Source organism: Euprymna scolopes, chromosome 14 (assembly GCF_053919585.1).
Source record: "Euprymna scolopes isolate OS-2025 chromosome 14, ASM5391958v1, whole genome shotgun sequence".
Classification (NCBI taxonomy): Eukaryota; Metazoa; Mollusca; class Cephalopoda; order Sepiida; family Sepiolidae; genus Euprymna; species Euprymna scolopes.
This window is the reverse complement of record NC_136495.1, coordinates 50,760,260-50,898,644: the sequence shown is the minus strand read 5'-3', so window position 1 is coordinate 50,898,644 and position 138,385 is coordinate 50,760,260. Positions and strand designations below refer to the sequence as shown.

General features: G+C 34.8%; 1 protein-coding gene across 1 annotated transcript; it reads left to right on the top strand.

The window, feature by feature from the left end:
• The first annotated feature begins 22,011 nt into the window (after positions 1 to 22,011).
• LOC145292994 (eEF1A lysine and N-terminal methyltransferase-like) lies at positions 22,012 to 74,983 on the top strand. Its single transcript, XM_080139247.1, has 14 exons — positions 22,012 to 22,288; positions 25,398 to 25,561; positions 28,001 to 28,229; positions 30,865 to 31,073; positions 31,514 to 31,637; positions 35,155 to 35,273; positions 42,213 to 42,347; positions 44,296 to 44,482; positions 49,106 to 49,289; positions 52,535 to 52,666; positions 55,622 to 55,698; positions 64,397 to 64,532; positions 71,489 to 71,620; positions 74,278 to 74,983. Exons 2-14 carry the CDS (start codon positions 25,470 to 25,472, stop codon positions 74,562 to 74,564), a joined length of 2,043 nt encoding a protein of 680 aa, XP_079995373.1. The 5' UTR covers positions 22,012 to 22,288; positions 25,398 to 25,469; the 3' UTR covers positions 74,565 to 74,983.
• The last annotated feature ends 63,402 nt before the right edge of the window (positions 74,984 to 138,385 follow it).

Genomic DNA, 138,385 nt, shown 5'->3' with positions numbered 1-138,385 from the left:
CTGAATGCCCTTTATGTAAAATTTCAAATGTTTAGACCCAAAATTGGCTGATTAATTTGGTAGAGACCGCAGAGGTCTAATTTTTTAAACTTTGACTCCTATTATGACCTCTTAACATTTATTGTTTTGGGCTCAAATCAAATTAAAAAGTGTGGTCCATGTCTAAGTAACCTACATCTAAAATTTCAAGTGTTTAGACCCAAAACTGGCGGAGGAGTTTGGTAGAGTTCTCAAAAGTCAAATCGTTGAACGTTCACCCCTTGATAGCCACATTTCTGGCCGAAAACCGATCAAAAAGATATTCCCAAATCTCAATACCCCTTATGCCAAAATTTCGAGTCTGTAGACTGAAAATTGACAGAGTTATTTAGTAGGGACATGCACACAGAGAGACACAGACAGAGAAGTTCATATATATATATATATATATATATATATATATATATATGTGAACATGTCTGCGTGTCTGTGTGTACATTTTCCTACGCAATAACTTTGTCAATTTTAAGTCTACAGACTCGAAATTTGATATACAGGTACTGAGCTTTGGGAAAATCGATGTGATTGGTTTTCGGCCAGAAATTTGTCGATTAACGGGTCAAAGTTCAGCGATTTGACTTTTGAGAACTCTACCAAACTCCTCCGACAATTTTGAGTCTAACCACTTGAAATTTTAGATATAGATTCCTTGGGCATGGATCTAACTTAATAACTTTATTTGAGCCCAAAACAATACATTTTAAGGTGTCATAATAGGGGTCAAAGTTTTAAACAATTTGACCTCTGCGGTCTCTACCAAATTACTCAGACAATTTCTGGTCTAAGCATTTGAAATTTTACATAAATGGTATTCAGAGATAGGCCAAGCTTTTTCATCGGTTTGGGTCGAAAATTTTTAGTTACCAACATATAAAATGTATGTATGTATGTATGTATGTATGTTTGCATGTGTGCCTAAAAGTTTCGACAGAGGCGACGGATTTTACCAAGATTATTATCGTTTTAAAGTTCGACCTTTCATACGACAAATATCGAAAAATTGGCTAAAAACATTAATATCTTCACCTTCAACTAGGCACTTTTTTTTACAGGGGGTCGCTTTTTTCGTCGATATTTTTTAAATTTAGCCTCTCCTTAGATTGTCTAGCCTTAATTTAAACATAACTCACTTCAGGTTTGGGGTGGTCATAACCGCAAAGACGTCAGGTTTTTTCCCCATTCTTTTCCTCCTTTGTGGTACGGGTTCGAGCTTGCCTTTCTACTACCACTTTATTTTTGCTCAACATACGCATCCAAAAACATCCAGGTAACGCCGGGCTGAAATGCTAGTATATATATATATATATATATATATATATATATATATATATATATATATATATATATATATATATAATCCTTACAGGGCCGGCTCAAATGCACGAGCTTGAAAGAAGAGTGCAACTTATGCTGATCCCTGTGGCATCACTTGTGTTTCCGTCTAGTGGTCGAATTCTTTCCCGTCGCTCTGTGGTCCGCTAGCAGTGTCAGAAATTTCGTGAAAATAGTGAATAATTCCACCCCATCTTTCCAAGCTTATAACTCCTCGAAAAATGTAATTCAAGCCCTAATTTTTTTTTTCAATTAAAGGAGTAAGGACCAAGGTTTTATTTAAAAAAAAAACAAAACAAAACAATGTGTTTTTTTTTTTTAAAAGGTTTTAAACTTCGGACTTTACAGGTAAATTTCTAAAAAACTGATTTTTTTTTTGTTTTAAATTTGAATATATTATTTATTGACCTTTTCTCTTCAATTTGTGATATATAAACCTATTAAACATAAATTAATTATTTACTTTTTAATAGACATTTCAAAATGAGAGGCGTAAATTATTCGACCCCCTATCTTTCTAAGCTTATAACTCCTCGAAAAATGTAATTCAAGCCCTAATTTTTTTTTCAATTAAAGGAGCAAGGACCAAGGTTTCATTAAAAAAAAAAAAAAAAAAGACAAAAAGAAAAAATGTGTTCTTATAAAATAAGGTTTTAAACTTCGGACTTTACAGGTAAATTTCTAAAAAACTGATTTTTTTTTTTGTTTTAAATTTGAATATATTATTTATTGACCTTTTCTCTTCAATTTGTGATATATAAACCTATTAAACATAAATTAATTATTTACTTTTTAATAGACATTTCAAAATGGGGGGGGCGTGAATTTAAAAAAAACGTTTGTCTAAAATATTATATTCGGTTTATTGGAAAGAACATAAAATTTCACATTGACCCTGAAAATATCGTAAAAATAGAATCAATAGAAAAATTTTGATAGATTTTTAAAATTTAAAAATTTAAAAATATTGAGTTTAAAAATTGAAAAATATTGAGTTCGGAAAATTCATTACTGTTTAAAAAAAAAAATAAAAATATTTTTATTACTTTTAAAACAACTGTAATAGTTTATTTTGGAAGTATAATCCATAAAGAAAATAAATAACCCACTTTTAACAGAGAAATTACGAGATTTTTATATTGTATTCGCAGTTTCGTGTTAGGGGTGTCAAAAATTCCTACAAAAATTCTGATACTGCTAGTGGTCCGCTTACTTGTTTCCAACCTTGATCTGGCTTCCAAACTGTCAACAGGACCGGTCTGAAATAGACTGCATTTAACAACGGTATTTTCAAAACAAAGAAGTCAAGGATTAACTGTTTTTTTAACATAAAATAATTATTGCTTTCAACTTTACAAATAGCATATACACAACTACCTTAATCACTTATGCAGATCTTTTTTAACAAAGTTCTTCGTCTTTCTATCGTCAGTTATAGAGAAAAAGTTCACAGAGTCTTGTGTTAGCGGAAAGGCGGTGCCGTCCAAGACGCGTGGCAGAGTGTGTCTTTTAGATGTCTTCACTTAACGTTATATTAGCATCATCGGTTGGTTGTAACCCCCGCTCTCAATACGTGCTCAAATGGCTGTCCACCAATCAGCGGCCTTTCTTTTGTTTCAGGGTTCGGTAACGTCCCGCTGCAGAAGAAGAAGAAGAAGAAGAAGAAGAAGAAAAAAAAAGAAATAAAAAGAAACGACCTTTAAAATTATCGAAGAGAAAAGGATTTTCGGTTTTAACGAGCCTCCTCCTCTTCCCTTACCACGTCAGCAAAAACAATAAATATCCACACGTCAGGAATGGCGGTTTTTATAGTTTACTAACACCTGTCAATTTCTTTACAATTCAATTTCATGAGATCCAGCCTATCTTGCAATAAACATTTTCTCTCCCATTTTCCATTGACCAGTCGTATAGGGGTTCTCTTCCCATCGAATTGTCAAGGTCAATTACGACTTAATGGGCCCCTTGACCTGCTTCCGTGGTGATCTTTGAACAACAAATAATTATTATTTCGGTCAAAGCAACAAACACCCAGGCCCCATGGACTGCTATCAGCTGTCACATTATGCTGTCTTGAAATAACACAAGTGCCAGGCTTTCCCTGCTTGGGAATTATTTTTATGACTTTCATTTCAGTCAGGCATAGATACCCTTCGACTATCCATTCTGGTGGAGGAGTAGGGGGGTGTGAGATCATTTTGATTGCCTGCTAGGACGCAGATTCCTCTTCTTCCATCATCATTATCATCATCCTCATCATTAGATTCAACCATGCGAAATCTCCTGAATTTGTTCCTTTTTTATTTCTCTATTTCGTTGGAATACTATTTCCATTATCCCCATATATATATATCAAGCCTTTATGTGCTTTAGACTAATCATGCAACACAACATTAGCTACTTTTACTTTCTCTACCGCTCTCCCTCGACCCAAAACTGCACCATAATAAACAAAGTATCTGACAGCATAGACACAGCACTCTCCTTCGACACTAGCGCCCAAGTACATGTATTTGGTGACTTTAATGTCCATAAAAAAACTGGCTTGGATTCTCTACTTACACAGATGCAGCAGGCAGCGCAACTCATAGCTTCTCTGTATCTCACTCCCTATCGCAAATTGTTACTTTTCCAACCCGTTTCCCTGATCAGGAAGAACAACACGCATCACTATTAGATCTGTTTTTGACCACAGTTCCTGATGATTGTGTAACGAAAGTTGACAGCTCACTTGGGAACGCTGATCATGCGATGATAATGGTTGAAATCGCCCTAAACTCTAGACCCAAAACTGAACAGCCAGTGCTCAAAACAACGAGATATTATAAAAAGGCTGACTGGGAAGCCATCAGAGATCTTATCAGAGACGCCTCATGGGGAAATATTTTTTCTCTTCCTGCTGAACAGTGTGCAACCGAGACCACTGAATGGTTCAAAACTGCAATTGAAGCGCATGTTCCCATGCGGAAATTCTATAGCAAGCCCCACTCTCCCCAATGGTTTACTTCGACTAGCACAACTGCCATTGCTCAAAGGCAGCATGCATTCCGCAGGTTTAACCGACATAAGTCCAGTTCAAACAGACAGAAGTACATAGAAGCTAGAAGTAACGTTAAGAAAGAAATAACGAAAGCTAAGAGGGAATTTACGGAAACCACTAAAAAACGCATCCAAGCACAAAAACTAGGAACTCGTGACTTCTGGAAAATCTACAACAGTGTAGTAAATAATGGGCAATCAACAATTCCCCCACTAACCAACAATCACGAGGTTCTTTGCTCAGCAACCGAGAAGGCTAACATGCTTGCCAGTCGGTTTGCCTCAAACTCCACACTGGACCCTCTAAACCACCCCTTACCTCAATTTCCTATGCGGACAGACGCCACGCTAGACGATCTGATAATCACCCCTGCTCAGGTGCATGCTATCATAAAAAACCTTGACACTTCAAAAGCATGTGGACCCAACTTCATCCCAGCTGTGCTATTGAAAAAGTGCTCAGCCGAAGTAGCTCCAGTTCTCTCCAAACTCTACAACAAATGCCTTAATGAATCTTGCTTTCCGGGCTGTTAGAAAACTGCTTCTGTGGTACCAGTATTCAAGAATTCTGGCGAAAGAACTGACCCATTAAATTATCGCCCTATTAGCCTCCTCCCACTTTTTGCCAAAATATTTGAGACCTTAATTAACCATGCTCTAGTCCAGCACCTTACAGATGATAAACTTCTGACCGACCAACAATATGGATTTAGACAAGCCCGTTCCACGGCAGACATCCTCACTGTAATCTCTGAACGCATATACCATTCACTGGACAAAGCGGGAGAGGACAGAGCGGTAGCTCTAGATATATCTAAGGCTTTTGACAGGGTATGGCATGAGGGTCTCCTCAGGAAGATTAGATCATACGGTATCACTGGTAGAATACTTAACATAATTAAATCCTTCTTAGATAAGAGAAAAATCCAGGTTGTCCTCGACGGTCGTACATCTAAACAATATGATATAAATGCGGGAGTGCCCCAGGGATCTATCCTTGGACCTCTGCTGTTGCTGATATTCATAAATGACCTCCCCGACAAAATTGCCTCTGAGATGGGTATATATGCTGATGACACCACATTCTAAAGCAGGCACGACAGGAAAACAAATGAACATATATCTAAAGTAATGGCAGAAACACTAGAGGATGACCTCCAATCAGTAGTGGAATGGGGACAAAAATGGATGGTAAGGTTCAATGCCGCCAAGACAAAACTGGTTTCATTCAATAATTACAAGAAACCTTCTCTACCACCTATAGCAATAGCCAACGACTCTTTATCTGAGAGTACGTCTCTCAAGCTCCTTGGCCTAACGTTCACAGGAAACATGAGTTGGAACAATTACATCAAGGGTATTGCCAGGGCCGCTGCGAGGAAGGTGGGCTATCTCTACCGTGCTAGAAAACTTCTAACACCCGAAAGTATCCTGTACCTCTATAAGGCCACTATTCGCCCATGTATGGAGTATTGCTGTCATATTTGGGCTGGTGCATCGGCTACTAGTCTCTCGCTCCTTGACAGGGTTCAAAAGAGAGTCGCAAATCTGATAGGCCCTAAACTGGCATCTAAGCTTCAGTCTCTGTCCCATCGTCGAAACGTTGCATCCCTCTGCCTGTTCTACAAGTATTATAATGGTGAATGCTCTGATGAACTGCAAGCACTTGTGCCTCCACGACGTGAACACCCTCGACAGACCCGACAAGCTGCAAAATCCCACCCCACACTGTAGAGATCCCTAGATGTAAAAGATCTTTCTACTCCAATAGTTTCTTCCCCAGAACTGCTAGACTTTGGAATTCCATTCCAGGTCACTGCTTCCCCAACTGTACTGACATGCATAAGTTCAAGTGCAACGTGAACCAACATCTCGCTGCCCTAATCCCTACATAGTACCCCAGTAGATGTTTCTCCTGATAGTAGCCCCCTACACCAAAGTGGCAATGTGCCTTGTTTGGGGTGAAAATGTAAAAAAAAAAAAAAATAAAAAAAATATATATATATATATATATATATATATATGTTTCCTATTTAAAGCAAAGTTAGACGTGAAAACAGTTTAACGTGAAGGCACACTATTTAGAAGGATACAATAATAGCAGGGAATTGACTAATCAGCATTCCTTGGTAGGAGTGCTTCAGGGAGACCGGCAATACATCCTTTCTCAAAAATGAGGGGTTATATCTGGAAGGATGACTTTCTAGAACCGAACTTAATATACTTTATTCAGACAAGACAGTCACTCCCTTTTTCACTAGTGAATAAGTCAAGGTTCTCCCTACCCCACTTAGAAAAAAAATAAACAAGAATTTTTCCTAATCCCAAGTTGACACAACAAATGAAACAAATGCAGTGGATGCAGTCTGTAGTATTTAAATAGAATAATTAATATGAGCTCTTTCAATCGAGCATTCGGATATTTTCTTTTCACTAAGGTGAGACACGTGCTCTATATTCTCTTTCTATGTGCTGCTGCATGATCCTTCCAGACTACGGGCTTGCCATCCTGAAATGAAAGCTCTTTATTTATATCAAATCGATACAAAACTGGTAGAAAGCAGAGGGGTTTTATTCAACTTGATCTTCATTTCAAATTACTGACCAGCAAGGAAGAGGGTGCAGAGAGAAATCGATAATTATTGTTTAATCATATTTTTTTTACAGAGATCATATATCATTTTATACGTTCATGTACTGAGTGCCCAGAAACAGATTATCTTTTTCTCTTTCACACTCTGCCTTTGAGTTATGTTATTTCAGATTGATTTCTATTAATTCCCAGTCTAGATATCTTCATTGTAATTTCATTACGTTTATTCCAACTGAACTTTCATTTCGTTATTTTCAACTAACCATTTTATAAACTAATGACTCTAATTGCTCAATATCTAACACTTGTCTCCAAGTAGAAAGGGTCCAACGATATTGAAACACAATGGTTTCGTCGATCAGCTTGTTTATAGAGTATCTAAGAAATCCTATAGCTCTTTGTTAAATTTAATAACTCCTAAAAACACTTGGAGATATGTAGCAGCCAACACTCGCTACATCACAGGCAGGAGCTAATTCTCACGATTCGAGATTTGAAATCCAATCACAACCAGTTATCTATCATGTGACCGGGTACATAAAACGCGAAATCACAAGCCTTTCTTTTTTTCTTTCCTCCTGGCTTCAGCTGGCAGCACACATTAGCCTGGGACGAAAGCCCCAGGCAGAACATAAGTACTACAAGCTAACAATGGCTCTTTTCAAACTCCCATTTGTTTCCACATATGGTACCCACACGAACTTCATCATGCTAAAGAACTACTCTTGTTGATACAACTCATACTTACCCACAACAACACACAAACACACTGAAGACTTTCTTTCTCCTTTAACCGGCTTCCTTCATCCTGGTGACTACTAGCTATAAACACGTGTGAACTGAACTGTTATCTCTGTCAACAAGTCGGCAATGTATTAATTCTATCTTTGCACAAGAACACTTCAACCTACTAACCCGTTTCTCTCTTCAACCAAAGCTACTAACGAAAATGACAAATAAAGTTGTTTATTAATATAGAATGAAACTCCATTTCGTTGTCTCATCTCTATACATTCTTGTTGTGAAGCTTTTGTTTTATTCCACAATTGCTAAAAACATCTGGTTGTTGAAATTGTCATCACTCCCTTCCTTCTTCATCTGCAAGGTTTGTATCATCCGATTTGAACTTTCTAGAACCATCATTCAACTTGATTTTGCTGATCGTTTGTGTCTTTCTTGAAGCAGTGGAAGATAATATGAAGTAATGGTGGTAAGAATACAAAAATCAAATAAAATATAAGTTTATTTTCCATTTGTATAAAATTAAATTGTAAATGAAAAAAATATATATATATAAAACAATAGCAGCAGTGTGGCCTAAGAGGAACTCAGGAATGAGACTAGCTATAAACACGTGCAAACAGAACTGAACTGTTATCTCCGTCAACAAGTCGGCAATATATTAATTCTATCTTTATACAAGAACACTTCAACCTATAAACCTGTTTCTCTCTTCTACTAACGAAAATGACAAATAAAGTTGTTTATTAAATGTAAAAATTAGACTTTATTTGTCTTCATTATTAACTAAAGATACATTTTGTTTCCACATGACATGACACTGCTATATTGTTACAAATGAGATTATAAACATCAAGTAACCATTAAGAATACTGTAAAGAGATAGTGTTTAGAATAAAGGATTTCTTTCCTTTATAAATTACTTGCAGGGTAAACCGGCATCAGCCCGAGTTCTTAAAATATGTAAATTACAAAAAAAAATATTAATAGTTTATTGTAATGGTTGTGTAAAGTGGAATAATGTGTCCTTCTAGCTCGTTACTGAGCTCAACACAAAAAGGAAATAGCTACCCCGATGTCTCTGCTATAAATATATATATGACTCCAAAAAATTCCAACAAAAACCTAACAGCTAGCCATGGTTCTCCCCTGAATGTGCTGCTGCCATCGCGCACAGAAATCACTTTTTCCATAGCTACCAACCAAAGCTGCTTTCAGGACTGCCAGCAACCACTGTAAAAGAGTAATAAAAAAATGCAAGAGAGCTATATGCTCAGTCCATTAAATCCAAAGTAGCTGAGCAGCGGCTTGGTTCCCACCAGTTTTGGCAAATAGCAGAAGTGTGCGTTCTATCCCAACTATCATCAATGTACCTGAGGTCATCTCGTAAGCATCAGACAAGGCCAGACTATTTGCCAAGAACTTTGCAGCTAATTCTACCCTATGCGACAACCTCCTATAACAGACAACACACTATGCAACATACAAATATCTGTGCATGAGGTCGCCAAGCTAATCAAGAACCTTGATTCCAGTAAAGCAACTGACCCTGACGGCATTCCAATTATAGTGCTGAAAAAGCTCCAACCAGAACTTTCCCCCATACTTACAAAACTGTTTAAGCTTGTCTTAAGGAGAAGTGCTTTCTAACACCCTGGAAAACCTCATCAGTATGCCCTGTATTTAAGAATTCAGGTGATAAGTCATCTCCCTTTCAGCACAGACCAATAAGTCTCCTGTGTGTCATAAGTAAGTTGTTGGAATCCATATTAAATAAAGAAGTAGTCAACCACCTCAACAGAAACAACCTTCTTAGTGACATGCAATATGGTTTCCGCTCTGCAAGATTTACAGAAGATGTGCTAATGGTTATATCTCATAGGATTAGTGAATCTCTTGACAAAGGCTTCCTTTCCAGGGTAATTGCTCTTGACATATCGAAGGCCTTCGATAAGGTATGGCATAAGGGCCTACTTCACAAGATTTCCAGCTACGGTATCACTGGAAATGTTTTCTCAATCATTAAATCATTTCTCTCTGATAGGTTCATAAGAGTAGTGGTTGATGGGCAGAAATCAGTGGCCCACAGTATTAATGCTGGAGTCCCTCAGGGGTCCATCCTGGGCCCAACTCTCTTCCTGATCTACATCAATGATCTCCCAAAACACATACTTAAATCATTCATTGACATCTATGCTGATGACACGACCATCTATGGCAACACATCAAAGGCCGTAAATGACAAAGTTCTCTCTAATTCTCTCTCTTCTGATCTCGAGCGCGTGGTACATTGGGAAAAGAGGTGGCTGGTCACTTTTAATGCATCAAAAACCAAGCTTCTATCTTTACATCACCAACACTCTGATCTCCATCTGGCATCAATTGAAATGGATGGCTCTTGTCTTGGGGAGGCTCCATGTTTTGACAAGCTTCTGGGTTTGACCTTTACTCTTGATCTGAAATGGAATACGTACATCAGGTCTGTTGCCAAGGACGCTGGGAAAATGGTGGGATCCTTCTACCACTCCAGAAGATATCTCACTACTGATGCAATTCTCTATCTGTATAAAAGCCAAGTACGTCCAAGGATGGAGCACTGCTGCCACATCTAGGCAGCAGCTGCTAAAAACAGCCTATCCTGCCTTGACAGAGTACAAAATAGACTTCGTGGTTTAGTGGAGGATGCCCTTTTCTCTTCCCTGCAGCCTCTCTCCCACAGAAGAGACATTGCGAGCCTGTCTTTATTTTATCGTTATTTCCATGGCAAGTGCTCGTCTGAGCTCCAATCTCTCGTCCTCCCTCGCCAATCATTCACGAGAAACACCTGTCTGGCTGAAACTACTGTCAATAATTTTTCCCACTAATTAATACTGTTGGCCACTGATTTCTGCCCATCAACCACTGTGCCTAAATCCAAACGTAGATTCCATGAGCAGAGCTTCTTTCTCAGAAGTGCACGACTGTGGAACTCTCTTCCGTTTGCCTGTTTCCCACCTGACTACAACTTGAATGTCCTCAAATCCAACATAAACAAATTCCTGACAAACCGCCCCCTTAAGTAAGACACTCTATCAAATCTCCAATACTAATGATTACTACAATACTATCTCATTGATTACTGTACACACAATAACCCTTATCCCTGAGTGGCTTCCAGGCCTTGATAAGTGGTGACCTGCATGTAAAAAAGAAAAAAAAAACTGTAATAGAAATCAAACTCACAAACGACCTCGTGTTTGCTTAGCCTGTAAATGCCAACAAAAAATGTAGAAAAGAAAAGACAAGCATAATTTTGTAGGACGTTCATTGGTGAACGTATGCCATTAATTTGCATATGTACACAATTGGTAACTGTTAAATGGGATGAATTCTAAAGCATGGAGTTGAGTGGAATTTTTTTGTTTTGTTTGTTGTTGGACAGCTTAGAACGAGAGCGGAATGGTGGAAGATAGTATCGAATACATGAGGATTTGTTTCGAGTTGAGAGAAGAAAGGAAAAAACTTTTGTGCGTTGTAGTACAACGCCGTTGTACTAACAACAGGGTGGTTTAACACTGCCAGTTTTTTTTCCCCATTTTATAATAACCATCAGGGTAGATAACCACTGATTACTTCCTGCCCAGGGGAGATCACCCCTGGTTACGTCATGTTCAGGGGCAGACAAATCTTATACTTATCCACTCATCTGAACAATCGGCTTAATATTACCAAATTCATATGCATGTAAATAAATAAAAATCCAGTTGGATTAGTGTTGTGAGGACTCACCAATGCACTAGACATGAATTCTTCCAAACAGTATAAATATATCAAGATTCTTGTCGTATGTACTTTATAGAATGCCATATTGGTGTTAAGCAGTGTAGCACTACAACTGTTGTGTTTTTTTTGTATATTGTTTTGTTCTCAACGCAAACACATTTTTTTCTAATCCATATCTGTGTCCGTGTTTTCCTTAGTGACTCTTTTGGGCCACAACAACTTGGTGATGACGAACTCGAATTTATAAAGGGGATACCTACAACACAATAATTACATTGTTTTTTTTGTTTTTTTGCGGGGGGGGGGATTTAATTATTATTAGTCTTTGAAAAGAAAAATTCAAATTATTATTATTTTACTCACTAGGAGCTTTCACACAAGTTATTATCAGTGATTGCTTACTGGCTTGTGTTCCCCGGAGTCCGAGTGACAACAAGTCTCCTGAAATATTGCAACTGCTAAAGAAACGTGAACAATCAACATTTCTGTGGATGCTACTGTCATTACTTATTCATGACTCGTTCACCAATCATGAATGTCCAACATAATGATACGTGGGGACACTTTGGTGATCATTTTATTAGTAGTATGTGTTATCCTGAATTAACTTTACACTCACCAGATCTAAACAAGCTATTTTTTTTTTTTATTGGCAAGGTCATCTTAACAGTAATGCTTAGCAAAACAATTCTGAGACCATTTCATCACAGCCAAAATTTGTCATGTCCAGATGAGGCATGTGAAGCTTCCTTTCAGTGCACCGCGATGGATCCCCAATTAGAGCAGCCAATCAATCAATTTGATTGAAAAATGGGCGATTTCACAAATGACAATAAAAAATATCGACGTGTGAAACATCCATTGATCATCGTTCAATCCCAGGCAACATTGAATGTCCCTGCTAGTTGATAAAGATGATAAAACGACTGCTGGACATTAATGACTGAAATTTAGTGGATAATTCAGGCATAGACTGAAGTTTATTGGTACCTGTTTAATTGGTCTCCCCACAAAAGGAGAATTAGACACTAAGATCGTTTTTTAATGTGGAGAAAAGGAACAAAATTTTTTAAATTGAAGGATCGTGAAGGATTTCTCCCCCATTAACTAAGAACAAGAAATTGAAGTGTACAATCAGAAAAGATACTGAAGTCTATTTGTAGCAAATATGGTTGGATTCTTGAAAGGATTGTGAATTTTATTAACTAGTTCATGGGTGACTTTGAGGAGTGGGTACCCTATATTTTTAACGGCGCTTAATACATGGGTGGGTAATATTTACTATTCTTTTAGGGGCTGGGGCAGTTGTATATTACTAGGTATATCTATCATATGTTTATTGCATTTTTTTTTTTTTACCAAATAATAATTTTCAGTCATTAAATTATATACTTAAACCAAATTGCTGCCAATCTATAACTAATTGTTGTTAATGCAACAGTTTTAATATGTATTTATAAAATTATTATCATGTAAAAAGCTTAAAAAATACTTCACAATTTTAATAAAATAAGAATTTGCTAAGAATTTCAAAATTTAACACAACTTTCTATTCACCAGTTTAAATCTTTCAAGTTCCTTTCAAATTTCGAAAGATCACGAAGTTATTCCATTCTTTTTCAGCTATTAATAAAAAAATGAAATGGCTGAGTTTATTTATTACGAAGAAACAGTAATGCGTTATGGTGCGTTTAATTTAATCATTAAATTTTTTGATAAAAGTACAGAATAGTTTACACTGTCAATCACTTGTAAACGAAAAATAAAAACATAATTTTTATCAGATGCATTATCGCATTAGATGTATAAATATCGATATCATTTAGTGCGATTATGGTACGTCTAAGGGAAATAACTCTAACTTGTAATGCTGAATTATCGCCCTTGAATTTTGAATATTATATATATATATATATATATATATATATATATATATATATATATATATATATATACACACACACACACACACACACACACACACACACACTCAAACTCTATTTAATAAAAACATTTCGCGTATGGGTGTGTTTGTTTTTACGCCACTATGTGACCTACATTGAAATAAGAGAAGATATTAGGAGAGAAAACGGGTTATTCGAAATTTTACATGCTAAGCAGCACTCAGCAGTCACTAATAAAAAAAAACAAAAACATTAACCACTCATAAATAGACAATAAAATACTGATAACCTTAATTACTGAAACAAATGTGCACAAGTAAAAAAAACTCTATACACATAAGTTTTCTCCATCTTTGCTTGCACGTCTGTAGCACTAAAAAAAAATGGTAAAGACAGCAATAGTTTGGGAATGTAAACATGTACAAAATACCGACACGGCACTATTTTTCTCGCCCCCCCCCCAACAAAAACCTGACCTGAAAAAATCCATGCTTCCTTTTTTTTTTTTTTTTTTTTTGCATTTACTATTCCAGTTGACGATTAGATTTTGGTAAATTTATACAAACACCGTGACAGCGAATTAACCCTAACCCTAAACCCTAACCCTAACCCTAACGCTGTCACGGTGTTTGTATAATAATACCTAGATTTTTTGGTAACCGTGCATAAAACCAAACTCTAACTTTAAAACATGCCGGTAAGCCTGTCAATTAAGGTATGGAAGCACAAAATGGATACAATACTTCCGCTATTCTTCAAAAATGCTTACTTATATGCTTAGGCAAAATATTAAGATATTTTTTCAAACATATTTAGTTGTTTTTTCTTTGTGTGTATTTTATTTAAATATACTTTATTTAATGCTAGCAATCTATTATGATTGTCACCGATTTAAAAATAAATGTTTTGACAATATCATCTACCGCATTCGTACTTATTATGTTGCTTGAATTTAATGTTTTTTTTTTTAAAGATATGTGAAATATTCACATTTTAAAACTATTTTTATAGTTAACTATATTTTATGTTTATCCTCCTTATAATAAAAGTATATAAAAATAAGTAAACATTTTTGTCAATTGACTTTTTTATTTTTTAATTGCATATCTTTTCAAATAACTCTGTTTAAGTTAATGTTATATATTTTGTCCAACTGTTTAGATATAAAAAAAATATTTATTTACAGAAACATGAAAAGAAAACAATGGATGTGTCACATGTTTTACAGTTTTAACAGTTTCAAAAAGGTGAATGTGCAACAGAAAATTGTTTAACAGTTTTAAAATATATTTCACATACCTTAAAAAAAAACCCATTAAATTCAAACAACATAAGTACGAATTCAGTAGATGATATTGTCGAACCATTTATTTTTAAATCGGCGCCGATCGTAATAGATTGTGCAGATTTAAATAAAGTATATTTAAATAAAATACATAAAAAAACGTAACTATATTTGAAAAAACAAAAAGCAAATATGTTTGAAAAAATATATTAACAAAAAATATCTTAATATTTTGCCCAAATATATAAGTAAGCAGTTTTGAAGAATAGCGGGAGTATTGTATCTATTTAGTGCTTCAATACCTCAATTGACAGACCTGTCGGCGTGTTTGAAAGTTAGAGTCTGGTTTTATGCACAATTACCGATTTTTTATACCCATTACCTATACTACAGTTTTAACTTAAATTTCATTGCATAGGTAAACAATTATTTGTTATATACTTATGTTTTCACCAATTTTTAATTCTGTGGAGGATTTTATTTAATTTTCTTTTCCAGAGTGATTCTCGAGATTGTGCACACATTAACATTTTTTTTTGTGTATGTGTGGAGGGGGGTAAATTTGTACATTAGGTCCACTTCCAAAATTTAATTTAGAATGACGACTTTTATAAGTTTTTGACTATGCTGATTATGAAAATCTCATTCAAATTTTGACAAGTACTTATAGAGATATAACAACCAGTATTATGTACTGTAATTCACTCGCTTCCAGGTTTGTACGCATGCGTTATAAACAAATCTACTCATTTCCTATTTACACTGCCTACCCCCAATATTTTTTATTTTTTTGTTTTTAGCATTTGTGGGTGGGTATGTTGACAATGATTTTCACGGTTAAATTTGGGAGAATTATTCCCCTCTGCCCAAAAAAGGGGTTCTCTACTCCAAAAAGCATTCTTTACATGGGGATGTTAAGGGTGTATATTTCAAATGTCGTTCTTAAGATGAGGAGGTTGGTGAGGTCTATTCTGAAAGCTGTTCTTAACATAGGGAGTTTGGAATGTCTATTCCAATTGCCGTTCTTTAACATGACAATACTCATAGAAGTGAACTGAAAAAGCCATAATTGTTTTGCTTTACACGTTAAAAATGGATGCCATTAAACTGAAATTTAATTTGATAAAATTCGTGGAAGAGTTGAAAAGAAAAGGAAGACTTGAACAACAAACGGAATCAGCTAGGACTTTGACCACTGATTTCGATCACTCTAAACAGTTCACATACAGTAAGAATCCATAACTTTTAAACTTCTGTTGTTACTTTCCATTATAGTTATTCTAATGGACTATTTTTCGCAATTTTATTAATTCATACTGATTTACGTATTCCCTTAATTGCTTTTGTAAAATTCAAAGAGTACCTGCATTTTATCCCCCCAAACCAACACTAATGGCCAGTGAAAGCCACCAACAACAACCATAGTTTACATTTTTGCAAGGGGGGGGCAGGCTTCCACCGGGTAATGTCGGTTAATGGATCCTGCTAGTATATATATAATTATGATGATGATGATGATGTTCGTCCATCGCTTGCGAAGATAACATGATCATGCAAAATTGTTCTGTGGGTTCAAAGATGGCTTGTTAGGCTGATTTGAGCTCTGAAGTATTTCCCACATGTTGGACACCAGTGGGATAATTCTGTATCAAAGATGTTGATTTCTCTGTCTTTTCTAATGCCACATTTTCTCTTGCGTTTTTCATTGCGTGCAGATTCAGCAATTATAGCCCCTTTTTGAGTTGCGACATACTAGGAACATGTATCTTGGGTTAGTTTTTCCCATGAATTAGAATACAAACTGAACTGTTTGAGAGAGACCTTCAAATTGTCCTTGAACCGTTTCTGCTGTCCTCCAGAGGGTCTTTTTCCTTTGGACAGGAGGAGCTGTTTTGGGAGCCTTGAATAAAGCATGCAGCATAAATGATGTTCCCAACGCACCTGGCACTGCTTTAACATGGTGATATTAAATGAAAGATGAGGAATAAGTTTTATATATTAGCACAATTAGGAAAATTAAAAGGGGAAATTAAGAAAAATGAAACCTCTTTAGGCCATAGCATTTCAAAGCTAAATAAGTACAAATTCAGTAGATGATATTGTCAAAACATTTATTTTTAAATCGGCGCCGATTGTAATATATATATATATATATATATATATATATATATATATATATATACTAGCAGAAGTACCCGTCGTTGACTGGGTTCAAAAACAGCATACAGAAAATGGACTGTGATTGATGAAAGTATGATAGGTTATGAAAAGAAGGAGGTTGTAAAGCGATAGGTTTTGATACTCAAAATTTTACTCTAAGCAAAATATGATGAAAGTAAAGATAATTTTTGCGAAAATATATTTTTTTATATCAACTTTGTTTCCATTCGTAGCCAAGAGTGACCAACAAAATGATGTTTCCTTACAAAGAGAAAATGTTATATATATAATAATATAAATATACAAGAAATAAATGTTACCATAGTCAATAAAAGTTACTTTTATGGTAGAAAAGTTCATTGGTTTGCATTTTTAAGTAGTTTGTAAAAAAATTTTTTTTTAATTCACGAACCGGTTTGAAAAAAAAAATCAAAATGGCAGCGACTTTGAAATGGAGAGCCCCGTATTCAATTTGAAGGAGGGGCACCTGAGCATTCTATGTTAACAATTTAAGAGAGTTCCGTCAACGTAAAGAATATTTATAAACATATTTCAATGTTTTTCATTATTTTGTGCTTGAGGAATATTCGATTATGGCATGTGTAGTTTATATAAAAATTCATTTAAGTAGTTATTGCCTCAAATTTCGTTTTAATTTCGGGTCGCTGAAATTATTTCATGTAAAGAGTATTAAAAACTATTTAAAAAAAATATGAACTGAACTTTTATTGACTATGGTAACATTTATTTCTTGTATATTTATTTTTTCGAGTAGTCGTTTGTTGGCTTTTCTGCTAAACACTCTTACTACATAATATCAACAAAATATCGAAAAACAAAAAAACAAAAACAGTTTTGAAAAATAATGAAGCTTTACTTACTTTAGTAAAATAACCCAAAACAGCAAAATGGGATATTAAAAAACTAAACACGTAATTACTTTAGTTTTTTAAAGCAAAGAATCGATATAAATATGAATAAGAAGAAAATGGTGCCCTTTTCAAGCAGAACAGCTTCGTTTCAGTTTTACAGTATTGAACGGTTTAGTATTGTGCCATCAGATTCAGGGTTGTACTATTGTAATGTAAAGAACACGCAGAAAGGGTTGTAATCAACTGAATTCCTTCTAGTACACTGACAAAAAAAAAGCTTAAACAGATATATAAATAAAAATAAAAAGGTTATGCAAATGTTTTTAAAAAGATACGTAATCATGTGAGCAGGATTTTTTCCTTCTTTTGATATGATAACAAGTAACGTTCTTATTTTTTATTATTTATCTATTTTCAAAAGAGTGCCACATACAAGTGGAGAAGGAAAAAAACAGTGTTATGCAAAATTTGTGTCGAGACTTTTTTTTTTGGCTTTCACTTTAATAAGAACGTGAATTTATGAGGTGAATTTATTCGACACAATATGATTCAACTCAAAAAAATAAATAAAAGCTAACGTGAATTAAGATTAAAGTTAAGGTGTTATTGTGGACCCTCCCCCGTTTTAAAAAAACCTTGCTAAACTTTGTGACATATTTACATTCTATGGAGGTCAGGCACAAATGAACACCCAATAATTTTATTATACCATATTTCTTCAAACTGAAACATAATTATGAAAGTATACTTATGCAAATAGATATGAAAAGTCTTTGTTAAAGTTTGTGCCATATTTCCATGGAGTACAGGCGCGAACGCAGACCCCACAATTTTATTATACCATCCCTATTTAAGTTGAAACATACTTATCAAAGTATTCTTATGTACATCTATATCAAAAACCCTTGTAAACGTTTTTTTTTTCATTTTTTATTTCTATACTTTGGGGGCCAGGCGCAAACGCAGACCCCACAATTTTTATGAACCACTATTCTGCCAGATCAAACATACCCATTCCTGATCCTCGATACATCTTCTATCATTATATGTAATCAGTTTTTTAAAATAGTACACTATATAGGAGGCTATTCGTGACCAGACACACACACACAGACGTTCAGCTTTATATTATATATATATATATATATATATATATATATATATATATATACATATATATATATATATATATATATATATATATATATATGACAGAGTTAGACACAATGCCAGTTTTTAATGTGGTTAAAATCCAGCTTGCATATAAAAACCATAAGGTTAATCATAAACAAAAGTAACATTTATCGTTGGAAAACAAGTGCACTCTGGGTTCATTTGGGCATCTTTTCTGGCAATGCTCAAAAGTGTGTATGTGGAAGTTTCAAAAACATAGCCAGAGGTTGGGAGGAAAGACATACTCAAAGAGAATGAATTTAGTACTCCCCCCTCCCCACTGCAAATTCCTTTCAAGGTTTTGAGTGCATAAGGAGGAGGGATCATCTGTAGAAGACTTTCGTCCTTGCAAAAAGCCGTGCAAAATTCTACAAAAAGCAATATCATTGATATAGAAACGCAAGGTCAATCTTCAAATAGTAAAGAAAAAGAAAAATTTCTACTGATTGTCTTCAGACTCAGTAAAAGTCAGAACTGCTTCAGCATTCTCTGTTGGTCATGATTGCCTATTTGGAACTAGCACGAACATTAAATACTGTTTCCACACAATTTTATTACAGAAACAAAAGCAAGATAAATTTTTTTAAATATTACCCCCCCACCCCCATTTTTTAGAGTCTCAAAAATTGTGTCCGCACTTGGCTTTATTGTTGGATCCCTCCCCCCCCGCCCAAATAAAGAAAAATATATGCTTAATTAACCCACCCCTATTTTCATTCAGCATAAATTTTGATTTCCATACAAAATACAAAAATTGGCAACTGGCACAGAAGTGCGTACATATTTTATGCTAACTTTATACTAGGAAATCACAATTTAAAATATTTAATTTTGCTTTTAGAATTAATAAATAAAAATTCTTGCAGAAAAAAAAACAAACAAAAAAAAAATTGTATAACATATAACAAAAATCCAACTGCTGTTTTTTTTTTTTGTTTTTAACCTTTTTCCTAACCAAGTCATTTTTAGTCAGGTTCAAAAAAAAGTCTATTTTATTGATTTTATTGGTTAAAAAATAAATCGTCATAAAAATAAACATAAGATGAATGTTTTTCTTTCATAATCTCTGAACACATGTACCACACACCAGATAAGGCAGGTGAGGCTAGGGCAGTAGCCTTAGATATATCTAAGGCTTTTGACAGAATATGGCACGGTGGTCTTCTCATGAAAATATGGCATGACTGGAAGAATACTTTTTTTTTTGGCTTTACATTCACAGGCAATATGAATTGGAACAAATACATTGAGAGCATTGCCAAGACTGCTGCGAAGAAGGTGGGTTCTCTCTACTGTGCTAAAAGATTACTCATACCTGAGAGTATCCTGCATCTCTACAAGACCACCATTCGCCCATGAATAGAGTATTATTGCCACATCTGGACTGGTGCATCTAGCACTAGTCACTTAGACAGGGTTAAAAAAAAGAGTCATCAACCTAATAGGCCTTGCACTAGCAACCAAACTCCAACCTTTATTGCATTGCCGAAATGTTGCATCTTTGTACTTGTTTTACATGTATTTTAATGGAATGTGCTCTGACAAACACAAAGCATTTGTACTTCCTTCGATGTAAAAATCCCTGATTAACCCAACAAGCAGCAAAATCCCATCCTTACACTGTAGAGATCCAAATAGTTTCTACCCTCGAGTTGCTAAACTTTTGGAATTTTCTCCCGGGTCCCTGCTTTCCTGACTGTACTGACATGCGGAAGTTCAAGTGTAATGTGAACAGGCATCTTGCTTCTCAACTCCCTACATAGTATCCCTGTAAAGTTTGTCCCAAAAAGTAGCCCCCCCCCCCACATCAAACTGGCACTGTACCTTGTTTGGGGTGAACTGACAATAATAATAAAAAAAAAGTACCCAAATTCTCTTTTTGTGAATATTTTTTCAAACTTTTCAAAAATATCGAATTTTACTTTTTTGATGATTATATGCAAACTTTACAAAAGTAGAATCTGATTTTTATTTTTGAATAAACTACGACAGGTGTAATAACATATTCCACCAAAAAAAAAAAAAAAAAAAAAAAAAATTACAGAACTGGGTAGATGGGGTATTTTTTGTACAATTTAATGAGCAAATCATCTTCTATATAAATAAAACAGTAGATGCATGTGTGTGTAAATATTTAACCAATAAACTCTTCAAATAAAGTACTGGTCACATAACATTTAAATTATCAGAAAATAGCAATCATCATACTTCGAGGATAATTTATAACAAGTAAAATCTTTGTTTAGATGAATTAATAACGGGTACAAAAAGTAGGCAAAAAATGCAAAAATGTTCATTTTAACTTGCCGACATATTTTATATTAGTTTTACGCATGCGCAAATTCAATCATAAATGGTTTCATTTTAAATCTTTCTTGTTTACTTGTCGGGTTAGCTCAAACAGTAGAGAACACAACTGGAACGGTGGAACGCTAACTGTTTTTGTTTAGATTCTAGCTGATGGCACCCAATCATTTTTTTTAATAGAAAACATTTGAAAATTGGTTCTGTAATAATAAATATTAAATCTTCATGAATTAAAATATATTTAAGCGTATTTTAAAGTCGGCAAGGTCGCTCCTCCCCGCTAGTATATATTAAAAAAAAAAAAAAAAAAAAGCTTTTTCCTTATTACCTCGAATTCAAATATCGAAGTAAAACCGATGGTATCTAGTTAATTGTCATGTAGCAATAATGAGCATATAAAAAAATAACGTAAGGTAGAAAATTAATTATTAATGAAACCAAAACTGTTTTCGAAGACAATCAGCGAAAATTGAATTTTGTTAAATTGGCCTAAGATTTTCAGAAAATAATTACCTCTCTTGATACAGTTCGAAGTCTCCGGTTTGTTATTTTTATTTATTTTTTTTTTTTAGCAAAACTTAATTTTTGCTACTTTTCTTCGAAAACTATTTTCATTAATAATTAATTTTCTATCTCATCGTTTTTTTTTTTTCGAAATTTTTGGATATTTTCATTACTGTGACATGACAATTAAATAGATACCATTGGTTTTGAAATTAAATATGTACATTTTCTACGTTCGCTCTAACAGCGAAGAAGAACCAACTAAACATTAACATAAATCGGTGTCAACGGAAAAATTTTCTTCATTAAAATTTAATCCGTTTTTGAAGTTGGCAGTTGCATAGCATTTTTAAAATTTAGAATTTATCATCAATTTGATATGAATAAAATTATGCTATGAACGTCGTGTATGATTCGTAGAATAATTTTGTGTATAAATAATGAGATTTGCAACGTAATCGAACAATATTATCGATTAATAATAGCGGATTTTGTTTTGTAATTAACTCTCTTATCGGAGGAGTCAAAAATGTCATCAAACATGGATTCCTGACGATTGTCTCAATTAAAGAAAAAGGTGCGTAAAGACTTTATTTTTAAAACTTTGCTGTTATTATTTATAATTTTATGCAAACAAAATTACGTTTAACATTATCCTATGTTTGCACGTCATGCATATTGTTTTTATAAATACAAAATATCGAATTTCTTACTTTTATCTTTACGCGGCTTGTACGCGTTTCTTCTAACACGTGCTTGTCCCTGTTAGTAGCATCATCAGTCCCTCTTCCATTTATTGAAAATACTAATCGAGGGTAAACATTGGCATCATTTTGATAACCTAGGAACTGTCTCGGTTGTAATCTTTGCAAGAATGATGTACAACTCGGCCCTTTCTCCCAGGTATTATCTCCTAATAGAGTGTTCGTTTATTGAGAATGCAGATGGATGGATCGGTTCTTGCCTATTTTTTGAACCCAACAAATGACTACCTCCTTTCTCGTGGCCTTGTTCCACACCTGGCTGCAGTGGAGAGTGAGCCAATCCTTATCAGCCAGGTGTATATTCTTATTGTTTAGGTAGGCCAGGGGCGCAACTTAACTATTCCGTCTAAATGAGGCATGGTCTAGTTCTATTCGAGGAGGCTATTTTTCCAGGTAGTATCTCCTCCTTCAGGAGTGATTTGTGTTTCATGAGTTCATTTTATAGAATTCCTCCTCACATCTACAACCAATCGAGAGATTTTTTTTTGTGTGGTTAACTTTTAATTCTATTTAAATAATATCGTTTTTAACGGCTAAAACTACGAAAAATAAAGTAAAAGAAAACAAACTAACAAAACTGGTTTTGAGTTAAAGACGCTTAGCTAAATTACAACCTCCACAATGAGATTGTACTTTTATTAGGATGACGTGTGAACACACTAAAAAATTTGAGAAAACAAATAAACAACAACAACTATTTTAGAATTTAGAATTGACCATGTAGTGGTAACTCAGGTCTCATAAGATCCATTTTTCTACCACAAATAAAATCAAATCAAATCAAACATGTGAAATAAAGGTGTTTATTTACACAAAAATAACAAGTAACAAACGAATCATTTTTTAGTGTCCAAAAGGTGTGTCTGGATAGACAGTTCTTGCAAATGTGAAAATTATTGAGACTGTTCATTGTTTTGACAAGAAAAGGCAGAGAGTGTCCTTTGTTTTCTCAGCGAGAAAACAGGCTTACTTTTTGTGTGTGCTAGGAGAAATAAAGAAGGTAAGGTAAAACTATACAAACACCGTGACAGCGAATTAACCCTACCCCTAAACCTAACCCTAAACCCTAACCCTAACCCTAACCCTAACCCTAACCCTAACGCTGTCACGGTGTTTGTATAATAATACCGAAGGTAAATGTCCTTGCATGCGGCTTAATATTTGTGTTATTTATAAAAACAATATGCATGACGTGCAAACATAGGATAATGTTAAACGTTATTTACTGTGTGTGTGTGCGTGTGCATGCATGTGGATGAGCGCTTCTTCTCTGTGTGTGTGCTTGCATGTGGATAATTGTTTTGTCATGCTGGCAGAAAAATACATAGCAACGGAGTCGTTGATGTGAATAATGAAGTGAGTGAAGAGTGAGGAACGCAGAGTGCGGAGCGCGCCGAGTGAGAGTGAGTGAGTGAATTCATTTAAGTATTTGTTGATCGGCTCCCAAGCGATGTGAGAAAAAAGGTTTTGAAAATTAAATCTTTCTTCGAGCGTTGATTGGTTGAAAAATGCACTCTTTTGTCTCAGTATGCTTTCAACTACGTCCGCTGAACAAAACGCATTTTAAGTTTTGTTCCCCGCAGAATTTGTGTGGGTATATTTAAAAAAAAATCTTTGCATCTCTGAAATTTATCTTTTTTTTGTTTGTGCATGTAATTGGGTTTTAATTTATTTATTTTTTATTTTTAGAACAAGAAGTGAATGTTTTTTTTTTTTTTTTTTTTTAGGTCTGTTTAGCCGCACAACTATTTTTTTTTTTTTTTTTGCATAAAATCATTACCCAACCTTTTGACAAGATAGCGCTTGAACGACATGTGACCATTTTAGTTAAATCTTAGATGTTACATTGATTTGTTTAAAAGAAAAATTTTTTTTATAGATTTTAGGTTAAGGGAGCCCTTTTCAGTTGTTGGGTCTCTTACCATACTTAGGGTTACTCGTAGGGTTAAAGGAGTTTTTTTTTTTTTTTGTTGCTGCTGACCCCCAAAAAATACAATTTTCTCTCTTGACAAAACAAAACAAAAAATGTTGGTTATATGCCCTTAAAATAATATCTGGTTTGACGATGGTCCACAAATTGGTAATCATCTTACTTTAAAATTATATGCAAAACTGATTCCCCATATTAAATTCTAATATATATATTTTGTTGATTATTTTAACTACTACTCCCATCTTGCTTGTTATTTTCACAACATTTCTGACACTCTCCAAATGCATCTTTTGAACTTTGAAATATACAGAATTTGAACTGAACTGTTTATTTAATTCATGGAAGAGCAGTGGTCAAGTGGATAATGATGTGGATCTATGACTTGTGCCACATTTCAAATGCAGTTGGTTCCATAGTATAATTTTCACTTATGGATGTTGGCAACCTTCACATAGTCCCTACCTGATTCTAGAAAGAATTGGCGAACTGATGCCAATAACAGAATTAAGACAGTCATATGAATTTATGTAGATTAGGTAGATAGATTATTATCATTTTATCAGATACAATCGAGTGAAAATGTTAATTAAGAGATCAATAGCACAATAATTAAAGGTGTTAGTTAACAATCAGTTTTAAGTGACAGTCTTTTCGAGGTTAGAGGTTCAATCCTTACTACAGGTGTAAGAATAATGGAAATATTAATATTTCCATCTGGTTGAAGCTGATGCAATGAGAACAATCTACCTATGTGGATTAAATAAAGGGTTCAGTTTGTAATTCCGAATAGGTTCTTGAGTTTGACAAAGATTTCCAAGTTCGAAAAGATGCATCTGAATGTTGGTGTTTACATCAACCAAAATATTTAAATAATGATGACGATAAGAATAGTAATGCGAATAATCCAAAGCAACAATCGTCAAAATTACAAATGCCCCCCCCCCCATATTATTTCTTTTAATTTCTTTTTCTTTTTTTGAATTTTGCAGCATTTAGCTGAAAAAAAAGAAAGATAAAAAGACGTTTTAAAAGGCAGGATCTCGAAGACCATTTGTTCCAAGATGAATTTGCTACCCCGTGCGCATGCTGATTTCCGTTCCAATGCTTATTGGAATAAATTCTTCAAAACTCGTGGCTCAACACCATTTGAATGGTAAGAAAATATCAAAGAAACCCAAGATTTCTTTTTTACAGGTTCAAATTTTCCTGTATCCACTTTTGATGAATTCATTTTTGTCCCATCTTCTTCTTCTTTTATATAAAAGGCAGTTGTTTGTATGCCCAGCTAAAAGCAAAAAACTACAAAACAAACACACAAAAAGTTAATGTATTCTTGATCAGTGTTTCCCTGAATGAATAATATCTAAAATTTAGAAAAATACATATTTGCTCATATTTTTCAATCATGGAAAAGAATTGCAACAGAATTTGAATGAAACATGAGCGTCTTTCCAGTCCAAAGTTAGAACATCTGAAAGTTTAGGCTTTGTAGTACAAAGCTAAGTCAAAATAGAAACTTTGTTCAAATGGTATTTAATAGCCAATATATTAATTTCTTTTGTCTTAAAAATTGAAGAAAATTGGTTGAACACTTTTTATGTACGCATCGATAGAAATGGTGACGAGGCCAGGTTTCGACAAGGAAAATAAGTTTTTCAGTGTTATTATGTACTAATTTGGAAATAGAATGATCACTTGTTCTCAGGGGAATCTTTTTTATAAAGGAGAGTTGTTTATGTGTATGTTCAGCTAGAGAGGAATGGGCTTGACGGAGAAGAATAAGGGGGTTGGAGAGAGGAAGGAGTAAAATGAAAGAGATTGATAGAAGTTTTAATAGAACATGTTACACTTTTGTCCCAGGTATAGTTGGGTAGCCCTGCTTATTTATTTAATATCTCAAGAGAAAATTGGCCAAAAAATCAAAATTTTGATGATATAGATGTATCTGCTCTGGAGAGATGATGTATGATTTCTTTAAATAATGAAGACCTACTTATTGTTAAAGTCTTGGAGGAATTCTATGAAAAGTAAAAGTCTGAAAGTGAATGTTACCAATACCAAAATGATGATCAGCAGTTGTAGTGTTGGAAAGCTCCCAAAAACAAGAAACTTTCGCCACTCAATTAATTTCAAAACTATTGAGGTTAAACCTATTCAAATATAAGGGTTAATAATACAAACCGACTTATTCCCCTTTGCATCTTATTCACTTTCTTTGTATATCAGCCATTTAAAATTTAGACATGCTGAGTGCTATGGAAAGTGAGTCTGTTGCAATTCAATCTTTTTGTGGTAATTGTAACGATGAGGTACACAAGAAGTGTAGTGGAATACTGAAAGAAGATAAACAGGTTGTGTGCAAGAAATTTAAAGACAATGGACATGAATGAGAACTCAAATGTGGAGATAGTGTGCAAGAAATATAAAGTAGGAAATAAAAAACAAATGAAAGAAAAATTTGAAGTCTTTTTTGGTTCTGACTTTAAAAATCTAGCAAGATAAACTTTGTTAGATTAAAAAATAAGCAGTAAATTAGTGAGTTAAATGACACATGAAATGCTAAATAGTACTCAGCATGTTTAAATTTTAAATGGCTGATATAATAAAAAAAGCGGACAAGATGCAAAGGGGAATACGCTGATTTGTATTATTAACCCTTATATTTGAATAGTTTTGGCCTTAATATGTGGCGACCCATTGGTAAATAAAAAAGAGAAAACAAGCAGCAAGAACATTGACTTTTATATTTATTGACAATAACATGGTACAACAATATCACATCCAAATTGGCTAGTAAAAAGCAAAGTTTGACTTATCAGCTTAAATGGGTGCTTATTTAGAATTACACATAGTTAAAAAACAAAAAAATCTCTGTTGTACATACTTGCCATGAAAAAATGTCATATTCCAAAAATTATGTAATTTGATCGAGTACATTTTTCAATTAAAAAAAATAAAGGAGGAGGCTGGGAGTGGCCATGATGTTTAAAATTTTTTCAAACTTCAAGATTGACAGTTCAATTCGACTGCAGAGATTTTGTTTGTACTCAAAATAATTATGTTTTTAATTGCTAAAAATTGTAAAATTTGATTTTCTTAATTAAAAAAACTACTTGATTAATGTATGCGAATTTTAGAATATGACATCTTTGTTCCATGATAAGTACATATATCATAAAAAATTTTCTGTATTTTTGTTTTTTAATCAAGTGTAATTCTAAATAAGCACCCTTAAATGTTTTGATTTTAAAAATCTGACAAGATGACTTTATATGTTAGATTATTTACCCAGTAGATTGACTTTCATATTTATTGGCAATAAATTAACTTAAATTTATGACTTTGAAACTCCAACAAGTTAACTTTATATGAAAAACAGTAAAATGTTAAACTTGTTGAATATGTAAATGGCCGATATATAAAAAGGCATGATAAAAAACAGCAAAATAACAACCAGCAAAAAGATCAGTTTTCACATTTAAAAACAATCAACTAAATTTATGAAATGCCCTCTTATTGTTGGCTTGAAACGTAAAATGTATCTCTAACTTTCCAAAAGATCAAAATGAATTCTTGTCTATTTCCAAAACAGGTATGGTGAGTTTCCGGATCTGTGTACGTTGATACACAAATATATCAAATGCTCCGATAGGATCCTGATGGTTGGTTGTGGAAACTCTCAGCTGAGTGCTGACATGTATGATGTTGGCTATAAGAATATTGTCAACATTGATACGAGTGATATTGTCATTCGACAGATGATCAGCAAGAATCAGAAAGATCGACCAAATATGACTTTTCACAAAATGAATGTTATGAATGTAAGTTTTATTTGATGTTTGTTTCGTTCAAACCATTTTTCAACGTGCAATTAATTTGGCCAAGAAAATAAAAATATACAAGTTTTTATTATTATTACTATTATTTTTCCAATTTTAAGTTCTGCATCGTTACATTAGTATGTTCTTTACACTAAAAAGTAGAATTCACTTAAGTTTATTTCTGAAAATAATTATTTTAGCACAGAAGATTATCACAGTGGAGACATTTTTAAATAATGACCTAAAAATCTCAATATAAGGGAGATAATTCCTATTTAAACTTAAAAGTAAAAACGTGTTATTCCCCTTTACATTTACAGCTATTTTTTTTTTATCTCTTCATAACTTAAACATATTTAAAAAAAAAAATTAAATTGGTATGTACAGTTAGCATATATATATATAAAATATAGTCATCCACAAACTCATCAGACACAGTGAGTACAATAACTTCTGATATTAATCACTACTGATCATGACAACCCAGCACTGTATTTTCATTTTCTTTTTTTTTTTACATGGAACTCACCACTTATCAAGGCTCGGAGGCCACTCGGGGATAAGGGTTATTGCGTGTACAGTAATCAATGGGACAATATTGTAGTAATCGTTAGTAATGGATATCTGATAAAGTGTCTTACTTAAGGGGGCGGTTCATCAGGAACTTGTTTATGTTGGACTTGAAGACATCCAAGTTGTAGTCAGGTGGGAAACAGGCAAACGAAAGAGAGTTCCACAGGCGTGCACTTCTAAGAAAGAAGCTTTGTTCATGGAATCTACGTTTTGATTTAGGCACAGATAAAGAGTAGGGAAAATTACTGACATTGGTTTCAGCTAGACGGGCGGGTGTTTTTCGTGAAAGATTGGTGAAGGGAGACCAGACATTGGAGCTCAATCAAGCACTTCCCATGGAAGTAACGATAAAACAACGACATTCTCGCAACGTCCCTTCTGTGGGAGAGAGGTTGCAGGGAAGAGAAAAGGGCATCCTCCACTAGGCTATGAAGTCTATTTTGTACTCTGTCAAGGCAGGATATGCTGATTTTAGCAGCTCCTGCCCAGATATGGCAGCAGTACTCAATCCTTGGATGTACTTGGCTTTTATATAGATATCTATGGCAACACATCAAAGGCCGCTAATGACCAAGTTCTCTCTGATTCTCTCTCCTCTGATCTTGAGCGCGTGGTACAGTGGGGGAAGAGGTAGCTGGTTACTTTTAATGCATCTAAAACCAAGCTCCTATCTTTACATTATCAACGCTCTGATCCCCTTCTTGGATCAATTGAAATGGATGGCTCTCGACTAGGGGAAGCTCCATGCTTTGATAAGCTTCTTGACTTGACATTTACTCCTGACCTGAAATGGAACACATACATCAAGTCTATTGCTAAGGTTGCTGGAAAAAAATCTCAACATCAACGTACTGTACACGCAATAACCCTTATCCCCAAGTGACTTCCGGGCCTTGATAAGTGGTGACCATCTTGTAAAAAAAAAACAAAAAAAATAAACAAACAAAAAACAATATCTATAAATCACTGAGGAAGGTTGGAGTTAACTGAAATATTTGATTTAGATTATTTTCATTTAGTGAAAGAAAAATAATCTTTTACATCGTATTTGGTTTTAAAAATTGATTTCTTATATATATATATATATATATATATATATTAGTAATGAGACGATTCCAATATTTTTCCCGATTCTGTACAAAATTCCTGATTCCGATTCTTTATAAATTTCTAAATATTTTACTATAAAGTTATTATTTTATCCTGATTACTGTAAAAACACATCTCAAATGTGCATTTATTTTTTCAAACGTAAAAACACACTTGTAAGTGCGATTAAAACTTCCGGTAAGACTAAAATTTTTAGATCACATGATTTTAGTCTTACTGGAAGTTTTAATCAATAAATATTTATTATTTTATTATTACTACAAGCAATGAGGGGCATTTTATAAAAATAAAATAGATAATTAAAGGAATAGGTTTTGACATTGGAAAATAGGTTCAAATTTTCCCAATTCCGATACCCCAAAAAGCTCCAATTTTCCCGATTCCGATTCTGATTAATCGTCCCAACACTAATATATATATATATATATCTATATATCTATAAAAGTGAACGTGTGTGTCTGTCTGTCTGTGTACATTTCCCTACGCAATAACTCTGTCAATTTTTAGTCTATAGACTCGAAATTTGAAATACCGGGTACTGAGATTTGGGAAAATCGATGTGACGGGTGTCAGCCAGAAATTTGGCTGTTAAGGGGTCAAATTTCAACGATTTGACCTTTAAGAACTCTACCAAACTCCTCCGACAATTTTTGGTCTACACCCTTGAAATTTTAGATATAGGTTCCATGGACATGAATCTAACGTAATAACTTGATTTGAGGCCAAAACAATAAATTTTCAGGGGTCATAATAGGGGTCAAAGTTTAAAAAATTACCCCCTTTTTTTTTTGCTCAGCATACACCTCTAAACACCCAGGCAACGCCGGGCACCCATGCTAGTATATATATATATATATATATATATATATATATATATATATATATATATATATATATATGCATAATTTTATTTTTAAAATGAAATAAAGATGTTTATTATTACTATTTTCAGATGAATTTTGCTGATGGTGATTTCACAGCTGTCCTTGACAAAGGAACACTTGATGCAATAATGACAGATGAAAGTGACGAAGTGATGGCGGATGTGGACAACATGTTCACAGAAATTTCCCGTACGATGCGACTTGGCGGACGATATGTCATCATCTCACTCTTACAAAAACACATTCTTGAGAAGATCCTCTCATTCTTTACACAAATGTAAGTATAAAACTCCGTTTTACAACTTTGTATTGTAACTGAGAGAATTGCGCCATTATCAGATTGTCTTTTTAGTTAATGACTCAAGACTGATTGTCTCCCTTTGGCATCAACAGCATAAAATTGCTAAGTTAATTTTATTCTTTTAATAAAATTCTAATTGACATTTTCTGTTACTTTTTGGTGTACAATAATATTTTTCAATATCAAGTAAATACATAAAGTTTTGCTATCATTTAATTTTAACTGCAATATTTTAAAGGTACCTTTTTATACATAAGCATCCAATCTTGTACACTTTCTGTATAGACTTTCTGTAATGTACATTTCAACACATTTTTTGTGTTATTAAATAGAACTGTTTTAAATGAGATGGAACTAAAAAATATTCCATTCAAATTGTTTAATTTTTAGAAGAATGTCCATTATTTCTTATTCAGGGGTTATCCTGTTCGTATTCATCATATTGACATTACAAACAATCCTGATGTGAAGAAAGAGTTTTGCATGCCTGTCTTTGCGATTATTGTGACCAAATTTAAGAAAATTGAAGGCTTGAAACAGGTAAGGCAAGAATAAAGGTCGATACTCTTTCTCAATCTCTTTCAGATTTAACTATACATCACATCTTGAAACATTAGTTGAGCAGGAGATACCTACCGATAACAAATACAATAACATTGGGTTCAATACTGGATTCAGGGAGTAACAGAATTCCCCTTCATTCCTGGACAAAGCTGGATATTTCTGATAGTTTCTTATGAAATGGGAACAGATACATTGAGAATGTTTCCAAGGTTGCTGCAAAGAAGATGGGCTTTTTCTACCATGCTAAAAATTACTCTCATCAGAGAGTATCCTATATCTTTACAAAACTACAATTTGCCGATGCATAGAGTATTTTTGTCACATTTGAGCTGAAACATCTGCCACTAGTTTTTCACTCTTACACAAGATCCAAAAAAAGAATCTCAAATCTTACAAGTTTCACACTATCAGACAAGCTCCAGCCTCTGTCCCATCACTGCAATGTCGCATCCCTGTACCTTTTTTACAAGTACTTTAGTAAAATGCACTCTGATGATCTCACAGCACTCATGCTCTCTTAACATACATATTTCTGACTAACCCAACAAGCTGCAAACTCCCATCCCTATACTGTTGATGTCCATAGATGCCAGAAAGCCTTTTACTCTAATAGTTCCTTCCTTTGGACTTGGAATTCCCTCCATTTCCTGCTTCTTTGACTACTAACATGCAGTGTAATGTGAACAGACATTCTTCTTTGACTACTAACATGCAGTGTAATGTGAACAGACATCTCGCTGCTTAACTTCTCTCAGTACCCTGTTAGACATGGTCCCAATAGTAGCCCCTTACACCCAAGTGGCAATATGTCTTGTTTGGGGTGAAAATAAGTAAAGAAAAAAAAAATCCCAGTCTTCTGCAACAGTAGGTTGTATTGTTGTTGGGAGTCATTTCATCTCCACAGTAATATGATGAACTCTCACATAACTGATCGATTTGATATTAGATTTATAAGAGTGCCAGGACCCTACAAAAAATTTGAAGTGATTAATGTACTAGTATATATTTGGAGGCCTACATCCAAAATATAAACAAACTAAATTTCTTTGGACACAGAAAACAATATTTTTTTATATTTTGGGCTATTTTTATTTCTTTTTTTTTCTATTTAATAAAAAAAGTTCCTACTTATCAAACCAGATGCCATTTGAGGATAAGGGTTAATGAGATGCAATGATTGTCAAAATCAAGTATGAATATTTGTAGAGATGGTGAAATAGTTCTTGTTCAGAATTCCTTCCATATTAAAAAAACAAAAATAAAGAAAAATGTGTATGCTGTATGTAATGGTGCTGAAATGAAAATGTAATCCATAAATCATGTAAATTGATCAAGTAATTTTATTTTTATAAAGAAATTTTTTAACTTATTAATGAAATTCATAGGAATTACAATATAAATCTCACAAGTTTTGAATTATTGGGTTATTTCCCTTAGTTTCTTGAAATTTTTTTCAAAATGCCAGGTCAGTTTGCCATTCTGGATACTCATAAATTTTAAAATAAAACTTGATCAATTTATGTAATTTTTGGAATATGATATTTTCATTTCATCATGGGTATGTACATACAGATTTTTCTTTATTTTTGTTAATATAAGGGCAATTCTGGACAAGAATCGGTATGATATTGTTTTGTCAGGTTTTTCAGCTGTGACCAGGATTGTTCAAAGGCTAACCTGGGCTAATATGATTTGAGAGATGTCAGCCCCAGGTGGCAGTACTGAGTCGTCGTTTTATGTAAATATTATCTTTGAGGTACTAATTCTGAAACTTGCAATGACTCTAAATTGTACTTGATGTGAGTATACTACTTGTTTATCCCTGTTTCAACCAAAGTATTTGGAATTTCCCTTTGGTATATTTCTAACAGAAGTTGGACCACATGGTGTGTAGCACAGAACCAGTGAATAATTGCACTTTTTTTTTTTTAATAGAAAAAGCAAATTAATAATTAATAAACAAAAGACAAAAGAGCATGTGAAGCAGTCTTTAGCCTTGATAGGCAATCCCTTAAAGATGGTCTCCATCACCCTATTTGTCATAGCAATACACATGAAAAAGATTGAGATGGCATAAAATATTCAAATAATGGTTTACATAGAAAGAGCTTGATGAGCTAAGAAAACATCTTTTTAAATTTAAAAAATCCGATTTAAATTAAGGAAGTTATGAATATTTTTGTGCCTCACACATTTGGATATTTTTCTCTCTTGAAGACCATATGCGTTTTGTCACATTTTTTATACTACTTTTTTTTAGTAAAAATGTTTTATATTTGTTAAAACAATATTAAACAATGAAATTTGCCATATAAGGGTATATTGTGCAAGGAATCAGAATATACTACTGAAAATCTCCAGATAATCTGTAGTAAATGCACATAAATATACTGCAATTCCTTAAAAATATCATACATCCATTAAAAGAAAAGTTAGAGAACTTGAATTAGGCATTTTATCTAAAGGTTAAATAAAACTTGTCTCAAGCATGACACTAGCAATACATATGAAAAAAATTGAAATGGTTTAAAATATCTAATGGCATATATAGAAGGAGATTGATGAACTAAGAAAGAATCTTTTTAAATTTTTAAAATCCAATTAAAAATAAGGAAGTTATGACTATTTTTGTGTCTCACATGTTTGAATATTTTTCTCGCTTTAAGATCATGTGTTTTGTTACATTTTTTGCACTACTTTTTCAGCAAAAATGTTATATCTTTGTTAAAACATAAGATTAAGCAATGAAATCAGAATATGTCACTTAAAATCTCCAGAAATTAATGGTTTCCAAACAATCTGTAATAAATGCACATGAATATACTGCGATTCCTTAAAAATGCCATGTATCCATTAAAAGAAAAGAAGTTAGAGAACTCAAAGTTGAATTGTAATGCATTTTATGTACAAGAAATTGAAACCTAAATCTAAGATTGTTTAAAAATGAATATATTGCAGTATTTCTTTGGTATTATTGTAGATTAACACTTTCCTTTTATCGTCCGTGTGTATTAGTACTTATCAGGATTAGTATTTGACCTATAAAAATCATGCCTCACATAACGAAATGACTTTGAAAGAGATTCAATCACCACAAATAGTAATACCATTTAATCTTTAGCTGCAGAAGTAAAAAGAGAGATAAAAGAGAAAAGGAAGAGATAGTGAGCAGAAATCAACAATTTTGAATTTTATCTTTTATATCTAACAATCTCACTTGAGATCCATAGGTGACTCAACAGGTCACATTTTTTCTGACATAGCTGATGTGATAGAGCTATGCTTTCCTGATTGTTCCTATTTAGTATAATCTCGGACTTCCCATTTTTGTACGGTGACATAACTTTGCTTAGGATTAACAAGATTTCCAGATGGCTTTGTATAATGCACATTATGTAGGCCCGGTGGGTCATAGGTCATCTGGTTTCTTTTAAAATTCAAAATTAATTTACATTTAAAAAAAATATATATCTTTTCCAAACTCCATTTGCAGATCTATGAAGTTGTACGACACAATGATAATATGGAACGTATGGATGACCCAGAGAAAATGGTGGCGGCAGTCAGTGAGCTTCAGTGTTTCGCTATGATGCGGCAACATCTGAACAAAAAGTAAGCGAATACTTTCTCGTAATTTTTATTTATAAATATATACACATATACACGCAGGACCCACATGTTGTACGCAGTCTACGTCGCAAGGAACATAGGACAAGTAAAAACTCAACTGTTTGTTTTGTAACAACATTTATTTCCTCATTCTCCTGTTATGCATGACTTCTTGTTACAACTGTAACGTCACCCATGTCTCTAACATGATTGTCTTCTCTAACGTCTCTCTCTCTCCTTTTTATAGTCTTTTTCTTTTTCCTTACCGTGACGTCATTTCGTTCATGGCTCAGTATTTGGATATAGCTGCTATACACGCTCTGTTACTGATGGAAGCAATTTTACTTTATGCTAAACATGCAATTTAATTTAAAAGAAGATATTTACTGTTGTTTATACCTCGAAGAATATATAATTTTAAGTTTGATTCATATGACGTTGAGTCAAAATTGTGATATTTTGATATGAGTTTTACTTGGAATATTACATACGTGAATGCTGGGTTTCTGCTAATTCGTTTTTCTCTGAACTCCAAAGGCCAGAAGTTCGAGGGAAGAAACTGTTAGAAGAAGGCTTTCTTCTATCTAGAGACCTTCTAAAGTGAAAGGGTTAGGGTTTTGCCGCTTGTTATGTTAGTCAGGGGTATTTACATTCAGTTTGTCAGAGCACATTCCATTAAAATACTTGTAAAATAGACACAGAAATGTAATATTGCAACGATAGGACAGGGGCTGGAGTTTGTGGGATCAATTAAGTGAAAGCCTTTTTTTGGACCCTGTCTAAAAAGGAGAGACTAGTGGTAGATGCACCAGCCCAGATGTGGCAACAATATTCCCTCCATGGGTGAATGGTGGCTTTCTAGAGATATAGAATACTCTCAGGTTTGAGTAATTTTCTAACGCAGCATAGAGAGCCAACCTCCTTTGCAGCAGCCTTAGCAATGTCTTCAATGTATTTGTTTCAATTTATGTTGCCTGTGAATGTTCAACCAAGGAATTTAAATGAAGAACTCTCAGGTAGTGTATTATTTGTCACAGCAATCTGTGGTTGTGAAGGAGTTTTGTAATTATTAAAGGAAAGTAACTTAGTTTTATCGGCATTAAATATTATCATCCATTTATGTTCCCATTCCACTACCGACTGGAGTTCATTCTCTAAGGTTTCAGTCATTGTCTTAGATATGTGTTCATACATTTTAATGGAAACAACTTTACATGATGTGAAACATGTAGTTTTATTTGAAGGAAAATATGTACAATTGTTTATAGCTCGAATGAGAATACAGTTTTAACTTTGATTCATAGTACAAGATTGTGTGAAAATTTTTGTGATGTTTCAACATGAGTTTACAGCAGCTCTGCCTGTATTATATGCAAGTGAATCCTTGGTTTCCATTTTTTCTTAAATATGCAAAGAAATGACAGAGCTATGGTTTGGTAGATTTATAGTATAAATCTTCATGACAGAATTCTGACATCCTGCTAATAATGCTGAGGGTGCCCAGACTGGAATACGTTCTACCTACCTGACAGCTTATCCATCAAACTCCTTTGCTTAACATTCACAGGCAATATGAATGAACAAATACATTGAAGACATTGCCAAGGCTGCAGCAAAGAAGGTGAGCTCTCTCTACCATGCTAGAAAATTACTCACACTCGAGAGCATCCTATATCTCTACAAAGCCACTATTTGTCCATGCATGGAGTATTATTGCCATATCTTGGCTCATGCATTAGTTTCTCTCTCTTAGGGTCCAAAAAGGGCCTCAAATCCAATAGGCACAATCACATTGACACACCGGTTCTCATCAGATCACCAAAGTTAAGCAACGTTAAGCCTGCCCAGTACAAGATGGGTGACCATTTGGAAATGTGAGCCGCTGTATGTACTGCATGGTAAAGTGCCAAGTTTGCAAACTGGCGTGGTCTATTCTTCTCTCGAGGATTCATAGGGCTCTCTTAAGCCGTGGCAGGCAACCAACCTGGTGATGGCATCACGATAAAAATACCCTTGATAGCCCTAGCAAAGTATCAAGTCTCCAGTAGTGATGGGACGATTCCAATATTTTTCCCGATTCCAATACAATTACAGATTCCATACTAAATTCCCAATTCCGATTCTTTATAAATCTCTGAATATTTAATTATAAAAGTGCTATTTTGTCTCGATTACTGTAATGAGACATCTAAAATGTGCCTATATTTTCTCAAACATAAAAACACACTTGTGAGGATATAATCTAGAGATTTTAGTCTTACTGAAAGTTTAAATCATTTAAATATTTATTATTTTATTACTACAAGCAGTGGAAGATGTTTCTTAAACCAAAATCAAATAAAAAAGATAATTTAAGGAATTGGTCTTGGCATCGCTAAGTAGGCTCAAATTTTTCCGATACCGATTAATCATCTCAACATTAGTATTCAGCTATGGAAAAGATTTGAATTACGCTACAAACTCATCTAGTGAGTTCAGTCTCAGCTGCGGCCACATACGATGACAATTGGCCAAGCTCCAAAGATTGTCCCAATATCCCATCACTGCAATATTACATCCCTGTTCCTTCTTTAATGGAATTTGCTCATATGAACTCATAGCATACATGCATACTCTTGACAAGCAGCAAAATCCCACCCTTACACTATTGAGGTCTTTAGATACTGGAAAGCCTTTTTCTAATAGTTTATTCCCTTGAACTGTTAGACTTTGAAATTACTTTCCTGTTTCATGCTTCTTTGATTACTGACTTGCAGAAATTTAAATGTAATGTAAACAGACATTTTGCTGACTAATTCCATACAGTCCTGTTAGATATGATTACAAATAATGGCCCCGTGTGTCCAAGTTACAATGTACTTTGTTAGTGGTAAAAGTAGCTAAAAGATAAGTTCTATGGCAGTATGAATGTAACTCACATTTGATAAATACATGTCCACAGTTGAGGGTAACCCAAAAAAAGGCAGATCGACAATGACTTGGAGTGACAGAGGCAAAAATGGTTTCAAACAACCCCATATCAAAACTGACGTTATGTTGGATATCTAGTACCAAGAAATCATTTTGACAAAAGAGTACACCTGACAACAAATGTAAAAAACAACAAAATAATTATCACAGGTCATTTGATAAACCTGGCATCTAGTTTAATACCTCGACCATGTGTACGGAGAAATTATTTTGACAAAAGCGTACACCTGCAAGAACAACAAAATAATTATCCAATGTACCAAAAGGTTAATTGAATAAAAATTATGAACCTGACACCAGGTACCTGCGTGAAGAAACAACAAACTTGATCAATTGTCAAAAAGAAGATAAATTAAAAGTGAGATGTTTGAAAGGCCATTTTTGGCAAAAGGTTACACAGATGTAATCAAAGTCTGATCAATCCTGTGAAATGACAATGACCGAATAAAATGCCCTTAGGGTGTTGCTACAGTTACAATACCATCTAAAAAGTGCTGTTTCAGGTGGTTACAAATGCTTATATATAATAACAACCGGAAAGGATATCATTGTTGGTTGATGATTTGAGCTGAAGAATTTGTTGAATTCTTGTGCATGCATCTCCGTCCTAACAAATAATCATCTATAATTGTCACCGAGAATGAAGATATATTGTTATATTTTTATAAGAAAATTGGATTTAAACATTGTAAATTAAAATTTAAAACAAATTTATTTTTCGACAAGGAATACAAATAAAAATGAAAATTTTAAATTAAAATTAAATTTTTTTTCTTATTTTTTTATATTATTGCTCTATCGCAAATATTGAGCTTTTAATCGGGTTGGGATTGTCAGATAAATATTAATACTAATATTTATACTTGCTTTAAGTCTACTGAATTATTCAATTTGTAAACTGAAAAAAATTTTCTTGAATTTGTTATATTTTTATATATCAGTGTGTTGTCATTCTTAAAACAGAAATACCACGGTAAATGATAAAAATTCATGGGGAAAATCGTTTTAAACCGCCATGGTGCAGGTGCAGTGCACCACAGATTTATGTTGAAAGGACATGTGAAACGATAACGATGAAGTACTAGTTTGCAGCACGTGTATATCATATGACTGAAGTAGTTCAAGCTGTGGTTTGTATGTACATGGGCCAATTCTTTGATCTCATCGCATAAGCAACTGAAGTCTTGTGTAGATGACATGCAGCAAGTTAAAACATCTCTCTTCCTCTATCTTCATTGTTGAAAAGTTATTGTCATAGTTGAAGATATAGCAGTATGTTTCCCTTTTCCTTTCATTCTGTAATAAGGTAACAGTTTAGACAAAAACGGTAACAACATACTAGCATAATGGAACTTTTTTTTTTTACATAGGCATCACCACATTATCAAGACCAAAAGGCCACTCAAGGATAAGGGTTAAAGAGTGTACAGTAGAAATTGGACAATATAGTAATCATTAGTAATGAAAATTTGGTAAATTTGATAACTTATATGGAACGGCTCATCAAGAACTTATTTACGTTAGACTTGAACACAACCATATTGTAGTCAGCCGGAAAGCAGGAAAACGGAAGACGATTCCACAGGCGTGCAGTTCTAAGAAAGAAGCTTTGTTCATGGAATCTACGTTTAGGTTTAGGCACAGATAAAGAGTGGGGGAATTATTGATAGTGTTTACAGCTAGACGAGTGTTTCTTGTGAAAGTTTGGCGAGGGGGGACCATAGATTGAAGCTCAGTCGAACACTTTCCATGAAAATAACGATACATCAGAGACAAACTCACAACATCTCTTCTGTGAGATAGAGGTTGCAAGGAAGAGAAAAGGACATCTCCTACGAGGCTACAAAGTCTATTTTGAACTCTATCAAGGCAGGACAAGTCCTTTCTAGCAGCTCCTGCCCAGATGTGGCGACAGTATTCCATCCTTGGACGTACCTGGCTCTTATATAGATAGAGAATAGCATCAGTAGTGAGATATTTACTGGATCGATAGAAAGATCGCACCATTTTTCCAGCGGCCTTGGCAACAGATTTGATGTACGTGTTCCATTTAAGATCAGGAGTAATGGTCAAGCCCAGAAGCTTGTCAAAACTTGAGGCCTCCTGAAAACGAGAGCCATTCATTTCAATTGATGCCAGATGTGGATCAGAATGTTGATGATGTAAAGAGAGAAGCTTGGTTTTAGATGCATTAAAAGTAACCAGCCACTCCTTTCCCCATTGTACTATGTGCTCAAGATCAGAGGAGAGAGAATTGGAGAGAACTTGGTCGTTTACTGTCTTAGATGTGCTACCATAAATGGTAGTGTCGTCAGCATAAATGTCTACAAATGATGTAAGGATGTGATTTGGAAGATCATTAATGTAGATCAGGAAAAGAGTTGGGCCCAGGATAGACCCCTGAGGGACACCGGCATTAATACTGTGAGCTTCTGATTTTGCCCCTCAACTACTACTCTTATGAACCTATCAGAAAGAAATGATTTAATAATTTCCAGCTATACCATAGCTAGAGATCTTATGAAGTAAACCTTTATGCCATACCCTATCAAAGGCCTTAGATATGTCAAGAGCAATTGCCCTAGAAAGGTTGCCTCCGTCGAGAGATTTGCTAATCCTATGAGATATAACTGTAAGCACATCTGCTGTAGATCTAGCAGAACGGAAACCATATTGAGTGTCATTAAGAAGGTTATTTTTGTTTATTTTTTTGTAGCGTTGCAAAGTTATGCATGGCAAAAATACATTGGCACTGTTTTACAATTTGTCATTATGCAGAGGGAGACAACTCTCGTTTACTAAGAGATTTGTTCATTTATTCATCTCCTAATTTAGGACGCTTGATGTGACGATATTTTTTATTAAATCAAAACATTAAAAAAAGAAAGCTGCAACGAATTTTTTTTAATGTAACAAAGTTAATAACATTAATAATATAAAATGTAGTCTTTATGCAACTATTAAGAGAATTGTTTCTGTTTTCGTATCATAATTTCTTTGCTGCAGGATTAAAATTAGGACAATTTTAAAGATCAGTTAATTAAGTATTATTTTGGTCATTCATGTGTCATTTTTTTTTTCTTTTTTTACTTCTACCTTATCTTTGGGTAGCTTTCGTCAACTATTGTTACATACAATAATAAACGCTCATTGATTCTTGTCCGGAATTCCCCCTATATTAACAAACAAAAATAAAGAAAACTGTATGATGCACGTACGCAGGATGAAACAAAAACATCATATTCCAAAAATCATATAAATTGATCAAGTAGTTTTATTTTTAAATAAAATCAAATTTTATGAGTAACAGAAAAGAGGCTGCATTGTCTACCATTTTGAAAATAATCTAAAAAAAAAACACAAAACAAAGGGAGCTAACTCAATGATTTAAACTTGCAAAATTTATATTGTAATGCATGATTTTCTATATAAAAATTAAACTACTTGACTAATTTATGTGACTTTTGTAGTATGAGATTTTTGTTTCATGCATCATACCGATTTCTCTTTATTTTTGTTTTTTAATATAGAGGAAATTCTGGACAAGAACCGACTCCTACTTATTACTACACAAATTGATGCTGCATCTGATGCGAAGAAAAAATCTGATCCATCTTTTTATTCTTTTAACAAAATTGTTATTCTCACTAGTTTACTAGGTGATCAACAGATTTCTGTGTTTGTAATGTTATTGATTTCTTTGTTTATGCTACACCTGCTGGTGGTAGTCTCTCTTTATTTTGAGATTATATCTTGTTTAAATTTCACGGGCAAATTCAAGTGGCAGCCATGGTTTTAACTGTAAGCACTGGTCTATTTCTATTATGTATGATTAATAGATTGATGGATTATTAAGATGAAATCTGATGGTTTGGCAAAATGGGGAATCCAGCAAAAAAGCAATGGAAGAAATGTCGTTGGAAAATTTGTGTTACACTTTTATTAATTAAATATTTCTTTTATTTTTTCTAGTTCTGTCTGTAATGAACAAGTACGTCTTGAGCTATTTGATGGGAAATCAAATATTCCCCGTTATATTCTTCATGTGGTCGATTCTCCAAAACCACGACCAAATAAATTTGCAATCTTCATCGTTCCAATGAGAAGGTGAGTTATGTGATTTTTTTTTTTTTTCACAAGATTGATGTAATCAGTTGTACCCCCCCCCCCTCCGCCCTAAAAAAAAAATTACTGACAGGAAATGTGTATTTTAAACTTGATTTTGTGTTGACTCATAAATATTTGATACCAGCAGAGGTACCTGGTGTTGTCTTGGGGCATTGATGACAAAATAGAAACAAAAAAAGGGTATGTAACACTTTTTTGTAATAATTATGAAATTACAGTTATCTCCCTTGACTTCGTGTGCCATTTTAGCAAAAAGATCGCCATGTTTGTTTTTATAACAAGGATAACTAAAGCATGCTTTTAAGGGTATTTAATTTAAAAGGGAAGATCTTTACACTGATAATGTTTCAGGTTAGAACTTATCATTATATTTGGTTTAATGTCCATTTTACATGCTGACATACATTGACAGCTTTTAAAAACTTTCTTCCAAGTTGCAAATGTTTTGCAGTTGGGGAACCATATATTGAAGCTTAGTGGAGCACATGCCATGAAAATAATGATAAGGTAAAGATAGACCTGCAACCTCTTTTCTGTGAGAAAGAGAAAATAAGGAGATGAAATGATCTCTGACCAGGTCCTTATTTATTCTTCTTTCTCTCAAGTTCATTTTTATCACTTCCTCCCATGTTTCCCTTGAGCCTTCCTCTGTGAACTGAACCCGCTACCTCAACTGTTCTACATCTACTAACCCAACAACTCTCATCTATTCTTTCAATATGGCCATACCATCAAAGTCTTCTATCCAGATTTAATCATCCTCTGAGATAATCAAATCTAACCTGTCTTTAAGACTCTCATTACACATCCATCTTATCATACTAACATCATTTCTTTTCTATGCGACACATGTCCTCAAACATTACCGACCAGGTTTCACTTTCATACATCATATCACACTGCATGATAGATTCTTCTCCTGATTGACAGTGAAAATTGTCTAGAAAGGAGCAAAGTTTGATTTGTCAACTTTGACGAAGAAAGAGGGATCATCGCTTATCAAGTTCCAAAGACCATTCGAGGATAAGGATTAATGAATGCCAAGTGGACGGTAAGACAATACTATGATGATCGGTAATGATAGAACTTGGCTAGAGTTTAATTATTTGTTTAATTTCTTTTTTTTACTGGGGAGAATGTCGCCACTTGTCAAGGCTCTAAGTTCACTTGAAGGTAAGGGTTAATGAATGTCGGGTAAATAACACTGTATGATCAGTAATGGTGGAACTTTGGTATGGTTTGATTATTTGAGAGGACTTATTTACATTAGACTTGAAAAAAACGACCATGTTATAGTCAGCCGGGAAGCAGCCTGATAGTATTGTGTTCTACAAACAGACAGTTCTAGGAAATAAACTTTTATCATAGAATTTTCATTTAGTTTTTTGGCACAGATAGTAAATGAAATCATTGACAGTTGTTGCGGCTAGATGAGTATTTGTTGCAAATGTTTTGCAGTTGGGGAACCATAGAAGATTAAAGCTTAGTGGAGCACATGCCATGAAAATAATGATAAGGCCTCTTTTCTGTGAGAAAGAGAAAATAAGGAGATGAAATGATCCTCATCCACTAGATTTTGAAGTCTGTTTTGTATTCTTTCTAGGCAGGAAAGTGTAGTTAAATGTTATTTGGATCTAACCTTGAAAATCCAACTAGATAATTTTATTTATTTGCAGACTGTTATCCTCATCTTTATTGTTGTTGTTGTTGTTTCATGACATTTCGGCCAACTATTCCTCTGGCCTTCGTTAGGTGGTTAACCGTGGTTAACAGTCCACAAATAAATAAATATACAAATTACTAATCTCAAAGAATTCAAATAATTAAATAATATAGATAAATTTATATGTTAGATATGGTAATTAATATTCTTTTATACATTTTTATACCCCCCCCCTTTCATTGAAAATCATATTAATATTTGCAGGGAAACTGAATGGCTTTTTGCTATGGATGTTGGACGACAACAATTACTTGATAACGCTGATGTTGAAAGGCTTATTGTAGTTGTTATGCAAAGGGGCCACGAATATGGGGATATGGATTCAATTCAAGATGAACTCAATGAATACATGTTAGACCTGGCACCAGCATCATATAAACCGGGAACTAAGGTAATTTATTTTTTTATTCAATCAAAGTATTTTATTGTGAAACCCATGGAAATGGTATGGTTGCTTTCACTTTGTATAATTTATTTATTTTCGCTTTGTATAAAATATTATTTATGAAGGATTTGAGAAGAAATTAAATTGCATTTTTTTCTTCTTAACAACAGGGACCAATGTTAAAGAAGAGAAAGTTGCTATTCAAAATAAAATATTAATATTTTAGGATGGCACTATTTAGGTCTTAAGTCGAAAATCTGGTCAACTTAATCTGATATATTAGATTTATAATCGTAACAATTGAAATTTTTAAAAATAATATTCTTTCTTCTCATCATAAAAATAATTGCCAGTTAAATATTTTTAAATATATAGAACCAACATTTATTTAAATATTTGTTCATTGCATAAAAATAATTGTCGACTAAATATTCTTTAAATAAAACAAATGTCACTATATATTATTTTCACTATTCGTACTACTGTTCTTATCTTGAGTGTCATTCACACAATGTTCTGGCAGATGTAACCTCTGACCTTTGTAAGTTGTGGTATAGAGGATAGAATACTTGGTAAAATTCAGATGTAAGTTACACTTTGTGCAGGTTGAAGATTCAATCCTCAGTGTGGGTGAGATACAAAATGCAATTGCAAATTACTTAGGGCTTCTACCAGGTTATGGCTGATAGAACGAGAACATGCTACCTCTGTAGATTAAATAAAAGGTTCCATTCTAAATTCCAAGCAGATTCCAGAGTTCAGTGAGACACCTGAAGAAGATTGGAGATTACATTGATTGAGATGTTATGTGAATAACACTGAAGATGAGATTAAAAGTCTGAACAATCCAAATGATACAAATTCTTAATCCTCATCTAAAAAATGTCTCATACAATTGTATTAAACTTATTTCAAACTAAAAGAAATGCAAAAAGTAGGTTTTTAAAAATAAATTAGCCAGCATGACAATTGAATTTGATTTTTGAGCACTTTATTATAAAATCGACTTAATTGTATTTCAACTTTGATGATTTGACAATCTCATTTTTTAAAAATAGGTATGGAAAGTGATGATGTATATATAAACAGAGGTGCACATATTATACAGACAACAAAATAAAACATTTTTGTGGCATTCCTATTCCAGCTGAACTGATAGAAAATTTTGCAATAATAGCCATTTTGTTTCTGAATTTTTGAGTTGAGGATAATTCATATTATTTGGATTATTTTCATAATGTTTCAGTTGATATAATCTCTTACTTTCTTCAGGTATATCTTGTCAAACTTGGAAATCTTTCTGTCAAATTTGGGAATCTTTCTGTGGAACTTAAGAATCTGCACAGAATTTCGAGTTGAGCCTTTTAATCCATGGGGATATCATGCTTGTTCCGTCAACCATGATTGAGTGGAAGTCCTAAATAATTTGCTATTGTATTTTATCACAAACACCAGAACCATGTCACTTACAACCAAATTTTATGAAGTACTTTATCTGTTATGTCATGGCTCCTTGAGGACAGTAAGATTCCTAAGTTCAACAAGAAAACCTGAAGATCAGAGGTTTTATCATCCAGAACATTGTGAAAATAACACTCAAGATTGAACAGTAGTCTGATTATTCCAAATAATCCCAATAGCTATTTTATTTTTCAAAAAGATGTTAATCTTATTAATAGATACAAAAATTGAACAAGGTTCAACAACCAAAGAAGTGTCTACTGCAATTTAATATCTTTTTAACCTCTGCATCTAGAGAAATAGACACCAGTTTAATTGTGAGCCTGACTAAATTACTGGCCAAAAACGTGCAATAATATTAAATACTAGCTATCCCTATCTGCCATGGCCCGGGATACACTGATATTATTTTAATTTTAAAGTTTTGTTTTCACATTTTTAAAATGTATACAGAAAAAGAAATGAAATTTTAGTTCTAGGGGAGACAACTCTTTTTATATTCTTCATTAAAAAATATGTTATCTCTTTACAGAATCTTCCTTCGTAATTGAAAGATGTTTTTATTGTTATCATTTGTCCTGCAGGATTATATAATATTTTAACTAAAATGTATTATACTGCTAAGAACACGGTACAACAATAACAGAATTAAAGTTTGATGAACTTAAATGCTATTTAGGTTTTACTTTGAAAATTTGGTGTTTGTGCAATGTAATTGAATTTCAGAAAGTACATTTTAGGTAAATCACTATTATGTACTTATGTGCCATGTCAAAATTCAGTTCGCCATTTTCTATTTTGAAATGGGGGATTACAATTATTTTCTCAAACTCCTAGACTGTAGTTTCCTCTCCTAGATTTTAATTTCAACATTAACAAATGTGATTAATTTGTATAATTCAATAAATTATATTTTTACTTGTAATTATTTTTCTATTTTATCATTTTTCGTGATTTTTGGGAATTTTACTAATATCGAGATGACATATAAGTACGTGTTGCTTCACGAGGGAAGAAAGAACAAAAAAATATCACATGCAGTAGCACGGTCCCAAACAATTTCGTCCACATGATCCATCAATTCGAACCCAAACCCCTCTGTTGATTCAACATGACATGATCCCGAACAAATCCATCGATTCAAACACGAACACTGCCAGCGATTTGACACAATCCCAAACGTAATGACTGAACATGACATGTTACTAGAGCAACCTTGAGAGTTACTCCCCCGAATGACTGTTATCGGCTTTTTTTATAGTCTTTGGATGAACTCATTTTTGCCATACATAGGCTTGACTTGGACATTGGCATACAATTCTTGGGTGCTTTCGTGCATGCTTGTCACACTCCTCCCTGATCTCGAGATCACACAAATGACAATGTTAGGCCGCTTTTTCCTGATACTTTGCCTTAATGGTACAGGTTCAGGAACTTCCTCTGTGATGTTTTCAGTGGTCGGTTACATCATTGAACTCTTCCTGCTCTGGATCCTTGGGTGCATCATCATTTGAGGAGTTTTCTTCATATGGTTATTCATACAGCAGTGGGGCCATCATTTGATGAGGTAATTTTGTCACGAATTAAGCAATCATGTCGTCACGTGATATTTTTTCAGGGCTTGACACCAACACTTCTGACTGTCTTACTATCCAGTAGACAATTGCTTCCCCTATTATTGGGTCCATTACAATTATAACACCACTGGGAAGTATCTGTCTCTTTAGGTGTGCTTTATGTAGACTGTGTAGCTACTGCAACTTGCTTTGGAACTCCTGTGCAGTTTTTTAATGTGGCACATGTGACAAATGTAGATTATCCATCTGGGAGAATGCTCCACATGTTCAGGCAATCGAGCAATGAATGCACATTGCAGACACTGATCTGATACGCCACCAAACAGGACCGCAAGCCTGTTTAGTTCTGCCAAAAATGCCTTGACTGTCTCACTTGGTTGAAGACGGCGTTCTGAAACTGTTCCATGCAGTGAAAGGATCCAAAGCAAAGACTGTGTAAAGCATTTTTTTTACACGATCAAAATCCACATGCTTTTCTTTACTTAATTGCTGGTACGCAGCATACGCACTACCTGACAAGCACATCGAAATGACGCACTCTATACACTTCACCCCACTCAACTGACATATCAGGTCAGCTTTCTACAGCCACTCCACTATTGACTGTCCGGATTCACTGCCATTAAATACTGGTATGAGCTTTGGTTTGAAGGCCATAATGGTTGAAATAGCTTGTTGATTTATGAAAGAGGAAAGAACAAAAAAAACATATCACACGCGGCAGCACGATCCCAAAAAATTCCGTCCACATGACCTGACATCCTGAACAACTCTATCAATTCGAACCTGAACACCTTCGTTGATTTGACACAACATGATCCTGAACAACACTGTCAATTTGAATCTGAACACCACTGACGATTTGATACAACGTGATCTTAAACAACTCCATCTATTCGACACAACACAATCCCGAGCAAATCCATTGATTCGAATCCAAACATCTCTGACAATTCAACACAATCCCAAACGCAGTGACTCAATACAACACGCTACCAGAGCAATCTTGGGAGTTACTCCCCGAATGACTGTTATCAGCTTTTTTATAGCCTTTAGATGAACTTTTTTCCCTCTACGTGGACATTGGCATACAATTCTTGAGCGCTTCCACGCATGCTCATCACAGTGCATAATAGTGTTTTTACATAAAATACATTTATTTGGAATTCAGTTATAATACACAAGTACTGAAAATCTCACGAGAGCAGTTGATAGTAGTCTGAATAATACAAATTTTGAAACCTCATGTGAAAATTAAAAAAAATATAATTTTTAAAATGTTTTAAAAATTGCTAAATCAAAGTGAAAACGATAAAACAAAACTTTCTCAATTTATGCAGAGTTTTTCTTCTCCTTTCTTATTACATAAAATTTTAAATAAAATGTATTATGTTGCCAATAACATCAATACAACAATAACAAATTACAATTAACAAATAACAAATCAGAATTAAAACTTGATGAGCTTAAATGTTATGTAGGCTCAACTTTGAAAATCTTACAAGAGATTAAATTGAAAACAAAAACTTTCTCAGTTTATGCAGGTTTTTCTTTTAAAATGTTTTATTTTGATTTTATCTTTTTATTTCAGATTCCTTTCTTGTCATTGGGTGAAGAATTAAACAAAGTAGAAGTCCTGGAGGAAGGCACGAGTGACCTCACAGGTGACTATGTTGTTGAGGATATTGAAGGGAGTGACGGTAGGATTTACCGACGACTCATCTTCCTCAGCAATCAAAACCTCATCCAGTCAGAAGCACGACTAATGGAACCTGGTGAGTCCATTGTTCTCTAAAACAACAAATTGCTGACAAGTCAATAATTGTTCTCTAGGTTGGGTTACAATGTTACAAGGCATTTTCTGTGAGTTGTTAGAAGGCAGTGCTTATCTCATGCATAGTGTTACCATAGGTTGTGTTATAAGAAAATACTTGTAGGTAGTGTTACAAAGCAATGTTCGTCTCACGTGTCATGTTAGAAGGCAGTATTTGTCTTGTGGGTAGCATTACAAGGCAGTGCTTTTCTTGTGAGTAATATTACAAAACAGTATTTCTTATGAGGGTAGTGTTACAAGGAGATGTTTTTCTCATGAGTTGTGTTATAAGACAGTTTTTGTGGGTAATGTTACAAGATAATCATTATCTTGTGAGTTGTGTTAAAGGCAGTACTTGTATCCTGTGTAGTGTTAATAGTATTGTGATTAATGTTACAAGGTAATGTTTGTCTTGTGAGTAGTGTTACAAGGCAGTTTTTATCTTGTAGATAATGTTAGAAGATAGTGCTTCTTTCGTGGGGTATGTTACAAGACTATGTTTGCCTTGTGTATAGTGTTACATTTCTTTTGCTATTGTCCCATTGACTACTGTACACTCTTTAACCCTTATCCTCAAGTGGCCTCTGGGCATTGATAAGTGTTGATTCCTATGTAAAAAAAAAAAAGGGCAGAAAGAACCAAAAAATAAATCCATTAATTATTCTAAGATTTGGATTTACTTCATACAGTAAATTGCAACCACCATCTTAGATGACTAAGTTGTTGATGTACCCACCATCACTAGAGTAGTTTAGGCATACAAGTAAGTGACATGTAGAATAGCATGGAGTATTTTTCGCTATGCATTGTAAACTGACTGGCATTGTGTTATGAACCAAAACATGTTTATCTCCCTTGTTAACACCTAATTGTTGACTGATGTTAATGATGTCCTCAGCAATGATGTAGCAATCGTAACAATGTTATTTATTTCTTCTTAATTCGATTTATGGCTGCAATAATCGAAGCAATTAAAAAGAACAACAAATGACACCAGTATTTGCTCTGAGATTTGATTTACTTTAAAGATGGTTGTAGTGGTAACATAGCAGGTGAAGATTTTGTGTCTCCTCTCTCCTTGTAACTGCAATAATCTTCTTCTTATTATTCTAATCTAGTTGTAGACAAATCTTCATAGCTTGCACAAGTCTGTCTTTTTGGTAGTTTCTCAGACGTCCGTTCACCATTTAGTTCAATCCATGTTATCTTCCTCATGAAGTTGTCAAGCTTTCAAGTCCTTGATAGTTGCAACCCAGATTTTGCATGTGCAACCAATGCCAGACAAACTATCAACATCCATGATGTAGACTCTGTCTATCCACCCACCATTGCATAAACATCTTATTACTTAACTTCCTACATAGTGCCCCTGTAGGCATAATCCCAAATAGTAGCCCCTTACATCCAAGTAGCAATATGTCTTGTTTGGAGTAAAAAGAAAAAAATTATTTATTCATGTATTGCGAAATGAAGATGACAATGAGAAAACTTGATAAAAACAAAATCACATACATTTTTTTTTTATTCAGTTTTCACCCCAAACAAGGCACAGTGCCACTTTGAAGTAGGGGGCTACTATCGGGAACATAAGTTGCAGAGATATTATGAAGGGAGATAAGTAGCAAGATTTCTGATGATTACACTTGAACTTCTGCATGTCAGTACAGTTGGGAAAGTAGAATCCCTGAAGGGAGTTCCAAAGTCTAGCAGTTCTGGGGAAGAATCTACTGGAGTAGAAGGCTTTCTTACACCTAGGCATCTCTACTGTGAAGGGGTGGGATTTAGCTGCTTGTCGGGTTTGTCAGGGGTATTTATGTCGAAGGGGTACAAGTGCTTGTAGTTCGTCCGAGCATCTACCATTAAAGTATTTGTACAATGAATGAATGAATGAATGCAATACTTTGTTGATGGGACAGAGGTTGAAGCCTAGATGACAGTTCAGGACCTATCAGGTTGGCAACTCTCTTTAGAACCCTGTCCAGGAGTGAGAGACAAGTAGCAGATGCACCAGCCCAAATCTGACAACAGTACTCCATACATGGGCGAATGGGGGCCTTATAGAGGTACAGGATACTTTCAGGCGTAAGTAGTTTTCTAGCGTGGTAGAGAGAGCCCACCTTCTTTGCAGCAGCCTTGGCAATGCTCTCAATGTATCTATTCCAGTTCATATTCCCTGTGAACGTTAGGCCGAGGAGTTTAAAAGATGAACAAACAGTTTTAATTTGAAACATTTTTTTAAGTCAAATCTTTGAAAATCAAGTTAATTGGAAACAACAATTTTCTGGTGTCATTTCCACATCTGTATTTTTATTTTCTTACCTATTGTATTGTATTGTATTGTATTAAAAAGGAAAAAAATCTAAAACTTAAAGTTTCTAATAGAAGTTTTCACCTTTTAAATATTGCTTTTGAATGATAGTTCTGTTTTTTTTTATCCAGAAAAAACGAATTTCTACTTAAATCCTCCAATGGTTCTCCTAAATTTACTTTCCTACATTTTTTATCACTATTTAAGTTGGATCTTATTTCTTGTTCTCTCTTTCTTTTTCTTCCTCTTTCTCTTGTTTTATCTTTTTTTCTCTTTTCCTGTTTCTTTTCTCTTCCTTTTTCATTTTCCATTTTGTCTTTCCTTCCTTTCTTCTACTATTGACAGCTCTTTCTGAAAACTGAAAATGTTAATTTTTGCTGTGAAAGCGGAGACTTCAAACGGTTCATGATCGAGTGAGCATAAAATAGATAGAGGATTTATTTTAAATTGTTTTAGTTGTTTTCTTTTATGATCACACACACGCACACACACACACACACACACACACACACACACACACACACACACACACACACACACACACACACACACACAGACAGACAGACAGACAGAGAGGAAGATTGAGAAATTCATTTTAATTTCAACTTTGTATGTTGCCATTGACTTCTCATTGACAACAGATGATCCTTAAGGACAATGGAATGAACACCTTGTGAACATAAGAGGCCAAAGGGAAGACCAAGAACGAGGTGGAGGGATGACCTGATACAAAACATGGGTCCCACATGTCAGTGGTTAGCTCAGGACAGAGATAGATAGCTTAAGTCCAGGGAAGGGTTCCTCAGTGAGTGATAAAACCCTTATGATAAACCGAGTGATAAGACTCATTATATTTTTGCACAAAACTATTTCATTTTTATTTTTTATTTCTTTTACAGAAACCAAAAAAAAACGAGGCAAGAAAAATGTCAAAAATAAAATGGTGGTCGACAAAAGTTATTTGGCCTGCAAACATCATTTGTCCATTGTAGCTGGATTGGTCCTCTTAAATGATTGCTGCAAATTACTGGGTATATTTTTTGTTTTTCTTCTTTCTTTCTTCTTATATAATAATAATAATAATAATAATAATAATAATAGTATCTTACTTTCTATATGGTTATATAAAGACTGTGTTAATTTTTAAATATGATGAATTAAAATATAAAAATACTAAAAGGGTTAGCTTATCAGGTTTGAATCTAACCCAGCAGAGCTTAATCTAGATTATGATTATGATTAAGAGAAAAAAAAAAAGATTATAATCAGGGAAAGGGGGGAAGGAATCAAATAGAAATCGGATTAAGTCCAAGACAATTTTATTTTTATTTGCTAAGAAAAGGTCTCAAAAACGTAATTTAAATTGTTACTATAATTTTCAAATTGAACTTAATGTTGTTTGAATTTGATTCCTTTTTCATCTGCTATAATCTCCACTCTATTATATTTTTCTGTTAATCATAATCCCAATCTCCATTTAGCTCTGCCGAGCAAGATTCAAAATTGGTTAGCTAACATTTTCGATGTCTCCAATGATACTGGGTTAAACAGAGCTGCGAAGGAAAAGATAATAAAATACCAAGGTCTTATGTACGAAATGAAAAGAAATTGGAATCTTAGGAAGATAACCATTATTCTAGTAATTATAAGGACCACCTGGAATCATGAAAAAGAATTTCTAAAACTACTCTTGCGAATATACCCGGTGAACTAAGTGCAATAGAAATACAAACAATTGAACTTAAAGCGATGGTTAGAATCTTAAAAAATATTTCTCAGTTGGAATGTATAAAATAGTGGGTGAATGTCTAGCATCCGGTAGGATACCCCATCTGCAACTAGAACAAAATGATAAAAAAATTGAAAAAAAAAAAAGCAGTTGAAACATTATATGTGCTCAGCATAGAGGTTATCCTAAGGACAAATTAGTCATGCTGGTATGAGCATATATACCATGTTTATTTTTCTGGATGAACTGTTGCAGAAGCAAAGGTGTCTTGAATCACAAGAACGTTGATCAACTAAACATGGAAGCAAGTATTAGACAAGGCCATATAGAGTGGAATTTTAAGACAATTGATATGCTTAACTGTGGAGGACAGGAAAGTAAGCTTGTGAAATATCAAAAAATCTCTGACCTCTAAAATTAGTGAAAAGTAAGGTGCTTATCCAGTTTCACTCCAATATTAAAAAGTTATAATTGCACAAAAACTTTTTTATGTACTTGTTAGGTTAAAAAAAAAGGCTGTACACCAAAATTTATGCAAATGTAACTTGTGTTTTTGTTTTTAAAAAATGAAATCAAATTATCCTCATGCAAATTTTGGAAGTCATTCTTAACATGGAAATATGGAAGAGGGGGGGGTCTTTGTTGGCTCTTTTCTTGCTTTAATTAAAGTTTGATTTATGTTCCTTGGCCAAAAAGTGGCCAACGAGAGATTTTACCGATAAAATTTGATTTTTATTTTTAAACAAAACTACTTGCCGAATTTGCAAGATTTTTATTATTAAATTGAAAAGAATAAGAGAAAAAAATGGTTAACTAAAAAAATGCAAGTGAGTTAAAATATCTGCCATCTGTCCTGTTGCAACGAGGTCCCTACATGTTTAGGCATTCAGCTTGGCACCTGAAGAAAGAGCTAATTTCAAATGACACTATCCCTATGTCTCTGCTTTGATGCCAAATGTATATCAGTAGACAGCTGAAGACTTGAACAAAAACTATGAAAAAAAACTTAGTTGAACTCTTATGTCCGCAGATGATAGACACTTGACGGTTGGTTGCCATCTCATGCAACCTTGCTCAAGACTACCATGCATGGGTTGGCATGATTTAGGATGTAGTTCAGACCAGGGAAAAAGAATCTGCTCAATCCCAACCAATGTGAATGCTGTTACAACAATGACCCAGTGTTTGCAAGTATCACAAAAAATTTGAATTGTACCTGACTTCCTTTCCATAAATTGGTTTAGATTAGAAAGTTATTATTTTTTAATGATTAAAATCAAAAAATTGTATGCCTTTCAATGCACATACTCTCTGATAACACAACAAGCAGTCTCCTCTCTCCTTCACTGTTGAGATCCTTAGATGCTGGAAAGTCTGCTACTCTTATAGTTTCTGCTCACAGACTGGTAGATTTTGGAATTCCCTCTTTGTTTGTCGTTTGCCTGACTGAACTAACCTGCAGAAGTTTAAATGCACTGTGAACAGACACCTCGCTACTCAACTCCCCATATAGTCGTCTGTTAGACATGATCCCAAATAATAGCCCCTCATGTCCAAGTAGCAATACAAGTATGCAAACAAGAAACGAAACTGTGACATAGTTTGGGTTATTTATTGACACATATTATCTCTCTGCTTGATAATTTGGATTATTCCGCAAGAATTCATGGTGTAACAAACAAAGTACTAGATAAAATTCAGTTGTAAGTGACACTGTTGTGGAGGTTGAAGGTTCAGTCCTTAGTGCAAGTGATACTAAGAATACAATTGAAAATTATATAAGACTTCTATCCAGCCATGACTGACGGAACAAGAGCATACTATCCTAATGGATTAAATAAAGGGTTCCGTTCAAAATTCTGTGCAGATTTCTAAGTTCGGCAGAAAGATTCTAGATGTTGACAAGATAATACACCTAAAGAAGGTTAAAGGTGACATTGACTGAAACATGAAAATAATATTCAAGATGAGAACATTAGTCTGAATAATCCAAATACAGTGTAACCCGGAGATTTCTGTCATCGCTACAGCTCTCATATCCGGGGTTTCTTATATCCGGGTTACACTGTACATTAACACAGGCTCTAATTTGGTACCAAAGAAAATCTCTCTTATATCCGTTTTTCATATTCGAGTTACACTGTAGTACACATCTCCATGATAATTTTGTGATATAAAATTTAAAAAAGAAGTTTTATTATTTTTTTCTGTAGAAGTTGTGATTGTTTGATTGAAAATGTATTTTCTTTTGTTTCAGATACGGGCTTCAAAGTGATGCTTATTGGTTTGGGAGGCGGTTCTCTTGCGACGTTCATCCACAAGCATTTCCCTAAGGTGGAGACTTCAGCTTTTATCGAACTTACTAAATTCAATCATGTTTCTTTCTCTTTGGCATGCATGCATATTGTGATGATGTATGGAAGTGAAACCTGGCTGGTGACGGTTGTTGCATGGAGAGAAATGATATGAGAATAAAACGATGGATGTTTGACGTGTGTCTTTAAAAGAGGTTTAGGTTCTTTGGTCTTTTGGCTAGAATCAAAGTGTAGTATCTGTTCTTTTCGGTTAGTGAAGAAAAAATCCTTCTAGACTGAGGCTATTTTAATTTTTTTGTCCCAATCTAGACTGCCCCTTTATTAGTAGCTGGATATTCTCCACAGTAAAAACTGATCTGGTGTCTAACTCTGCCCTCATGGAAAGGCAAGTAAATAGAAACAGGCTCATGCCTGATGACCTTAGATGAGAAATGTACAGAACAAGTGACTTTGTTGGTATTGTTACATTGAGAAAAATGGGTGAGAATGTTTGGGTTAGTAGATGTAGAACAGTTGAGTTACAGGGTCAGTTAATAGGGAAGGCCAAGAACCACAAGGTGGATTTGAGGAAAAGAGGGATAAATAAAGACCTGACCAGAGTTAGGTTTGTTTGAAAATCAATTTTTAGAAAGCTGACCAACACGTGCCGGCATGTAAAATGGACATTAAACTGAATATGAGGATGTTTATGCAGAAAGAAAAAGAATGGACATTTGGTCATCTGTAAGTTTTAAGTTTGGATTAGATTCTCTGGTTTTGCTCACTTTCTTTTTTTTCTGTTTTTCTTTTTCATTTTTCTTCTTTGTTTTTTTTTCTTTTTCCTACTTGTTTAACTTCTTCTTTTTTCTATTTTTCTTTTTCTTTGTTTTTCTTTTTCACTTTTCCTCTTTTTATTTTTTATTTTTTCTATTTTTTAACCTTTTCTTTTTCCTTTTTCCTTTTTCTCTTTGTTTTCATTTTTACTTTGTGTCTCTACTTCCAGTAAAATTGATTTAGTGAGGTAACTTTTATAAAGTTTTAAAGCTGAATATTACCTTCGTAGAAGTCTGTTTCATTTTGCAGATGGCTTATGCACCATCATGCATCATTATGTTGTGAATCCAGGGTCGTAATAAATGCGCGTGTATTGATCCTCTCATCTACCTATGCAAACCAAACTGATGCTTTTCTTTTTGATAGAATTTATTTCAAACAGAAACAAAACAGATTAACTTCTTATGTGTCATAAGAAAATAAACAGGCAAATAGATAAATCGCCTGTCTTGTTATATTTAGTTAAATTGTATGGGGGCTACTTCCATCCCTGCTAAAGCTCTGGGAACAGGGGTGTTTAGTGTATACTTACTTCAGTTGTCAGCCATAAACGAATTAACAACCCCAGCCTTCCTCTGTTCGGAAGTCATATGGTTCTATCAATTTTTGTTTTTAGGTCATCCTTGAGCTTTAGGGCTCCGTTCAAATCTCTCTATCCAAACACTTCTTTCACTGTCTAACATATATCGTATAATCATATCAATTTATACAGTTAACAAAAGACAGGAATTTTGATGATGTTCCCATAACATAGTGAGGTTAGTTTAAAATTCATAGTCTTATGGTATGATCACAGAACATATGAAAGGATGCAAATTCTTTAGCCCAATTATATAATCAAATAACTATATCTACCTGGTGTTACCTGGAAGTAAAAAAAAATAAGAATGGCTGACTTTTTTTTATGAAGAAATAAAAATGAGCTGTATTGAAACTTTTAGCTTTAAAAATGGATGCCAAATGTTTTTGATCAGTTTTGTTTTGCATTGCAACCAGTGTCATGATACATGGTATTATTTTGTCCTGTTCACATTTCCTTTTGCAAATTATTTGTTTTTAAAGAAAAAAAAAATCAAATCAAACAGTGTTTATTTAAAATGGAATTGAAATATATTTAAAATTTTCTTTTTCTCTTTTTCAATATGCCATGCCATGCAAACCATCTAATGGTACTAATATTATTGAAAGTTTGTATAGCTAAATCTAAAATAGAAAGATTTTGGAAACTGTTCTTAGGTTAGCACAATGACTACTTCAGAAATACAATGCATGATTAGTTAATATGTAGGTTTCAAGTAAAGGTGAAACTAATAATCCCCCCTTGCAATAAAATAGAAAGAATAAAACATATCCAAGGATAAATGACATGCTGTTGACTAATCTGCAAAATCATAATGCTGGTCAATCTGATGTAAAAGAAAGCATCTTTGTCAGCTGGATAATACTTCTTCATTGTGATTTGATCTAGTTAAGAAGTATAAGTCACCACTGCCTGGGAGGCACATCAACTGGGAGAAGACAGACACATGTAACAGAAACAAACAAAAACAACAAATACTGAATGAAATGTGTTCTTCAAACTGGAATATACAAGGAACTTGTTATGTTTTAGTTGGTAGAAGAGGTAGCGCCTTTGTTTCTGGATACTATTTAGGGGTTTTTCTTCAACTTGATGACTTTGCAACTTAATGGACAATAGATGTGAAATGATTTGTCTTTTTGGGCTTCAAAAAGTGAGTTCACTTGATTTCAGGAGGAGGGGAGATTGCATTGCCTAATACAGTCTCTTGCTGACTGTTAACTCTGTCTCTCAAAGCTCCAAAATTCTCATTGTTAAACTCACTTAGCACAACACAGACTGGTTATTCAGAATTGCCCAGGCTCAATGTTTTTGTCATAGCCAGCACATAATCTGATTAGTTGTTGATTACTTCAGCTCAACCATCAGGGAGTGGCTTGAATGTAAAATAATAATGGTATAATGCTTTTTATATATTGGGCTTTGCAAAATTATTTAAAACAAAACATGATCTAATTTTTGGTGGAAACTGATAATAAATTCATGTTTCTTAAAAATAGTTTATTTGCATTTAATTTTACAAAATAACTTTTAGTCAATGAAGTTAAATTGTCTACAGTAATTTAAACACGTTTTCAGTAATTTTAAACTTACTCGTCAGTCGGTCCACCTCTCTCTCTCTCTTCCTCCTTCTATCTCCATCTCACCCCCTCTCTTTCTTCTCTTTCCCTCTCACTATCTTTTCCTTTCATTTTTTTCTCTCTCTTTCTACCTCTTTTCTTTTTATTCCCTCTCCCTTTCTCTCTCTCTTTCTTTTTCTTACTCTTTTTCACCCTTTTCTTGCCCTTTCCCCTCTTCTCTCTCTTTCCTTCTTTTTCCATTCCCTTCCTCTATTTTCCTTTTACTCTTCCTCTTTCTCTCCTTCCCCTGATCCTCTTCTCTCTTTTCTCTCTCTCTCTCTCTCTCCTCCTTTATCTCTCTCCTCTTTCTCTATTTGAATTATTTCATTTGCCTCTTCCTACTACTTTTCAGTCACCATTTAATTATGCTGTTTGCACTCTGTGGTATCATCTACTGTGCAACATGGATACACGCAAGCAAGATAACAAAGATCTATAGTTTTTTATAAGTATATACATATAGCTACTTAGATACTTGTCAATGAGTTATGATAAAGGGGAGATAATTAGTGAAGTTTCTAGTTAATTAGGGAAATAGAACATTTACTTAATATTATACATTTAAAAAGCTTTTTTTTATTCAGATTTGTTTAACAATAAAAAATGGCCACCTCGTATTTATTTATTTATTTTTTTACTTCTATTCCTCTTTGTATTTTGTCTCAATTCCACAGAGTTAAGTAGAAAACCTGAATTTTGAAGTGCTCGTCTTTTCTCGTACAAGTTCTATCAGATTGAAGCAACGAAGGAGTCCAATTAACTGCTTCCATGTAATCTTGTTTTTTTTTATTTTTTATTTTTTTATTTATGGTGGCTTCCAAACATTTTTGATTCTTTGCCATTTTATATATTTCTTTGGCATGAAAAACACGAAAGGAATGTTTTGGGTGAAGATCCTTGGAAGAGAGTCAACAAATTTCGAATTTCCTCGGCTACAGAAGCACATAGATAGATTTGTGTTGTTTTTATAAGCCATGGCCATGCACTTCTGGTATGCATAGTGAAGATAGCTACAGGTTGCTATTATTAGTTTTTTTTATTCTTGTTGTTGTTGCTGAAGTATCCATTTCATGAAATATGTTGGAGAGAAATTTAACATTTTTCAAACAAATCAATCAAAAATCCAACAGTTTTATATCAAAATAAAATATTTTGGTTCTTGTTCCAGAATTTCTCCATATTAAAAAACCAAAAAATCAAAATCAAAAATCTGTATGATGTATGTACCCTTGACAAAACAAAAATTATAATATTAGAAAAAAAAAATCACATAAATTGATCAAGGAATTTTATTTTTTAGATAAGAAAATCAAATTTTTGAACTACCTGAAGAGTGACTATCTCACTCACCATTTTGAAAAATATTTTTAAAAAATCAAAGGGAGATAACTCAACAATAATTTATACTTGCTAGATTGATGTTGTAATGCCTATGAATTTCCATTAATTGCTTAAAAATGATTTTCTTTATAAAAATAAAACTAATTTATGTGATTTTTTTTTTTTTTGTAATATGATATTTTCGTTTTGTCACGGATATGGTGAATTCTGGATAAGAGCCAATTTTTTTTATATTAAAACAAGGAACTATTTCTATTGCCAAAATGAGCTTGATCAAAATGGTTGTTTATTGCTGTTACATTGATCAGCCACTGAAAAAATTGCACACACATACGCATGTATATATCTATAAAAGGGAGAATGTCTGTGTGTGTGTGAGGACAACTCTCAACCTATATACTCAACACATTTTTGATCTACAGTCGTGAAATTTGGTATATAGAGTATTCAGACCTTTTTAATCAATTTTCATCCTAAAAAAAAAAAAAAAAAAAAAAAGGATGCTAATTGGTTAAAATTGAAAAATTGGTATTTGGTGGAGGGGGGTGTCATTGGATTTTTATCTGTTTGTCAACTGTTTCACGACTGTGCTTGCATGACTCATTCACATGACAGCTTCCTTATGCTAAGAATAAGTAAGTTTGAAAACACTTTTTGGAGATTGTGGCAAACTGACCTAATGGTTATCGCACTTGACTCACTATCTTTAGGTTTTGATTTTGATCTCAGCTCAAGTATTTTTTTTACTTACAAAACGTGAACTGTTTAGAAAACAATAAGACTCACATGCACATGTCTCAGTTTCTGTATGAATTAAAATATAATATTCATGCATATTTTAAGACTGGGCAATGCTGAGTGGCCTGCTATTATATATATATACACATACACCATATATTTCAGCGTATAAGGCGACTGTGTGATAAGACGAGGTACAAAATTGAAGCAAATTTTCATAAATTTATCATATATCGGTTGTATAAGACGACTGCTAAATCACGAAACCACGTTTATTTAGCTTAGGCTAGAGATTGCAACACTGGGTATCTTATGAAATATTGGTTTTTAAAGATGATTTTTTAATTTTAAAGGTCGTCTTATATGCCAAAATAGATGGTATATATATATATATATATATATATATATATATATATATATAAAATACTAGAAGAATACATGCTCTAGGACAAACAAAGAAAACAAAAATTTCTCATCAAGAAGGTGAACCCAGTATTTTTATGAAAAGGATTTCAGATTTTCTTACCACAATATTTCTAACTTTATCAAATTTTTCAAATTGAAGCCAAAATTTTTATTGCTAAATAACTGGTATCACCGTCTGCTTAGGAGAATTTTATGTTTGAAAAATCTAGATTTAAGACATTTATGGATGTATATTCTGCTTTTGCTTGCACTTAGAGAAAATATGATACATTTGTAGCTTTATATTGCCTGTTTTTGCTCTTAGTTAGCTATAATAATGCTTTATCTTCAATATTTTTATATTAAGAATTTACAATAATATTGAAAATATATTTACAAAATAATTATTTTAAAATATTTAAAAGATTATATAGTCAGCCACATACAGTACTTTTTCGTTGTATCATAATTCTTCAGTGTGGCTAGACTAGCATCTTTCCCTAGCCAGGGATTGAACCTCCAACCATCGCGTTGATAGTCAGCAGTTCTTCCCACTGGCCCATGGGTTCAGTGCTCACAAATGACCTCAACAAATGTCCATTTAAATGAACACTCACCCACTGCTTTTACAGTACTCGAGCTGCTTGTTTATTTACAAACAAACAGCAAGCCTCACTTTATAGCCAATTAAGTAGCAGGTGAGAGGCATTTATGAGAGTGTGAGATATATATATATATATATATATATATATATATATATATATATATATATATACTGAATAGTTTTTACTTTATTTATGCAACTACATATGTTTCAGATGTGATTTTCTTTCTGAATCCAGTGTTATCAGGTCACTAGTCTCAACTGTGCTTCTCCAAATTCAGAAATTCCAATTTTTTGTCTCAATTCCAAGAATTCCTTGGATTAACATCTATGAAACCACAAGAACGTAATCATTATATATATATTTCTTTCAAACTATTAAAGATGTTATTAAAAAATATATTTAGTCCCAAGCCCTTTGTTGGAAAATTTCTCTAATTTGTAAGTCAATCAATTTTTTGCAATTACCACGGTAGTTTACTCTCAGGAATTTACAGCAATCTTAACACATGTAGAGATCATCAGTTGTTTTCCATGGCATTTACAAACAAACTATTCATTTTATCATAGTTCCCCAGCAGTGTTGATGAACATCACCTTCCTAAGAACAAAACCTCAGCAGTCTGAATACCAGATTAAATTTCTGCTTGGAATAATGTGGGTTAGTCCTTCCTTGTGCTATAATAATATGTATTATTTCTGAAACTATTTTATAGTGTTTAGATGAAGCTACTTACATTGTGTATGCTTTTATTAAACCTCCCTTGATTATTTTTTATTTGATTTATGTAGTATTTTTCATATTTGATTTCAGAAATACTTTTCAATTTATTTAGATGAATCTATGTAGGTGCTTATATCGATTGGTGATCTTTTAAACCAACGCATTTCAGGTGAAAACATTATGTGCTTCTCTATCATGTCGAAATTAGTATAAATTCCAAAAATTACAAAAAAAGTCCAGTAGATGTATTTTTAACAAATAATCATCCACGATTCTGTTTAAAACATGTTGAACCCTTGATTTAAATCAAGGGGGATAATTCAGTTTGTCAAATTTAATTATTCACACAACTGTTCCACATTGAAGGATATGATAAAATTCGATAATTCAATAAATTCTATTCTTAGTTTTAATTATTAATTTACTAGATAACTTTTGTGTAATTTTTGGAATTTATACTAATTTTGACATGACAGATTATCACATAATAATGTTTTCACCTAAAATGCGTTGGTTTAAAAGATCACCAATCGATACAATTACCACCATTTGTCTTACTCAACCTTCTTTGATTATCTTATGTTTATTTATTATTTTTGTACTTGATTTTTTTTATATGCATTTGAATTACAGTGTGGGAAGGTGACAGCAAACTTTCTTTGCAAAAATGGCTAAAGCTGTCTGGACGGTACCTTCTACCCTGACTGTCTATGAAGCCTTCGTTCAGTCTTGAAAGACAAAGGATACCCTATGTATGGGTAGCTGTGCATATAATTGTGAAGCAAGGGTAGCACAATCCTCAACCACACCTCTCCTGAATCGGCACTGCTTTGGTCCAGTAGCAAGTAGAAGTCCAGGACGACTGGAAACAATGCCGAGATAAGCGGAGAGCACATACAGCACCTGGAAGTCTGAAATGATCACCCATTTAGTACTGACCAGGTTCAATGTTACTTAACTTCGGTGATTCCGCAGGAACTAGTGTGTCAAAGTGATTATGCTATACTGACTGCCTATGTTAATATATAATGTGCAACATTGCATACAAACACAAGTATACAAATGTATAGTGACAATATTATACAAACATGCAACCCTCACCTCAAATGCAACTTATGGAATCATTAAAAACATCTATAATTCTTTCTGCTATCCAGTACAAATAAAAACTTCAGCTTATACCTGACTTGTCCATCAAATTTTAGTCATAGATTTCCAATAGTTTTTATATGTATCACCGGTGGGGAAACACTTTGGTGAACCTCTCATCAGTAGGAGGTATGATCCTAAATTGGCTTTAAACTCACTGAACCATAACTCTGCAGATTTTTATCTGAGGTTATCTCAAAGATAATGTCTTCATCGACAGAATTGAAGAGGGCTCCAGGTCAAAATTTTGTTAGTCAGTCAGAGTTATTGACAATTTGATATACTGTAACCAAATGTGTTAATAATTGAATGGTGATAAAACAAAAACTGTTGGACATTTCTTACTGAAACTTGATGGAGAAAGTTAGGCATAGAGTGATGTTTATTTATACCATGTATGATTGGATAGAAAAATGATTGCGAATTTTATTAACGATTCCATGGGCGGGTACATTTTTTAATGTTCCCCTGTATTTTTTATTTATAGAGAGAATGTGGACATTTTTAAGGTTCTGTGAATTTAGTTATTTTTTTTTTTTTTTTAAGAATTCAATTTAATACAAAAAAATTTAATAAAAAAATTCTGCATAATGAAAAATGACCCCAAAAAACATTTTGAATCTATGTCATTAATTAAAGGCAGTTTTCTTTTAAACGTTGACATGTTGTTAGCAACTTACCAACACAACGACGATGAACATATTGGGCAAAGATAAATTGTAGATTGTTTTATTTTTTTTTAAGGTTTGCCTGGACGTTGTTGATATTGATGCTAAAATGGTGAGCGTGGCTTCGAAATGGTTTGGTTTTGGAGAAGATGATAGGATGACCGCTCATATAGCAGATGGTTTAAACTTCATTCAAGAATGTGCAGAAAATGGTTGGTTTCATCTTTTTTTTTTAAATATTTGTTTCTGTTTTAAAATTTCTTGTCTTTCCTTTTTCTTTTCTTTTTTGCTTTGTTTCTATTTTATATTAATCCTTTGAAAGAAGAAAAAAAAAGTTAGGTTTCCTAAGAATCTATACCCATCTGAAATGTGAGATAGTAAATTCCGTGAGAGTAAAATGATTGTCTTTAACAAAAAATAATTTAATGATTCAGTGCAACATTTTTTCACTCTTTTCATTTAAAAAAATGCAAATTTCAAAATAAACAAAATATGTTCATGGCATGGATGAAAAGCTAGAACTGGAGTGGGATGGGTCAGAAAATGGGCAATTCTTAAAATAACTCTTTGAATTAGATGGGCAGATTGACATGTGAGGAATTAAAGAAATCAGATAAAAAAAAATGTCTTTTTAAAGGACATTTTTTATCTGATTTATTGAATTGAACATGAAAGTTGGCATTTATTTTTTACAACAAAGTTCATTAATGTCATAAACAACAAAGGCAGTGTTCCTGTAATAAGATTAATCACAAACTCTGTTTATACGATTATATGAGCAATTGAAATTATTATTCAGATTTTTATTAACATTATTATTAAAATTACGCAGGCCAACAACAAAAAAATATTGTCATAGTGTCTAAGATATTTCTACTGGTTTTACCTAATTTAAGGGCGCTGATTCCAGAAATGCTGTCACTTTTTTTCTATCAGGTCTAGTTTTCCTGCTATGGTGTACCCCCCCCCCCCCCCCCCGTAGGAAGCTGATAGCTATAATAAAAACAGAGAGAAACAATAATTTTTTTTTTTACACAGGAGTCACCACATCAAGGCTCGGAGGCCACTCGAGGATAGGGTTAATGGGTATACATTAGTCATTGTGATTATAGCATAGTAAACATAAGTAGTGGGAATTTTGTAAATTGGATTACTTAGGGAGACGGTTCATCAAGAACAAGAACTTGTTTACGTTGGACTTGAAGACAATCAGATTGTAGTCAGCTGGAAAGCAGGCAAACGGAAGAGAGTTCCACAGGCGTGCAGTTCTAAGAAAGAAGCTTTGTTCATGGAATCTACATTTAGGTTTAGGCACAGATAAAGAGTGCGGGAAATTATTAATAGTGGTTTTGGCTAGATAAGTGTTTTTCATGAAAGTTTGGCAAGGAGGGGACCATAGATTGAAGGTCAGATGAGCACTTGCCATGAAAATAATGATAAAGCAGAGACAGGGTTGCAACGTCTCTTCTGTCGGAAAGAGGTTGCAGGGAAGAGAAAAGGGCATCCCCCACTGAGCTATGAAGTCTAACTTTAAGACACATATTCATGAAATCACACCAAAATATTCTCAATTAAAGTTTGAAGTTCTAAAAAATGCTAAACATAGGCATCATCATTCATAAATTTTCTAGAATGACGGGCTCCGGCATTTATCTAAACTTGATAAACCAACAGTAGTCTGTGAGCATGGTGGAACCCCAACAACCTTAATAGCAAACTTTCATGTCACAGATGTATTGATGGAAGTGCTCCCCTTGCTCGTTGCTCATATCACCTAGATTTTCTGGAAAATCGGCAAGATGGCTGCGCAAAAAATGTGACTTGATGCTCATATTTGCACCCAGTTGATGGAGACTTATGAGTAATGTTTCAAACAGTTCTTTGTAGTTGGGTGCTTTTATTTTTTTCCCAGAAGAATTTTACTCCATTTGTAAACACCATCCAGGCAGTCAATTTTGCAGGATTCATAAAATTAGAGAAATTTTTATCATTCATAAAATTTCAAATCTGGGGGTCCATCAAAAATTCTAGCTTTTAATTTCTCTATGGTTAGGCCTGGAAATTTCATACAAATATATTTGAAACAGTTGCCATCTTTCTCAAGAGGCTTCACAAACTGTTTCATGATGACAAGCCTTATGTGCAAAGGAGGAAACACAATTTTGGAACGCTCTGTCGAAGGAGAAGCCAGAACATTGAGAGAGCCAGCAATCAGTTCACTGGGCACAGGCCAATCTTTTTTATCCAGTTCTCTGTCTTGCCCTGCTATCCCACAAACACAAGAAGCAAGGAAATTTTGTATAGCCAAGGAGAAACCCAACCATTTTCAAATCAGCACATATAATCCACTGGTGCTGTCTGTATGAAATCTTTTCCAGAACAAATTTGATTTCATCATATTTTTCTTTAAGGGTCGTTGAATGGCTTACAGGAACTGATCCATAAAAGTTGCCATTGTGAAGAACACATTTTAAACTTCTTTTGAAAATGTCTATAAAAAGGCGTCAATCTTGAGAATAATACTATTCAACACCAAGCTCCTGCAGCAGGCTGGCAACATTGTTGCAATATACATCGTTTTCCTGAGTGAAATATGGCAAGAATTCAATATGACATTTTTTTGTAAAAGGTTATGAGAGTTCCAGACTGAAGTAGATATTTTTCTTTGAGTCTTGAAGCTAAAAGTTCAGAAGATTCTTTAGAAAGGTTAAAATCTCTAATCAGATCATCAAGTTCTCCTTCAGAAAAAAGCTGTGATAGTGAAGAAAGAGAAAAACTGGCATTTGAAACAATGACTTCATACTGTCAGTGGACAAAACCTGAATTCCTGTTCTATCTGTTAATTCCCTTCATTTTGACTGCAGAGAAATAGCAATCATTGAAATGGCTTTTCGGTTCACGCCAGACAATTGGAATACCAAAACGGAGTGACTTCTATCCTTTTTTTGTCCGGTGTCGAGGATGCTCAATATATTGCTTGCATACAATATCTTGATCACCCAGCATTACTTTGAAGTAAGCAAGATCAGCACACTTCACAAATTCACTGATCCGTTTCCTGTTGGTTTGCAACATATATTCTCTGCAAATATAGCAAAACACATTTGGATTGTTTAAACAATGTCGCCTAGATGATGAGTAGCCATGCTTAATTTTTGCTCCAAAAATTTCCAATGAAAGTAAGATTTCAGCTTACTGTCTGACTTATAAATGAATCCTTAACATTAAGAGAATAAACGTTATTTTGATGCAAAAATCAACAAAAACATGCCACAATCTGTAGGTCTATTTAATACTCAGTGTCCACTTCTTACCAATTACATACGTCATTGTATGGCAAATTTGACTTTTACTTCAAGGTTTGTGATGTCACAATTAACATACATTATAATTAGGGCTAGGACAACAGCATATTCTTTTCATTGTTTTTGCTCTCGAGTATATATCCGACACAGTTAGACATAATCAACCGAGAACCACATCACTCTATATAAAAGCGTATAAGATATCAACGGATATATACCTGAGAATCAAAACCAGGAAAAGAATATGCTGTTATCATAGTCTTAATCATAATAACAACCTACAATTGTAATTATGAAGCTAGACTGTGTATAGAAACATATCATTGCACACACACCTACACTTCAGTCAGATAAACTATTCTAAAAATAATAATGACTCTGAAGATTAGTACATAATCTACAGATATATTTATTTAAAGAGGAGAAGTAAAAACTGAAAGGTAAAAATGACGACATGAGAAAGTAAAACCAATAACAACAAACGAGGGTAGGAAAATGAAGGAGTTAAAGAAATCGAAAGACTAAATAAGTTCGTAAAGAAATGAAACATGAAATGTCACGTTGTATGACAAAGTAAACAAACACATTGTCCAGAAGAAGAAATGAGCAAAACATACCATTGATGCCGGGGATGAGGGTGGATAAAAAGAAAGTGGCGAACTGTGTTGCTGTGTTGCTAGTGGTTGCGAAAAGGAAGTAAAGACTCACTAGAAGAGGAAATTAGGAAGAAAGTAACTTTTTAGTTAAGAGTAACTTGAAGAGAGATAATGGGTTCAAAACAGGAAGGCAGAAAACTTAATTTTAAGGTAACACAAAGGTATAAAATAGCAAATATCTCAACAACTTGACCTGATGAGAAAAAAATAATATGATTTTTGGAATCAGCACTCTCAAGTAGGTTTAAATCAGCTTAGAAACCTTGGCCACCAAAAAGTATGTTGGCCAGTATTATTAAAATTATTCAAATTCTATTGACATTATTATTAGAATTATTTTTAAAATTATTCAAATTTTTATTAAAATTATTATTAGAATTATTAAAATTATTAAAATTTTATTAATATTATTAGAATTATCTTTAAAATTATTTAAATTTTTATTAACATTATTATTAGAATTATCATTAAAACTATTAAAATTTTTATTAACATTATTATTAGAATTATCATTAAAATTATTCAAATTTTATTAACATTATTATTAAAATTATCATTAAAATTATTAAAATTTATTAACATTATTATAAGTAGCAATACCACACCATTTTTTTCTTTAGATTGAATAAACTCAAATGAAAAATTATTGAAAAAAGCATAAAAAAACAAAGAAATAATATCTTCAATTTTTTAAAATCGGCCCATTTGAACTGGAGTTATGACCATTCAAAGTATCAAAAAATGTGTGGTTCACTGGACATTTTGCCTTAAGTCAGTCCTATTCAAATGCATATAAGTTTGTAACTGAAATGGTAGGAAATTTGCACAATTTACAGACTAAACCATCTTTAAAATGTTGTATCTTCAGATCTTTTTAAGATATTATGATGAACTTTTGAACATATTAACATACTACCACAAATTATTTACGACCATCTCACTTGGTAACTTATGGACTAATTAGTATACTAATTAGCATATTCCAGTTTCATTTTAACACCTTTAAGTAGAAACATCATAGAAACAGCTAAGAAAAATGGTAAGTAAGGCTTTATCATCATAGGAAGTATTATTTTGATGGACATTATCATTTCCCATTATTATATCATGAAAATCCAAGATGGCGACCGGGAAATTAAAATAGCCACCATGACATGATTCAAAGAAATTATCAACAAAATATGGCTTGTAGCATATCAAATTAAAGGAAATTTTGTGCAGATCAGAATTGTTTTCAAGTTCATTAAACTACTAGCATACTAATTAGCATAATTAAGTTTCATTTTAACGGCTTTAAGTAGAAGCAGGTTCGAGTGTGCTCATCCTAGTGCAATGGCTTTTCAAAACCACACCTAAGTCATGAGTCAAAACTTATGGCAAAAATGTGGATAATATGTAAAAGAGATATTAAACCAGATAAGATGTTGATTAGTTAAAAAATATACAAAACAGGATATTCTGCAAAGAACTATTCATTTGCTTTCCCTGCATGAAATCAGTTTAACCTTGGTTGATTCAGTTCCCTGAGGTGGGGGGGGGGCACTATGAAAGCATACAAAAAATAGTCAAGAGCAGATCCATTATTATCCTGGAACATCTTAGGTGACTGGTAATAAATCAACCATTGATCCTAAAGGAGGAGATAATGCATAGGAAGGCACACCTAAAACTGAACCGGATCATATCTCATTCAGGCAAAGAAGAGTCTGATGATTCGGGACAGATCCTAGGTTGTATTATTTGGATTATTCAGAATACTGTTCTCCATATCGAGTGTTATTTATGCAAGAACTCTTAGCATAATGGATAAAGTATTAGGTAAAATTCAGTTGTAAGTGGCATTCTTCAAGAGGTTGAAGGTTCAATCCTCAGTGCAGGCAATACTAATAATATGATTATGAATTACGTAAGACAGAATGAGACCATATTATCCACATGTTGTGGTGTTAGTGGGTGAATAAATGACTAGAAAAGACACAGTAACAATTAAATATGTATTAACAAAATACATAAAAGTGGGAATTGAACAATACATGGCAGGACTAGTTGTGAACGGCCATCCGCTTTGCATGTCTGTCACTGACTCTTTCATAAACCACTTCTTGAACCCGGAAGTGACATTATGGACGAGCTCATTATTCCTGGTAATAGGAGTGTGTCCTCAACACCCTGTTATCTTGCTTGCTTGTATCCGTGCACAGTGGATGATGTCACAAGGGGAAATTTGTGTAATTAAATGGTGATTGATAAGAAAAGTAGTGGGAAGAGGCAAAGAAAATAATTTAAACAGTGAAAGAGAAGAGATATAAGGGAAGAGAACAGGAAGAGTGTGAGGGGAGGAGAGAAGGGAAAATAGAGGGGCAGAAATAGAAGAAGAGAAGGGAGTAGAAAGAAGAGGAAATTCCATGCAGATTTCGGAGTTCGACAAGATACAATTTAAGACGGTCAAAAGTTATACTGTCTGAAATGTTGTGAGGATAACATCCAAGATGAGAACAGTGTTCTGAATAATACGAATTATCGATCCTCATTTAGAAAATTCCGAAACATTATATCCTAGGTTATCAGAATGATGTCAAGGTGAACAAAGCCATATCTGACCTTGTGTCTACCCTCCTGACAACGAGGTAAATAATAATAATATTTTATAATTACAATAATTTGACAGCACCTGAAAAGAGAGCCTTTCTTCTTCACTGCAACCTTTTTCTCACAGACGTGATGCTGCTATGCTCAGTCAGTATTTATAAATACTATTATGGCATGTGTTCTTCAGAATTATCTAATCGATTCCCTGCTTCATTTGTTACAGCTCGTTTGACTTGTTGATCCAGTGGTTTTTTTATCAATTCCCTGTTTTGATACTTCGTTGTAATACAGCTTCTCCCTTCCTGCTCACTGTTTTCCTTCTACCTACAGCCTTGGTCTTTTTCAAGATTAAGGTCAACTGCCATCTCCTGTCTTTGCAATAATCATCTCTTGTTCTTTCATCATTTTTCGTTAAGCTCTTTACATTAAGTAGCTTCATGCCCTGTCTCGAGCAACTATCATAAAAAAGAAAAATAAGGATTACAGTAGAAAAAAACAAGAATTGAGTTACTCTGACTTGACAAAAATCATTTTATTTGCATGTGAAGTATTTAACTTAATTTTTTGGTTAACGAATTCTCATCTTTATAAAAAAAATTGTTGTTGATCTCTTTTCAGATGCCGCCACAAAATATCATGTCATCATTTTGGATGCTGACGATAAAGATTCTTATGGTCAAATCTGTCCACCAAAACCATTTGTTGAGAAAGAAAATTTGGAAAACATGAAACGCATTTTATCTCCGCAAGGTTTTATGCTCTCTTTTATAAACTATTTTTGTTTACCCCCCCCCCCAAATGGTATGTTGACAATGAAATATAAGGGGCTATTGTAATAGGGGTTGGATTTAGGTGAGGTGAGCTGGGCAGCACACTTAAATTTCTGCATGCTGAAAGTGGAGCAGTGAGTGAATTCAAAATGCAAATAATCTGAGCAGAAAATCTTCCAGCATCTGGGAATCTCTGTAGTGAAGGGGTGGAATTTTGCTGTCAGTTCGGTAAGTCAGCATATTTGTTGACGAGGTACAAGTGCAGAAAGTTCATCAAAGCACATTCCAAAGAAGGACTTGTAAAATAAGCATGGGGACACAAAATTGTAGCGATGTGACGGGCTGGGATTTGTCAGACAATGCAGGACCTATTATATTAGAAATTCTTTTTTTGAATCCCATCCAAGAAGGGAAGGTCAAAGGTCATTGTGTTAGTCCATATGCAGCAACAATACTTCATGCACAAGTGAATTGTGGCTTTATTGAGTACATTATATACAATACTATCAAGTGTGATAAGTTTTCTAGTCCAATAGAGGGAGCTTACTTTCTTTGTCAGACTTTGCAACATCTGTTGTTTACTTATGTTATTCATATTATGTGTGAATGTCAGGTTGAGGAATTTAAATATTAGCCTCTTGGGAAGGATGCTATTGGCTGTGATAATCAGTGGTTATAAAAGTCTTTTTATAATTATTAAAGGAGAGGGTCTTTGTTTTGATAGCATTAAAGATAATCATTTATTTTTGGTTCCATTCTACAACATTTGTTTCATCTTCAAGTTTACGAATTCCAAGATCATTTCATTTTTTATCGAAATGTGTCAGAAAATAGAGAAAGTTTCAAATTTGAATTTCAAAATTGAATAGATACCATAATACTTAGCACCTTATAGAAAAGGTTCACACAAAATTTCAGTCCAATCAGACCAGTGGTTTCCGAGAAAACTTCTAGAGTAAATGTGGTATTGTAATGACTAATCCCTAATAATCCCTAACTGCGCATTAAGCAGATACCATAATACTTAGTTTGCTGCATTTTATTATAACAAAGGTTCATAAGAGTAGAACAATAAAATTATCGCACTAGAAAGGACAACATGATTCCATTTCCGTTTGATGAAAACTGTTTTTCTTTTTTTTGTTGCATACCATCTACTAGTTGGTCAGTTGTGTACATATCTCAAGAGAGATAGGAGCCTTCTATCATGTCTGAAAGTGACACAATGTTCAACAAGTGAGATTGGAGATGCGCCGCTGTACAACTCATGCTCTCTACTGATCCAAGTTATGACAACAGGACCATTGCCTGCACCTTCAAAATGCATCACTGGATTGCCATGAATAACAGGGATGTGCCCAGGATGATGAAAACAAAGTTTCCGGCCACAGTTATGGTCTTTGGTGTGGTTTCAAGTGAGGGCCGCATCATACCACTTCACATCTTTAAGTTGGCTTGAAAGTCAACACCAAAGTGTACCTGAATATGCTGAAGTATGTGGTGATTCCCTGGTGTAATCAGGTAGTAGCTGGCAAACCTTGTGTGTGGCAGTAGGACTCTACGTCAGCCCACAAGTCCAAAGAGACCTAGGCTTGGCTTCAGAAGGAGTGCTACAAATTTGTACCTTTCTTTCACTGGGCCCCTCTCTTCTTCTGACCTTAACTCACAGGTCATATGTCGAGAACATCACAAACATGACTTACCACAACACTAAAGCCAGCCTGATTGCTGTCATTTGCTGAGTATTCACTAAGCTCCCGCCAGCGCTTGTGGAAAAAGCATGCTCCCAGGTCTGGATCCGTATTGAGGCTGAAGGTGGCTACATTGAATTGATATCAGCTCTACTACATAATCAAGTTGCCTGAATTAATTTTTTCAATAAAAGTTTTAAAATAAAGCTGTAGTGTTGTTTTCTTTAGGGTGACACTTTTACCGTTCCACCCCGTATAAAATTTTCAGGCAGTAATTTCAGAGAAAAAGTGGAATGGACAGGCAGACAAAAAGAAATAATATATATAGATGTATTTTCTAAGTATTTGATTCTAGTGTGAATAAAATTTGTAATAATTGTGATATTTTTCTGAAAAAGTTTTTACATTAAACTTTTATCATTTGTATCTTTGTTTGTGCCACTAACAATTAAGTCCAGCTCCTAATCTCTCATGATAGAAATGATTTAAACAGATAGGATAAGGAGTGAAAAGTTAAAAGTCCTTTACTTTCACCTGACAGGACTTGTTAGTTATGCATAACTTTCTAGCGGAAGAAAGACAATCAGGTCTATAGCAAGAACTTTTGATAAAGAGGCAATGCCTCGAAATATTAAGACTAAACTGACCTACATTCTATAAATCAAACAAGAAAACCTAAAAAAGTTATTACCTTCAGAACATTTAACATATTTTTCCTTTTTGCTCATTTTTCCTGGTTCCCACACAATTTGTCACAGCCTTTCTAAAATATAAAAATCAATTTATAAAATATAAAAATCACTTTTGCTTCACACAAACTACAGCACTCTTTTTAACTAAAATCAATATTTATTGATTTAAATGTTTTGAAAGAATTTGTTTGACTCTTCATAAAATTGTTTAATATTGAATTAATGCTCTTTTCTTTTCCCTCTTTTGTCACCAGGTGTGCTTATTGTGAACTTGCTGAGTAGAAATGAAGTGATGTATGCAGAATCGTTGGCCAATATAAAGCAGATATTTCCCTACATGTACCGGACCAGTATCAAAGAGGAGGTCAATGATACTGTTTATGCGTTCCTCCATGCTCAAAAGATTGAAAGTTGGACGAGTAAAAAGATTCCCACCGACATATTCCAGCGCATAACTGTCTTGAATGATTCCATTAAAATGCAATCCCAGAAGGCAGAGGTTGATTTAGCGGAGTCGCTTGCTGAGTTGGTTCTCTCGTAGCATTTGTTCTCATTTCTTTAGTCTTCCTCCTCTGCAGTGGATCGTCCGTTTTTATCTTTACGTCTGGTTGTGTGTGGTGAATGTACAGTTTTATGAGAGGTGACTCAAGTTTATCTCTACCTCATATTGAACAATTCGTTCGTTTTGCCAATGTTTTTAGCTATTTTAAAACTTTGTAGCTGAAATTGACAAGAAAATATCGATGTGAAGAGAGCGTCATTAAAATATTAACGTGTTGATTGAAAGACATAAAAACTGAATTAGCTCATATTAAAAACGGTGTATGCAATAGATGCGGAGACAAATCAAAGAACATTATAGCGACAAATCAATGAACATTATAAAAGGTACAGATCCAAATTAAATGCTGCTCACCCATGAAATCTTTAATAAAATTCACAATCTTTTCTGTAATACAACCATGTTCAGTTTTTGTGAGTTTTCTGCTTTTTTTAAATCCATAAAAGGTGGATTTTTGCTTAAATGTCTGAGCTTCATCATGGATGTAAATTTTTGGTGGCTGTTTCAATTAATACACAACTGCAGTATATGACAGTTCAAAATAAAATAACAGGAAAACTATTTGATAGGCTTTGGAAAAAAACTGTGAACATTATGGAAAATTATCAGGTAGAATTTTAATAAGAAATAAAATTATTTTCCTATTTGTAGTAATGAACTGCAAAGGACTTAACTGTATCTGCATTTTTTTTTTTTATAAAAGCTGATTTCTGCTAAATTGCTAGACCCTTACCTCCTTTTTTTTTTATAAAAGCTGATTTCTACTAAATTGCTAGATCTTTACTTCTTTAATTTTGTTAATAACAAAACTAGTCACAATTTGGCTGAATTTTATTTCACTTTCTTTCTTGCTTTATCTTTTTTTTTTGCACTTTTCCTATTTTTTCTCTCTTCCTACTCCTCTCTTCGTTTTGCTTTGCTTTCCTTCTGCCACTTAAACAGTTCTCTATGAAAACTGAAAATGTTAAATTTGCTGTTAAAGCTATAACTCTAAATAAATCAATGAACAGGAGAATGACTTTTATGTCATCCAAGAATGACTTGCTACTTTACCCCCCCCCCCTCCACCATGCATATTCAATGTCTTTCTCTTAATTTTATACTTGAAACTGATTGGAGTTGTTTCGGAAAAAAGATTGTATCTTGTACTGTCCTCTATACGTACATCTGTGAATCCGTCCCCCACTCATCAGTGATTTTTGCCATAGACTACTCATATCTCTGCAAATTTGGTATTATTAAAAATCAATCTATGCATGACTTGTCCACCAAGTTTCAGTCATGAATTTCCAACAGTCTTAATATGCTACAAATGTGTGTTGAGCAAAAAAAAAAAAAAAAAAAAAATTTAGTAGGCAGGCAGGCTCGAACCCGTACTGCGGAGGAGGAAAAGAGCGTTAAAAAAAAAATGTGACAATTTTGCTGTTGCGTCCATCGCCAAACCGGAAGTAATGAATGTTTAAATTAAAGCTAGTCAATCAAAAAGAGGATGACTTTCAAAAATGTCGGTGAAAAAAGCGACCTCTCCCTGTGGAAAAGTGCCCAGTTGAGGGTGAAGGAATTAATGTTTTTGGACAATTTTTCGATATTTGTCGTCTGAAAGGTCGAGCTTCAAAACGATACTGATCTCATGAAAATCCGCCGCCTCTATCAAAAGTTTTAGGCATACATACATACATACATACATACATACATGCATTTAAACAGACAGGTGAAATTTATATAATAGATCAGATGATCATAAAAATTTCTATTCATTATTGAATGGCTATAGAACAAAGACTATTGTTTGTTGTATGGCATTCACCCTAGTTCGATTGAACCAGCTTCCTTCAAAGGTGGAAGGGTCAAGGGGATATTAAATTCACTGGTGGTTCCTGTAAAAGACTGTTAGACATCAAAGACTGAAACTTGGTGAGCAAATCGGGCATAAACTATAGTTTATTTATATCAAATATGGTTGAGTTACAGAATGTCCAGAATTCCTCTTATATTAAAACACACACAAAAAAAATCTGTATTATATATACTTACCTGTGATGAAACGAAAACATGATATTCTAAAAATAAATTGATCAAGTAGTTTAATTTTTATAAAGAAAATCATTTTTAAGCAATTAATGGGAATTCATAGATTTGTAAGTTTGAATTATTGAGTTCTCCCTCCCCCTTTTTTGTTTTTAGGTGGTTTTTAAAATGGCAGACAAGACGGCTGCTCTTCTGTTACTCAAAATTTGATTTTCTTATTCAAAAATAAAAATACTTGATCAATTTACGTGATTTTTGGAATATGATAGTTTTGTTTCATTACAGATATATACATCATACAGATATTTCTTTAATTTTGTTTTTTACTATAGGGAGGATTCTGGACGAGAACCCCAGCAAGGATTATGAGTTTTATTAACCCTTCCATGGGTGGCATTTTGTTTGGTCACTCTATAAGCAGAATTAAAATGTGAAGATAAATAAAGATTTAAATTAATAAAATTCTTTTCATTTGCAACATTTAATTTGTTATTTTCAATCTGTTTCTCATTCACTACTGGTCCTGGATATGACCTTAAACTATATCCAGTGGTGAGGCCCCAGCTTGCGGGCTTTGGGGAGTGTGGAGCCAACTCCATCCTTATTTTGATTTCTTTGTCTATGAAGGCTAAACGTGCTTTGGCTGCTTCAATCTTTGCTTGAGCGATAGCAATAGCGGCAACTACTGATGATCTGCTGGAGGACCGTGAGGAGCGAGAAGCATAAAACCTTGTACGATTCAACATGTCTGACATCGTTGAAGGGGAGAAGGGAAAGGTAGTCCGTAATAAGGCAAATGAATGGTGTGGGCACCACTATTGTTGGAGTGGTGTACGTTTATCTCTGTATCGTAAAACTGTAGTGTAAACACGGCCACGGTTGCTAGGGTTTGTAGTTCTCACGGTAGAAGTGTACTCCACATGTTATCCGTCCGTCTGGCTGGGAAGCTTCCGTTTTTTACTATACTGTCCCCAGGATGCGTTTGTTTAGAAACATACGATCCTTAAACAGCATAAACGCGTACTAGCAGTCAAAACACTGAAGACAGAAAATGCCATAAACAGGTTTATTGAAGGTAAAAAACTGAAAGAAACAAAAATCATTGTTCAGAATACAAAGAGAAAAAAAAGTCCTGAACGAAGTTATAAAAGGGGTGGATAGGGGAGTCGTATGTAAGGAAATTAGCGACAGTTAGAAATAAGGCCGAACACGTGGATAAAGAAAATAAAGTTCCTAGTTAAAATGAAATAATATAAAAAATAATATTAAGGTATTAAAAAGTGTCTTTAGGAAGGGAGTAATATAATGTTTCTTACCGGTGATGGCTTAAAACGGCTAAGGATAATTAGAGATGAAAAACGAAGCCATGCGGCAGAGTAGAAAGCCAGCTAGTTAGAGGACAAAACACCGGTCAATCGGCCGGTGTCAAGTCAGGGGAAACTCTATAAGAAAAAAGTCCGGCCAAGCGAGATTAACTGTTTAAGGGACAGAACTAGCAGAGGCGGGGTCGCCTGGCTTTGCCTGGTCGTAAAATACACTTAAATATGATATTTTAATTTGTTCAGATTTTGTAAATATTATAGAGTCGTAATTTCAAAAGTAAAAAAAAAAGTATTTGGGTGCCATCAGCTAGAATCGAAACCGAAAGCAAAATTGTAGCATTCAAAGCTGGTGACGTTACCACTGTACCAACGTGACATGCATTTGAACTGATTAAAATTAACCAAGATGAATGTACAATGTATAACGATTTTTTTTCAATTTTAACCCCTTAAAACTATTTTAACCAGCTAAAGACCCATAAAAGAACGATGCATAAAAAAAATCCAATCATTTGAGGCCCATAGCTTCGCTCTGTGACTTTTAGTTTTGGAAGAGATAGAGTTTGAAAATATGGAGACTGACAGAGAGACAGACAGACAGACATAGGGAGTTTTATAAATTAATTTTGAAAAGATTAAGAATTTGAAGCATACCAAAACAATTGAATTCAACTTTAAGTAAAAAATTCTTTCTATATTGTTCTTTAAATGAGACTTCGTGAATCTGGAAATTGTAGTACAAGTTGGGGTCCATCATTTGATGTCATAATAGAAGATGGGAGCTCATCAAAACGAACAAAATTACTCTAATTGGAGAGTGTGAATTCACCTATAGTTGTGCCCATCCCCAGGTAAACTCAAACATAGACATTTTGTTTTTTAAAGATATATGTACAAAACAGTTTAATCTACGAACCAATCACATACAAAACATAGTTTTTAGTGATGGGACGATTTCAATATTTTTCCTGATTCCGTGCTAAATTTCTGATTCCGTGCTAAATTTCTGATTCCAATACAATTACCAATTCCGATTCAGATTCTTTATAAATTTCTAATTATTTAAATATAGAATTGTTATTTCCCCCGATTCTTGTAAAAATACGTTAAATATGCAGATATTTTCCTTAATGTCAAAATGCACCTGTGGAGAATGATCTATCGATTCTAGCTTTACTGTTATTTTAAAATCAATAAATATTTATTATTTTATCATTATTACCAGCAATGGAATATTGTGATTTAAACAAAATCAAATTAAAAAAAAAAAAGACAATTATAAGAATCTTTTTTATTTTTTTTTTACATGGGGTTCACCACTTATCAAGGCCCAGAGGCTACTCAGGGATAAGGGTTATTGCATGTATAGTAATCAATGAGATAGTATTGTAGTAATCATTAGTATTGGAGATTTGATAGAGTGTCTTACTTAAGGGGGCGGTTTGTCAGGAATTTGTTTATGTTGGATTTGAAGACATCCAAGTTGTCAGGTGGGAAACAGGCAAACGGAAGAGAGTTCCACAATCATGCACTACTGAGAAAGAAGCTCTGCTCATGGAATCTACGTTTGGATTTAGGCACAGATAAAGAGTGAGGAAAATTATTGACAGTAGTTTCAGCCAGACAGGTGTTTCTCGTAAAAGATTGGCAAGGGGGGACGAGAGATTGGAGCTCAGATGAGCACTTGCCATGGAAATAACGATAAAACAAAAACAGGCTCGCAACGTCTCTTCTGTGGGAGAGAGGCTGCAGGGAAGAGAAAAGGGCATCCCCCACTAAACCACAAAGTCTATTTTGTACTCTGTCAAGGCAGGATAGGCTGTTTTTAGCAGCTCCTGCCCAGATGTGGCAGCAGTACTCAATCCTTGGACATACTTGGCTTGAGATATCTTCTGGAGCGATAGAAGGATCCCACCATTTTCCCAGCATCCTTGACAACAGACCTGATGTACGTGTTCCATTTCAGGTCAGGAGTAAAGGTCAAACCCAGAAGCTTGTCAAAACATGGAGCCTCCCCAAGACGAGAGCCATCCATTTCAATTGATGCCAGATGGGGATCAGAGCGTTGATGATGTAAAGATAGAAGCTTGGTTTTGGATGCATTAAAAGTGACCAGCCACCTCTTCCCCCACTGTACCACGCGCTCAAGATCAGAGGAGAGAGAATTAGAGAGAACTTTGTCATTTACGGCCTTTGATGTGTTGCCATAGATGGTTGTGTCATCAGCATAGATGTCAACGAATAATTTAAGTATGTGTTTTTGGAGATCATTGATGTAGATCAGGAAGAGAGTTGAGCCCAGGATGGACCCCTGAGGGACTCCAGCATTATTACTGTGGGCCTCTGATTTCTGCCCATTAACCACTACTCTTATGAACCTATCGGAGAGAAATGATTTAATGATTGAGAAAACATTTCCAGTGATACCGTAGCTGGAAATCTTGTGAAGTATGCCCTTATGCCATACCTTATCGAAGGCCTTTGATATGTCAAGAGCAATTGCCCTGGAAAGGAAGCCTTTATCAAGAGATTCACTAGTCCTATGAGATATAACCGTTAGCACATCTGCTGTAGATCTTGCAGAGCGGAAACCATATTGCATGTCACTTAGAAAGTTGTTTCTATTGAGGTGATTGACTACTTCTCTGTTTAATATGGATTCCAACAACTTACTCATGACACACAGGAGACTTATTGGTCTGTACTGAGAGGGAGATGACTTTTCACCTGAATTCTTAAATACAGGGCTAAATGGGGAGGGGGCAAATGTTGAACTTAGTAATTTTTTATATACCTCCTTGACTGTGCACTCACGGGGGACCATGCATGGTTCACTTGTTTTTTTTTTATAAAATATATGCCTACAAAATTCGCAATTTGACCAGTTACACAAAGATAGTCAGCTATGGATAGTGTGTTATACAAACATCTCGAAAATGAGTTTCTTCTTTAGAAAAAAAAAGAAGAAAACGTTGATTTTATCGATTGTAAACAGTTTAGTAAATATTGAATTCTTATGTTTTAGATTCATTTTGTTTATTTGTGTCATGCAATATCCTTGTGATCTGTCCCCAACAAAAGAGAAATCTCCTTTTATTCTGAAAGAAATGAACCATTTCAAGGGAAAACAAAATTTAGCCCAAAAGAAAAATATAGAAGAAAAAGTTATGACATTTAATTCTTTTTTTTACCACTCGTAATAAACTTGAAGTCTCTTGTGAAAGTTTATTTTTTTCTTGAATTTGCGTTGCAGGTGTAGCATGCTCTTGTTCCATTAGTAAAATTGTTGGCTCATTCCACCACTCCAGAAAATACTTGACTTTTAATGCAATCCTCTACAAGAGGATATCTCCCCAGATGAAATATTGCTGCCACATCTGGGGAGGTGTCACTGAGAGCACTCTTTGTTACCTTGACAGAATCGACTTTGAAATCTAGTGGGGGATAATCTCTTCCATTCCTTCCATTCCTCTTCTCACATATGAGATGGTATTAGTCTCTCTATACGCTATCGTCATTTGCATGAAAAATGCGCGATTAACCTTTAAATTCTTGGTTCCTTTTTGTAAGATGTTCATAAGAAGAACATTTCTCATCACAACTGCTAAGAATCTTCCTTTTAACTTCAGTGTGTTTAACAGCAAACAGTTTCCACGAGCAGAGTTTCTTTTCAAGAACTTTGCATCTGTGGATCATGTTACCACAGGAATGTTTCCCTATGGCTTACAACTTAGTCATCTTCATGTTCTTAAGCTCTTTGAGTCAAAACAATTGACCCTTGATTTTGATGAAACAATTTCACAACTTCCGTATGTTGTTCAATCTATAATTAATTTCCAAAATATTATCTGTAAAATATCTGAAATAGAGAAAAAAAAAATCATTAATGGAAAAATGACAAAGATTTTTAACCCTTCAGTGACTTTTTGGACACCCGTACAAGTAAGTACATATACACGGAAGTAATTCGTCTTTGTGTTCGTCTATGCGACTGCTTCTTTCTGATTAATAAACCTGTTATAAAAACCAAACCTTAGCGCTCATGTAATTATATGCATAAACGATTAATAGTCGAGAGTTTATAATGATTTGAATTGAGCGGCAAAGTCACCATATTCAAGCGTTTGTGGTCATTTTTTCTTGGGGATAAATTAAAAGTGACCCATCAAATGCCATCTATGGAATCGTTAATAAAATACGTGCTAAAAGTGAAACTGTGCACGTGGTGGCGGCCATTCCGAATTCATAACCGTAAGTCTCCATTAAGTAGATTATTTCTTTACATTTTATTATTTGTTTCTCGCGTGACTCTTTTTTTTTCTGATTAATAAACCTTCTTAAAAATTAAATATCAGCGCTTGAGAGATTGTATCCACAAGCAATCAAGAACCTGTGTTCTCCACAATGACGACGACGACGACAACATGCGTGTGTACAACGGTTTATATATGCCTCGGTAAGTGAAAACAACAATATCACATAAATTTGATGATATCACAAACTATTAGGAGCATTTGAAAGGTAAAAGAGAGTATGAAGCAGAAAAGCAAACAATGTTAATTTTTCTTCTTCATCCTAAACAAGGCCTATTGCCACTTGGACATGGGGGAGGGGGGCTAATATTTGGAATCATGTCTACAGACGACTGTTTGAAAAGCGAGATATCTGACCTCGTTACATTTAAACTTCAGCAGGTTAGTGCAGCGAAGAAAGCAAGAAACAGGGAAGGAATTTCAAAGCCCATAAGTCAGAGAGAATAAACTATTATAGAGTAGAAGGCTTTCTCGCATCTAGGGACCTAAACAGTGAACTGATAGATTTTGCTGCTTGTCGGGGTAGTCGGGGGTGGGTGGGGTATGTACGTCGAGGGAGCACAAGTGTTATGAGTGCATCAGTTCAGAGCACATCCCATTAAAGTACTTGTAACATTGCGGCGATGGGATAGAGGTGAGAGGTAATACATGGGATTTGTAAGTATAGAATTAGGAGACGATACTATTAGACTAAGGGAATGGCTGGTGCAGAAGTAGATAACCTTTTTGGAGTAACTATCATGAAATCTCAAAAGGTACTAATCACACGATCAATACGCCTTCTAAGGTTGAAAACAATTATCTCACGTAGGGAGACCATTATACATTAAAGAGACACTAAATTTGTCATCCCCTGGAGTGTTGATTTTAATAAACGCTTGATCGTGTAATTAGTTCCATTTAAGGTGCCATGATGGTTACACCAAAAGACAGGCTATCGAAATTTCATTATAGTGCACAAGCACCAAATAACTTTGTCATCAGGGTCACCAATTTGTGTGAATAAGGCATTTATGGGAATTGAAATTTCCAGGCTAAATCGATTGTCGCCCTTTAACTCTGATAACCAGAGAGCGACACAGCCACGTCACTTCCTGTTTCTTATATTTCTCTCTCTTTCGCGCTGAACTCTCAACCAGTCAACATGTAACAAAAAGCCGCTCCTGACTAACCGCAAGTAACGTTACTCCTTTCTCAACGAATTCTTATTCTTAACGAACTCTTATTCTTTCCTCACATGTATATTTATGTAAATAAATCTACATTCTTTTACTATCATATATCGATATGTTTCGTTTTCACTTTGCTTCTTAATCACCTACCATTCAAGCTATTAAACAACATGGAGGATAGGATCGTCTATAGCATAAGGAGGTCATCCTGTCCTACACAGATTGGTGACCCCGACGTGATTTTTTCAAGAATGGTGACCTAATGAACAGTTCTCATAAACGCTGAACAATCAACGTCCAAAACAAAATTTTAAAACGTTCTCACTGTCGCAAATGAAACAATATGCCGATACCGTTAAATAATCAGCGAAATATACACAAAAAAGAAAAAAGAAAAAAAACGAAACAAAACAATTTCAAAAAAAAGGAGAAAAATAATTTTCGTCGCATTTTCAACTTTTACCATCCAACACACGTGCGTCAATTATCTATTGTCCGCCATTTTTATTTTACTACTAAAATGAAAACAAACCACAGTAGAAAAGAAAATAACCTTTTTCTGTTACGATCAAATAATAATAATAAAAAAACGAAACAAAAAGCATTTATCTACACGCATATATAAAAAATATAGAGATTTTATTCTCTTCTTTACATTTTTTTACGAAGCGTATCTTTGAACGACGATATCCGTTAAAAGCTTCGACGATACCAACGAACTACTATCTTCTCGAACATTTCGAGTTTTCTCGCGAACGATGCATTATAATCCAAATTACATCCTGAATATAACGTGTGCGAGCCTTTCCTAGTCTCCCACAAAACACGTTCACATTTCAAGCTATATTACTTGTCGCATACATGCGCGCACACAAACATGCGCGCCCACGTACACACACGTACATATATTCACGTTCGCGTACATTCACTCACATTCACGTGTATATACACACACGCTAACGTACACACATGTACTCACACATGCGCACATGTACGCACACACATGGACGACGTCACTTCCGCTTTCAATGGAAATCCACATATGCGCAAAGACCACCGGAAACAAGTATAAAACAAAGAGCAATAACCGGCTTCCTTCTTTTTAGGACCAGCTCTCGACCAGAGAGGTTGGCCTAACCAGCCGCCTCCCTTTCGGGAGGCGCACGCTCATGCGCGTCACGTCCCCTGCTACTATGTATGGGGCACGAGCTAACAGACCGTATGTACACATTCTCACCCTTTCTCTCTCTATCTACTACTGGTCCCTGAGAACACCTTCGCGTAGCTGACTGCTAACTGACGTCAACTTTCTATCCTCTTCTTTGTCTACACGCGGGACTATCATTCTCATTTCCACTACAACATTCATTTATCTTCCCACGCGCGAACAAACGATAGTGACCCGAAATTGAGATGAACACACATTTCCTTTTCTTGCTACAACACCAGTCCCGCAACGAACATTGGTTACACACGCGCGGACATGAACACATGTTATATCTAAAACATTCTTTCAACAGTAAATAAACGACGTTTATCTTATCCATCAATTGAGTCTTTGTTTCCTTCAATTCCATTCGTTTCATTATTCTTTTGTAACGGGATTGGGATTTATATATCCTAGTCCTCTACAAACGTACTTCGAAATATTCTTTTTCGTTTTTTCCTCATCATTTACTCCAGACTCTCTTTAATCTGTTCTTCGTCATAACCGAAGCAAAATCTGACTTCGAAAACCTGGAAGGTCAATTTTTCCGGTTGCATTCCTTCTTATAAACCAGTTTGTTCAACTAAGCTATTTTCCGAGGACCAATTCTTGTTTACCTCAGTCGGGAAACACTTCGCCCGAAAAAAAAAAAAACAAAAAACAAAAATAAAAAACAAAAAAAGAAACTTGATTACACACGTGTGGAACGAGCACCTGCAACGCACGGACGTCGCACCACAACACAGACGTAACTCCAGCAACATACGTCCACCGCTACAACGGACGAGAATCCTAACAAATTAAAATAGCATTTTTAACGTACCTTGAACGCCAGAATTTATTTACAAATAAAATGATGATGGTGATCGCAAGCATACCATCACACACGCATTTTAGCTAATTATCACAACTTTAAACTTTCTTCATTATATCTGAATATTTTTTGCCATGTGTGAATAAAAAATATTTCAGTTTTCGATTTCAGCATGGAGAACGTGTAGCAACAAGCCCACCGAAAAACTCAAATAGCAATTCTCACGCTATTTCAACTCCAGTTTTCAACACAATTATGGAAAGGAAAAAGCGACAACAAGCCTCCAGCAACATATTACGGCACATCAAGCCTCTCCAGCAACATGTTACGGCACATCTTACAGGATATGAACCTTTTCTCGCAACACTAAAATGTTCACCAAACACTGTACACTTCTGGATCTCACGACGACTCACCTCACCGTCGACGTCCGGCTACCAGTTCCCAACATTGGATCTCGTTTAAATGACCCGGACAAACCTGAGGCACGTCATCCTACCTCGGGACGCACAACCGTGAAACGCTCGTTATCGCTCCAAACGATCCTGATTCACGATCTCAATTACCACACAATTTACCGCTTTCTTTTGGTAAATAAAAAAGCGATACATATCGTCTTTAGCCGATCAGTTGTGTTTGTCATCTCTCTTTGCTATTGCCGTTACCTCTTTGCGTTATGCCTTTCTTTCTTAGTTGTACGGTCGATTGGCACCTCTACCTTTCGACTCTCTGCAACAAGTTGTATATCTGACGTGATCTTTAGACACAGGCAAACTACTACCGAAGAATATGACATTCGCTCAGACTTGATCAACCACGACTATCGAACATTTCAACAAACTTAGCCCAGAACCAACACCGAGCTTTTGACTTCATACTGGATGTAAAAAGTCAAGCTCTGCATGCATCAACAAAACTCTTCAAGGCCTACCGACTCTCTTCAACAGCAGATACAACAATCAAACCCTCATGGATATTCATCTAGCGCCATAATATTCTCAGATATTTACTGACAACAACTATAGAAGAAATTGCACCGGTTCAAGACGAGTTAAGCTGCAACACGCACACTGAAAAACTTGACAACTGGACGTTCGATGATTCACTCAAGGCTCAGGAGATTTATGAACTCGAATGACGTGCTCCAACACTTGTACTTGGCCCTGAGACTCACTTGCAAACCCCGCGCAACTGACTTCAAATATAGTGTACCACCAATCTAGACAATTCACTTTGCAACGCGAATGACGCAATCAACAAGTGCAGACTAACTTGCACTCATTCAATAAATTCTGCAGACACTCAAGCAAAGAACACAAACGACCTCGCAGACCCATTTGCACTCATCATTCCGACGACCCTTGCTGATACATTCGGCACACATCTTCACGAACCTTTGATACGACTGTTCACCACATAGTTTCTTTGGTAATTGATCAATTATCCAGGGAGAGGGCTTAGTCGCGGTGCTCCATCACCACTCCCATTAGTTTTTGTAAACAAACACGCTAATCGGCAGAAACAGACGCGAGAATGACACTCCTTGAAATTGATCACAAGCACGCGTGCTAAAAATAGCAACAACTTTTTTCAAAGTGCAAAGGAAAACATAAGCTGACGTCATACATGACGACATAGCAGATGACGCCATGAATGACGTAATGCATGAGGTGGGGGATGAAAGTGAAGGTTACCTGGGCAACACCGGACAGCCTGGTAATACATATATATATATATATATATATATATATATATATATATATATATATATATATATATATATATATCTATATATATATATATTGTTTGAGAAGGAAAACCAAGAACTAATAAAATAGTAATTAACGTTTCGTCCCTATTTCAGGGGACATCATCAGGATTTCGTAGCAAAAATGTAGAAGAAAAACTATTACAGACCACATGCGAGTTAAAAAGGAAAAAATCCTAAAGTCCTCCCATTCTTGGCCGAAACTATAAATGTGTGTGCGGAAAGATTGGATTATTCTATGTTTATATATACACATTAAAACGATTATTCAAATTCATATACCTGCATCATATGTACATACACATTTTTTTTTATCTTATTTATTTTGTTTAAATTATATGAGGAGAGACGGTTAAGCACATATAGACTGATTACCCAGGATCTGTATTCATATTTTGCTGTCTGATTATTATATTTCCTATAATAGAGGCAAAATTGTAGAAACCCTTTCTTTGCGTGATGGTGCTAGTATTTGAAATACGTGCTGATTCTAGAAGTCTTCGTTTAGCTCTATCTACAACGAATTTGATGATTTTTGCATGATCAAAGTTAAACGAGTGATCATGTTCAGCACAATGGCAAAAAAGTGCATTTAAGAAGTTTCCATTTTTATGTCTCTTTTATGTTCACTAAGTCTTATATCTAACTTACGTTGTGTTTCACCTATATATGTTTGGTGGCAGTCATATATATATATATATATATATATATATATATATATATATATATATATATATATATATATACATATATATATATATATATAGTAATTTATAAAATATATATGGCGATTAAGCTACACTGAATATTCCGCGTTCCATCCACTCTAGGATTCTTCAGGCTTATGCGCGAATTTTGTGGTTGTCTGTTGTTTTTATATACGCACCTTCTATTGAAATTTTAGTTAGCCAATCAGCTTTCTAGTATCCACCGCGCCCTTCCTATCAGCCAATAAACATGAACTCACAGGACAAAGGCCCATTTGACCTCTAGTTGATCTGATTCTTTGTGTATGTTCTATTTAGCTGGATATCTAGTGTCTTGACCTGTTTTAAATCTAGGTTATTATTTTTTTTTGTTTGCTCTATCTACGTATTGAGCACTTTTGAAGTAAATACTTAAAGTTTACGCATAAATTTATACTTTCGTATATTCATTTTATGTGAGTAAATGAAGTAGTTATACTTAGCTCCTGAAACAATTGAGCACTCTCAAAAGAATTTATTTCACCACATTAAAAATCAATATGGAAAGAGTTAATTTCGAAATATCGCTAAAAAAACATCCCCACGCCTAGCAATATAGCTATATTATTAAATTAATTCCAAAAACAGATGAATTAATATGCCGAATGCGATGGCGAGCAAATTTCTTTCTTAAAAATGAAAACGTAAACAATTAAGAATCCTATGGTTTTAAAACCCTAAAAGGTGCGAAAACAGTAGACCTTTTGATAACCTTTGAAAATGACCTTTTAAACATAATTAAAAACTTAGCATTCCACAATCAACCTAACAATTTCCAACTGAAACTACACAAAATCGTTAGAAACATAAACAACTCTAATAAAATCTTTGTAAAAGCAGATAAAACTAGAAACTTTTATAAAATAGATAAACAACAATATAACAAACTAATCACAGAAAACATTACAAAAAACTACAAAAAACTAGATACAAACGAATGCGACAACGTAGATATAATAAATACTGAAAGTAAACAAATTACCAATAAATTAAACATTAGCGATAAAGTTGGCAAATTGAAACCTAGAGAGGCATACATTCTGCTCAATGACCACAAATGGGACTTCAATAATAATCCCAGCAGCCGCTTGATAAACACAACTAAACCAGAAATAGGTAGAATTAGCAAAGCAATACTTGTAGAGTAAACAAACAAATCAAACAAAACCTAGAATTAAGCCAGTGGGCAAATACTGCCGAAGCAATCACCTTGTTTTAAAATATAGAAAACAAAAATAAATGTACGTTTATACAGTTCGACATCATAGACTTCTATCCCTCGATATCCGAAGAACTTTTTAACATTGCCCTAGAATTTACCGAGGCATACACTGATATATCCTCGGAAGAAATCAACATCATTAAAAAATGTAGAAAATCAGTTCTAATAAATAACAATAACGAATGGATAAAAACTAAAATGACAAATTCGTTTGTTTGGCGATGGGTGCCAGGGATTCTGCAGAGGCACCAGATCTTGTGGGATTATTCATTCTATATACCCTCACAAGCATATTTGATACTAGATATCGGTCTATATAGAGATGACGGATTAGCTATAATAAAAGACCCCAAGCATTAAGGCACATGATAACAAAATATGAAATAAAAACAATGTAAACAACAACAAAATAAACAATAAAAAAGTAGACACCATGACAAAAATAAAACTAACACAAAGGACAAATATATAACTAGCAGAAATAATAATAATAATAATAATAATAACAACAACAACAACAACAACAACAACAACAACAATAATAATAATAATAATAATAATAATAATAATAATAATAATAATAATAATAATAATAATAATAATAATAATAACAAACCAACTCCGGACAACAACAACCATACTAGAAATAAAAATAAAAATACTAATAACGAACAAGATAAATGCAACTGTAGATACCGCACATTTTGCCCACTTAAAAATAAATGTCTAACCAAAAGCATAGTTTACCAGGCCACAATATTCGCGAAAGAAAACCCGAATAACAAGAAATATTACGTAGGTATGACTTCCTTAGATTTCAAAACTCGATATTATGACCACAAAAGTACATTCAACAATAAAAAACACCGTATGAAAACAAAGCTAGCAAATAAATACTGGGAACTCAAGGAAAACGGCCGTAGATTATGCCTTCATGAAAAATTTGCTATCCTGTACTTTAAAGAACCCCAACATCTATTAAACTGTACGAGAGAAATAGCGAACAACTGTGTTCACAGGTTAAATTTACTCTAGGATAGAGATACAAAATAACTTTAAAACTAACAAAATCAATAGAAAATAAACAAATAAATGAATAAAATAAATAAGCATACATATACATAAACTATCATATATATATATATATATATATATATATATATATATATATATATATATATAAACTAACATAAAAAAACAAAAAACCTAACCTAGATTTAAAACAGGTCGAGACACTAGATATCCAGGCTAAATAGAACACACACAAAGAATCAGGTCAACCAGAGGTCAAATGGGCCTTTGTCATGTGAGTTCATGTTCATTAGCTGATAGGAAGGGCGCGGTGGATACTAGAAAGCTGATTGGCTAACCAAAATCTCAATAGAAGGTGCGTATATAACAACGATAGACAACCACAAAATTCGCGCATAAGCCTGAAGAATCCTAGAGTGGATGGAACGCGGAATATTCAGTGTAGCTTAATCGCCATAGATATTTTATAAATTACTAACTAGCTCTACCTACGTATTGAGCACTTTTGAAGTAAATGCTTAAAGTTTACGCATAAATTTATACTTTCGTATATTAATTTTGTGTGAGTAAATGAAGTTGTTATACACACACACACACACACACACACACATATATATATATATATATATATATATATATATATATATATATATATATATATATATATATATATATATATATATACACTGATAGGCCGGCTAGTGTTGCCCGGTCGTAAAATATGCTTATAGATATTTTAATTTATGCAAATCATGTATTTACTATTACTATAGAGCAAATTCTCTATTGATTCTTATATTGTATCCAGTATATAGTCGTGCCCCCCTGTCCTGGCGCGGCTCAGTTGTAATATAGTCTTTAATATTATATATTAATTGATACATATTTCGTATGTATTATTATAAAATCTATATTATAGTGAGTATATCACTATTGTACTTAATATATAGTAGCGATTTCAAAAATAGAAACATAAGACTTGGGTGCCGCCAGATAGAATCGAAACCAAACCATATAACTATCCGGTCTCATTCGTTACAGTCTGACTAAAACCATACACATGCAAAAACGTAAAAAAAAAATAACGTTTTTAAAGATACGAATGTATATTTGCGCATGCGTAGAAATAACACGTTTAGTCGACTTACGCCAGCTGAGTTTCAATTTTTTCAATTTTGATTCCCTTAGCAGCTATTTTCACTATTTAAAAACCACATCGAATTTGTTCCACAGATCCAAACCCTCTATATATAGTTTTTAAGTCTGTAGACTAAAAATTAACTGAGGAGATTGGTAGAGATCGTTCCTCACAGAGACAAAGTCACTTTTATCTATATACTAGCAGGTCGCGTGGTGTTGCCCGATCATAAATATGCTTACATATGATATATTCATTTATGCAGGTTTCTTATTTATTATTAGAGATCCAATTCTCTATCGATTATTGTATTGTACCCCATATATAGTAGTGATTTCAAAAGTTAAAAATATGTCTTGAATATCATAAGCCAGAACATAAATTTAGACGTATTGGTCTCCACTATTATTCGTTATCATCTGAGCTAAGTCCATGCACATATAAAACTACCCCCCCAAAAAAAACATTGTTAAAGGTATATTTGCGTATGAGTAGAAGTAACACGTTTAGTCGACTTACGCCTGCCAAGTTCCATTTTTAAAAAAATAATTTAGGCGTCCTAGAAGCTATTATTACCTACTAAAAACCAAATCGAATTTGTTCCACACGTCCAAATCCCTTATATAGAAAGTTTAAAGTCTGTAGACTAAAAATTGACGGAGTACTTTAGTAGATACCATTTCGTACATAGACAAAGTCATAGTCAAAACATGAAGAAAAAAAAAAACATTACCCTGAACAAATTTCAAGAAAACTTTTTATGATTTGCATTGACAATGGCCGCTTTCGAACATCTGTAGCAGGTATAAACGTGTTCAAAATTCCGAGCTCAAATTAATGCAACCAAATACAAACAAAGAAGCATTTATTAATCGAACAGAGTAGAAAACAACATGGGAACATCTGTGTGGCGTACACAAATAGGCATAGATAACCTGAAACGCGTGTGTATTGAGTGTTCAGAAAAGTTCGTTAGTATTGTTGCATTTAAGTTCGTTTGTTGGTATTGTTGCATTTACGTAATGATTAACCTTCGCGATTAAAGATATTGTTGATGACGGAATCAAATTCTCTTATCTTGAGAATGCATGCATGTGTTCCGCGTTTGTGTTCGCAGAGCCATGTGCAAACACGTCCGTTCATCAACGGGTCCAGGCGACAAGAGATAGAATAGGAAGAAACGGAAGGTTTGAGTCAAATATCGCAATAACCAAAGGTCATGTCATGTCATCCGTCGCGTGCCAATTGACACTGCTTTACGTGTGTGCTAGACGCGCATAGCTTGCTTTGTGTCTGTTGGCTGGGAAATTCGATTCCCACAGTACTCCCCCCAGATAGCTGGAAGCTAAAAGTAGATAAAACTGAGAAAGCATGCACGTGTATACGCACAACAAAAAATATTAGAAGGTATGAAAGTCTGCGTATTTCCGAGGAAATATGACGTGTCGACCATTGTGAGTCATGCGCGTAGTAGGTGTAATGTACCTGACCAGCAATCGCCTGACCATGAGTTTGCTCCTACACCTGGCGACTATGCATCTTTCACAGTAAAGCACTATGGTAAAGCTACGATAATTTTTGATGGTTTCATTGGAGAACCAAACACTAAGGATATAACCCATCAGAGACGCTATCAAAATCGAATAAGTAACAAAATGAATATTGCTGAAGGAACGGCATTTGTCGGAAAAAGGAGGATTTTCTTTCGAATGTGGAAATCAAACAGTCTCTTATCAATCTCATTTCACAACGCATTAAACGCAGAAGTTGCCACGTAATACAAAGGGGGATGCAGATGTGACAATTGTTAAGGCAGCAGTGTCAATGTCATCCAACACAAGTACTAGTGTCATTGGCAAAGTATGATGCCCTTCGGAATTATCTCCAAGTGATGCTTTGGATGGAAAATGATGTGGCCATAGACACTGCTGAATGAGGATGGGAACTGCAAAACAACAGTCTAGTTTCAGTCTATAGTGGAATGGGGACATAAATGGATGGTCACATTCAATGCTGCCAAGACCAAACTGGTTTCCTTCAATAACTACAAGAAACCTTCTCTGCCACCAATAGCAATGGCCAGTGACTCCCTGTCTGAGAGTACATCTTTCAAACTGCTTGGCCTAACGTTCACAGGAAACATGAGTTGGAACAATTATATTGAAAACATTGCCAGGGCCGCTGCAAAAAAGGTAGGCTCTCTCTACCGTGCTAGAAAACTACTGACACCTGAAAGTATCCTGTATCTCTATAAGGCCACCTTTCGCCCATGTATGGAGTATTGTTGTTACATCTGGGCTGGTGCGTTTACTACTAGTCTCTCGCTCCTAGACAAGGTTAAAAAAAGAGTCGCCAACCTGATAGGCCCTGAACTGGCATCTAAGCTTCAGCCCCTGTCCCATCGACGAAACGTTGCATCCCTCTTCTTGTTCTACAAGTATTTTAATGGTGAATGCTCTGACGAACTGCAGACACTTGTGCCCTCGCGACGCAGCTAAATCCCACCCCACACAGTAGAGATCCCTAGGTGTAAAAGATCTTTCTACTCCAGAAGTTTCTTCCCCAGAACCGCTAGACTCTGGAATTCCATTCCAGGATCCTGCTTCCCTAACTGTACTGACATGCAGAAGTTCAAGTGCAACGTGAACCGACATCTTGCTGCCCAAATCCCTACATAGTGCCCCAGTAGTTGCTGACCCTGATAGTAGCCCCCTACACCTGAGTGGCAATGTGCCTTGTTTGGGGTGAAAATGTAATAATAAAAGAAAGTACTTCACCTGCACCAAAAACATTTCTGAAAATAATTCACTACAACTATTCTAGTGGTTAGAGTACACCTCGACGAACTTGCAAAAGACACGGCTTATACGTTCATGGGTATGCGGGCCATGTCAAGAACGGCATTGTGACAATATGAGCGAGGAAGCAATATCTGATGATGAAAATAGTGACAATTGAACTGATACAGTTATTCAGTGATGAGATACGGTTTAAAATGCACTGTGTAATCTATAATCTTTGCAAATGTACATGTATGTTATGATGTCATTGATGACGTCATGACCTCGCCTGTCCTTGTAGTTGGTATAAAACTTTGTATAAACATTGTTATATCAAAATATATAGTATATGCAACCTCTTCTGTAAGCAACAGCTACAGCTTTGAAATATGGAAATATTGGTTATTTTTAGTGCTATGGCTGGGATCGTTTTATGTCGTCATAGTAAGGAGCTTTTGTGGTGATCAGATTTTGGTAAAATTTTAGCATGTTTTCCCCACATGTAATAGTAATAAAGAAAGTCATAAAACGCTTTCTTGGAATTTGTTCATGGCCAAACCGTATTTTGACTGGACTATCACTTCTCCCCCCCTCTCTCTCTCACTCTCACTCTCTCTCTCTCTCTCTCTCTCTCTCTCTCTCTATATATATATATATATATATATATATATATATATACACACACACACGAGCCGGGATAAACCAGTGTTAGAGCGTGATCTCCTAAGCGGAATCTACGACTCGACTGATTGGCAGTTCCTCCCTACGTTGCTCGCAATATAGAAATAATAAAAAAAAATATATAAAAGGACATGGAGGCCGTGAGAATTACTGCCTTTGTGATAACTGGTCCAAGATTAGTTATCCTTGCAATTAAACTCATAATTGAATAATGTTAAAAACTTCATTCGTAATGGTTACACGTAGAATTTGATTAATTATATATAAATAAAATAGGAGACGTATGTGTGTGTAAATAACTAACAGGTAAACTCTTAAACTACTGGTCACATAGCACTGAAATTCTCAGGAAATAATATTCATGCACCAAGGGTGGTTTATAGCGAATAATATCTTTGTTTACATGCATGTATATTGCATACAGACATCGACAAATTTGCATGAAAAATGTTCATTAACCATTGGCTGACATTTTCGTTTTGTATGCGTACATTCGGTCCATTCCTTCAATTTTTTTTATCAGGTTAGAACACTCGTTTTTTTTTTTTTTTTTTTTTTTTTTTCATTTCGATTCTAACTGATACATCAACTCATTTTTTATGCCTTTGTATAAAAAAAATTAAATCATACGTAAATTTTCCTCGCGGTTTCAAATTTGTAAATATGAAAAGAAACCTATATATCACTTTTACGATCTCATATTTACTTTATTTCATACATCTTTTTAAGATGGGGAGGGATGACTCACAGAATACGGACCATGCTGAAATAATAACATTATTATTTAAAAAGTCATTCTTAATATGGGGAGGGGAAGGTATTATTTAAACTTTTCTGTACTTTCAACTAACAATTTATTAAATAAGAAACTGACATGTATTAACTCTATTTTTGTTTAGTTAACATTAAGTATCTGTTTCTCAATCCAATTTCTTGATTAGTTTATTGTAAAGCAAGTGTTGCCTAATTACTAACTGCACTTTGAAATATTTATTTTTTTGAGTGGCATGAATTTTAAATAAGGTGCTTCTACAGTGTAGTACCCATATTAAAATAATACAAACAATTTATAGTGAATTCATGTATTTCGAAAAACTGCTGAGTAATTTTACCGAAGTGACGTCATGTGTTGATGATGATAGTGGTGGTGGTGGTGGTAGTGGGGGTGGGGAAACAAGCACGATTATGTGGCTTTTAAAGTACTCTGGAGGCAGCCAGGGATTACCAAACCTTCTTTTTTTTTTTAGGTGTGGTGAATTAGTCCCTGTTTATTCTCCCAAGCATTACCATCAGGTTTTCTGTTTATGGAGAGGGGGCCAGTAGATGATTTCGCTTAAATACTGCGTCAGAACAGATACTACACTTTGATCTTAGCCAAAAGGCTAAGTAAGCGTAATATACTTTTCTACCAGGCATTACCTCCTCCTTAAAAACACACAAACTAACCGACACAGCATATATTTTAAGAGGTGGGGTGGGGAATATGGAGTAAGTACCGGAAATGGCTGAAGCAGTTTATGATCTCATAAATACTTTATTTCATATATATTTTTTAAGGAAATAGGGATACGAAGTCGGGCCCGAAAACGGCTGAAGCAATTTACGATCTCAAAATTACTTTATTTCACATATATTTTTAACAGTGAGGAAGCGGGGATATAGTGTCAGTCAGAGAAATTGCTGAAACAGTTTACGATCTCCAAATTACTTTATTTCATATATATTTATAAGAGATAGGGGGTATGAAGTCAGTCCAAAAAAATGGCTGAGGCAGTTTATGATCTAAAGTTTCTTTATTTCATATCTATTTTTAAGAGAGGGGAGGGTGATATGGAGTCAGTCCCAGAAATGGCTGAATCAATTTACGATCTCAAAGTTTCTTTATTTTTAAAAATTTATTTTTAAGAGAGATGAGATGATATGGAATCAGTCCCGGAAATGGTTGTAGAACTTTATGATCTCATATTTACTTTATTTCATATATATTTTTAAGACGGGGTGGGGTGGGGTGGGGGGAACTGACATACGGAATACGGACTATGCTGAAATAATAACATTATTTAGAAAGCCATTCTTAATATGGGGTATCTTTTTAACTATTCTGTACTTTCACCTAACAATTTAATAAATAAAAAACTGACATATGAAATACGGACCGTGCTGAAATAATAACGTTATAATTTAGAAAGTCATCCTTAATATAGGGAGAGGATGGTATTTTTGTAAAGTATACTGTACTTTCACCTAACAATCTATTAAATAAGAAACTGACATACAGAATACGGACTGTATTGAAATAATATTTACATATTTATTTGGAAAATCTGCCGAGTCCTATTGTAGAAATTATATAATTTCGCTTAAAATTATTGTGTCGGTGATGGTTGTGGTGGGAAAAGAAACGAATTTTCTGTTGAAGCAAGCGTTACCTAATCACTAACCAAGACAAAGTATTTATGTATCTATTTGGAAATTCTAACAGTGAATTTATTTTTCTTAAAATTATGATGACCTTGGTGGGTAGAGAAATTAGTTCATATATATTGCACAATACCTGTCGAGAGAACGTTAAATTGTTTCATATATATATTTACATTACCCGTCAGAGGGTAAGAAAATGATTTAATATATGTGTTGTACATTATCAGTCCTAGGAATTGTAAAATTATTTAATGTTCATGCTGTTAATCACATGTTCTAGGGAAGTTAAAATTATTTCATACATAATTTGTGTAATTTATGTCCTAGGTTAGGTAAAGTATTCGTTTGCTCGAGACAGCACATGATATATAGACATAAAACATTCCTCTCTTCTAAGAGTAACAGATATGTTCAAACTTCATTTTCCTCATTGTTTTATACGGCCCCGAGCAACGCCGAGTGGGCCTGCTAGTTAATTATAAAATTAAAAAATATAATTCTCCCATTGCTTTTGGTCCCTCCAAGTGTCCAGTTTATTTAAAGATTCCTTGGATTGGGGATGTCAGTCAGTTTTTAGGTAGACGGGTAATTAAGTTTGTGTCTAATTGTTTCCCGCCAGTTGTATTACACATGGTTTTTGGTATCCAGTCTATTTCCCTTGGTCTCGAACTATGGTTTGCCTTACATCTCACCACGTAATGTAATTTATAGTTTTAATTGCCAGTGTGCTGCGATCTACATGGGACGAGCCTCTTTACATTTGCAGACACGTATCAACCAACATATACTATCAGAAATTAGACTGGGTAAGCCACGTCTCCCTCGCTCGTCTTTCACCTTAGAACCTGTTATTGGTCAACACATCCTTGAAAACCCAATGTGTGCCAATATGTATACAATGGAATGCTTTAGGATCTTGCACCAGGCTGACTCTTAAAATCATTTAAGGATTTTAGAGTCAGTCTCGATTCTTTCAAGAAAACCTTCTCTCTGTCGACAGACAGAATTTATTAAGTCGTTGGTCTTATTCGAGGATACATTTTAACTCTCCCTTTACCCTTTGTCATATTTGTAAATATATTTTATCAAATTGTACATAACAATTTACTTGATTTATATTCCCATTCATAATTTATTTTTTATTTTTTTATTTATTTATTTCTGCTCTCGATAGCATTTACACGAATATCCCCTTAGATATTATGCGATATTGTTCTTTTTTAGTATTTGATAAACCAACGATTAACTCTTGCTGAGTTTGTTAGCGAAATGGATCTCTAGTCTTTTTCCGTTCATTATATTCAAAGCGTTTTTCAAGTTTTGTACCCTAAAACGGTTATGGCAACATGATGGCACTCCATATTTATTTATTTACACACACATACACACACATACACACACAGACACAGACAGACAGACACACACACACACAGGAGAGAATTTGAATGTCTAGAAAACACTATCCTCGAGTGCCTAAGGTCTTTATACACGGAAGTTTGTTAGCACAACCTAGCATGAGGACACTTTTCCCTACAATATGACTAAATATTCAAAATTATTATTCGCGACCCAAATGAGATCTCCTCAGTATGGCTAGATAACATTGGCTTGTACAAGGAATAGTGCACCTTCTCCAAGTGATGTCACCTTAAGTAGCAGCACGAAGCTGGATACTCGACCAGACTAGATGAATTCTTGTCCTTGAATCCAATAAGATCAAGAGAGCACAAGAGAGCTATAACATATTTAAATGGTCAATTAAGGAGAGGACAATTATGTTCTTAACTTCTTTACTAACTCAGTGTTTGAGATGTAAAAGGGGAAATTTAATGGAATATTCGAATATATATGTATCTCGTATACAGATCACTTGTGGGCTCCTAGGAAGGGGGGGGGGCTTGATTTCTGAGAACTTCGACTGAAGTGAAAATGGAATAAAAAAGATTATATATATATATATATATATATATATATATATATATATATATATATATAGATAGATAGATATAGCTTTGTTTGATAAAAATTCAATATGGTGTAATGGAAAAATATAAAGGTATCTCCAGCTTCTCTTCCAATTTTCGGATTTTCACCATGTCAAACCACATTTCAATTTCATTTTGACGGATTGATTGTTGCTATTTCTTCTGATGAGTTAAGGGCAAAATAGATTCACTAATTGATATAATAATTAAGTGATTGATTTTGCGCTACGAAACAGATACCGTCAAGAATTGTATAAATCAACCGATTTAAAGGAATAAATTATAAGATGGTCAACATAATGAATTTTGGAATATAAATTTTTTTTATTTATTCTATATATTGCTCTGTAATCACATTGAGCTTCTTATATAAGGATTGATATATAATAAGAAAATATATTTCTACATAAATATATATTATTTTCTTCCTTTGAAGATTTTAACGCTGGGTATGGGGCAGTCAAACCAACTGCCAACATTGCTCTGCTCTTTTTAGTATCCTCGTTGTTCAGTGTGTGTGTGTGTATGTTTGTGTGCAGTTAGGCAGCATAATTTTATTTAGGCAAATATTAATTACACTGGTCAACAACAAATTTGTTGTCTGTGTTTTTTTTCAGCTAATTTAGGATAAATCTGATGGGCTGAATTAAAAAAATCACATTGGTTTTGCGCAATAAGGTCAAGATTTTGAGCTATGGCCACATGTTTTTTTTTCTAGTATTATATAGCGTTTATATAACGGTACCAATCAGTCTATTGCGAAACTGTTGATGTGTATGCATAACGCCTAAATAACAATACAGTTCCCAATCGTCTATATAAATATGCTGCATATATAATGCGGTTGTATACGTGTATGTGGCTCGTGTCGTCGAGTGGATATATATGCGTGTGTATCGGTGTTTAGACATTCAACAAAGAGTTCGCCAAACGCGGGTAATATTTAGGGCTATGACAACAGAATATTCTTTTCTTTGTTTTGATTCTTAGGTATATATCCATTGATATATGTTTTTATGTACAGTGATGTCGATCTCGGTTGATTAATTGTGTCTAACCGTGTCGGATATATACTCGAGAGTCAAATCAATGAAAAGACTATGCTGTTGTCATAGTCCTAGTAATAACGTACAGGGGACAGTTCTTTTACAAAAGTAGGAATAAACATCTTTGTCTGTGGCATGCCTTCTTGAATAGTTCTTTGACATGCTGTACTGAAATTGAAGACATTTCCCTCCAAAGAAACACCATTAGACAAAGTTATTATTTTCCCATATAACGTTTATTTCCATGACGTTCCGATTCTTGGTTTTGGCACGCTTTTCTGTTATTTCTCCATCGCTCTGGTCGGTCAGTTGAAATGTTTTCACAACTGACGGACAACTCTCTAACTGTGTGTGTGTGTGTGTGTGTGTGTGTGTCTCTCTCTCTCTCTCTCTCTCTCTCTCTCTCCAAGTATCTAATTTTCCACTCTGACTCTCTGATCTGACTATCCTGTCGTGTGTTCCGTCAATATATGATAACCCTTCCGCTGTTCGTTAAACTGACGTCACACAAAGAGGCCAGTCCTTATTATCCAGGTCATCCCATTTTTTTAATATAAATCAAATTAAAAAAAAAAGTGTCTGGTTTTAATGCATCTAAAACTAAGTTTCTCTCTTTTCGTCACAATCGCTCTGAGCCCCATCTGGCCATAATTGAAATGAATGGAACTCGTCTTGAGGAAGCTTGACAAGCTTCTGGGACTGAACTTAACTCCTGATCTGAAAATGAACACATACATCAAATCTGTTGCCAAGATCGCTGGAAAAATGATTTGATCACTTTACTGCTCCAGTAGGTATTTCACTGCCGATGCATTCCTCTATCTGTATAAGAGCCAGGTATACCCTAAAATAGAGTACTATTACTACATCTGGACAGGAGCTGCTCGGCGCGCCGTATCCAGCCTTAATAGAGTTTAAAAATGGCTTCGAAACCTAGTAGATGATGCCCTTTTCTCTTCCCTGCAACCACTTTCCCACAGAAGAAACGTCGCGAGCCTGTCTCTGCTCTATCATTATTTTCATGGCAAGTGCTCGATTGAACTCCAATCTATGGTCTCCCTTGCCAAATAACACTCGACTAGTTACAACCACTATATACGATTTCCTTACTCTCTAGCTGTGTCTAAATCTAAACAGTGATTCCATGAACAACGTTTCTTTCCCAGACCTGTCCGCCTGTGGAGCACTGTTCCGCAGGCCTGCTTCAGGTTAAATACAACGTGGTAGCCTTCAAATCCAATGTAAAAAAGTTCATGTTGAGTCGTTCCCAGAAATAATCAAATTCTACCCAATTTACACGATTAACGATCACTACACTGCCACCTTTGAAACAAGTCTTTTCTGCTTAACTTACATTCTCGTATTTTGTCATTGTTCTTAAAGTCCTTTTGTAACATACTTTATCTTAATAAAATACTTTTGGCGGCTTACTGCTGTCCGGGAGTTCAATATTTAACACGGTGGATGAGAAGCAATCGTGTTGAGAACAGAGAAGATTACCACTGCCAAGGAATAATTTTTAAAGAGTAGTTGTAAATTTGATCTATAGTAACAAATATCAAACTAATTGACGGGAGAAAAAAAAACAAAACAAAAAAAAAAAACGTGCGGCGTTGGCCGAATCGTAAAGTTTATGCTTGGGAATTTGTAAAGTTTAAATGACCTGCGGTAAATCTGACTCGAAGGTCACAATAAAATGACGTATGCTTACAAGTTGACATTACCCGGCAGATCCGACGTTACAGTTCTTATGTACTTTTAGGAATTATAAATGAAATATTTGTGCCGAACAATTTGTCTAATACATGCGGTACATGGCGCGCGAATCGCCCCCCCTCTTTTTCTCTCCCAGCTCTACGCCCATATTATAAACTCGCGTCTCCCCTCCCACCTCCTCTCTCTCTCCACTATGTCTCTCCACACTTTGTCTCCCAACTCTCTCCCCAGCGTCTTCTTCTTTCTATCACTCTCTTCGTAATTGTATGCACGTACGTGTGCCCGTGTACGTGAGAGAACGCAGTCAAGATGTCATGTTGCCATTAATTCCCGAATAGCCATAAATCCTAAATATCCAGATGTGCCAACCGCGAATCTAGGACGTTTTAGCCAACGGACTTTCTGGCAAACAGACTTTTAAATCAATGCACGAAATACGTAAAAATAAATAAATAAATAAATAAATATAATAAATAACAAAATAAAAAAATAAATTAAAAAACAATAATGTGTAAATTAAAATACGATACTAGGTTACATAGTTTAATAAAACATAGTCAACTTTTAGTATTGTTTTCAATGTAGTTGACAAAATAGATGTCTTAACTCTTTTCAGGTTATTTAATGCTGGATTTTGTCATCGCAGGTAAAGTTTTTTTTTAAATCTCTTTTTTTTTCTTTTTATTTACTTGATTTGTTTTACGGCATATCAAACCTCTTAGAGTTATTTAATGCCGAATCCGGCCATGTGGTAGTGTTGTTTTAAAACGTATAAATCCTATTTTTTTTTTTTTGAAAAGTTAATTCCGAAATCAGTATTTGACGCATCTTTTTTTCCGAAATCAGTATTTGACGCATCTTTTTTTCCGAAATCAGTATTTGAAGCAATCTTTTAATTCCGAAATCAGTATTTGAAGCAATTTTTTTCGGGTTATTTAATGCTGAACCCAGTAATTTGGCCGTTTTATTTTACGGCATACCAATCCTTTTGGGGTAACTTAAACCGAATCTTGTAAGTTAGTGGTTTTGGCCTACGACATATATTTCCTCTTTTTCTTTTGTAAATGCTGAATCCAATAATTTGGGGCATTTATTTTACGATATATACCCCACTTTTGGCTACTTAATGCCGAATCCAGTGATTTGGTACTTTTATTTTACTGCATGTCACGCTTTTTCGAGTTAGTTAATGTCGAATACATTCATTTGGTAATTTTGTTTTATGATATATCAATTATTTTTGAGTTATTTCACGCCAGATCCAATGATTTCATGGGTTTGTTTTACGATATACACATCCATTATTTATTTTACTTTATATCAGACGTTTTCAGATTATTTAGTCCCGAATCAAGTCATTTTATGCACCAACTTTTTAATATCTTCAAATATGTATCCTGCTATTTGTTTGGGTTGTTTTGTCTTACGACATATCAATCCTTTTATTCACAGTGTTTCTATTTTCTGATTATTTTAATGCCGAATCCAATTCTTTGATTACTTTCAGCAGTATATTAATCCTTTTTCGGCATTAAGCCTCTTATATCTGAAACTTCACGCTTTGTGGTTTTGCATATTAATTGTTGCTACTTATACAGAATAATGAGCGTGCTGTCGTAAATTTTCTGGGCTATTTACGTAAACCTCGAAAGGCACACACACACGCACGCACGCACGCACGCACGCACGCACGCACGCACACACACACTGAAATAGCACCAGACAAGAAACTATTCATTTGCTATTATTGGTTTATTATAAAAAAAACTCAATATAAATATTTCAGTTCGAAAAAAATCTATAAAAAAGAAAATAATAAAAACCACATTTTTTGTTTGCTATCAGTGGTTTGTTATTAAAAAAAATTATTAATTAAACTTATCTTAAAATACGTGTTCCTTTTTTCTTAAATTGTCCAATAATTTTTCATTGTATTTTCTTCGTAAAAGCAAAAACTATTGTTTTCATTTTTCAATCAAATTTTACATTGAATTATCTTCGTAATAAAAGAAATAATATATTTCTCATTGAAAATATTAGCAGCGTTTGAGCCATAATAAACAAAATAAAAGCAAATAAACAACAACAATAACAACAACAACAACAAAAAAAAAAAAAAAAAAAAAAACCTAAAGGAGAAAAACAAAAAAACAAAACAAAAATCTCACGGAATTTTCGTCCGGCACCTTCCGGCGGTTTACATAAACTGCCTGATAAAATAAATAAGATAAAATTCCAACGATAGCACCGTCCTTATTTTGCATAAGTACTAAAAGTAAGTTCTATGAATGAATGATCTGTATATTAATTGTTTTCTAAGCATATGTTTTGTCAATAAACAGTCTGAGAATAATTAAGCCAGAGGTGGGACCACCTCGAATCAGAATGGGATTAGAAGCAATATTAACCATTTTATTCATAGCCGACGTTTCTCGGGTATTTTATATATATATATATATATATATATATATATATATATACATATATATATATATATATATGTATCATAATGTTTTTAGGGATACAAATATTGCAATTAGGAAAGGAAGACTTTTATGATTCATGATTAAAAGTAAATTTGTATATATATAAATATATATATATATATATATATTCCTTTAATCTTCTCTCCAAAAAAAGGGGGGGAGGGGGAACAGGAGAGGAAAGAAAGAGAAATGGAGAGCCAGCTGACCGGTTTCGACCTTCGCTTCTCAAAGCTGTATCGAGGGAATTTTTAAACCAAAGAATAAAAAAGCGATTAAAATTGCGTTTTATTCAATTTACGGGGAGAGAAAAAAAAAGTGGGAAAACGATTAAAATAAAACAGCGTTATGGTCGAATACCCTAGAGATTAATCACGTTCAAACCCAGGAGGCATTCCCTGTGCTTGCAAAGAGAAGGTTTTCTAAGTCGAACGTGAATAGCCTCCAAGATCTTAAGGTGATATAATGAATGAGCACGACTAAGAATAGAAAAAGAGTCCGTGCTAAAGTTCGTTGCACAAGTAAATGATCAGTAATTGAGGACCCGTATGTGTTAGTAACAACGTCAGTTGCCCGATAGGTTCCATTCCTAATTTTACTGAGTACATGTTGTTGGATTCTTCCATCGAATCTTAATGTCGTTCGACCCAAGTAGTTGGCACCGCAACCACATTCAAAATTGTAAATAACGTTACTATTATGGTGTGGGAGGGTAGCACATCTTTTCGAGAAGATAGTAATAAAGTTCTCGTAGAGAACACAACACGCCCATTGGCAGCAAAATAACATCCATGACCTGCTGAACTTATTTGTTTGGTAAATTTCTCACTTACTGTTCACTTAAGCTAAATTCGAATACACTTTACTTATTTTCGGATAATCAAAAACAGCTTTTTCTTTAAAAACCATTAATGTAATGTTTCTTTTTAAATCAATATTATAGTTCTTTTAGTCTGTGTGTCTGTTCCACTTTTTCTCGAAAACTACAGATCCGATTTGGCTGAAATTTTGTATAGACATTTGTTATGATAAGGTGCAGCGAACTAAGTATTATAGTATCCGTTCCATGCACAGTTGGGGATTAATAGGAATTAGTCACCATAATATCACATATACTCTGGAAGATTTCTCGGAAACTATTGAGCCATCTGACTGAAATTTTGTATGGACATTTGTTATATTAAGGTGCAGAATTATAGTATCCGTTCGATGCATAGTTGGGGATTAATAGGGATTAGTATTAATGCAAAAATGAGCACAAATGTAACTATATTTCAACTATCAATTTGGCATAAAAGCATTCATTCTAAATCAATCGACTATCACATTTGCCCGTTTTTAATAAGCTAAAAAAATATAGTGTTGTTATTATGCTATGTTAATTTCTTTAAATTTCTAAAGCACGTATTCAATTAAAGAATATGTTTGATTCGAATTCGATTAACATCATAAAAACCACTGCCTTAGAAATGTGTATTCTGCCTATTCGCATTTTTTGTCAACCAATCACGTTTCTATTTGCCTATGAACAAATTCCCCAAAACAACATAATATATCGATTACGTTGAGTGGACGTTTTAGCTAGACATCGGATGAAGCTAGCATTATTTGTTTACTTGTTTTTTTTATTATTATAAAACTTGCAATATTTGGCGTTGGTAGGGAATGGACGAAGAATTCCCTGTCCTAAAGCAGCAGCACAAAATCCCATCTTATCGAATTGTTTTCGAAATTTACTCCAAAATCAATCAAGTTGTTTCAATGGGCACTTCTGTGAAATTCAAGTTGATTTTAATAAAATTACATCTAGAAAATTGACGGATAAGAAATCTAAATGAATTCAGGTTATTTAATGCTAAATCCAGTAATTTTATGGTTTTGCTTTACGGCATATCAATCCTTTTTGAGTTAGTTAATGCGGAATCCAGTCACTTGGTGTTTTTTTTTACAACATATCAATTTTATTCAGGTTAACGACGAATCAAATATTTTACGGAATTAAATTATTTTGTAATAGGATTTTAAACACATTATTTTTGCTTTCAGTAAATATTCGCGCAATAAAAAAATATAAATTCATTGTGTGATTATCAGAGTTACGGGTTATAAGTGTACGAGAAATACACATACATACGTGAAGTTATCGCATAGATTTAAATGCAAGGAAAGTGAAAAAATTATCTGGAAATTACAATTTTTTTAAAAAGAAAATAATGTCAAAAAATACCCATTTAATCTATAATACTTTTATAATAAACTGGTGATACCTCTCCAGTGTTGTGAGGCAGTCTTTTTTACTGTACAGGCAACTCACATTATTGACGATGTCTTTTTCGTACGGCTTCCATAGACAGGATTATTGAAAAATCTTTGTTTTCTCTCAGCTCGAAAAATGTAACGTTATTCGGAATCTCGACTCATACTTCTGTTTTGTCTAATATATCAACTCTCTTTTTGTGCTTTGACTTTACATGTCACACACCTCTGGGAACGATTCTGTTTTGCAAATTTGGGTCATTATGACGTGCACTCAATGTGCATATATGCAAAAACCATACTATATTATGCCGTTCTTTTAACAATGTATTATTGCATAGCATTATTAAGATTAATTATTATTTCATCTTAAACTAAAAAATTAAGTACGAAAGAAACCCATTTTAGCTAATCTGTTCGAAGGAATATTCTTTGTCTCTCCCATTGTGAACGAATCTTTCTCCCTAATAAAACCTTTAAATTCGCCAAAACGTCTCATTGTATTTCCATGCATGAGTTAAACGGCCACTTGACGATGCAACTATACAGATTAACGGTCACGTATACGGAAAGCGACGATAGAAAGAATGATGACCAGACTGTATATAAAAACTTATTTAATTAAACTGTTCCTTGATCGCTCACCGACGATAGCCCACAAGTGCAGCGAGTACGTGTTTGTCGGAAACATGTTCGCCCCTCTTTTAAACGCCTTTTTTTGTGTATGAAAATCTTACAAACGTTTCTTCCCTGTTTTTTTCTTTTTCAAAGGAAAAATATCTAAAATTTGAAATTACAATCGCATTTAAAGCAGCAAAACACGTAGTTGTTGATGATTCCATTGGTCGCCATCCTGGAGTATCTGTCCGGCGACTGCATTAATAGTTCATGTATTTTTGGCGGGATTATATTTCACTTAGAAAAGCAACGCATCGCCGTCAATGGCGCTACGTTTATGATTGTTGGAATTCTCGATATTTAAGTACATCTCTCTCTCTCTCTCTCTCTCTCTCTCTCTCTCTCTCTCTCTCTCTCTCTCTCTCTATATATATATATATATATATATATATATATATATATATAACGTGTGAAAAGAGTGACGTCTTTGCTGTTGCGCCCATCACCGAAGCGGAAGTGATGAATTTTTAAAATTAAGGCTAGTCAATCGAAAAGATGGGATTACTTTCGAAAATATCGGCAAAAAAAAACAAACAAACAAAAAAAAAAACGATCCATCACTGTAGAAAAGTGTCCAGTTGAGAGTGAACGAATTAATGTTTTAGCCAATTTTTCGATATTTTTCGTCCGAAGGGTCGTGTTGCAAAACGATTCCGATCTCGTGAAAAGCCGTCGCCTCTATCGAAAGTTTTAGGCATACATACATACATACATACATACATACATACATACATACATACATACATACATACATTTAAACAAACAGGTGAGATTTATATCATAGAAGGTGACTATTGATCAAATTTAATGCAACTCTGAAACATTTGATTTTTCAACTAAGTAGTTATGTTTATAATATGACCACCCCATACAACTCTTCAAATATTCCAAAGAAGTGGAATATAGAGGGAATATTTTTTAATATTTAATAACTATTGTTAAAATTCTACTGCCTTTACATAAAGCTAAATAAAACTTATTGCAGTTAACAGATGTATTAAAAAATTATAATGTTCAGTTCATTAGTTTAGGAACGAATCATCTACATAAAAACATACAAACATTTAATTTGACACCGATTAAAACATAATTTGCAAGAGAGATTACTTTATCATATTAAGAATTTGGCTTAGAAATATAATTAAAAGTTTTTCCTCCTTTTCTGTTTTTTCTCCATCATACTTGTTTATTCTTAACGAAACGTGCAAATTTTAATAAGATTTTAATGTTCATATATTACTAGCAGGAGATATGATGTTGTCCGAGATTGAACAAATGTTCCACACTTCCAACATTTTTATTTTCATCAAAATCGGTAGAATCGCTCATTTTTTTTAACCAAATCGATTGATAGCCTGTTCTAATCGGGGACCCACTGAGTGCACCGAAAGGAAGCAGTGACTTAGTCCACAATACATTTTAGTCTACATTGTACTGTAGAGAACTTACTGTTGATATTATAATATCATATATAATTGCTAGAATTAAAGTCTAAAATGCAAAACTCAAGTATCATGGTTTGGTTGTGCTCTAAACAAAAAAAACATTTATTTCGAACACACCCCTGTGTTATCAAAGAACACACTGTTGGCTTTATACACCGGGTCATTCTGGCTGCGCGATGATAAAAACTTTCAAATGTAGTTGTGATGTTAGGCTGCATAAGGGTGTCAACTTTGGTCCAAATTACACTTCCTTCTATGATCGGAATTTTTAATTATCGATTTTCGATACTTATCGAAGGCATTCCGATGCAAAACCCATGTAAGAACACTCTCAGACACATAAAGTACATTTGTGTGAACTTTCAAAGTTTTAAATACACTATAAATAAGTATCGCACTATCGACCAAGCCTCACCCTCTGCCCTGTCACCACAATGTTGCGTATCAGTGCCTTTTTTACAAGTACTTTAATGCAATTTGCTCTAAGGAACGTTGAGCAATTGCTCCCCACCTTCTCTGACGTACAACTAACCAGACAAGCACCAAAATCCTACGCATTCACTGTCTAGGTTCACAGATATCGGCGAACCTTCTACTCAGACTGCTAGGACCTAGAATCCCACCCGTTTCCTGCTTCCTTGACTGTACTAACTTGCAGAAATTTAAATGTAATGTGAACAAATATCTTGCTGCTCAACTCTCCATTATCCTCTGTCAGATAGGATCCCAAAGTATGTTCCAAATGTCAATATGCCATGTTTAGAGTGAAAATGAGTAAAAAAAAATAAATAAAAATAAAAAAATAAAAATTCCATGACATTGACAGTAAATTTCCAAATCAAAATTGCACAGAGAATGAACTAAATATGAGAATTAGCAAGATCTGAGCCGAATAAGATGAAAGCAATTTGAAAGTCAAATCTTCCTCCGAAGATATCACGTGACTTCTTTTAAAGTCATTGTCACATCAGTTCTTTTATATTGAAGTAATACCTGGAGTTCCACCAAACGATGGGGGACAGCACCACACGAGGCAATAACTCAGCCGTAGTGAAAGAGAAAAAAAAAATCAAATAATCTTATCACTGCTGGAGACCTAAGGATGAAATCGTCAGGGATGTTCTTTGGCGGATGCTGAAACAGCGATGTGTTTCAGTGGGGAGATCACACAGAACCTGCATCAAACAACTATCAAAGGACTCAAATGCACCTATGAAGATTTACATGGTATGATGAAGAATTGGTGAGGTACATACTCGTCGGAACCACAACACTCTAGAGTAATACAGAACATGACTTTGATCCGACGTTAACACCGAAACATAAATTGCTTTATGTAGACAACTTTAAGTGTTTATATAAAATATATTATTTTACTTTGCATTCAGAACTTTTAAAACAATATCAGTCATCATTTCATTTTTTCAATACTTTTGAATTCATTCTATAATGTATGTGTATATGTGTGTACCCGAACTATATATATATATATATATATATATATATATATATATATATATATATATTATTTGGTTTTACATAAGCATTAATATGTCGCTAGACATTCATGAGCATGTTTCGGTCAACTAGTTACTAGTTACTAGAGACCTCCTCAGGCTATATAGCTTATACAAAAAGTAAGTCCGTAATGAAAATCGTTTTTATTTTTTATTTTTATTGTTAATAACCTGTAATGTGACCTCCACATAATAATTTCTTGTAACCTTGTAACGATTTTCATTATGGAGTTAACTTTTGTATAAGCTATATCGCCTAAAGAGGTCTCTAGTTACTAGTAACTAGCTGACCGAAACATTCTCATGAATGTGTAGCAACATATTTATGGTTATGCAAAAACAAATAAAAGGGATATCTTGCTCTTTGAGCACTCTTGTATTAAAAACTTCGTTGGTTACTTTACCTCTGGAAAATATTAACCTGATATATATATATATATATATATATATATATATATATACACACATATATATATATTCAGACATTTAAATAGGTATATATATATATATATATATATACATATATACGAACAAACAGTTAATAAAACATGTTAAAAACACTTTGAAATGAGTTAAAAACATATTTAATCTGAAAAGGAAACACTAGATAATTTTATTTTATTTTATTTTATTATATATATATATATATGTATATATATATATATTCAGGTTTATATATATTTTATCTATATTAATAATGTAGGCGCAAAACTCCCCCCCCCTGGAAAAAGTATCGTAGGTTTGCATCAACTACATACAAATTCAATACAGCTAGCCACTATCTTTTGTAGCTTTCGAACACCTTTGCAGACACATTAAAGCGTGGTAATAAGATTTTACATTACATTCTCGGAGCAACACCATCACAATCGCAGCATCGTTAGATGAAGGGATGCCTATTTTTTCCTTTAAATATCTAGATCCACCACCGCCATCAGTTGACACCGGGAGGAAGTCTAAACGTCCACAGATTCAATGGTTACACTGACTGAGTTGGCAGAGTGCTTGCCTCGCTTGCAAGAGGCTGGGGTTTCGAATTCTGAGTTCGGATGTGTCTATCTGATGAGCCCAAATGAGGGCCAAAATCGAGTCTTGGACTTCCGGTTTGGTGACGTAATGGCTCTGTTTTGGCCGTGGAATATGTATATATATATATATATATATATATATATATATATATATAATAGGTGTAGTAGACTTATGTTATATATGTTCTATAACGACATACATGTTGAATAGTGGGGGTTATCTTTTCTGTATATTCATGTACGTGTAAATGCGTGTATGTATATACGTCGTGTCATTTAGTTGATCGTCTAGTGTGTATATTTTAACATTTAAGCAACAGTTCTAATGGGAAACGATTAACGTGGACGTATCGAAACAGTTGTAGACAAACAGTTATTTTTAACAGATGCAAATAACATATATTATTTACGAACATTTATTTTCATGATCCGGTCGGCATCTTCAGAGATTACACGTTTTTACATTTTGGAATGCCTTAAATGACGCTGCTCCTTGCGTCATAGAGTTGTCCGCCCTCTCTGATGTCCAGCTAACGACTGGCTAGAATCTTCCCAAATCTACATTTCATCACGTGTCTCATTACGTATCTCAAACAAATAGCTGATGTCACCCCAATCTAGTTATTTGTTTGAGCAAACCCAAAATCATGTTTACATCTATTTTTTATTTTCACATTCCTTTTGCGATATTAGTATATTATATACTAACCATTTTTTCCCAATTTAATTGTTTATTTTTCTAATCATAATGATCCAGCGACCCGCCGCTGCTCGAATCAATTAATATTAATAATAATAATAATAATAATAATAATAATAATAATAATAATAATAATAATAATAATAATAATAATAATAATAATGTTTTGACCCTTGGTCCTGCTTGCCACAGTTAACACAGGTACTACGCTATGGTCACATCCCAAAGGGTCACAACATTACACTCCTTTCACCCCTATTTTAAAAAATGTACGGCATATATTTTTCCCATACGCACTATCCTATCTATCTATCTATCTATCTATCTATCTATCTATCTATATCTATATCTATATATATATATATATATATATATATATATATATATACATACATATACATATACATATATATATACATATACATATATATATATATATATATATATATATATATATATATATATATATTAGTTTTAATGAAATGTCTTCGGAATACTAAAATCATTTTCGAATTTCATTTGAGTCACGAACTGTAATTATTTTCATTGTATATGAATCTAAAATTAAAAATGTTATTTTAAGTCGACCCGCATTAGTTATGTTTGTACGTTTTTAAAAGACAACAACCAAGAAAGTGTGAATATGTGCTCGAATTCAAATAGTTTAATTTAGTAGACACGATTTTTAATTTTGTAATTTTTAATTTCTAACAACGTTTCATCGAATAAGCATTTCTGGATGCAAACGATGAACATCGTGCAGTGCATGTAACTGAAAGAATTATGCAGCCTTTGAATGTGTGTTTTCATGAAAAGAAAGATCACAGACTAAAGATTTGCATAATTGACTTGCTAGTCAGTATCAAATATTAATTATATATCCATATTATATTTCTCTTTGTCGGTTCCACCTTTTCTCGGAATCTAATAAGCCGATCGAGCTGAAATTTTGTATAGCTTTTTGTTATGATAAAGTGCAGCCAATAAAGTATTATGGAAATATAAGTACGTATTAATATGGATTAAGATGGATCAACACGGATTATTTAATGCAAAAATTGAGCACGTATTAAACCATATTCAATCACCAATTTCATATAAAACGTTCATGCTAAGTCAATCGGCTGTAACTTTTTCCCGTTTATAACGGGCATAAAAGTCTAATATTATATATATTTTATTGTAAATTTATCAATTTAAAAGAAAATGGTAAAAAAATGTCGGTATTTTTTATAACAACGCCCAACAAAAACATTTCCTGTTCGCATTGTCAAAAGAAATTCAGACGTAAGGAACTTACAGGTAAAACGCCCCCCAATATATACATATATATATATATATATATATATATATATATATATATATATATATATATATATGTGTGTGTGTGTGTGTGTGTGTGTGTGTGTGTGTGTGTGTGTGTGAGAAAAGCTGTAATATCAAATATTACAACGGACATTAGCCTAAAGTCGTTAAGCCTTTGCCAAACTTCACCACCGAAGTGGAATGTATTTATGACCCAAACAGTTCGAGTCCCTTTGTTAAGCATGACGTAGCTTTTCATGGATCGTTATACACGAACACATCTCTCACATTCTGCTTGTTTATTTCTATGTTTAATCTATGTTTAAAGAGAGGCGTTGCCGGTCATAAAATACGATTAAGTATGATATTTTAATTTGTGCAGAATTCGTATTTATTATTATAGGCCAATTCTCTATTGATTATTATATTGTACCCAATATACAGTAGGGCTGCCTCTCGGTGTGGTTCAACCGTAAAATTTGATTAAATATGATATTTTAATTTATACAGATTTCATATTTATTATTGTAGAGCTAATTCTCTATTAATTATCATATAGTATTCAATATATAGAATTAAATTTTTTTTTTTAATTTCGAGTCTTTAGCAGCTAGTGTTACCAGTTAAAATTCAAACCGAATTTGTTCCACAGGTCTAAATCCCTATATATCAAATTTCAAATCTGTAAACAAAAAATTGAGAGAGGAGTTTGATAGAGACCGTTCCGCACATACACAGACAAGGCAATTTATATATGTGTGTGTGTGTGTGTATGCGTGTGTGTTTGCTAGAAGTTTTTCATCCTAAATGCTGCACAATAATGTACAGCGTAGAAAATATGAATAAACAGAACTGAACGTTACAGTTAAATGAAACCCCAACCACCAATAAGAAACCATAAACAACAAATGATTAATTAATGAAAGTCTGTTTTTCAAAGAACTATGAAAAATAGTTTACCTTTATGGAGTCGCTCACATATCCATGACTGAGTATATTAAGTTCGTTTTATTAATTTTTAAATAGAAAACTAAGCTTTTAATATCGATATCAATGCGACAAAATCAATTATATATAGACATATATCTCTATCTCTCTATATATTAAAATAAAAAAGATTATTCGTTATAATTTGGCAAACATATAAATCTAATATAGTCAAAGTACTAACCAATATCTGTTATAGGTTTTGCGCATATCATGGTTCGCTTTCGTTCACTACCGTACCTTCCTCTTTTTCTTCCGATAAGATCCATTCTTCCAAACAGGTAATATTTAGAGGTGATAGCACGATACTTCTTCCTTCATTGTTCTGTCCTCCTCCTTCACTGGTTTACACCATTACCAAATATTACATAGGACTCAATTATTACACGCGTCCATTATCATTTCGTTTTGACGATTTCGTTTACCATCAACATACACATTTCGTACATAAATAATGACTGCCCTTTCCACAAATCTGGGCTGATTGGCAGTTCGCATACACTTACAAGAATATCGGATTATCAGATTCGAGTAATTTTGAACACTTAAATAACATGGCGTGCTCGCGTACTCCGTCACATACAAACAACAAAACAATCAGTCTGCCGCAACAAACATTTTCAGTTTTTAGCGCTCAAAACAAAGCCCACGCCTAAATACATTTTCACACATTTACTTTTAAAGTATCTTAACCATTATGCTTCTTTCTCCGTCAAACGAAAACATACCGAATACAGAAAACACTTTTTCGACATAGGCCGTTCCAGATTTCGTTGTTTTAGGTATGTTTCCTTTACAAGTCTCACCACATACGGCGCATGTTTGTTTTTACTTACGCAGTGTGTTTCAAATACTGTAACCTTTTACCTTTTCGATAAATAATCATACTAATAATCCCATACGGTAATCTTTTTTTAGGTGGGGGGGGTGAGGGAGGTTCATCATCTATATAAAGATTTGTAAGTTTTTGAACAATTCACTCATTTTAGCACTAAAAAAATGCGTGTTTAACCTTTTATTCTTAATGTACTTGTTTTTTTTTTTTTTTTTTTTTAATAGACAATACTGACAAAACAATCTCCCCGCCACATGTAGAGAGCCGGCATATGAGCTTTTATCGAGTTGAATGTTGTGTTTAAAAATAGTTGTAAACATGATTTTTTAGACGAATAAACGGCTAGGCACTCCTCTACTCAAGCATACCCGTCTACATTTGTTTGTTTTTCAATTCCGGTCTTTCTCCGCATTGTTTTTGGCTTTTAAAAAAATTCTATATATTTCTTTACCAACAATGCTTCAAACAAACTACCACCTACTCTTATGATTTTTTATATATTATATGAATTCAAATACACTGGAATAAAAATTACATAAGTCAAAATATTAATTTCATTTGAATTTTTTTTGTACGAAACAATACAGGCACATTTTAAGCTCTTGTTTTTTGCTTTATGTGGAAGATGGATTTATTTTCATGTGAAATTTATCAGCTTTATTAATTCACTAAGCACAACTTAATTGTCACTAAAACATATTTTTAAATCGAAAACCTTAAAATGTATTAGAGTTATGTTCACTTCTGAATGACTGGTGCTTTTTCTTTTTAATCATAAATTAACTAAATAGTTCATATCTTGTAGAGTTGAATGTAATAATCAAAGAGGAAAGCACCCCCGTGTGTGTGTGTGTATCGTGCGGTCATACAACTTAGCTTCGGATGGGATCTGAGAGAAAGAGAAATTACAGATGGCAGCCATGGATTTATAAGGTGTAGTGGAATCTCACGAGATCTCATCTTCCACTGCACATGTATGCAAATGGAATGGGGTCAGTTTTCTGATAAAATGTCTGTTGGCAGAGGCAGTGGGGAGAGACGTGCTGGAAGTTGAGAGATAAAGTTGTCAGTGACGAATTCTAGCTGGAATTTTGCGTATTGTATTTGGTTTATTTTGTTTTGCTGTTTACCAGCCCATTTAACGTCAAGCTATTTCGGCATAATGGGAACAAATTCGACCTTAAATTAATACTGGAATTCGACGGCTCGACCCCGGTACTTGACTGGGTGGAGAAGGTGGAACTACATTGCCTATTGTCTAGTATGAAGAACATTGAACATGTGTCTCCTCAACGTCTGTCCGGCGGAGCTTTCGCAGTATATCAACAGCTTAGTCCTGAGGAAAAAACAGGACTATGAAAGGATCAAGGCGGCATTATACAAGGTGTTCGCTATCGACCCCGCCACTGCTTGGGAGCAATTTGAGGCAAGAACCTTGCATCCCGATGAAACTATCGACGTTTATTTGGCCGAGCTGACGAAATTGACGGTGTTTTTTGGTGGGCTGCCTGAGCGGGCCTTGGCATGCAAATTTTTGGCAGGGCTCCCAACAGGAGCAAAGTAACTCCTGCGGGATAGCTCAAGCATAGCTTCATTGTCCCTAAACGACCTGGTAGACCAGGCCAGGACCGTGATGAAGAATACTTATGAGATGGGAGAACCGGTAGTCGCTGCTGCACAGCGCGCATTAAATGAGGATATACCGTTCCAGGGGCCCGTCCTGCGCGGTGAAGTCATGTGTTATAGGTGCAATGACCAGGGCCACATTGCGAGGAACTGTCGACTGACAGCTATTCGCTGCTACCGATGTAATAAGACTGGTCATATGGCCCGGGATTGTTCGGGAAACGGGGTCGGGGACAAAGTGCCAGCGTCGACTTCTTCCCCCAACAGAAATTAGACGAGGCGCTTCTGACCATTCAGGTCTTTGTCAATGAGACATTGTGCTCAGCACTCTTCGACTCTGGGTGCTCTCGCACTGCAGTGAGTGCGGGCCTCCGCCGCACTTGGAAGAAGGAGACTACTAGATTAATTACTCTCAGTGGAGCGATGCGAATATGTTGCGGGGTGGGCACTGTGAACATTCACACTAAAACTAGAAATTCAGCTAACATCGAAGCGCTGGTAGTATTCGTGAAATCAGATGCCATCAGAGCCATAAGTGGTGCTCACATAACGCAGACGGAGGCGATACAGTTTCAGGAGGAGGTTTCAGTGTGTGCTGCTTTGAAGATTTATCAGCCAGACTTTATTGTCGAGTTTGACCAGCAGCAACGGGCTTGGACAGCCGTGCGGAAGTGGTCGGAAAACCAGGAACCAGCCAAACTGCGAAATGAGGTAACAGAGTACCATGTGCCCGACCAAATGAGGCCTGTACATGAAGAGGAACTTCGTGTTTGGATCAAGGATGGCTGGTTGATTCCCTACCTCTATGAGAAACTTGGACCTCCCAAAGGCCTGATTCCGCTGATGGCGGTCGCTCAGCACAACAAAGCCAATGTGAGGCCAGTGATGGACTATTGCGAACTGAACGCGCATGTTGATGCGTTCACGGCAGATACTGACGTTTGTGCCAGCAAGTTATGAGAGTGGCGCCAGCAGGGTTCCAATGTGTCCCTGCTGGATCTGAGAAAAGCATACCTGCAGGTCCGAATCAGTGAAACAGTGTGGCCTTTTCAGACGGTAGTGTTTGTTGGCAGGAGGTACTACCTTACCAGACTAGGCTTTGGGCTGAACGTGGCAGCCCAAATAATGAAGATCATTATTAACACTGTGTTGTCACAGGAAGAGGCAATAAAAGTTATCAGCGTATCTTGATGACATATATGTAGTTATCGACGTATCTTGATGACATATATGTAAACGAAGACATTGTGTCATCGTCACGTGTGAGGGCCAAACTGGCTGAGTTTGGTGTGACGTGCAAGGATCCAGAACGTTTGATGAATGGCGTTCGTGTCTTGGGGCTGAACGTTCGACAGGAGCGAGGAACATTGAAATGGAGGCGCGGACTGCAGTTCCTGATGTTTTTACGAGACGAGCAGTATTCTCCCTGTGTGGAAAATTTGTGGGGCACCTACTAGTGTGTGGATGGACTCGCGTGGCAACAGGCATCATAAAAAGGAGAGCAAGCGCAGTCACCAAAGGCTGGGATGATGAAACGGCCGACGATCTGTTGGTTGGCATGGTGAAGGAGACCATCGCAAGGGTTAAGCAGGATGACCCCACCAAAGGAGACTGGTGCGTGCAGGGAGACAAACTGAATGTGCGGGTGGATGCCAGCTCTCTGGCAATGGTGTGCTGTTGGAGAAGAATGGTGCTGCGATTGAGGATGCTTGCTGGTTGCGACCGGCGAGTGACGCTGCTCATATCAACCTGGCAGAGCTCGATGCTGTGATAAAAGGTATCAACTTGGCACTAGTGGAAAATCAGGAAATTACGCATACACAGAGATTCACTATGCGTGTACCACTGGATATCAGACATACTGACAGGCAAGACTAGGGTGTAGACTAAGACAGCCAGCGAGATGCTGATCAGACGGAGGTTGGAGACGGTAAAAAAGCTGGTAACAGAGTACAACCTGTCTGTGGATGCGGTACTGGTCACTTCAAATTGCAACCTTGTTGATAGGCTCACTCGGGTGCCACAGAAATGATATGACACCATGAAGAAGAAAGCCGAGCCACTATTGAGCCGAGCCACTCTATTAAGGTGGCGGACGAAATCAGGAAGATACACCACCTCAATGGACACTCTGGAGTAAGACGGACATGTTATTTTGTGCAGTTATCCAATCCGTCGGTGTCCAAAAGTGCAGTGAAACGGTAGTCAAGGAATGTCAAACATGCCAGTCAATCGACCCCGCCCCGGGCAGATGGCGGAAAGGTCAGCTGGGAGTAAGCGCGACTTGGAGCCAACTGGATATAGACATAACCCACTACGGCAGCCAGCACTTCCTCACTCTGATCGATTGTGGACCGACAAAGTGTGAAATCTGGCGCCCGTTAATAAGACAGGATTCCCGTGAATTGGAATCCATATTTTATGAAAGGGAACCGCCTGAAGAGATCCTCACAGACAATGACACGGCCTTCTGCAGTGGGGAGTTCAGATGTTTCGTAAACGAGTAGGGGATCCAGCTCAGACACAGATGTACATATGTACCAAGTGGCAACGGCATAGCAGAGCGGTGCCATCGAAGCGTGAAGAGGTTCGCAGCAAGAAAACAATTCACGATCATAGAGGCGGTCTGTAGATATAATGCAACCCAAAAGGATGGCATGACTGCTGCAAGCGCACCCACCAATGCGATCCATTGCTATCGAGTGTGCATCAAGGACATTGACGCCCGTCTGCCTGATAGGCAGGAAACCCAAGGGCCGTATGAGTTAGGGGACACTATTTGGGTGAAGCCTCCCAATAATCGATGCACCAGCAGCTTTCAAAGAGGGCGAATCACTGGCATCATCAGTGAGCAAGCCGAGCTAGTATGAAAAACATTTAACATGTGGCTCCTCTACGTCTGTCCGGCGGAGCTTTCGCAGTATATCAACAGCTTAGTCCTGAGGAAAAACAGGATTATGTGAAGGATATCCGGCCTGCCCAGAATACGAACCAGTTGGCGAGTAGCAGTGATGGTGAATCGTCCAACGATAACCTGTGGATCCGTCCTATTCCCCGCGATGGTACAACTGTGAATCCCAACGCTGACGTCGATAGTTCCAGCACCCCTTCTGAGAGCTCCGATGAAGATGAAGAAGTCCAGCCTGATGGTATGACCGTACGCCCTAACGCTGATGCTAATGGTTCCGACACATCTTCTAAGAGCTCCAATGAAGATGAAGTAGTCCAGGCAATCCCCCTTCGTAGGAGTGCCCGCAACAAATGACCACGTCCACCATACCAAATGTGTGGTCTGGAGACCAGGGGGGAGGAGTGTAGAGTTGAATATAATAATCAAAGAGGAAAGCACCCCCGTGTGTGTGTTTTTGTGTGTGTGTGTGTGTGTTTTTTTGTGTGTGTGTGTGTGTGTGTCGTGCGGTCATACAACTTAGCTTCGGATTGGATCTGAGAGAAAGAGAAATTACAGATGGCAGCCATGGATTTATAAGGTGTAGTCTCGTGGAATCTCACGAGATCTCATCTTCGACTGCACATGTATGCAAATGGAATAGGATCAGTTTTCTGATAAAATGTCTGTTGGCAGAGGCAGTGAGGAGATACGTGCTGGAAGTTGAGAGATAAAGTTGTCAGTGACGAATTCTAGCTGGATTTTTGCGTATTGTATTTTGTTTATTTTGTTTTGCTGTTTACCAGCCCATTTAACGCCATATCTCTACTGAATTACAAAAATATGCATTTTGATGCGGAACTAATTTAACATTTTACCAAGGTATTTAACAATCGAGCTATTCTTGTAGGTTTTATTTTGTTTTAATGGATATTCAACTTATTCGGACATTGTTATGGTGTGACAGAACGTAGTTCCCCGCTCGACAACAAACGCTGATCATAATTCAGACGTTGTTCTGTTCTGATAAAAGTCATGGTTCTGAACAAAATGATGTTGCCTTGAAAATCATGTAAACATTTATATATTTATGTATGGTCTTTATTTTGAATATGATTTGAACACACACACACACACACACACACACACACACACACACACACACACACACACACACACACACACACACATATATATATACAGCTCTATCTCACTAAATATTGATCTACCGTTGCTTACAAGTTGATGATTGATCTTTATGATTAATAAAGATGCTTGTATTTAATATAAACTTGAACATTATATATATATATATATATATATATATATATATATATATATATATATATATATATCGTTCAAGCACGGTAATGTATGGTTAAGTGGCAGATTTAGTCATTTAGAACTGCTTTAAAGCTTCACCGCTCACTCATTTTTTGACCAAATTTCAAACAATCATAACAATTTATAGGTCACCTTCTTAGCTATACTGAGAAAAAAATTTTGCGCTGGATCCTACGCTTGCAACAATACGATTACACCATAAAACATATTAATTGCAGGAATAACCCGGCAGACATACTCTCTCGGCAACCAATTAGTTATCAAAAGGCAGCCTCACCCGAAGAAGAGATTGCTGAAAAGTTTATCAACACCGTTGTGGCAAATAGCACCACTAAATCTATTTATCGGAAATAATGGATGAATCTCAACGAGATCCAACTATCATAGCAGTGGAAAAGGCCATACAACAGGACGACTGGAACAGTAAATTAACAGAACCCTATAAGCACGTGAAGAAGGAAGTGACGACCAAACGGGGCATAGTTATGCTTGGAGTCAGAGTCATCATACCCGAACACCTACGGCAGTGGGTCGTGAAGTTGGCACATGAAACACACCTCGGTATAATGAAAACAAAAGCGCTGCTTAGAACTAGTATGATGGCCTAATATAGACAAGGACATAGAGGCCACCATAAGCCAATGTATTCCGTGCACAACCTTAGATCCTAAGAGGAACCACTGTCCAGTTCATATGGCCGAAATGAAAGGCCCTTGGGAAGTTCTCCACGTTGACATATGTGGGCCTTTCTCCAGCGGGGATTACTGATTGGAATGGTGGATGCAGGCTCAAGATGGTCTGAGGCATTTATTACAAAATCCACCAGAGCCAGTATAATTGTATCGACAATCCAAAACTGTTTCTATACACATGGCATCCCAGCAACCATTGTTTCAGATAATGGGCCTTAGTTCATATCCTCTGAATTTAAGCAATTCTGTAAAGAATGGGACATCCAACACTGGAAAATAACCCCCGTATCATCCTCAAGCTAATGGGGAAATCAAGCGGTTCTTTGGAACCTTGTTGAAAGGTATTCGAGCAATGAATACGGAAGGGAAAGGCTGGAGAAAACATATGGGAAAGTTCCTAATGTATTACCGAAATAGCCCCCATGCCATGACGGGGGAAACGCTTGCAAAGCTCCTCTTGGGTATGGAAGTGAACATCAACCTACCAGGACTGCAAAAGAGGCCGGAAAGCCAGGCTTGGAGAACAGCTCGGCAAAAAAAAAAAAAAAAGAAAAAAAAAAAGAAAAAGGCAAATTGAAGGATCGCACAGATCAAAAACATAAAGCTAAACAGGCTAACATCGAACCCGGAGATATAGAACTCCTTAAACGAAAAATATAATAAACTAACTCCAGTATATCACTCAACACCATGGACAGTAGAACAACGCAGAGGGGACTCTGCAAGTATAAAGCAAGGCGACAAACTAATCTTTAGACACACGTCGCAACTGAAAAGAATCCCCAAAGACAGTACCCGACAACAACTAGAGGGTGACGATTTCCCTTTAAGCAACGACCTGGGAAAACAGATGGAACATGAGCGAAAAAGCGAGGAAGAAGAAACGGATCCCCCGATCGCTCTCAGACGAGCAAGGCGCCACATAAGAAAACCCTGCAGATATGCAAGCAGCAGTTCAGAGGATGAGAAAAGAAATCTGAATACAAAGGTAGGGGCAGATGTGGCGTCGGATATGACGTCACTGAGAGATGTTCGGGACTCTTCAGCAAATAGCAAATGTGTGAAATTGAAAAAAAAATCGGTCCAGCTGTTTCGGAGTCCATGTAGAACGAGCTAACTAACACACACACACACACACACACACACACACACACACACACACACACACACACACAGAGTGCCTTTTATATATATATATATATATATATATATACATTGGCAGGGAAACCCGATGTTGTCTGGGGTTGAACGAGAACCAACAAATGTTCCACCTGCCCGTATTTTATTGTCATTGAAATCAGTGAAATCGTTCATTTTTAAAAAAAATGAAATTGATAAATTGCCTGCTCTAATAGACTCCCTACATTGTACAGTGAGAAAGCTTCTCATGCCTCCCCACAGTAACATTGTCCATAATACATTATAGTGTACATTGCACTGAAGAGAATCTAATGTTGATTTTAAAAAATTATCTGTAAATAATAGCTTCACTTAATTTAAAATGCAAAAATCAAGTATCATGTTTCAATTGTGCTCTAAACAGAAAAATTCATTTCAAACGCGCCCTTTCTTATATAAAAGAATCTACAGCTGATTTTATAGACCGGGCCTTTCTGCTTTTGCGGTGATAAAACTTCTCAAATATCTTGGTGATGCTACATTTTATAAACGTATTAAATTTGATCAAAATCCGACTTCCTTCTTTAATCGATTTTTTTCGATTATCGATTTCCTTATACTTATCAGACGCATTTCGATACAAAATACGTAAGAACACTCCCAGACACATCAAGTACCTTCGGGAAAAATAAAAAGAATCGGTTCAGCTATTTCCCAGTTCATAAGAAACAAACTCTCTCTCACACATAGACACAGTTCCCTTTATATATATATATATATATATATATATATATATATATATATATATATATATATATATATATATATATATATAGGTATATGTATATATATATTTATATATATATATAAAACTACTTAATTTACTCACATAAAATTAATATACGAAAGTATAGATTTATGCGTAAACTTTAAGTATTTACTTCAAAAGTGCTCAATACATAGGTAGAGCTAGTTAGTAAGTTATAAAATATATATGGCGATTAAGCTACACTGAATATTCCGCGTTTCATCCACTCTAGGACTCTTCAGGTTTATAAAGCTGAATGTCTGTGTGTGTGTATGGTCACGAATAGGCTCCTATATGGTTGACTATTTAAAAAAAAAACTGATTACATATAATGATAGAAGATGCATCGAGACACAGGAATGGGTATGTTTGATCTGGCAGAACGGGGGTTCATTAAAACTGTGGGGTCTGCGTTCGCGCCTGGTGCACAAAGTATGGAAATAAAAAAAATAAAAAAAACGTTTACAAGATGATATAGATGTACATAATAATACTTTGATAAGTATGTTTTAACTTAAATAGGGATGGTATAATAAAATTGTGGGGGTTGCGTTCGCGCCTGGCCTCCATAGAATGGAAATAGGCACAAACGTTTATAAAGACTTTTCATATCTATCTGCGTAAGTATACTTTGATAATTATGTTTCAGTTTGAAGAAATATGGTATAATAAAATTATGGGGTGTTCGTTCGCACCTGACCTCCATAGAATGGAAATATGTCACAAAGTTTAACAAGGTTTTTTAATATAGATCCACAGAATAGTTTTATAAGTGTTTCAATGTGAACAGGTATGGTATAATAAATTATGAGGTTTATCTATTTTATTTTTACTTTCATCATATTTTGCTTTGGTTTTGATACACCCAAATTCGAAGCTATCTCTTTACAACCCTTCCTTTTCATAACCTATCATACTTTCATAAACCAGAGTCCATTTTCTGTAGGCTGTTTTTGAACCCAGTCAACGACGGGTACTTTTGCTAGTATGTATGTATATATATATATATATATATATATGTGTGTGTGTGTGTGTGTGTGTATTAAAATTACGTTTCAGTTAGTACTAAAACTCAGTCCACAATCCAAATTTTTATTTGTTTTATTTATTTTTCAGTACAAGCGAATTTCTATTATTTAGTTTTTCCATAATCATCTCACACGTTTTTCGTTGTGCATATAGCCGATGCTGCTATCAGACAAGTCATTAAAGACGTATATATATTAGAAACAGTCATACAATATTTAAATAAATATGTCCTTAAGGAAACTTCTGCCCAGATCAATATATGAATCTCCACAACTTAGCAAGATTATAAACATGGACCTTAATGGCTGACCTTTGATGCTCTACCAAGCAAACGAAACAGCTATTTGGAAGTAAAAGTAATTATATCGTATTTAAATGAGACTGTTCGATTATTGACCCCAAAACCCGAAATCACTCACTTGTTCTTGCGGAATAATATTGCTTTAATGCTAAGAGAAATCCATCATTTCCTCCACCATATTTAAAAAATAGTCATCCACAAACAGGTTTTTCGTCTACGATTCATTCGTGTTGTGGGATTCGAAAAGTGAATAGTTCGATGCTCTTGCGGTAGACTATTGAAACCACATATCGTAATTAATGAAATCATTTATTTTTATTTTCATTTTATGATACTGATAACCGAAAGTATTGGATTATTTTATACAGAAGTGCTTTTATCCTAAGTGGAAACCATCTGAAACGTAGATTCTCCCTACTTAATTTGACTAGAATGGGCAAATAGAAAAATGCTACACAAAAAAGACTGTTTTGAAATTCATGTTCGTCCATAATTAGTACGTGACATTAAAAAAATCGTTTTCATTTAGATTTATCAATTTATCCGAGCCAATCTTTCATTTTTTTATTAGTCACAAAAAGAGAAAAGGGGTAACTTACTTTTTAAGATAGCCTTAACTAAGTAAAAATGCAAAAAATAAACGTACTAATTTCGACTTCTCATCAGATCACAGAGTGAAGTCGAAGGAGTCAGAAAGACTAAGTAAAATATGGGGTTTCCGCAGGGTTTAAGAGATTATGGAACACGAAGAAAACTATAATAATACCAATAATGGTAAGAGCAATAGCCCCTCCCCTTCCACCGAAGAAAAAAAAAAAACTGGAAACAGTTGATGAAAAAAGGAATGAAAGTGAATACTTGCATGACACCATATAAATCACTGAATCGACAAAAAGAACTGAAATATCAAGAAAAATCACAGAAATCAATCCACATAGACAAGTGACATCGACGAACCAGGAGTTTATAGTTGAGAATAAGCATAAAAAGAACATAGGGTGACTGATAATGACGTGGTAGGTATATTAAGACAACAACTCATGAATCTGAAGGCCCCCCACACACATACGCATCCACATCCACAAAAATACACACACACACACACACACACACACACACACACACACACACACACACACACACACACACACACACACACACACACACACACACAAGCACACACAAGTTGCGGCACTAATATTAATTGGTACAACCGAAAACGGTCGTAATAGCCTGAGAGTAAAGAAAGAACGAGTAGAGAAACTAACCAAATAAATATGAGTACATCCGGATTCATTGTCACAAGAATATTATTGGCTGGTTAAACCGTAAATACCGACTAGGAAAGCAGCTTGGGATAAATTTTAACAGATACGCTGAAAGCCTCACGATTAAGGATATTATCAGCCCCAACCAAGAACACCCGTTCATTAAGGCGACTTGAATATTATTATTACTTGAATATGTAGCCAAGAGAACCCAACTACTTCAAACAAATATATCCCTTTCTTTGGACATATCAGAAAGCACCATCCGAACCTCTACTGGAAGAGTACATGAATTATGAAACCAGGCAGAAAGTTTAGAGCGATGCGCATACGTGCCAAATGGCATTGAGAGTTTAGTTATTATTATAAAAATAGCATTCCAACGTAAGTAGAATTGCATTTTGACTTCTGTAAATATTACAGGACAGCACACGTTTTTGGAATAAGAGCCAAGTACGTACTAGGATGGAGTACTGTTGCCACATATGGGCAGCGGATACACAGAACACCTTATTCTACCCTAGTAGAGTTCAAAACCGACTTTGTAATCTAGTAGGCGATGCCCTTTTCTCTTTCCTGCAACCTCTTTCCTACAACGGGGACGTTGCGAGCCTATCTCCGCTCTATCATTATTTTCATGGCAAGTGTTTGACTGAGCTCCAATCTATGGAACCGCCTCGCCAATCTTTCACAAAAACACTCGTCTAGTCAAAATCACTATCAATAAATTCCCCCACTCTCTATATGTGCCTAAACCTAAACGTGGATTCCATCCACAAAGCTTCCTTCCTAGAACTGCCTATCTGCGGAACTCTTTTGTAGTCTGCTTTCCAACTGACTACAATATTGTCGTCTCCAAGTCTAATGTAAACAAGTTCTTATTGAACCGTCCTCGTAAATAATCTGATTATACCAAATTTCCATCACAAACAATTATTACGGTACTGTCTCAATGACTACAATACACACATTAGCCCTTATTCTCGAGTGGATCCGGGCCATCATATGGGATTACCCATTTATATATAAAAAATATTGAACATATTTACTGGAACCATTATTTATCATTTGTTGCATTTCTTGCTTAAATAACTATTTGCTAATACGCATCATTGCAATAATTAAAAAATACTTGATTATTGATAATAGTTATTATTTATTAGTTGTTACTATTAATGACTAACAAGACACCGCTTATCAAGGCCAAACAACCGCTCGAGGATAATGAGTTTGTCATGTGGACGGTGAAACACCAGCTTGAGAATTGGTAACGGTGGTTAAAACTGGTCTGAATTTGATTATCTAAGAGGACGGCGTAATAAGAATTTGTTCACATTGGACTTGAAAAGGACTATATTGTAGCAGTTGGGAAGCAGTTCCATGTTATTATGTTCCACAGAGGAGCGGTTCTTGGAAAGAAACTTTGCCCATTGAAGTTTCGTTTGACTTTAACTAAACAAAGAAAGAAAGGAAGATTGTTTACAGTGGTTGTAGCTAGACGAGTTTTTGTTTTGAATGGTTTTACAAGGAGGAACCAGTTACGAAAATAAGGATAGAGTAGAGAAAGACTAGAAACATATTTTCTGTGAGAGAAAATATCCCTCATGATTTCAAATGTTCAGAATATAACGTAGGTTTTGCTTTGCCTTTTATAATTGCAATTGTATTGGATTTAATTGCATTGATTCGAATCATGTCTTCTCCTTTAACTTTAATATGTCATGCATTCAGCTTTGGGCATAATAGACCTTTTTTCAATGGGGGCGTAACATTTCTCGGGTATCTGAACATTCATAACTTACAAAAAATATATTGTGAGGCGAATATACTCCTAATGACCAAGTATATTAAGAAAAGAATTCCGCAGTGTTCGCTGAATTAATCTCAGGTCCGCCCTTTTTTTGAAAGAAATGATGCACTTTCAGGAATAAATCTGTTGTAATAAAATATCGACCAAAATCCATCATTTTTTTTTTTTTTTACCAATGCTTTAATTTTTGAGGTAATCAATTACTTTATTTGATAAATCTAATATATAAGAGGCTATATGCTGTCTGTCTGGTTGTATCCATATTTTCAAACTCTAGGTACAGTGGTAACATCACTAACTTTGAATACTACATTTTTGCTTTCGGTTTCGATTCTAGCTGATGGAACCCAAGTACCTTTTTGTTTTTTACTTTTGAAATCACGATTCTATAATAATTTATACGAAATCTTGACAAATTTAAATATAATATTTAAGCCCTTTTTTACACCCGGGCAAAGCTGGACACCCCTTCCCGCTAGTCTAATATATAAAAGGCTATATGTCTCCCTATCCGGCCTTGATAGAGTTCAAAACCGACTTTGAAACTTGATAGGTGATGCCCTTTTCTCTTCCTTGAAACCCCTTCCCTACAGAAGAGACTTGTGAGCTTTTCTCTGCTCTATCGTTATTTTCATGGCAAGTGCTCGACTGAACTTCAATGTATGGTCCCCCTTGCCAAACTTTCACAAAAAACACGCGACTAGCTACAACTATTATATACGATTCCTTCCCACTCTCTATCTGTGCCTAAATCTAAACGTAGATTCGATGAACAAAAGTTCTTTTCCAGAACTGCCCGCTTGTGGAACACAGTTCTGCTGGCCTGCTTCCCGGTTGAATACAGTACAGTAGCCTTCAAATCCAATGTAAACAAATTCTTGTTGAGCCATCCCCATAAATAATCAAATTCTACCTTATTTACACCGTTAACGATGGCTATACTACCACTTTACATTCATTAATCCTTATCCTCGAGTGGCTTTCGGGACTTGATAAGTGGTGAGTCACAAGTAAAAAAACAACAAAAAACAAAACAAAACAAAAACAACAGAAGACAAGTGGTTATGGATTGTGCAATCCCTGCTTATCAAGTTAACGCATGTCATCTATCATCCCCCCTCCCCAAGATAATCAGATGGACCTCGTCATTCCGACAGACGGACATCCATTATACGGCAGCAAACCTTCAGAATATATGGCCAGTGCTCTTCTAGTAGAAGTCTTTGCTGACACGTAGTAGCAGTAGAAGTCGTAGAAATAGTCTCGCCGTGTATAAAGTTGATATGTCTCTCCCTTTCTTTTCTTTGTATTAGCCGTCGTCGTAGCCGATATGTGTGCAGATTGCAACATCAGCAGAAATAGTTAGGATTTTTAATTCCATTTACTACTTTTCTATTTAATCAAAGACATCACGACTCAATCAATAACTAGAAGATCTATCAACTTAGACATTCTCAACCACCGATTTTCATGATCAATGACACTAAGTCAGCTCTCATCGTTCACTCTCCTCGGCGTAACATTAGCAGGTAATATGAATTGGAACAAATATATTGAAGACATTGCTAAGGCTGCCGCAAAGAAGCTGGGCTCACTCTACCGTGCTAGAAAATTACTCATACCAAATTGTATCCTAAATTTTTTATTAACTTACAATTCATCTATGCATGGAGTATAGTTGCCAGATCTGGTGGATCTACCACTAGTCTCTCCCTTTTAGATAGAGTTAAAAAAATTCAAATCTGATCTATCGACCAACTAATACTGCATCTTAATATCAATATTGCCTGTTTTACAAGTACTTTAATGGAATGTGCTCCGATGAACTCAAAGCACGTGCCTATTCGACGTACAAGCTGCCGACTACTCGGCAAGCAGCAGAATACCACCCCTTCACTGTTGAGATTCATAGATGCCGGAAATCCTTCTACTTTAATAGTTTCTTCACATTGGATAGCTAGACCTTGGTATACTTTCACCGTTTCCTGCTTTCCATACTGCACTTATCTGCAGAACTGTAAATGTAATGTGAACAGATATCTTGCTGCTCAGCTCCCCAGAGTTGCCTGTTAGACACGACCGCAAACAGTAGTACTTTACGTTCAAGTGACAATATTTCTTGTTTGGGGTTAAATAAAGTAAAAAAAAAAAAAATGACCAGTAACAGAAGTCTTTGCTGACACGTAGTATTCGTAGAAATATTGTCGACAGTGTGTAGAGTTGATATGTCTCTCTCTTTCTTTTGTTCATAATATCCGTCGGAATGTGTGCGAATTGCAGCATTAGCAGAGATAGTTGCGATTTTTATAATAATGTTTTACTGCATACTACAATATTATACTACATACTTATAGTATTATGTCATACTAGTATGTTTTACTACATTATACTACGTTATACTAGTATGCTATACTACATTATATGCGTTATACTAGTATGTTACACTACATTGGTGCTAGTGCACTTACTGATCTGCACTATTTATTAAATCGCATTTCTAAGTTTAATTAAAGTTTTATGATATGTTTTTTTATTCAATTGTAACGTTAAAGTATAGAATAGTTACAAAACACCCCCCTCTCCCCATGTTAAGAACGGCTTCTAAATAATAACGTTATTATATCAGCACAAATCAATAAGTGCACTAGTACCCACCACATTATACTACGTTATACTAGTATGTGATATTATATTATACTACGTTATACTAGTATGTTATACTGCATACCTATAGTATGTATGTTATACTAGTATGTTTTATTACATTATACTACGTTATACTAGTATGTTACACTACAGTATACTACGTTATACTAGTATGTTATACTACATTATACTACGTTATACTAGTATGTTATACTACATACTTATAGTATGTATGTTATACTAGTATGTTATATTACATTATACTACGTTATACTAATATGCCATACTACATTATACTACGTTATACTAGTATGTTATACTACATTGTACTACGTTATATTAATATGTTATACTACATACTTATAGTATGTATGCATGTTATACTAGTATGTTATATTATATTATACTACGTTATACTAGTATGTTATACTACATACTTATAGTATGTTTTACTACATACTACATATTATAAGGCTTAATATTCTACTAAATAATCAACAACTAGAGCATATATCAATTTAGACTTTCTCAAGGGCATTAGTGAGCATGATGCAGAAGGTCTAACAGACGTCCGAGTATATACAGCGTTTATAAACATCACAGCATGACATTCCCGTGATGATAATTATGCTAATATCATAGCAATACCATTCCCGTTTTATGTACGTCCACGCATCTCTATTACATATTTTGCCAGTCGGTCGATCACTCTGTTACGGTTCAGGTAGAAACAGCGTTTTAATCGTGAAACACGCACCATACGAACGACAGTTTCTCATTATCATTCGAGAGGCGTTAAATATCAAATCATTTACGTGGTAATTAACTACCACTTTGTATCCACGACGGGGATGCGGATGATATGAGCTGCCGTAGCAACGGTTTCGTTTCATAATTCGCTTTGAAAGGTCGATTTAATTTTAAAAAGAAGAGGCACTCTCTACAGTGCTTATTGTAATTATTTTGCGAGAAACTTATTTACGTAGTTCGTAATCATAAACCTACAAGTTAATACGACGCCAAGTTGACAATTGGTCAATAAGTTTAGTTTTATAATAATGGATCACCACACTGCCAAGTCTTTCTTTACTTTCTCCTTATTTTAAGCTGGTTATTCCTTGTAAAACTATTCACAGCAAAACTTGTCTTGCTACAACCACTGTAATAATTTGGCCTTTTGGTCAAGATCAAAGTGTAGTATATGTTCCGGCAGATGCTGCACTTAAGATAATTTGTACCAGTCAATGGAGGGGAAACCCTCTATACTGGGACAATTATTATTTTTGGTAACCAGAGTGCCCCCCTTTTTGCCTACTTTTAGGGGAGCTGGTTTTTACCTCACATTAAAAACGGCCTTGTGCCTAATTTGCTCAGTGGGGGAGCAAATAAATACCATCTGTTCCGGCAGATACTGCACTTAAGATAATTTGTACCAGTCAATGGAGGGGAAACCCTCTATACTGGGACAATTATTATTTTTGGTAACCAGAGTGACCCCTTTTAGGGGAGCTGGTTTTTACCTCACATTAAAAACGGCCTTGTGCCTAATTTGCTCAGTGGGGGAGCAAATAAATACCATCTGTTCCGGCAGATGCTGCACTTAAGATAATTTGTACCAGTCAATGGAGGGGAAACCCTCTATACTGGGACAATTATTATTTTTGGTAACCAGAGTGCCCCCTTTTTGGCTACTTTTAGGGGAGCTGGTTTTTACCTCACATTAAAAACGGCCTTGTGCCTAATTTGCTCAGTGGGGGAGCAAATAAATACCATCTGTTCCGGCAGATGCTGCACTTAAGATAATTTGTACCAGTCAATGGAGGGGAAACCCTCTATACTGGGACAATTATTATTTTTGGTAACCAGAGTGCCCCCTTTTTGCCTACTTTTAGGGGAGCTGATTTTAACCTCACATTAAAAACGGCCTTGTGCCTAATTTGCTCAGTGGGGGAGCAAATAAATACCATCAAAGTGTAGTATCTGTTCCGGCAGATGCTGCACTTAAGATAATTTGTACCAGTCAATGGAGGGGAAACCCTCTATACTGGGACAATTATTATTTTTGGTAACCAGAGTGCCCCCCTTTTTGCCTACTTTTAGGGGAGCTGGTTTTTACCTCACATTAAAAACGGCCTTGTGCCTAATTTGCTCAGTGGGGGAGCAAATAAATACCATCTGTTCCGGCAGATACTGCAAGCAAAGACCAGATGTGGGGGCAACCCCACATACCTGACCTTTAACCAGCTCCCATTTCCCACCTCTCGGGAGCTGGTCCCCTTTTTCCCTTCCCCCTCCCTTCACTCCTCACATTAAAAATTGGCCTTGTGCCTAATTTGCTCGGTGGGGGAGCAAATAAATACCATCTGTTCCGGCAGATTCTGCAAGCTATGACTAGCTATGACTAGCAAAGACCAGATGTGGGGGCAACCCCACATGCCTGACCTTTAACCAGCTCCCATTTCCCACCTCTCGGGAGCTGGTCCCCTTTTCCCCTTCCCCTCCCTTCACTCCTCACATTAAAAATCGGCCTTGTGCCTAATTTGCTCGGTGGGGGAGCAAATAAATACCATCTGTTCCGGCAGATATGGGCCCGGGTGACAAGATCAAAGTGTAGTATCTGTTCCGACAGATACTGCAAGCAAAGACCATATGTGGGGGCAACTCCACATATAAGACCTTGGTCAATGTAGGGGCAACCCTTCATACCAATTGTCACTATCCAGCTCCCCTACTCCCCGGGGAGTTGGTCCCCATTTCCCCTTCACTCCTCACTTTAAAAATCGGCCTTGTGCCTAATTTGCTCGGTGGGGGAGCAAATAAATACCATCTGTTCCGGCAGATACTGCAAGCTATGACTAGCTATGACTAGCTATGACTAGCAAAGACCAGATGTGGGGGCAACCCCACATGCCTGACCATTAACCAGCTCCCATTTCCCACCTCTCGGGAGCTGGTCCCCTTTTTCTCTTCCCCCTCCCTTCACTCCTCACATTAAAAATCGGCCTTGTGCCTAATTTGCTCGGTGGGGAAGCAAATAAATACCATCTGTTCCGGCAGATACTACAAGCAAAGACCATATGTGGGGTAAACCCCATATATAAGACCTTGGTCAATGTAGGGGCAACCCTTCATACCAATTGTCACTATCCAGCTCCTATTTCCTACCAATCGGGAGCTGGTCCCCTTTTCCCTCCCCCTCCCTCTCTCTCCACATTAAAAAACGGCCTTGTGCCTAATTTGCTCAGTGGGGAAGCAAATAAATACCATCTGTTCTTCAGATGCTGCACTTCCATTTCTTGTTCTCTCTCGGTGGAGGATCAGTCCTTCACGACTGAGACAATTTTTTTTATTTTTGTACCTTTTCTCCACGTTAAAAAACGACCCTGGTGTCTAACTCTGTCCCGTGGGGAGGCATAGTAAATAGGTACAATCGAAAGATACTTTAATGAGCAACGTTTCTTTCCTAGAACTGCCTGTCTGTGAAACGCTATAACACGGAGTTACTTCCCAATTGACTACAATATAGTCATGTTCAAGTCCAATCATAACAAATTCTTCTTGTGTCATCCTCTTAAATGATCTAATTCTGACCAGTTTCATCAATCGTTTCCAATTCTCAAGTTGTTGTTTTCCCTGTCCACCTAACAAACTCATTATCCGCGATCGGTCGATGGGCCTTGATAAGTGATGACTCGTTAAGACAAAAAACTAATAAAAAAATAACCTCTATCTACTATTATATAAAAGTCACTTTGTGTGTGTGCCTGTGTGAGAGTTCCTTCCTCATAAGTTCCGAAACGGTTGATCCTATTTCTTGCAAATTTCACAAAGATAATTTATATTTCTGGCAGTGTTTTTAGATATGTTTTGTCTAGAAATTCATCCAATAAGTATCGAAAATTGAAAACATCCCATCTTAAAAATAATCTTCTTTTTCTTATAGATAAAAACAATTTTACAGGGAAATATTCCCTGTAAAATTCTTTTTATCTATGAGAGAAGAAATAATATTTTTCAGATAGTCAAGCCCAAATATCAGCGGACGTGATTATGTAAACGAACACTTGAAGATCTTTCTTTGGCCAATCAACCTTGGTGTTTTGACTTACTCCTCCCATACCGCTCATCATCCCTCATGGACTCTCTTCCATGAAACTTTTATACCACTCAAAAACTGATTCTTAATTCATTAAAGATGGCACAAAAGCTGTCTGAAGCATTCCATATATTTCTACAGCAGTTTTTACAAGTTTAAAACAGATTGTATTTTTGAAATTCATCAGTTGTGACAATCAGGCTTTATTAGGGTCTATTCTAATCCCTTCTGTAGCTGCTCATTTGAACCTGAAATCATAAACATTGGTCAGTCATCTTACAATCTGTATAGCAATAATATACTGAATTTTCAAGGCTCCAAGACAATTTTAAATGCCTGTATAAAAAAGTCTGGAAATTTATTGAAGACACCATGCAAATGAGTCAATAAGTTTGGACACCAAAACACGGTAAATGCTTATAAATTACGGAATTTCTGCAAGAAAGAGAGGATGCAGATTTATTATATCATACCTAAAAAGGAAAATAGTCGAGATTTACTTAGTGTTGAACATGTTGCCAATATAGAAGCTTACCTATCGAAATATATTTCTGGAAGTAATAAAATTCTTTTTTTTTTTTACATAGGCATCACCACTTATGAAGGCCAAGAGGTCACTCTAGGATAAGAGTTAAAGAGTGTACAGTAGAAAATTGGACAATATAGTAATCGTAAGTAACGGAAATTCGGTAAATTTGTTAACTTATATGGAACGGCTCATCAAAAACTTGTTTACGTTAGACTTGAAGACAACCATATTGTAGTCAGCTGGAAAGCAGGAAAACGGAAGACAATTCCATAGGCGTGCAGTTCTAAGAAAGAAGCTTTGCTCATGGAATCTACATTTAGCTTTAGGCACAATGGGGGGAAATTATTGATAGTGTTTTCTTGTGAAAATTTGGCGAGGGGGACCATAGATTGGAGCTCAGTCGATCACTTGCAATGAAAATAACGATAAAGCAGAGACAAACTCGCAACATCTCTTCTGTGAAAAAGAGGTTTCAGGGAAGAGAAAAGGACATCTCCTACGAGGCTACGAAGTCTATTTTGAACTCTATCAAGGCAGGATAAGTCCTTTTTAGCAGCTCCTGCTTCTTCATAAATTGTAAAAAAAAAGGAAGAAATACTAAAACTGGATGGGAAAATCCAAGTTTTTACGAGATTGCTGAAAATTGCTTGAAAAAATACTGAGTTTCAAGATAATACTAGTTGGAATTGGCCAGGAGTGATCTGAAAAGACCTACTCACTCACACTAGGTCCATCAAACATTATATCAACAAAACTGCAGAATCACCGATGTGCCGATCGTGTAATGAAAGAGCAGCAACCTTAGCACACATCGTATCAGAATGTCCTATGCTAGCACACCATCAATACAAAAAATGGAGACACGACCAAGGCGCGCAAGTTCTGCACTGGAATATATGCAAAATCTGTGAATTGAACCACAATGAGAAACCAGAAGTGGCAAAGGAGAACAACGATGTTAAACTGTTTTAACGCATACAAACTGATAAGGTTCTTAATCATGCCAAACCTTACTTGATCTTTCTAAGCAAAAACAACAGAAGTTAATAATTGGCGTAGCTTGCCTCTTCGATACCACAGTGAATGAGGAAGATCAGAAAAAAATATCAAGATCTAAAATGGGGTTATCAAGGTGATTCATATTGTACTTGGAACGCTTGGAATCATAACGAAATGTCTTAAGCAAATTGACGCGAAATTTCTTTTCCAATTCTTCAAAAGGCTGTTAAGAACGTCGAAAATGCTAAGGTACAGCTTGAATCTGTAAAGTCAAAATAATCCAAAACGTGGGAGAAATTTAAGCCAGAGAGATAACTGAAAAGATACAACGAATAAGAATAATGAAAACGACTGAAATATTAAGGAAAACTCTTGAATGCGGAAACTAACGGACATGAGCTATAAAAGCTCATTGGGCATATAAAAACTGCAACAGTAATAAAACAAAAAGATAGAGGAACACAACATGGAACCAAGAAAAATGAAGCCGTGTTATTGCAAGTTACCCTCGCCCTAAAACTGTAAATGTAGCGTCGGCATCAACTGGCACCACACCAAATAGTCAACAAGGGTTGAGGAGGATGTAAAGACCTAGGAGAGAAAATACTAAATAAACCTCCACTGGATGAGTGCGAAGAAGACTGAGACGTTGGCCCACCTAAATTTCAGTGATGTCACATGGTCATTATCAGCGAGAAGGTAATGGTAAGCGGTTGTTGCGATGATGCAAATTCATTTGAAAAGGTTATCGAAAGAGGTAGAGAGTACTCGAAATCTGCGGAGACTTGCTGCCACCCAGACTCCAGGGAACACAACCGTTTGTTGTCAGTAATCAATCTCTGATGATGACCTGTTTGAGGACTCCTAGTGAGTACAAATAATAATAATGAATATAAAAATGAAGAAATATTTTATTATGCAAGAAGAATGTCTTGAAAGATATGTGATAGTTTATGGATTTTGGAATGAGAGATCAAAGACGAAGAATCGTAGTGGTTGTGGCCCAACGGGTCACGGATACGTCTAATATCCATTAGATTCCTGCCAAAGCAGTAGATGTCTACCAATAATCTCGTTTGTTTCTTTCGTGTAGCGTTTCCCCAGAAACGCCTAACCATGTCCAAATAACCACCTAATTTCCTCCCAATAACTTTCCTTGAAGATGATAGACTTTACTCCATCGATGCAGTCTTTTCATCCCATTATTTTTAGTAAAGAGAAACGCTATTAGCGCAGTTCACCCATTCCCGAAAATAATTAAAAATAAAATAAAAGCTGTTACGTAGAATAATGAAAACCTTAAAATAGTGTTGGCATATTGTGCAAACCAGCTGGGAAAATTGTTACCAAATCAATTCATAGAAAAGCCGAGAAATGCTAAATTTCATGACCAGGCAATTAAAAATGGTATCATGTGGATATCAATTTCTATATTTTTTTTTTAGTTTGAAACAAAACTTCAGTTTTTTAAAGCTTATTGGGTCTTCTCCAGATTTGGAAGATCTGCAATTAGTTTTGAACAAACTAAACATTCCGAAAATGACAGGAATTTAAAATATTTAGAACGTCTCTCATTTGTTCTTTAACCTTTTTCTTTTCTCATTAGCTTTTCGTTTATCAGGCCTCTCTACTCTTCCTATCTATCTATCTATCTATCTATCTATCTATCTGTCTGTTTTCTTATTTCGTCTTTCTTCCGCCCTCTCTTTTTTCTTTCTTTCTTTCTTTCTTTCTTTCTCTATCTATCTATCTATCTATCTATCTATCTATCTGTCTGTTTTCTTATTTCGTCTTTCTTCCGCCCTCTCTTTTTTCTTTCTTTCTTTCTTTCTCTATCTATCTATCTATCTATCTATCTATCTATCTATCTATCTGTCTGTTTTCTTATTTCGTCTTTCTTCCACCCTCTCTTTTTTCTTTCTTTCTTTCTTTCTTTCTTTCTTTCTCTATCTATCTATCTATCTATCTATCTATCTATCTATCTATCTATCTATCTGTCTGTTTTCTTATTTCGTCTTTCT

Excerpts from the sequence above, each read along its gene's own strand:
- LOC145292994 (XM_080139247.1), top strand. The coding sequence starts at position 25,470 with ATGAATTTGCTACCCCGTGCGCATGCTGATTTCCGTTCCAATGCTTAT. Across the intron at positions 28,230-30,864 it reads ACAAAATGAATGTTATGAAT|ATGAATTTTGCTGATGGTGA; the intron begins GTAAGTTTTATT and ends TACTATTTTCAG. Across the intron at positions 31,638-35,154 it reads AAATTGAAGGCTTGAAACAG|ATCTATGAAGTTGTACGACA; the intron begins GTAAGGCAAGAA and ends CTCCATTTGCAG.